The sequence below is a fragment of the Hylobates moloch genome, unplaced genomic scaffold (assembly GCF_009828535.3).
Source record: "Hylobates moloch isolate HMO894 unplaced genomic scaffold, HMol_V3 SCAFFOLD_9, whole genome shotgun sequence".
Taxonomy (NCBI): domain Eukaryota; kingdom Metazoa; phylum Chordata; class Mammalia; order Primates; family Hylobatidae; genus Hylobates; species Hylobates moloch.
The window spans coordinates 33,950,082-34,071,977 of record NW_026652284.1 but is presented as its reverse complement, the minus strand read 5'-3'; the positions used below and the strand labels follow the sequence as shown (position 1 = coordinate 34,071,977).

The following is a 121,896-nucleotide window of genomic DNA, read 5'->3' as shown; positions in this document are numbered from 1 at the left end:
TCTTCCTTCTTTCCCTTTGTCTCAGAGCTATGCTTAGGAGACAGGCCAGTGACTTGATAACTAACAACACCAGATGGTATGTATTATTGTGTTGCCCCTCCCGATAACATGCTTGCATTTGCAGGTGATCTCTGGTGCCTAAATTTAAAGGCTTGGCAGATGGAGGAATGTGTGGGCCCTATGTGACATAGGCCTCTTAGAAGTCCTACGGTTAATTGCCCTGCTGTAGAAATATGCAACATTTTCCTTTAGGCACCTATATGTTTCTCAGTATTATATTTTGGTATTATTTTAGTTTTATAGTCAAGTCTTATCGGTCATAGTATGATCCACTTTCTCAAAAATATACTGTTCAGTAAAATAAACTCAGAGTAATGATAGAAATCACCCCCTAACTCCAAAGAAATATATATACAAAGTTTCCTTGATATGTAGACTTCTATTTTTAATTCATGTTGTTTTTAATATTCAAAAGAGACAGAAAGGAAATACTTTTAAAGGCTCAAAGTCATACTTAAGAAAACACATGAAATAAAAAGGTAGCAAAATAAGTATGAAGGAAAGAGCAACTTACATATAAATCATCTAGAAGCAATTTTTATATTAAACTCATATTTTAAATGAGAAAAAAACTACAATGCTTTAAATAAACACATAGGCTTTCTCCTTTCAGAAGGTAAAATATATAAACTTAGCCTAAATTTCTTGAATGGATATGCAATAAACTATTTATAACATCTTCCCTGTCCTACTTAACTTATGACTAATCCTAAACAATTGGAGAGTCAGATGGCTGAGTATTTAAAGAAGCAAACATCTCAAATAAACAAAGGGTCATTTCTACCTGAAATCCAGAGCCCCACATCCCATATAGCTATGGGTCCACTTAGCAATAGCTACAAATGGAAGCTGCAGAAGTAATTCTGCAGAATCCTGCAGCCTAGAAGTTAGGAAGGATGAGGGTCCCTTAAGATCTGGATAGTGCAGTCAGCCTGTGGGGGCAAGGAGGACTCCCCAGGTACCTGTAATAGCTTCAAAAGCAATTTTCAGATTTCTGTAAATTTCATGAAATTCTTCCCATGTGGACCCTCCTCTGGAAAATTGGAAAACAAAAACTTACACCCACTCACCGCTGATTCTTTATGACGCTCACATCACTAAAATCTCTCAATCCCCCCAAGATAAAGCTTTTTCTAAAGCGAGGCTGGGTCTGCCCCCAAAGCCTATCATTTCACTAACATTTAAAAATATTTTCTCAACATTCTCAGGCAGTGTTCAAAATCGGCCTGATATATATAGAGCCTCCTTTGTGGAATAACAAGATTATTTTTATCATTTTCTGATTCTCAAAAATCTGACCTGTCACCAAAGAACTTCTAAAAATATCAGGATGATAATGATATCCTTCGTCATATCCTCCTGGCTTACGGCTGCATTTGTAGAGCTGAGTTTTTATTTATTTTCTGAGGGTCCTCTCTGATCACAGCACTTATCATTTTATTGCTTCAAGAAGATGTGAGACAGAACAGCTATCTTGGGAAGGTGGTGGATTTTGTTTCCACCTTTAAAGACAAGGAGTTTTTGTGCAATATTCAGTTCAATTCACTCTCTGCCTATCTTTTAAATCTCATATTTTTGTTGGACATATATTGGAATAGATCCTAGAAAACAAATGCTGACTGAGGAGAAGCATTTTGTTTTTTTCCCACAGCCAATTCAATTCAGCAGCAGCATTACTGAGTGCCTACCATGTGCCAGGAATATAAAGATGAATAGAATATTCTTTGCCCTCAAATAGCTCATAGCCTACAGGATAGACAGTCCCATTAAGAAATAACAAAGTATCCTGTGAGAAGAACTATAGTCTTATTGCTGTTTATATAAACTTACAAGAATGGGAACACCAAAAAGGGAACTACAAATACTGTCTAGAGAAATCAGAAATGTAATGGGAAACCAAAGGTGTTTTCAAGATAGCTGCCAACAATTTCTTCCTCAGAGATTGTGTCCCATTCTTGATATATCTGGGATTAAAAAAAAAAAGACCTTGTTTTAGAGAATTGTGAGCAGCATCTGCTCCCTGGGTAGAATTTAGAATGTATCCTTGGGGATATATTGGTTTTGGTAAGTCTTTTTCAGTCATGTGTAGATAGAAGTACCTACTCACCGGCCTTGCAGGAGCCCTGGACAGAAGGAAGCTTCCAACGGCAGATGGTTCACCTGGAGAAGGTTCACTACTCTAGCCGTGACAAATTGTCTCTTCACATTGGGCACGCTGTATCAATTATCTTGTCAACTGTTATATTGTCTATCATGTCATCAATGGGTGTTTCCTTCTTTTGGCTGTAGATTTGTGGGGGATAAGATGAAGACTTCCATGCATTAAGAACCCCGGACCCTTGCTCCAGTGGCAGCAGGCTGGGGCCACAGGAGAGACGGAACCCATAGAGCACTGCCTTTTAAGGGACATGATGACAGAATTCAGGAATAGTGATACATGATATCTTGTTTTAGGTTATCCTTTCCTCCGTAGCAAAATTTGTTAAATAGTATTACCTCTTCTTGTTGCATTGGTAAGCGTTGGAGAGTAAGGGGCAAGTGCTGTATTCTTGCTTTGGAGTAAAAAGGACAAAAAAAGGCCAGCAAATGATCACAAGTGATTATGAAGAAGCTGGGAGCAGCAGACTAGAGCAGGAAGGCACACAGGATAACCAGAATGGACTTAGGGAACATGTGGGCCCTCTCTAAGCATTCTCAGGGATATTTAGGGCAGGAGGCAGGATGACCCATTGGCCTCAATCAATTGGATGTTAAAAGAAAGAGGTGCTGTTCCCCAACTCCTCCCAACCCTGACACATGCCTTCACATTGCAAAGGCTAAAAGAACTTTGGAATAATCTCCATTTTTCAAGAAACGACAACAGTTCTGGGTTTTGAAGAATGAGTAGATGTTCACTGGGCGGAAGAGAGAAAACAAATGAGTAAAGACTTTTAGGGAAAAACAAGCATACGCTGGAATGGCTAAAGCAGAAATCTCAACCACAGTGTCATGACTCATGGATCTGTTTCCTATTCTAAGCCTGTCCGAGGTTCCACATCCAAATTGCCTTGCTTTTCTCTCTTGGCAGCATGTGCCTTATGCAGACATGCAGCTTTCTACTGTCCCTAATTGGCTAACCAGCCTTCCATTTTTTTTCCAACTTTCAAAATTTTGGTTTCTCTTTCATCATATCTCCCCTCTCTTGTTCTTATAGGTTCATGTATTTTAAATTATTTTACTGTGAGGTTTTGGACAAGAGTGGAGATAAATGCATGTGTTCAATCTGTGGTCTCCTTTCCCAGTTATATTTTATTTATCTATTCATTGTTGTTCCACCTAATGGAGAATAACATGACACCAGGATCTTGCTTGGAAGTAGCACTCAAACCCTAAAAGGGCTTATAAAATCACAGACCCTCACTCAGGGTTAGAATGAGCTGTGAAAGTCAACCTGTCTAAGCTCCCATCAGATGCTTAGTTCTGGAAACTCCTTTGCTTGCCTATTATAAATTTAACTTATTGAGTGAAAATGTTGAAAAGCTGTGCTATTATTTTGCTTATGATCATTCATCATATTTAGTAATTATCAAAATAGCTGCCACTTATGATGCACATTCCATACACACCACCCTGTGCTGAGGGTCATTTATGCCTCCCAACAATTCTATGAGGGAGGTGTTATTCCATTCTCCCCACTCCCTGTTTTGCAGAGAAGGAAACTGGGATTTAGCTCAGGTTTAACTCACTTCCCAGTCTCTTGTAGTTTGTCCATGGCAGGCAGAGCCTAGTTTTAGACCACTGTCGGGTTCCAAAGCTTATCCTCTCAGCTGTGATGGTTTCCAGATTTAGGACTATGTGACTCTGATAGAACTGTATTGTTCTGCAGGGTGGCTGGCGTGTGCTTTCTTCTTTTCTCCACTGACAGCTTTAGTCGCTGATGTTGTTGCCATTGCCTACATTTGAATCCTCAGGGTTATGACCCACTGTAGTCCCAGGCTGACTTCTGTCTGCTACCCAGATGACTGTTTTTTTTCAACTGATATAAATTTAGGAAACAAAAAATAATTTTAAAATTCATTTTGCCCAAACAATGAAGGTAAATATGTTGTCAAATTGATGTGCAATGTACTTTTAGGTAGTCTATAAATGGCACTGCATTGATGGTCAATTACATCCATCATATCAAATCACCATTGTTAATACATTGAGTACAGTTGAATTAAAATGTTGACCAAACCAAAAATTTCAGGTTCGGTGGGTTTGGTTTTTTGTTTGTTTGTTTGGTAAAATAACCACATACTTTTTCCTGTCAATTTCAGTGGTTGAGGGTCTACTGTTAAAATAGGCAGATAAAGATAAACTACCCATAATCCCAAAGCAGATAAGACAGGACCAAGTCACAGCTCTGTGCTTGCTGTGTCTTTTGAGTAATTCACCTAACTTCTCCAAGCCACTATTTCAAAATCTGTAAGAAAGAACCCTAACACGCAATAGTATTTTGAGTGCAACTGAGACAATTTATGCATAAGTGGTCAGCACAGAGTTGGAGCTTAATAAAAGCACGTTTACCAGCTTTATCCAAGAGTCTCCAGCAAGTGTTGAAGAAATGCTTTTGGAATAGATTCGATAATGGGAGATAGACATTGAGAATACATGTAAGCAAATAGAAGAGCTTGAATGCCTGAAATCTCATATATTCATAAAGCATCTCCGAGATTCCCAGGGTTGGCCCCTCTAGTTCTGACAGCTAGTCTAGTTCTGACTGGTCATGGGACTGGACTCGGAAACTCAGAATTGCCAGCCCGTTTAACTGTGTCTTTATCCACAATGTTGTGTGTGGCACGCAGTGTTGCCTATGACCTATACCTCCATCGCTGCTAGATGCAAACCCTGCTCAGCAAAACTATGAGCATGCACAGTTCAGAAGATACGAGAATTGTCTCCTGGAGTCACTATGGGGGTCTTCTGAGTATAACAAACACCATGGGAAAGGCAACTTATTAAGATAAATATTACAGTCTCCTAATGTCTAAAGTCAGCTAGACATACATTTAAATCCCAGCAGAAATTCTCTGAAAGATTTGCCTCCACCCTAGATCTTCCAACATTAGAAGAACTTCAGAGAGGAATTAGGACATTTTGCCTCTCTTGGGTATTTGGGAATCAACGTGCAGACTTGGGGTAGCATTGGGGGTCCCATGAAGAATTGAATACCTAGGCTTATATCAGAGCAGCCCCTATTATGCATGCTCCCCAGTGCCCCCTATGGCCCAATATTCCAAGAATGGCTCGGGGCATGGCCAGCTCCCCCACAGTCATTTCAGATTGGAGCAGGCTCCTTAGAAGTCCTTGGTGTCCGAGTCTTAGTCCCACAGTGGATGCTGGATATGGTTCAACATCCTGGATTCATGGAGAGAGGAGGGCATGTGGCAAAATATATTTAACTTATATTATTTCTTTCGTCATTCTCCCCTCAATTGTCCTTATCCTAGAGACATGTACCTCTCAGTCAGGAAGTCATTCCGACTCTCAAAGACTCCTACAGGAAGTGGGTTGCTAGTATGGCACCATGAACAGGGTTCTTAGTGGGCTGAGAGCTGAGATGGAGCTCCAGTCCCAGGTCTGTCACTGATGGAATACATCAGTCAAATTACTTCCTCTCTCTGGGCCTCAATTTGTTTGCTTGTTGTTTAATTTTTTTTTAAGACTTCTTCAGTGAGAGCAGGGGTCTTGATTTTCTCTATATGGGATTGGATCGTCTCTCTTGGCCCTTCTAATTCCAATTATCTCTAATGTTTCTATAAATCTAACAGGAATGAGCTGAGCTAATAGAATCATATGGCTAATAGGGGACATTTCATAGTTAATACTACAATCAAATACTTCTGTTTTCTCTGCTGAGTATTTGATGGAATCATGAGTTATAGGCTGGGATTTCTGGATCCTGTCTGTGTCATACATGCAGAAAAAATGTTGAGCGCTGTGGCCTTTAAGCTGTTGTGAAGACATATTTCTCATAATCTAGGTAGCTTTGACACTACGCACCACAGCCTGACAATTAAATTTCTCTTTCTCTCTCTCGCTAATTTCAACCGGTTGATATGCCACATTGAAAGTTAAACTGTTCTGATGCGAAGACATCTCTTTTCTTTAATCAGAACCCAAAAAGCTGTCAGTGCCAGTTTCCTCATTCCTCTGCTTGCCCAGACTGTGACTCACAGTTTGTATCCAGTGAAAATGCTGCTCCCTGAGAACAGAGGAACAAACACAGCTGAGGAATGGAGTAGAGGTTTGCAGACGGCCCCAGGAGCTGAAATTAAATGTGCTGCTCACCTCATCAAGACAGGGGAAGTGAGTGCTGTTGAAGCTTAAGAGAAGTGCTACTGATCAGTGATATGTGCATAGTGCCTAAAGAACATTATCCATGGCTGATTCAAGGAATCACTCAGCTCAACTCTTGGCTTATGACTGCTTTTTCCCTGCATTAGGTGCTCTTTTGAATCAGTACAAGCAATGCAGTCTTCTCCAAGGTAGCTGCTTCCACCTTAAAGTAACTAATGAACCCCATTCCTTTTCTGGCATTATGTGGGAAACACATAGTATACACTGGGCATCTTAATCTTCCACTTTAGCTTACTGCAGGGCACAAGAGGCTGTCTAGAAACTTACTCTGTACTACTCCAAAAAGCTTTAAGGTCCTTGAGCAAATGGACCTCAAGGAAATCTGCTGAGGGTGGTTTGTCACAAAAGACAAAGGACCCCCAAGTCAGATGGCAGTTAGTCCCAATAGAGGAAGTAAAACAAAGAGGGAACCAAAAGAAAAAAAAAATGGTTTGCACAGAATTCCATGTGAATATCTTAGTAACGGTAATAGAAGTGAGCAATGGAAGGTGGAACAAAAATTCTGGAATTCTGGAAGGTCCTACCAGAGAGAGCTCTGGATCTGAAGGGAAGGGAGGTGACTGGAGATCCTGCAGAGCCCACTGCTTTGCAGGCATCATAATGTTCTTTTCATCCCCCTCTGCCCCAGCTGATGTAGCCGTGGTTCTTCTGCTCTGCAGTCTGAGGTCCCTTCAAAGAGATGAGTGAGCAATATTCTGCCTTCAAAGGCTCCTTTATTCCTTTTTTTCTCTCTTTAAACAGGGATCAGAGTTGAATGACCTTTCTGGAGATTTAGATGATACTACCCCACTATACTGTAAAAGAAAAAAAAGAAAGCAAGAAAATAATTTGTTGCATTAAAACATATAACCATGAAGGCCAAGAGAGTGGGTCATTTGAGGGTATGAGCGCTGTAAGTCTCAACAAGAAGAATGCTTACTGCGTGTCCTCTGAATACCTGAATACTGTCTTCTGTCACAGCCTGGTGGTTATTTTAATGCAAATACTTTATTTTTAATTTTTTACTGAAGAAGATATGCATAGGGAAAAGTGTGCATATAAGTGCATAGCCTCACATAATGAGCACACTCAGGCAACTGGCACCCAGAAACAGAAAGACACGGGAAGCCCCTTCCCCTAACCTCCTCCAGGCACTCTGCCCCTGAAGAATAACTGTTATCTGGCCTTAAAATAGCATAGATTAATTTTGCCGTGTTTGTACCTGATATAGCTGAAATGATGAGTGTGATCTCTTGTGTCTGTATTATTTCCCTCATCATTGTTTGTGGGATTCATCCATATTGTTGTGTGTAGCTTATATCAGTCCCCTCACCACATGTACCACAGTGAATATGCCACAGTGTATCCATTCTGCAGCTGAAAGGCATCTCCTTAGCTTCCAGCTGTGGGCTATTTCAAATAATGCTGCTACCAATGTCCTGATACATGTTTTTGGTACACATAAGTAGAAAGTCATAATTTTTAGTAACACTTGGTGTATTAGTTCATGCTCATGCTGTTAATAAAGATATACCTGAGACTGGGTAATTTATAAAGGAAAGAGGTTTAATTGACTCATAGTTGAGCATGGCTTGGGAGGCCTCAGGAAACTTAATCATGGCAGAAGGGTAAGCAAACACGTCCTTCTTCACATAGTGGCAGCAAGGAGAGGTGCTGAGCAAAAGGGGGACAAGCCCCTTATAAAACCATCAGATCTTGTGAGAACTCACTCACTATCACAAGAACAGCATGAGAGTAACCACCCCCGTGATTAAATTACCTCCCACCTGCTCCCTCCCACAACACATGGGGATTATGGGAACTATAATTCAAGATGAGATTTGGGTGGGGACACAGCCAAACCATATCACCTGGCCTGAAAGAGGATGCTTACATATTTTTCTGTTTTCCAAGTCCCATTTTAGAAATCTCAGTAGGAAAGTGTGTGTTGAATGTATTTCAGAATCTATTAGAAAAAAATAGGAAAATAAGATGATTTGATACTCACATCATCTCTCCACAATATTTTGGCAGTTTGTTCTCCAAAATCAAGCAGCAACGACTAAGATTACATGGCAGCTTTGATTTTCATAGCTGTGGGACCGCCGCATTCTCACCTGACAGCCTCTTTCAGCCTCCCAGCAACAACTTGTAATCACTTCAGTCATGTTGTCTATTTTTAGCTCATATAAAATTCGTTCTCTTTTTTTCAAAAATACTTTTTCCAAGTCTAATTTTGTCCTCCTAAAAATTCTCTGGTGATTTGAAAATTAAAATATAAAGATACATTAGTTCAGGCTAGTATCCTGTTTTCAAAATGACACTGAAAAATGTTTTATGGGAATGAGGAAGAGAATAACCTTTCTATTTCCTCAGAAGAGATCCTGTATTCTGTATTTTAATATGGAAATCAAAATGAGCTATTTGAAAAACAAAAAAAGAAAAAGCTGTTCCCAGGCTGTGTGAGGGAAAGAGCTGGAGGTGAGGAGTGGGGTAAAACATGGCCCCCAAATTCTTTACCGCTCCTTCCACCAAGAGGTGGAATCTGGGTGGTGCGTGACAGCTTGACCAATTGAGAAGCAAAGACAAGGCACTGTGTGGCTGCAAGCCTGGGTCTGAGAGGGCCATGCAGCTCCCTCTCGGAATCCAGTCACCATGCTGTGACATGCCCGAGTCACGTGGAGAGGCTGCATGGAGAGGCTAGGTGTAGGCTTTCGTCAATAGTCCCAGCTGAGACTGGCCTTTGAGTCATCCCAGCTATTATGGGTTGAATTGTGTCCCCAAAGCTGATATGGTGAAATCTAACCTCCAGTCCCTACCAAATTAGTTATTTGGACATAAAGTCATTGCAGATATAATTACTTAAGATGAGGTCACATTGCAATAGGGTGGGCCCTTAATGTGTCCTTACATAAGAGACACATTAAGTGTAAGACACAGACACATGGAGAAGACAGCCTTGTGAAAATGGAGGCAGAGACTCAATGATGCTGCCTCAAGCCAAGGGACACCCGTGGTTACCAGAAGCTGGAAGAGGCAAGGAAGGATCCTCCCACAGAGGCTTTGGTGGGGCATGGAACTGCTGATGTGTTGATTTTGAGCTGTGAGAGAACACATTTCTGTTGATCCAAGCCATTCAGTTTATCGCATGTTGTATAGCAGCCTTGGGAAACAAATACCCCAGTCCAGATGCCAAATGTGAGAGTAATGCCAGCCCCAGCTGACCGAGTCTTCCCAGATGAGGACCCAGCACTGGCGAACACACAAGCCATCCTCACTTGGTCCGGTCTCAATTACTGCCCCACAGAATGAGTGAGCATGATACAGTGGCGGTTATTTTATGCTTCTAAGTTTAAGGTGGTTTGACGTGCCCTGATAGTAAGTGGAGAAGAAGCCATCACAGTTTCAGACCCAGGTGCCTCGGTCTACACTACACAAGGGGCAGACTGGTCATCTCTGCTCTGAAAGTGTGCTGAGCCCCAGTGTCCTTTGACAAAGAAGAATAGCTCAGTTGATCATCCCGCAAGAAGCATGAGCATTGAACCAGGAATAAGACGCAATGTGTACTGAGGATTTACTAAAAGCCATGTAATCCTCTAAGGCAAGCTTGTCCAAACCACAGCCCATGGGCTGCATGTGGCCCAGGACAGCTTTGAATGTGGTGCAACACAAATTCATAAACTTTCCTAAAACATTATGAGATTGTGGTTTTTTTTAGCTCATCAGCTATCGTTAGTGTTTGTGTATTTTATGTGTGGCTCAAGACAATTCTTTTACCTCCAACGTGGCCCAGGGAAGCCAAAAGATTGGACACCCCTGCTGTAAGGATTTCACATGGATTATCTCATTTTGTCTTCCCAACAGCCCAACAAAGTAAGTCCTATTATGAAGGTCATTCTTATAAGTGAGGACACTGAGGCGCTAAGAGGTTTAAAAAACCTGCCCAGAGTCACAGAGTTAGTACATGGTAACATATAGGCCTCACACACAGGGAGATGGCACCAAGAATCGAGAAGCTTACCACAGTCATTGGAAAGAACGGATGTGATGGGGCTAGTTTCCAGAGGAGGACAGTGGCCTGAGTGTTTACCCATTTAATGGACATTTCTTGAGCTCTGCTGTGTCACTGAACCATGCTCTTATGGAAGGCACAATCTAATGGGGGATTCAGACATGTATGTAAACTCACAGGTATCTTTTCTTTTTAGTTCAGGCCAAGGCTAAATTATTTCAAAAGAAACTGTTGTAATTAGGAAAATGAGAGAAAATAATGCAAACAAGAAAAAGGGAGCAGTGGGGTTCCCTTGCTGATAGAAGCAAAGAGAAAGTTGAGATCAAAGACAGTTATAGTTCTTAACTACAAACAGAAAGTTTGGGACAAGTCAAGCAGTGGAATAAGAAATTCAGCAGCGGCCCGGTTCTGTGAATCTCAGCAGTGCACTATAGACTCTCAGGGCCCAAGGTGTCCGATTAGATCGGACCCAGCCCAGCTGGGACAAAAACACAACCACATCTAGATGAGCTCACTTTTCGACTGCATTTTTCCCTCAATCAAAATACATCTTTTGGGGTCTCAAAGGAAAGGAAAAGGAGGAAACAGCAAAGATAATACCTCCAGTAGGAAAGGGCATTCTCTGGCTCTCCCAGTGCTCAGGACAGCCTGAGCTGTCTTCCCCAGAATGGTTACCGGCACTGATGGGAAAACACTTTCCAGGCTTAGGGCATGCCTGTCATGGTGGCCCTGGCTGTCATCCAGCCACTCTAAGGAGTTGCCCTCTTTTGCAAAATTGGCAGATATAGGTCAATGAAGCCCCTGACCTCAGCTCACTCCCCTGGACTTTTGTCCCGCCAGCCCATCACGACTGCGTTCACCATTTCTTCAAGTGGAATGTCCCTTCAACAACTTAAAATAGTTTCAAAAACTGTTTCACAGAAAAGAGAAAAGGTCAAGGTTACAGGGATCTGGCTCACCTTTTTTTTTTTCTTTTTGACCACTGTCAGAAAATGATTTTGTGAGCTAAGATAAGGACTTTGATTTTTATTTCTGAAATATTTTATTACTGTTTTAAAAAGAGACCGTGAAAAGCACTTCAGGATGTTCAGTTAGGGAAGAAGTGACCTGGCCCCAGTCCATGGTTTCCTCACACCCTCCATCACCTCCAGTGCCTGCTACTCATCTGTAGGAACTGAGGAGACTGGAACCCCTAAAAGCCAAACAGCTTTCTGGCTTCTGTTCACAGGGCAGCAATCCATTACCTACTGATTTCAGAATAAGGGAAACATATTTCCAGTAAAACATACAGTATCTTCCTTTGAGGATCTTTTTTTAACCCCCATTATCTTTATTGCAGCCAATGGACATAGAGATAGGGAGACAACCACAGCACAGGTGGAAAGAGTTCCAAATTCTCCTAGTTCCCACTGTGATGTGTTCTAAAGCTCTTAATGACGTTTGCCCTTTCAGCACAAAAGTCAATCATGTGAAATGAAAGGATGGAAAGTCAATAGATGGTCCACTGGCAGGAAGACTGGCTTTGCTCTCATGTCACATGCAGACGAGGGACATTTCCCTCATCTAGTCACCTTTGATGCCCGAAGCAGTGTACTTCGTGATTGGGGCAAACTCTGGGCCAGATCTTGTTTGAAATTCAGGCTCTGCAGTTTACTAACTGTGTGATTTTGAGTGACTGCTTAATCTCTCTGGGCCCCTTTTCTTCATCTGTAAAGTGGGAGTAATAATGGCATCCACTTCTTAGGGTAGTTGTAACCAATAAATGAGTTAATACAGGAAAGGCCCTTTAATAACTATGCCTTAATGTTTTTGCTATTATTTTTATTCCTGTAAGAAAAGGAGCCGGAGTGGAGTAAGATGAGTTTATATTGAGATCCTAAAAGACAGAAAACTAGTCCCTGTTTCTCAATCCTCCGTCTAAAGTCACTTTAACCATCAGCTCCCATCTGTGCAGACAGCAAACTCAGCAACAAGAAAGAGCCCTTAATACTTCATCTCAAGTCACCAGAAACTCATAGGAAGGCACAGAAGACCAAGTTACAAACTACTCCTTTCATTCCTGCATAATTCTCCATAACTGTTGACAAGCTGCCCTGTGATGTATCATCTGTAGGGCCAATTAATCAAGGATTATTTGAAAAACATTTTGGAAGAAAAAAAATCAAGCAATGGATAAGGTTGAGCGGATTTGCCTAGCTGTCAAATTGCATAATGCCAAAAAGTAGAGTGAGAGGAAAGTGGGTAAGAAGAGCTAAACCATAAGGGTTCCCTTCTTTCCACTTTTGTACCAGGCCTGCCCTTATTTCATAATCAGTTTTCTTGCTGGCATGGTGGTTCACACCTGTAATCCCAGCACTTTTGGAGGCTGAGGCATGACGATTGTTTGAGCCCAGGAGTTTGAGACCAGCCTGGGCAACATAGTGTGACCCCATCTTTACAAAACAATTTAAAATTAACTGGGCATGGTGGCGTGGGCCTATAGTCCCAGCTACTCAGAAGGCTGAGGTGGGAGGATCACCTGAGCCCAGCAGGTCAAGGCTGCAGTCAGCGGTGATCACGCCACTGCACACCAGCCTGGGTGACAGAGCAGGGCCCTGAAATTTCTTTCTGGTGATGTGTCTAGACCCTCATTAGTGTCTGTATTCCTAAGTCTCCTCCTTTCTAGCCAGTGTCATACACATACTTTTAGTAGAGATGGGGTTTCACCATGTTAGCCAGGATGATCTCGATCTCCTGACCTCATGATCCGCCCGCCTCAGCCTCCCTAAGTACTGGGATTACAGGCTTGAGCCACCGAGCCCGGCCATATCTCTCTTATTTTTCCAAAAAAGAATGACTGGATGGATGGATAGATGAAAGAAACATATATACATGTGTGACAGGTAGATATACAGATGATTGAGAGAGAGAAAGAGAGATGTGCATTTCTTCCTATACTTAATCCATTTGAAAGATAAGTATCCAGTTTTTCACAAATATTCACAATCTCCGTTATGGAAATCTCTGGGTTTCACCCAAATCAGTTTTCTGTGCAGGCATAGGCTTCTTGTGTATTTCATTATAACACAAATTTTCTTTTCAATTTCCACTAAAATTTTATCTCTCATTTGATGAGCAATTTTCATACTAGCTGAGACACCAGCTGAAACTGTTTTACAAAGTGTTTTTTCTGTATTTCTTTCTTTGGAGAGTATATGGCGAATTGTTCATATTCACAGAACCGGGTCACTGCTGAATTTTACATTCTATTGTTTCATTTACCCTAGACTTCGGTTTTCTAGTTAAGAACTAGAACTGTCTTTGATCTCAACTTTCTGTTTACTTCTGTCAACAATACTTGGTCACCTTTCCTTTCAAATCTTTTTTTTTTTTAACCGCAGAAAAATCAGTTTTCTTTTACTTCATGAATACCACCATGAGATGTGGAGGCCTGGGCAGTCAGCTAGATGAACTCACTAAGCATCTTGACCTCAGACCAGTCTGGAAATATGACACATCATGGCACTTGGTCCCTACTTGAGCCCCCATGACATAATGTTTCAATTTGCAAGTCACCTTCATACATATTTGTATTACTTGTCTCAGCATAAATGAAATGCTTCAGTAACAACCAAATCTCTTATGTATAACCATCTAAAGAGAGGCATCAATATTTCAAAACGTTTTCTATAAAGTAAGATAGTGAGCAGATTTGGGGGTTTTGTTCTCCAACATTTTTTTTCCAGTGTCTATTGGAGATAACACCATTCACTTTAAGCTTTAGAGATGAAGGAATATTTTTAATAAGGAGGGATGTCAAATAGTGTATGCTATAAAGTAGTATGTGTAACCCAAATACAGTATCCTTGCTTTTCAGTTTCTATTCAAGAGTTCAAAAACAAGCCTGTTGGATTTCTGAACTTGATTTTGAGGCTTGAGCATATAGAGTACTACTTGCTTTTCTGGAATTACTTGGCTTGAGTTACACCCTGTGAAATATTCCAGAGATTGCTGTCTATTCATTTTGAATCTATCTAAGTCTAAGATAAATCAGATAACACTAAAGATACTTCCTTTATTGCCCAGAAATAGATTGAGCTTAAATTTCAAGCCTGTTATTAAAACCACAAATGCTTCCCCTAGGAAATCTCCTTCAAGATTTTCCTTGAAGAATGGAAGCTGCTCCTGGGCTGAGTATTCTTTTTTCTTCCTCGTTGGTCCTTGATCTTTCTGCTTTCATCTGGATCTCAGCCCAGCTTTTGCCTCATTAAAACCACCTCACTGTGGACTGATGAATGAAAAGAAAATCCATGCCATGTAAAAGAAACCCCTTCCTGACAACCCAGCACCATAAAAGACAAAATCTCTTCATTGATAACAGTGCTAAAGTTGGGGCAACACTTGAGTGGATTTTCAAAGCCCTCGGTTCCATGGGCATTCTCTCCTTAGAGCTCTGAGGTTGGCAATTCTTACTGTGAAGTGATGGTAATTATCCGTCCAGACTTCTTGACTGTTGTGAGACAATCCTGGGACCTCCATTCAGGGCATTAGATGTAACTAAGCTTCTAAGTATCACCTTATGCAGCTTTGAAATAAATTGAAATCTGAGATTTCATTCAATTAAGAAAAGGCGCCCGGAGTCCACTTAGCGATGCAGTGCCGACTAGAGCTGCTCATGGCTCAGACCCAGCTGTACCTAAATGGCGATGTGGCTTCTCCACCATGCTCACACTTTACGGTGATTGCTTTGCCCAAATCAATTGGGCAGCAGTGTGTCCATTATTAAGAGACCTGTATAAGTCCATTCTTTTCACAAAACAGACACTCTCACATAATCATTGAGGGGTGTAAGCATCATTTGAATTTACTTTACAGCAGTTTTCCCAATGTCAGATGTCAGAATGCCCTAAGGTGCATATTAAAATATCCTACTCCAGACCCACCAAAGCAAATTTTCCGGGAGATTCTTATGCTCAGGAATGTATGGGAAACACCAGTTTCATAGCAATCTTTATCTTTAAAATGTGTGCAAAAACACAATTCACTTTTATCCCAAACATTTATGAAGCAAATAATGTGTCCTTCCTGCAATATTCTCTCATAGATACAAAGAGAAATTAAATAATAAATTAATAACAAAATATGTCTGTCTTATGTACCAGGTGCTTTGTGTAGTCATCTCTAGATTTTCACAACAAATATATGAGGTAAATTATAGTTTCCCATCTTATGGATAAGAAACTGAGGCTAAGAAAGAATAAGTCACTTGCTTAGTTGCATAGCTAGTTAATGGTGGAATCCCATTCATTCCAGCTCCTCATCCCATGTGCCAATCATTACTTTCCCTGGCTTCCCTTTCTCCTCAAGCAAGATAAGATGTGTTCTTGGAGCACAACACAAGACAAAACGTGTGTGGGCCCCGTGAGGCTGGAAAAGCCGAGTTCTAACAGCGCTAAGCGAAGAACTATTGATGTAGTCTCCATCGAGTCAGAAAGACTTCAAGGAGGAAGCAAGTAAGATGAGGTACGTGGGAAGAAGGGAGTGTTATAGGGAGGAGGAAGGGCAATAGGGAAAAGAGGATATTGTTTTTTAAAAACAATGACAATAAGCATTTATTATGCACTGAAATGCCAGGCAGTTTCTCTGTGCTTTAAATGTGTTCTCACGTTTAGTTTAATGCTCACATCAGCCCAGTGAGAGCAGAGACTCAAAGCCCCCTTTCGGCTTTTTTAAGTCCCTTGTCACAGAGAACAACTAAAGTTCTGTCCACTTTTTTCCTTCCCTCCCCTTGTCCCTTGTGAGGAAATTCACACTCCAGCAAGGAAATTCACACAGAGTGAACCTTCTGCAGACGGGCCAGCTGGTGCTGGGAGAGGGCCCAGTCCAAACGTTGGGAACCCCGGAGAAAGCTTTATTTCATGTTGCTAAGCAAATGCTGAAGTATGTGCAGCTTATGTAAACCACTTGAAGTGGACTAAATTGTTCATCATAATTAAATGTTCCGGGCTCTTCAGAAAGTTCCATGGCCATTAGTCATGTTCTTTGGTCCATTAACTTGCTCTCCTCAGAATGTGAATCAGAGGTGAGGCCCCTTTGTGTGTGACACTGAAGGGCCCTGAGACAGGGGTGGGTGCAGGTGACGGGGGTGGTGGGTTAAGCATGGCCAGCATTGCTCAGAGAGACAGGACCATTTCTCAGCTTTGTAACTGTCTTTAATGTTCTTTTTAAAAACTTTAAGAATTGCGCAGAACTGGGGACCGGACTTAAAATGATTGAATTTGGTCTCCCTCCAGTGCCCTATCCTTCCCTTCCCTGGCACCCAGCATCTTTATGCCCCGGGCACCAAAGCTGTCAGGGGAACCTGACCCAGGAGGCAGACTTGCCATGTGCCGCAGCTGGTATTCTTCCTCTCTCACTTCCTTACAATCTCTTATCAAAACTCAGCAGCATAGAGTCCCATTCCATCACTGCTAAAGGATAATGACGAGAAAGGAACAAACTATCCCTGTTCTAGGAGGCACATCACAGGTGCTCTTCCAAAATTACCTCTTCCAATATTCACCATAACTTTAGGAGTAAGAAATGTTTTAATTGATGAGGAAAATAAGAAGGGGTTGAGTGATGGAAGTTTATGTTGTTAGTAAGCGGCAGAGACAAGATATGAATCCAGGACCAAGTCAAAAGTCAATCATTTTCTACTGTATGTGAGTTAGTTTGGGTCCTTGGAGAAGCAGATGCAGAGTCAGGATTAAACATGTAAACGATTTACTGGGGAGCCCATGTTAAGGAAAGGGGAGGGAGCAGGAGCAGGCAAAGAGATCCTGCAGGTGGAAATGCGGGTCTGGCCCCTGTGAAGGAGAGGGAGAAGGGCAGGGTTGGGCTGAGAGAGCCTTAGCCACAGCACAGTTCCTAGAAAGGTTAGGCCAGCTGATGGGGAGCCCTGAGCCAAAGTGGCCTGTTGGAAGAGTCCTACATCTCTAGGGAGATCTAGAGGTCTTTAAGAGCATTAGGACCGTGCCATGCTCAGCCCTGGTCTGGGAGCAGCCTGGGGGACGTTGGCCTCACTGTGAACAGGTGGTAGATCCAGACAGGAGCTGCTGGGCTGTCAATCAGTGTTCTCTGCAGCAGGAGATCCGAGGTCCGAGTTGTGCCTCTTCATGGCCAGCGCAGTCGCAGTCACCCTATTACATGGCAAGATCTACTTTACACAGATTAGGGAAACAGCTCCTCCATGGATCCCATAGGTCACTCTTCCTGCGGAGAGATTTGGATGAGAGAGGTTAGGAATAGGAACTACAGTGCTCCTTGTTAGTCCTGGGACCACATCCATCTGGTTCTCATCCTCTGCCTCCTCCGCTGTCCGTTCAAAGGCCCTCATCCTCAGCTATCATCTAGGCAGGGCTCAGAGGATGGGGCTGTGGCATGTGTCCATTCACAGTCGAAATGGGGCACAGGAGTGTTAGTAGGTATCCAAGTGGATGCCCTGGGTTCTAGGTTATGCAAATTCTTCCCTGTCCCCATTGTATAGAAGCACCCTATCTCCTCCTGCTGACAGGGGCAGTGACACCCCCCCAGATGGTGAACCCTCTTCCCACCAGCTGGTCCTTGGACACAAGGAGTCCAAAGTGTCTTTGTGGCAATCTTAGCTTATATTGCAATGGGACCCTTGTTGTGCCCTCTTGCAAGAGTACACCCCCCACTGGGATCTCCCAATTGTGAGAAAAGGAATCACAAAATCCCTGTGTACCATTAGGAGTGATAAGCAGAGCCACTCCTGCTTTCACCTCTTGGTTCCAGACCCATGCATTCTTCCATAAGGAACACAGTGGCATATATAAGCCTCTGATTTAACGTATGCGTGGCTACAGCCTGGAGGGTGTCGCCCACTCTCTGAATGCTGCCTCCAAGCTGGCTTTTGAGCTATGCCTTTAGGAGGCCATTCCAGTCCTCCACAAGGCTGGCTGCTTCTGGATTTGATGTGTGATACATGGTCATGGGACCACTCCTGTGCCCACAGCTAGTTCCCTGGTCAGGTGTTATATCGTCTGCAAGCCCATCCCTGTGACTAGGATATTCTGTAAGTCCAGTGATGGTGCTGGCTGAGGGGCTGACATGGAAAGGCAAACCATGTCCAGAACAGGTGTCTATTCCTGTGAAAATAAGTTGCCAACCCTTCAGGAAAGAAGGGGCTCAATGTAGTTGGCTTGCCACAAGAGGCTATCTGTCCCCTCAAGGAATATTGCCATAACAGGGGCTCAGTGTATTGTCTGTGGCTGACAGGCTGCACACTCAGGCAGCAGTAACTCCCATGCTAATTGGGGCTCCCTGCTTCTGGGCCCAAACTCAACTTCAATCTCCTTCCCTCCGTGCATTTGCCGTTTCTGCCAGTTATGGTGGCTGACGGCAAAGGCTGCTAACCGCATCTGGCTGAGCCACTTTGTCTACTTGATTATTCAAGTAACCAAGTAACCAGGTGAATGCTTTCTGGTGCATGCTAATATGTGACACAAATGTGTTCCCACATCAGTACATCCATTCCCGTGCCTGTAGCCCAGACCTCCTTGTCTCCAGTCTCCCAGTTCTCCCCTTACCAGATGTCCAGGCCATTGGCCACTGCCCAAAAATCTACTTCTGTGATTTATATTGTCATCCCCGACCTCAGAAGAGCACCATCAACAAGCCCTGTAGACTCAGATTTCCCAACAGCCATGGTGACCGCCATGTCATCTGGGCCCTCCCCAGGAACATAATCCTCTGATTGGTCTCCTGGTCTTGCATAATACACCCACTCTAGCAAGCCTACTTGCCTGCACTTTTTTATGCCTTCCTCTACTGTCTGCCAAGGAAACTCTTGCATTTTCTCTTTTCTCAGCAAGGGCCATCACTCTTTCCAGGTTTCTATGAGCCAGTCTAACAATGAATTTGCCTCATCCCCCAGGGTCGTCACTAGTGTTCAATCCCGTGTCTCAACAAAGGGTGCCCAAGAAAATGAGTTTTGTTAATCTAATCATAGACTCCAGCCCCTTTGATCCAGCACCCTCAAAATCTATTTCCAGGAGTACTCCTCTGATAGCAGCTACATTCTAGCAAGTCCTGAAGCCTCTTCAGTGTATAATCGCTTTCCTCCTTCTCAAGCCCAGCAAGTCCTCAGCCAGATAATGCTGGGATTTAACCTGATGTTCACCTGGCAGCCAGGTGAGGACATGGGAGCAGCTCCTGTGGACCCGTGGAGGAGAGGTCTCTGCAGCCTCTCCCACAGAGGGGAAGCACTAGCTTGTTCTAAGAAAGGGTGGGTTGCCTTGGCAAACTCAGAGGATTTGGGGCAGTCTTCAGAGACCTCCACTTAGATGTCTCCCTTCCATGTTCCAGGGCCCCAGGTTTTCTCATCCAGGGCCGTGACCTTAGCATAACGGACCTGCTCTGCAATTCTAAGTAACTGTCTAACTGATAGACACTGCTCAGCTGTGTCCAGTGTCAACTGCAAGAGATGGGGGTCTCTTCGTTCACTGCCAAAGAGAACCTCTGGCTCTCACATTTAGCCTTTAACTGCTTGTCAAGGCCTCAGCTTCTCACTAGAAAGGCTCCCATCTCATCCTCTGCAGGGCATCAGTGCAAATGAGTAGTAACCAGCCAACCCCACTGTCCTTGCAGACATCTCCCCCTGCCCCTACAATTTTCAAACTCCTGACTCATTACTCCTGCAAGGTGGCTCCCATCACTGGGGAGTTTTCCAGGTTACCATGGGTAAAAAGTTTAGTATTTGGGCCTTCACTCTGTGCCAGAGATCACTCATTTTCTATCTATCACTCAGGATGGTGCCCTCTTTGCCTTCCAGGCTGTGAGTAAGCCCATCTCACAACCTCATTTTACCACCTGTCTTTTCACCCAACTCCTGACATCACTTGTGTTAGTTTGAGTCCTCCGGGGGTTAAGTATGCAAGAGGCTTGTTGGAGGAAATGCCTGTGAAGGATAAAGGGGAGGGAGCAGGAAGAGGCAGGCAGAGCCTTCAGGCCACAGTGCAGGTTGAACGCCTGCGAAGGAGACCGGGAGGGAGGGGACTGGATAGGAAGAGTCTGGGACTGCAGCACAGTTCCTAGAAAAGTTCAGCCAGCTGATGGGGAGCCCTTGAATCAGAGTCGTGTGTCGGAGGAGTCTCGCATCTCTCAGGAATGGACCTGTAGTAGTACCACCACCATGGTCAGTCACTAGCTGGGAGCAGTCCACAGGAAATGTGGCATAGGGTCAAACACAGTGGACGATCCAGAGTGTTAACTGCTGGGGGCATCAGCCAATGATGCTCCCTACAGCAGAACTCGGCAGCACATTTTCATGAGCACCTCAATAACACACTAATGCCCAGACTAAGTCTGGCCATGATGTTAAAGATAGATAATGGCTTGAGATGTTAGTCACCCTAGATAGCATTCACATTTTGATAGCTATATATAAAAAAATTACAACAATAGAGAATAGAGGGATTTTAAGATGTATAGCAGGACCAATGGGAAAAAAATAATTTGGTGCAATTCAATCTCCCTTTGCCCTCCTCAAATCAGATCACATAGGAAGCTACTCTGTATGGTGCCATTTTTGAAGAAATACATGCCCTTGATAACCTTATAAAATGGAAATGATACCATTTTAGAATTCAAAGGAAGATGGTTCAATTAGGGAGTTGGGAATGAAATGCTCAAAATAAAGTCATTTCTGCCTTCCTATCTTGGGCAGAGAGGTGAATAGCGTTACAGTTGAATGAAGCAATTTTTCCACCTGCATTTTTAATAGCCAGGGAAAGAGAATGGTGATGCCAGTCTGCAGAGACTCTTAAAATTGGAAGGGACCCAATAAATCATGTTCATTGTACATTAACCTCCTATTTAGCAGTAAAACCTGTGCAAGATTCTCACCCTCAATTCCTAAGAGGTTAATTGTCCTAGACTTGCATGCCTCCAGTGACAGGGACCTCACTGCTTCCTGAGATAGCCAATTTTGTGGTTAGACTGCTCTAGTTTTATAATGCTGTTTTCAAAAGTAATTGAATCAGCGCTCGTTGCCACACTTGGCCATGTATTATCAAATATTATCTCACTGACTCCCTAAAATTATCAGGGAGGGAAAATTTTTCTTTCTGTTTCATAAAAGGGGAGCCTGAGATTCAGAGTGACTAAGTGGTTTGCTCAATGTCACACAACTGGAATTCAATTCCAAGCCCAATTCTCTTCCTTCATCTCCCCGCAAACACCTTAGAGTGTGCTTGAATCTGTCGCTAATTTTCACTTCTACTGATTCTAGTTCACACTCAGAAATCTCACAGTACAAGCCTACTCTTATCATACACATGATGTTCCTTCCAGTGTCTGGGCCGGTCCTTGCATTATACTGTATGTCATTTTAGTTTCCAGGTTAAATGCCCAATTTCAACTGTTTCTCAAATGTATCATTCCCAGATATCCTCAGACAGTCTCACCCAGATGCATTTCAGTTTTCTTATATCCCTTTCAATGTGACACATCTTGAACTGAGCACATCCTCCAGGCATGTTATGACTTGTGCGACGTAGAAACAAGCTATCACCTCTCTTTCCCCACACACTGTACTTCTGTTGATGCAATGACATTGTGCTACTGACTCAAAAAACATATAAGCAATTAATGCCACTAAATCCTTTTTCACACAGGCAGCTATTAAATTGTATCTTCCTCATTCTGTACAGGTACAATGAGTTTTTTGAATCATATTCATTCTGCTTAACTTAAAAATGTTCCAAAAATATTGTTCCAGATTGTTAAAATTGATAGTCTTGTTTTTTATTTGTTTGTTGTTGTTGTTGTTGTTTTTGAGACAGAGTTTTGCTGTTGCTGCCCAGGCTGGAGTGCAATGGCGCAATCTCGGCTCACTGCAACCTCCGCCTCCTGGGTTCAAGTGATTCTCGTACCTCAGCCTCCCGGGTAGCTGGGGTTACAGGCATGTGCCACAATGCCCGGCAAATTTTGTATTTTTGGTAGAGATGGGGTTTCTCCATGTTGGTCAGGCTGGTCTCGAACTCTCGACCTCAGGTGATCCACCTGCCTCGGCCTCCCAAACTGCTGGGATTACAAGTGTGAGCCACTGCGCCTGACCAAAATTGTTAGTCCTGTTAACATGATTTCAATGCCATTTTCAATTTCAATTGAAGATGACCTGATTTCAGATGCTACCAAATCATGTCACCTTCAATAAATTAGTATTTTTTGAGAGAGCCTGTCCCACTACCACATATTACAGGGCCTATTAAAATGTGATATTTTTTAGGCCAGATGCAATGACTCATGCGTGTAATCACAGCACTTTGGGAGGCTGAGGCAGGTGGATCCCTTGAGATCAGGAGTTCAAGACCAGCCTGGCCAACATAGCGAAACCCCATCTCTACTAAAAATACAAAAATTAGCTGGGCGTGGTGGCATGTGCCAGTAATCCCAGCTACTTGGGAGGCTGAGGCATGGGAATCACTTGAGCCTGGGAGGCGGAGGTTACAGTGAGCCAAGATCACGCACTGCACTTAAGCCTGGACGACGCAGTGAAACTCCATCTCAAACGAAATGTAGTATCTTAGTCTATTTTATGCTATTATATTAGAATAACACAGACTAGGTAATTTATAATGAACAGAAATTTATTTGGCTTCAGTTCTGGAGGCTAGGAAGTCCAAGATCAAGGCATGACATCTGGTAAGGGCCTTCTCGTCATGTCGTAACATGGCAAAAGGCATCAAATGGCAAGAGAGCACAAAAGAGGGCCAACCTTAATTTTATAACAAACCTACTCCCACAACATCAATCTATTCGTGAAGACAGAGCCCTCATGACCTAGTCACCCCTTAAAGGTCCTACCTCTTAATACTATCACAATTAGCCATTAACTTTCAACACCTAAATTATGGAGGAGACACATTCAAACCACAGCATTCTATCACCTCCCCCTTATGTGCTTCTCACATGCAAAATATACTCATTCCATCTTCATGACCCCAAAATCTTAACTTTTTCCAACATCAAAAGTCCAAAGTCCAGTGTCTCATCTGAATCAGATATGGATGAGACTCAAGGCATGATTAATTCCAAGGCAAATTTCTCTTTAGCTGTCAGTCTGTGAAATTAACAAGTTACACGCTTCCAAAATATAATAGTGGGACAGGCCTAGACACATGCACACGTATATTTATTGTGGTACTATCCACAATAGCAAAAACTTGGAACCAACCCAAATGTCCATCAATGATAGACCAGATAAAGCAAATGTGGCAAATACACACAATGGAATACTATGCAGCCATAAAAAAGGATGAGTTCATGTCCTTTGCAGGGGCATGGATGAAGCTGGAAACCATCATTCTCAGCAAACTATTACAAGAACAGAAAACCAAACACCACATGTTCTCACTCATAAGTTGCAGCTGAATAATGATAACATATGGACACAGGGAGGGGAACATCACACACTGAGGCCTGTTGGGAGGTGGGGGGCTAGGAGAGGGATAGCATTAGGAGAAATACCTAATGTAGGTGATGGGTTGATGGGTGCAGCAAACCACCATGGCACATGTATACCTATGTAACAAAACTGCACATGTACCCCAGAACTTAAAGTATAATAATAATAGTAATAATTTCTCTCTTCTCTCTTTTCACTGTAAGCAGCCAAAAGAAGGCTTGCAGTGCCTTGAACACTTTGCTGCTTAGATATTTCTTCTGCCAGATATAATAGCTCAACACTCTTAAATTCTGTCTTCCATAAAACTCTAGGGCATTGACACAATTGCACCAATTCTTTGCAACTGTATAGCAAAAATGGCCTTTAATCCAGTTGGTTTTTTTGTTTTGTTTTGAGACAGTCTTGCTCTGTCACCCAAGCTGGAGTGAAGTGGCACAATCTCAGCTTACTGTAGCCTCTGCTCCCAGATTCAAGTGATTCTTGTGCCTCAACATCTTGAGCAACTAAGACTACAGGTGTGGGCCACCATACCCAGCTAATTTTTTTGTATTTTTAGTAGAGACAGGGTTTCACCATGTTGCCCAGGCTGGTCTTGAACTTCTGAGCTCAGGCAATGTGCCCACCCTGGCCTTGCAAATTGCTATCATTATAGGATCCTTTGGGGGTGGTTTTTCTGGTGAGAAATCCCTGTGGCCAGTGGTGCCTTTGCCTAAGTTTTGCTTGGGCCCACTGGGCTCATTCTGCCCACCTGACCTGGCAGGCTGAGCTTGGCTCATGCTACCAGTCTGGATCCCATGCCTGTCAAACTCAAGCCAGGTGCGGAGCAGCAAGGGGTGTGTGAGCAAGCGAGTGTGGGGTCTGGCCACTGTGCACAGTCAGGTATGCTGGCTGCTGCAGTGAGGCAGGCAGCACCAGGTGCTGGCACAGGCACTGGCTCTCTGTGAGGCTATGGCCAGACCAGGCATGCTACAAGCAGCTTCCATGGCTGTCACCAGGGAACACAGTGGCACCCAGAAGCTTGGAGACTCCAGGAACCACAGGGCCCCAAAGACTGAGTCACAGCCCTGGCTCAAGGAGCTCCCAGGTCTGGGCTCCCTAAAAGGCTACAGTTCATCTCTCCTTCTCTTCAGCTGCAACATGGTGAGCAAGGGGCATGTTTCAGCCCTGTTTCTGTTATAGCTCTTTCAGCCCTACCACTTGGCAGGTCCCAAGTTTGTGTCCTGTGTCCAGGAAGAATGAAGTACAAAGACAAGTAGAGAATGAGCAAAGTCAAGAGGGGCTTTATTGAGTGACAGAATAGCTCCAAGGAGGCACTGGGGTGGATAGCTCCTCTCCTCAGGTAGATCATCCTGTCATCTCTACAGCTCTCAGCAGAGAGGAGGCCCTGGAGTGGGTAGCTCCTTTCTGCAGCTGGTCATCCTGAGGTCTGCAGTGGGTAGCTCCTCTCTGCAGCCAGTCTTCCCAATGTCTGCAGCTCTCAGCAGAGACAAGACCCTAGAGTGGGTAGCTCCCCTCTGCAACTGGTCATCTGGACATCTGCTCAGCTCTGGCTGAGCCCGGGGCAATTATGGGCCTCAGAGGGTAGGAAGTGCATGCTGGTTGGTCCATGAGCAAGCCCAGAAAAGGCACCACAAGTTCTCATTCCAGTCAGTAGCGGGACTGGCAGCCTGGCCCTCAGCCTTCAGGCCCTCCCTGGGCTGAAGTGCCAAGCTGCCTTCAGCACCCCCATTGGCTTCCCTCCTATGCTTGTCAGTGCCCAAAGTACAGAGGGGGTCAAGATGGCAGGGGCTTGGTGCATCAGCACTGCCACAAGTGTGTGCACACCTAGCCAGGCTGTGACAGCATCTGGGTCTGGCCCTGACTTTGCTCTAAGATCAGAATGGGGGCCAACATCAGGGAGAAGCCATGCAGCAGGAGCAGGCACTTCCAAGCCTGCAAGGGCAGGAAGTGCCTTCCTGGACCCCCAAGAGTGCAGGGATGCCTGGGTCCACAGCCACAGTTTGGGCAACTGCACCCAGGGATTGGGGCTCTTACCTGCTCCATGCAGCGGGAGCCCAGGTCCATGGTGACAACTTGGGCAGCTGTGGCTGAACCCAGGGAGCTCCTGTCCCACCAACTTGAAAGGGATGGGGATCCCACTTGTCCCTGGCTTCTGCCAGCTCTGTGGAATGTGCAGCCCTGGCCATGCCTCTCCACTGCAGCTGGCAAAATGGCAGCAGCTGCTCCAGACTAGCTGCCATTGCCATCACTAGGATTACAGGTGTGAGCCAGTATGCCCAGCCTTTACTCCAATTTTTAATATCTTGTTCCTCATTTCCACCTAAGACCTCATCAGAATGGCCTTTACATCCCATATTTCTACCAATCTTGTGATTATAACCACTTAAGAAATTTCAAAGAAGTTTCAAACGTTTCCTGTAGCTCTTCTCTTCTAAACCTTCACTAGAATCACCCTTAGTGCTTTGTTTACAGCAATACAGCCTTTTTCTATTATTGCTTGATCCTCCTAATTCTTCTAGCCTCTACCCATTCCCCAGTTCCAAAGCCACTTCTATATTTTCAGGTATTTGTTACAGCAACAGCCCCACTTCACACTACCAATTTTCTGTCTTAGTCCTTTTTATGCTGCTATAACATAATACCACAGACTGAGTAATTTGTAATAAATAGAAATTTATTTGGCTCATGGTTCTGAAGGCTGGGAAGTCCAAGATCGAGGGACTGCATCTGCTGAGGGCCTTCTTGCTGCCTCATAAAATGGTAGAAGGCATCAGATGGTGAGAGAGTGAAAAGGAGGGCCAAACTCACTTTCATAACAAGCCCATTGTCATGATAATGGCTTTAATCCATTCATGAGAGCAGAGCCTTTGTGCCCTCATCACCTTTTAAAGGTCCCACCTCTCAACAGTGTTGCATTGAGGATTAAGTTTCCAACACATGAACTTGGGGGATACATTCAAACCATAGCACCTTGTTCCATCCCTCCCCTTCTACTATCCTACCTGTCATAATGCTTCACTCTCTCTCCCCACTCTGTGCAGCCACTGGACCAACAGCAGTTGGAGAGCTTCATAGAAATGCAGATTTCTGGGCCCCCTCTCAGTCCTATATAATCAGAATCTGCACTTGAACAAAATTAAATTGATTTTATTTGCTCATTAAATTTTAGATGCTCCAGTCTAACATACTTTCAGCAGGTGATATAATTCCCTGCCTCCAGTTTCTTCATCAGTCAAGTGAAGGAGAAGGAGAAGAAGCTCTCTAAGAGTCCTACAGTTCATAAGTTCTCTAATGCTCTGCCTTCTCTCCTTCATAGTTGCCTTGGATTTTCCCCAGAGTTCTCCTGTAGTTCTATCATGAAGGCAGGGGAAAATTGATGGCAGATATAAAGATACATTTTGTCCCTTTCAATATTAATAACCATAAATGAGACTTTTTAACTCAGGAGAGGCAAGGCACTGGTTTTGCAGCCGAGTCATTTGATCTCTGTCCTAATTGAGCACCTGACTTTTAGTTGAGTTCCAGAAATATGACACTTGCACTGAGATCTGTGCCACAAAAAGGCTCAGAGATGTGTTTTGTCTTGTCTACCTGGGGTGAAAAAATGAAAAAGACACCTCCCCATGGGAGAAAAAAGCACAGACTTCTTTGGAATCAATTGATCTAAGTTCAAGTTCTAGCCCAGCCCTTTATTTTATGCATTTTTCAGTATGCTTATTTTAAACTGGGAGTAATAAAAGGCCCTGTGCCATGGGTTGCTGTGAGGCTTACATGAGATAATCTCTGATATGGTTTGAATGTTTCTGTTTCTGTCCCCTTAGAATTAATGAGTTGGAAGCTTAATCTCCAGCGCAACAGTATTGGGCAGTGGAGCTTAATGGGAGATGTTTAGGTCATGAGGGCCCCATCCTTATGCATGGGTGAATGCCATTATAGAAAGGGCTGTGGGAATGGGTTCACTCTCTCCTGCCCTTCTGCCTTGAAAAGACACAACGTGCCTCCACTCCTGAGGAAACAGTGCTCAAGGTGCCATCTTGAAAGCAAAGAGACCAAGCCTTAACTTTCAGTGCCTTCATCTTGGATTTCCCAGCCTCCAGACTGTGAAAAAATAAATTTCTATTCTGTATGAGTTACCTAATCTGTGGTATCCTGTTAAAGCAGCACAAAACAGACTATGACAAACTTTGTGATATGCTTAGCCCAGAATGAGCTCAATAAATTATCTGTGTTTTTGTTATTGTTACTCTTTCATTTCTAAAACAGGGAAGCATTTAATTATCCCAAAGGGTTGGTGTAAGTATTAAATAATATATACAGATACATTTTATAAATAGTTACAAATTACCCAATATTTCCTTTTTTTTTTTTTTTTACTTTTATTGATCATCCATAAGGGCAAATAGTGAGCAAAGGTCTTAAGTGTCCACCCCCTAAAAACTTGAAGATAAAAATGAAGGTAAAAAGAAGATAAGCCAAAAGAAGGCATGGCTCCATCCAAACTTGATGACCCTACATAAATTTGAAGGGTCACCACCAATCAATATTTAGCTTTACCAATAATGTTTATTAATATTTATCAATCTCATTAATCAAAGTTCTCCAGAGAAACAGAACCAATAGGATGGGGGAGCTCAGTGAGAGAGAGAGGGAAGTATTTATTTTAAGAACTTGGCACATGCATATGGGGGGGCAAGTTCCAAATCTGCAGGCAAGGCCAGCAGGCTGCAGACTCAGGGAGCTCAGGGAATAGTTGATGTTGCAGCTCGAATACAAAGGCAAAATCCCCTCTTCTTTGGGGAGGTCTTCAACTAATTGAATGAGGCCCATCCACATTATGGAGAGTGATATGGTTTGGATCTGTGCCCCCGCAAGTCTCATGTCGAATTGCAATTCCCCAGTGTGGGAGGTGTGGCCTGGTGGCAGGTGATTGGATCATGGGGGCAGAGTTATAATACCCCCTTAGTGCCACATGAGTAAGTTCTCATGAGAGCTGGTTGTTAAAAGTGTGCAGCACCTCTCCCTCTCGTGCTTGTGGTCCTGTTCATAGCATGTAAGACACCTGTTCCCACTTTGCCTTCCACCACGAGTAAAAGCTCCGAGTCCTCCCCAGAAGCAAATGCGGCCATGCTTCTTGTAAAGCCTGTGGAACCACAGCCAATTAAATCTTTTTTCTTTATAAATTACCAGTCTCAGGTATTTCTTTATAGCAGTGTGAGAATAGACTAATGCAGAGGGTAATCGGCTTTACTCAAAATTCCACTGATTTAATGTTAATCTCTTCCAAAAAGTATATTCACGGTAATATCCAGACTGGTGTTTAACCAAGTATCTGGATGCTGTGGCGTAGCCAAGCTGATACATAAAACTAACCCTCACACTATGCTATATATAAATAGGTGCGCCATACAATTTTTATTATATTATTGTCTTCTCAGCTCCATAGGCCTCTTATTCTTTCAGATAAACCAGTGGATTGCTTGGTTCTGTTTGTTCATGCAACTACAATAAGGCACTGATAGGTCCCTTTTATTTATTTATTTATTTTTAATTTAATTTAAATTTTTTTTTTGAGATGGAGTTTTGCTCTTGTCACCCAGGCTGGAGTGCAATGGTGCAATCTCAGCTCACTCCCACTTCGCCTCCTGCCTCAGCCTCCCAAAGTAGCAGGGATTACAGGCACCCACCACCACGCCCAGCTAATTTTTTTGTATTTTTAGTAGAGACGGGGTTTCTCCATGTTGGCCAGGCTGGTCTTGAACTCCTGACCTCAGGTGATCCACCTGCCTCGGCCTCCCAAAGTGCTGGGATTACAGCTGTGAGCCACCACACCCAGCCTTATTTATTTTTTAACAAGGAAGAAGCCCTCTAAGTTATGAATAATAACATAACTAACATTGTTACATGAGTACAATATACCAGATAACATACTAGGCTCTTTGCACACATTTTCCATGCTAACAGCAACAACCCCGCAAGCTTGCAATTATCCCCACTTCACTGATAAGAAAACTAAGACTTCTAACAGTTGCAGTGCCTCACCCAATATCATACAGCGAGTTGCAGCAGAACCAGGATTTGAATTGAGTTTTTTCTCCAGTCTTTGCTCATTCCACTATGCTATATTGCTGATAGCAATGACATCTTAGGGTGATAATTTTCTTTTTTTCTTTTTTCTTTTTTTTTGAGAGGGAGTCTTGCATTGTCGCCCAGGCTGGAGTGCAATGGTGCTATCTTTGCTCACTGCAACCTCCGCCTCCCAGGTTCAAGAGATTCTCCTGCCTCAGCCTCCCTAGTAGCTGGGATTACAGGCACCCACCACCATGCCTGGCTAATTTTTTGCATTTTTAGTAGAGACTGGGTTTCACTATGTTGGCTAGTCTGGTCTCAAACACTTGACCTTGTTATCCACCCACGTCGGCCTCCCAAAGTGCTGGGATTACAGGCGTGAGCCACCACGCCTGGCCAATAATTTTCTTTACGATAGAAAAATTTTAAAAGTTGGAACAAATGGCTCTGACAGCTTTTCTATTTTTTCTCCCCTGTCGCTCCTTATTCTGTTAGTATTTAATATCATTTTAGGTAACCGAGAGAACAGATAACTACCATTCCCTGTAGGTGATGATTTATTCTAACAATATATTTTCCTAATTTCAAACTAATTTTCCTTCTCCCATTAGCTATGGTAGATCTGTCAAGAGACTGTTATTGCATTAAATGATAGATGTGCCATGGCCAGTTGCAAAGGCACCTTCTCATGCTCAGGGGTCATTTAATGGAATCCATCTTCAAGAGGTCAGCTCAGCCCCTCAGTGCTCTGCTGTACCCAAAGACAGTCAATCTAAAACAAAGGGGGTTAGTTGTCCTATGAAGACTTCATTAGGCACTTTAAAGTCTAGACAGAAAAATGAGTTGTCAAGGAAACTGGTTAAACTCATAAAAAAAAGATGATCCAAGTATAGTGGACTGACAAGAAAAAGGGGAATTTTTTTTTTTAAAGATGCTTGCTTTTAGTTACATAATGATCTTACAACCCTTACTACTGCTCCCCAGTAATGTTTGCTGTGTAAATGCTGTTAACGCAGATGTCCCTGCAGCATGGAACCACAGACTACATGTGCTGTCCCTTTAGGAGAGATTCTCATAAACCTTTAAGTGACAAAATTCTTCTCTTACAATATTAAGGGGATTAAATAACACATACAAAGTGGCTTGAAACCATAAACAACTAAAATAAAAAGTTTATTTAATTTTTTAAAAAACTGGCTTGGAAGCCCTTGGGAATCCAATCTTACCTGATGCAGATAAATAACCAAGCATAAAGAACATCTAGTAACTGTCTGTGCTGGATTCAGACAACGTCCTCTGATGCTCATACCCACACCTTGAAAGGCTCCCCCATCTCATGCATAGCTCACTTCCTTGAACCAATCAAAGAAATCCTTGGGTTTACAGTGCAGGGCACAAAGCTGTACCACAAAGAAAAAGCACATCTGTTATAGCTTCTAGAGAGATGATTTGGCAATAATGAATTATGAAGCTGAAAGAAACTTTTCTAAACCATCAGTAATAACAATAATACATTATGATCAACCATGAGAAAAAAAAACTAAATTGTCTTTCTATTCTTGCTATAGAAAATATTACAAAATTGTCATAGGAAGAGATAGTAAAGAATTTACAGCCAAAAATGTGAGGGAAAATACTATAGCAAGCGTCAGGTATTTAATTTTGTGATGTTTATTGCTTCTACCAGCTTTTTAAAACCTGTATTTTGCTGCGATTTGTTGGTACTTACAATTCTGTATCTTGTTTTGTATCTTTCACTTTATATTCTTTGTCTTTAATAAATATCAAAATTTTACCAGCTTTTGCCCTTTCAAAATTGAGTTCTGGCTAGGTGAGTGGCTCACACCTGTAATCCCAGCACTTTGGGAGGCCAAGGCAGGCGGATAACTTGAGGTCAGGAGTTCGAGACCAGCCTGGCCAACATGGCGAAACCACATCTCTACAGAAATACAAAAATTAGCCAGGCGTGGTGGCGGGTGCCCGTAATCCCAGCTACTCGGGAGGCTGAGGCAGGAGAATTGCTTGAACCCAAGAGGCAGAGGTTGCAGTGAGCAGTGATAGTATCACTGTACTCCAGCCTGGGTGACGGAGTGAGATTCTGTCTCAAAAAAAAAAAAAACTTGAGTTCTACACTGATTGTAGATTCTCCCATAGGAGATAATGTGATGAAAGTGGTGATATTGGGAGGCAAACAGGAGATTCAGGTTTAAATCTTATCCAAGTTTCTATCTCATAGTGATTATTCCTTTTATTCCCACAAGAATATAAATTTATCTTAGTTTGAGAAATACATAATAATCTTTATACAAGAAATGTCACAAAACAGGAGTGTCTGTCACACAGTAATTTCAATATAATAGTTACTAAATGTTAATTAGGAAAATGCTTATAATACATGCTGTGGCAGATTCTATTTCCTCCTTTTCTATAAATAATAATGAGAGCATATACTTTATTTGAGCTAATGTGACTGCATCATGAATTCTTAAGTGGAAGGCAATACAATATAAATATTAGCAAAATGAAAACTGAAAATATAGCACCCAAGTAATGATAATTAACAAGATGTGTTCACCTAAATAAACCTCTCATGCTATTAATTAAGCCCTCATAATTAAAAAAAGAAAGGAAAAGAAAGGAAGGGAGGGAAAAGAAAAGTACCTTTCATCAGCTCATTAGAGACTGGTTTTACGAGAGAGTAAAGAGAAAAATAAAGAGGCAATTTTTTAAGCATAATGCTTTGCGTCTTTAAACCAGAAAATTTTTTAACAAATTAAAAATTTGGTTCCTTGAAGATGATGCAATCTAGGTGGAGATGAAAAACAAAAAACACACATTATCATATTCACAAGGTGAAATGCCAAACTATAGGTAGCATTATTAATATGACACTATTGTGATTTATTAAATCTAAAGATTGTCATGATTTTATAAAATCATTTCTAGATAAAATAGCAATGTTTGTGGATTTATTAAGAAATACCTCACCAATAGAGTTTTAATAGCATCTGGCTAATAGATTCTATCACAACTTTTGCCAACTTTTCACTAAAATGTCTACATAAATACTTGGAAAACAAAAAATGCATAGCAAAATTACAATAATTGTCTTAGTCTGTTTTGTGCTGTTATAACAGAACACCTAAGACTGGATAATTTATAATAAACAGAAATTTATTTGACTCTTGGTTCTGGAGGCTGGGAAATCCAAGATCAAGGGCCACATCTAGCAAGAGCCTTCTTGCTGCATCATCCCATGGTGGAAGGGCAAGAAAGCACATGTAAGAGCGCAAGAGATTGCTCAACTTCACTAATCATTAGGGAAATGAAAATTAAAACCACAATGCAATACTATCTCACACCTGTCAGAATGGCTATGATTAAAAAGTCAAAATAACAGACACTGGTGAAGTTGTGGAGAAAAGGGAACATTTGTACACTGCTGGTGGGAATGTAAATTAGTTCAGCCACTGTGGAAAGTAGTCTGGAGATTTCTAAAAGAACTTAAAGTAGAACTACCATTTGACTCAGCAACCTCATTACTGGGTAAAAACCCAAAGGAATAGAAATCATTCCACTATAAAGATACGTGCATGCATATGTTCATTACAGCACTATTCACAATAGCAACAACATGGAATCAACCTTGATGTCCATCAACAGTGGACTGGATAAGGAAAATGTGGTACATATACACCAGGGAATACTACACAGCCATAAAAAAGAACAAGATCCTGTCATTTGCAGCAACATGGATGGAGCTGTAGGCCAATATCTTTAGTGAATTAACACAGGAACAGAAGACCAAATACTGCATGTTCTCACTTATAAGTGGCAGTTAAACATTGAGTACACATGGACACAAGAAGGAAAGAACAGACCCTGGGGCCTACTTGAGGGAGAATGATGAGGATCAAAATACTACCTATCAGGTAGTATGCTGATTACGTGGGTAACAAAATTACCTGTAAACCAAACCCCTGAGACACACAATTTACCCATGTAACAAACCTACACACATACCCTTTGAACCTAAAACAAAAGGAAGAAAAAAAAGAGATGGAACTCACACAGCCCCAAGTGCTTTTAGAATCAGCATTAATCTATTCATAATGATGGAGCCCTCATGACCTAAACACCTCCTCTTAGGTCCCACCTCCCACACTGTTGCACTGGGGCCTAAGTTCCAACAAATGCTTTTTGGGGAACACATTCAAATTATAGCAATACTAGTTGGAGAACAAAATCTATCTCTCTCAGAGGTTGGCAAACCATGCAGACTGAACAACATTTGAAAAACACAATTCACAGATTTATATATGAGATAAAAAGTCACTGTGTGCACCACAAAAAAGAATGCATATTTTTCTGAACTCTTATGTATTATAAAATAAATCAACTAAGCATGAAATTAATGAGCCAGAAAGAGAACAACAAAATAAATATCAACAGAAGGAGAATGAAGGAAAAAAGAAGCATAATGTAGGAAAAAATTAATGGAATAGAACATACAGAAGAGTAGACAAGATCAAGAAAATCAAAAGCTAGTTCTTTCAGAAAACAAATGAAACAGATAAACCTTTGGCAGTTGCAATGACAAAAAAGAGAAAAGACATAAATTAAAATATAAAAATAAAAAACAGAATGTAATAGCAAATAGAGATACACAAGAAGATGTTAGAATTATAAGAAAATGCTATGTAAATTTTATAGAAATAAATTTGAAAATTTAAATGAAATGAATAATTTTTAAGGAAAAGATAATTATTAAAATAAACTCAAGAAGGTCTTAGTCTGTTGTCTGCTATTATAACAGAAAATTGCATAGATAAGTAACTGTGGCAAAAAATGAAAAAGCAGCCACAGATCTAATCCTAATATGAAGGCATTTAGGCTACTAAGTTTGGAGTGAGTTTTATAAATTGTTTGAGAAACAGATCGAATGTATGATATTCACATCCTTTCAGAGTATAAATAGGAAACTTCTCAACTTATTCTGCTAATCTATCTGTGTAGATAAAATTGATTTCATCTTGGATACGAATCTGCTAGGTTGACTTCTGATTAGCCCCAGTTGTTGTGGGAAGTCAGGGACCCCGAACGGAGGGACCAGCTGGAGCTGCAGCAAAGGAACATAAATTGTGAAGATTTCATTTTAATATGGACATTTATCAGTTCCCAAATAATACTTTTATAATTTCTTAAGCCTGTCTTAATCTCTCAATCCTGTTATCTTCGTAAGCTGAGGATGTATGTCACCTCAGGACCACTGTGATAATTGTGTTAACTGTACAAATTGATTGTGAAACATGTGTATTTGAACAATATGAAATCAGTGCACCTTGAAAAAGAACAGATAAGGACTGAGATACGCCCTGGTCTCCTGCAGTACCCTCAGGCTTACTAGGGTGGGGAAAAACCTAGCCCTGGTAAATTTGTGGTCAGACTGGTTCTCTGCTCCCGAACCCTGTTTTCTGTTGTTGAAGATGTTTATCAAGACAATACGTGCACTGCTGAACATAGACCCTTATCAGTAGTTCTCCTTTTTGCCCTTTGAAGCATCTGATCTACTCCCTGTTCTTGCACCCCCTCCCCTTTTGAAACGCTTAATAAAAAACTTGCTGGTTTGAGGCTCAGGTGGGCATAATGGTCCTACCAATAGGTGATGTCACCCCCGGCAGCCCAGCTGTGAAATTCCTCTCTTTGTACTCATTCTCTTTATTTCTCAGCTGGCCGACGCTTATGGAAAATAGAAAGAATCTACATTGAAATATAGGGGGCAGTTTCCCCCGATATTTTTGAAGCCTCTCAAGCTCATTTATCCATTGTGCCTGGAGCTGAGGCGTTAGATCAGGTGGCAGAAAGTCTTTCTGGACTAAACCCCACGACTTGGATTAAGTCTGTTGGGTGCTCCACTGTAGTACATTTTGGAATCATGTTTCTCTGTTTAATCGGCTTGTTTTTAGTGTTCCGGACCAGCCAAAGAATCCTGCGTCAAAACCGAGAGAATGAACGAGCCTTCATCGCCATGGCACATTTACACAAAAAGAAAGGGAGAGATGTTGCGGGAAGTCAGAGACACCGAATCGAGGGACCGGCTGGAGCCGCGGCAGAGGAATATAAATTGTGAAGATTTCATTTTAATATGGACATTTAACAGTTCCTAAATAATACTTTTATAATTTCTTAAGCCTGTCTTACTTTAATCTCTTAATCTTGTTATCTTCGTAAGCTGAGGATGTACGTCACCTCAGGACCACTGTGATAATTGTGTTAACTGTACAAATTGATTGTGAAACATGTGTTTGAACAATTTGAAATCAGTGCACCTTGAAAAACAACAGATAAGGACTGAGATACATCCTGGTCTCCTGCAGTACCCTCAGGCTTACTAGGGTGGGGAAAAACCCAGCCCTGGTAAGTTTGTGGTCAGGCAGGTTCTGTGCTCTCGAACCCTGTTTTCTGTTGTTGAAGATGTTTATCAAGACAATACGTGCACTGCTGAACATAGACCCTTATCCGTAGTTCTCCTTTTTGCCCTTTGAAGCATCTGATCTACTCCCTGTTCTTACACTCCCTCCCCTTTTGAATCCCTTAATAAAAAAACTTGCTAGTTTGAGGCTCAGGTGGGCATCACAGTCCTACCGATATGTGATGCCACCCCCGGCAGCCCAGCTGTGAAATTCCTCTCTTTTTACTCTTTCTCTTTATTTCTCAGCTGGCCGACACTCATGGAAAATAGAAAGAACCTACGTTGAAATATTGCGGGCGGGTTCCCCAGATACCCATTCTCATGAATGCCTCCTGATTTCTTCTTTATTGTCCTTAGTATAAGAACATGTCGACCTCAATGTTATCACACAAGTTACAGGCTATGATGCATACAGAATTCATGCCTGTTCTGGACGGTCACCTTAAATAGTGTGGCTGGAGCATGTATGCCATTTCCCTATGGCATATAAATCCTGGGTCTTGGGGGAACAGTGTGGAGATCTACCTGTCTTATGGCTGCCCAAGACCATGCTTCTGTTTGTAAGTTCCCTCAATAAAGCACCCTTTACCAATAAACTGGATTTGTTTGCCCCCTTCAGTTTCTTGGTTCCTTTGGCATCTGGGTGTTGCTTTGCAAATACGGCCCTTTCATAGAATCCTATCCTAACTCTAACACCATATTTGGGTAAAAATAGCAGAGACACACACACACACACACAAAAAAAAAAACTATAGGTCATTCTCATTAATGAGAATAACTATAAACATTTCTATGTGAAATATTAGAAAACGGAGTCAGCACTATAGTTATTAAATATGCATTATGAAAAAACAGGCTTTATTTCAGAATTGTGAGGATTATTAGAATCTCAGTAGCTGTAATTCACAAGATTAACAGATTATGTGCAAAAAATTGTGATCTTCTCCAATTACTCTAAAAAAATTTGATGAAATTTTAAACCTCTCTGAATAAAATAAAACACATTATGAACAGGAATAAAACTTTCTTAAGGTAAAATATATCTACCAGAAACATAGAACAAATATATGTAAAGTTTTTGTTAAAATAACTCTTATTAAATTCAGAAAACAAGGGTGCAGGTAGCTAAGGAGTATTTACTGACATTCTCATTGAATGCATTAAGATGACAAAAAGAAGTATGAGAGCAAATTGTCTTTATTTGTACAAAATAATATTGTATAATCCAACAGAATCAACTGAAAACCATTAGAATTAATAAAAGAGAAGTAAATTTGCAGAATATAAAAAAATCAAAAATATCCTTCTAAAATTGATTATTGCTTATATATAAATACATATAATATAAATATGAATATATAAATATATAAGCAATATATATAAGCAATAATGTATTTATATATTAGCAATAATCAATTTTATATATTAATATTTTATATATTGTATTATACATAATAAATATATAAACAATAATCAATTTTAAAGGGATATTTATATATATTAGCAATAATCTATTTTAAAAGGTCATAAAAAAGATACTATTCAAACTAATAACCAACAAATGAACAGAAAACCTGGTAAAATATCTACCAAGAAATTCTTCAGACCTATAAAAATTGATGGAGCAACATAATAGAAGATTGGAAAAAATAAGAAAGAAAGCCATTTTTTAAAGTTGTCCATTATCCCCCAAATCATCTATAAATTTAATTAATCTCAACACAAATTCCAATAGAATGTATATACTATACATGTATATATAGAGAGACAGAGAGACAATAGGTTTTTGAAACAAAAGAACAAAAACTTTCCCTATAAGATTTTAAAATATACTGTAAGGCTATTAGTATTAAAGTAATATAGTAAAATATAATGAAAGGAAATAATAACCCCCATGGGTTTATAGTGGGAAAGAACTTCTGTAACAAAAGACAGATTCACAAGAGAAAAACAAGCAAAGGTTTATTAACATGTATATTTCATATATACATGAGAGACACACAGGGAATGAGTAGTTCTCAAAAAGGTGGCTTCAAGTTTCAGCTGTAAACCAGACAGTATCTGAGACAGTTCTCAATCAGTTTAGAAGTTTATTTTGCCACGGTTAAGAATCATGACCCATGACAGCCTCAGGAGGTCCTGAGAACATATGCCCAAGGCAGTTGGGTTACAGCTTGGTTTTATGTTTTAGGGAGGCATAGGACATCAATCAATATATGTGATGTATACATTGGTTTCATCTGGAAAGGTGGGACAACTCAAAGTGGGGTGGTGGGGCTTATGGGCCATAGGTGAATTTAAAGATTTTCTGATTGGCAGTTGGTTGAAAGAGTTAAGCTCTGCCTAAAGAGTTGAAATCAGCTTAAGCTAAGGTAAGGGGTTGGGGGTTGTAGGAGGCAGGGCTTTTGTCATGTATATGAAACCTCCAGGTAGCCTGTAGCCCACTTCAAAGAGAATAGATGTGACTGTCTCTTATCAAAGGTACCAGACTCTCTGGTGAGACCTAATAAAGGAAACAGATTCTCTACAAAATGTAAAATTACCCCAGCAAGAGATAGCTTTGCAGGGCCATTTAAAACATATATATTTCTTTCAGGCCACTGCTATCTGTCATGTGATGCTATACTGGAGCCAGGTTGGAATTTGGTATCTTATGGCTACAAAGAGTCTGTTCTGTCAGTCTTAGGATCTCTATTTTAATGTTAATGCTGATCAGCTGTGTGCCTGGACACCAAAGGGAGGAAAGGATCACTAGGCATGTCCAAAGCCCCTTCCTGTCACGATCTGACCTAGATTTTCAGGGGTCATTGGGTCCTCTTGGCCCAGAGGAAGGTCCACTCTGTCAGTTTTGAGGGGATTATAATTTTATTTTGGGTTTACATAGCTTATATAGCATCTTCGACAAAAACGAGTGAATTTCAAGAGAAGCAATATGAAAAAGAAGAAGAACTTTGAATCTCTAAGAGCAGCAACTTGTGGAAATGCAAATAAATGGCAGATAAAGGCTAGTTGGTAAAGCTCTGGTACAAGCTCTAGGTCAATAAGAATTCAAAGTTGTTTTTTGTGGATGACTTTTGCTCTCCCTGGTAGAAAGGTGGGCAGGATAGCTTCTGTCTTTGTAAATCTATATCCTGGACCTATGGGAGGCAAATAGGAGGCTGGCAGGGAGCTTTCTTGCATTTGCTTCTTCTGAATTGCCTTCAGCTCAACACTCCTTCATATTGTGAGGGGCTTATTCTACTCTCCATCAATAGTTTCATAAATAGACAAATTAAACAATAGAAAATAATTAAAAATCCAGAAATAGTACTGTGTGTCTCTTTCTGTCTCTCTGTGTTCCTCTCCTATCCCCTCCACCACACCCACAAATACATGTGTGTAAGCACATACCCTGGAATTCAGTTTATATTAGATGTGACATTTTATATCAGAGGCAGGGAAACACAATGGAATATTCAAAAACAGTTTGAGAATTATTCAGGATTCATTTGAGCAAAAACATCACATTTTTATTCCTACCTTACACCACAGAAAACTAAATTCTGGAGTAAGAGCTAATATTTAAAGCAAAACATTTTTTTAACAAGTTTGAAGAAAACACGGAATAAACTTTTACACTCTTGTAATGGGGCAGTGTCTAAACAGGGTACAAAACCAAAATAGCATCAAGGAAAAGATCAATTAATATAATGAAAAAAAAACCCTGAGTTTAATGATGTATGACAAAAGACTTTGAAATAAGTTAAAAATAAGAGTTTGGGAGAAAAAAACCGGCAACCTACATAACAAACAAAGGATTAATACCCAAAATATGCAAAGAGCTTCTACTGCAATCTGCTGTTGCAAAATTATAACTGAGAAAATTATTACAGTGAGAGATATCTGACCTAACAAACTCTATCTTGCTTCTAACCTCCAAGCTGTCCTTGGTCATTCCTGGCATAGGCCAAACTAACTTTGGGAGGAACTTAGTTTATAGTTTAACTTTGAAACAAAGACTGTAACAGCCCTTTCCCAAAACAAACCACCTTCCTGTCTGGGGACAAGACTGCCTTTGTAGGATGAACAAATTAGCCACAAGATTAGAAATTATAGATTAGGAATCATGCAGCTAGAGGCTGCAAGATTCTGACCCTACCCAGATTGCTCCTAGATATAACATCACTATTGTAAAGCCTAAGATCAGTGCTTGAGATATTTTGCAGACCCTGCAGTTAATGGATCAGTTGGCACCACCCAATCAATAAACTGGCTCATCTTACGGTCTTGTGGATTTGAGGTCGTGTAGCCCCTACCCAGGAACTGACTCAAATTATCCTCAAAAAACCTGAGCCTCAAGTTTTCAGGGAGACTGATTTGAATAATAATAAAAGTCCGGTCTCCTGTACAGCCAACTTTGCATGAATTAAACTCTTTCTCTATTGCAATTCCTCTGTCTTGATTAATTGGCTTAGTCTAAGCAGCAGGCAAGGAAAACCTGTTGGGTGGTTACAGTATAATTAACAAGAAAAAATAGCCCATAAAAATAAGAATAAGGGATATGAACCAGTATTTAAAGATAAAATACAGTGTCCAATAACTGTATGAAAGATGCTCAACTTCACTAATAGTTATGGAGATGCAAATTAAGTAAGCTTTTTTTCACCATAAAATTGACCCCAAAGTTTTAAATAATCACAATATTTTATACATTTTTGTGGGGGTGTAGTGGGGATGTAAATATAGGAGACCAGAATATGCCACCTCAAAATATGCCTATAGGAGACCAGAATATGCCATTCCAAAATATGCCTTGTTGGCATAAGGATTATTTTGAGAAATTGCAGACACAGAAGAAGCTCTGAAAATAAGAGTAGAAGTTATGCTTTTGTATGGAAAATTTACATCTCTGAAGGAAATCTCCATTTGCAAGGGTGTCTCCCTCTCTGTACCAGGAAGAGAAGTATTATTCTAAATCAATAGAGACTCTTATCGATGGAGAAGGCACCTACTTAAATCTGCATAACAAGCCTTACTCTTGTCTATTGTCTTGCTTTTCCTGGTCATCTACCTATAACTGGCCTTCCCTAAACCCTCCTTTCTTTGTTTCAGCAGACATGGTATTTAAATATGAATTCAAAGCCAACTCTTTGAGATTTAAAAGAATCCTTTCTCTGGGTATCTCCTATGTATACATGAGGTATACAGGTTAATATACTTCTGTTTGTTTCTCTCTTTTTAATCTGTCTTTGGCTACATGGGTCCATCCTAAGAACTATAAGAGTAGAGGAAAACATTTATTCCTCCCTACAGAAATATGGTACATTTGACCATACTAAATCTGGCTTTCCTAAGGTCATTCTCTCAGCTCTAGCCTTTAAATCTGAGAAAAGAAAATGGCATAATGTGAAATTTCCATTACTAAAGACCAGGTCCTTCTCCAGAGGAAGAAAAAATAATGTTTAAGATAGGAAATAATTTCATTTGAAATCTTTAAGAGAACATGTTCTCAGTTCTTTAATACATAAAGACAAAAGTAAAAAGAATGTTATTTGAGATGAACAGATATTTTCATGCAAAGTTGCCTGAACAATTCATCCCGAACCCTAGATCATTACTACTTCGGCAGTGAATACTAGATGAAGGACAGAATATGTATAGAGAGTTCTTCTTTCACAAGCTATCCAGTCACTTAGAATCCAAATACAAATTTATATCCTAATTCTGGAGGCTGTTCTTCAGTGCATTTTATTTTAAAATAAACTTATGAATCACATAACATCCCATAACAGTGGGAAAATGAAGCAGTCTTGGATAAATACCACCTCTATTATTTCAAGTAGACAGCATATTTGGGCCCTTTACCTTATCACCATCTATAAGAAATCTACACTATACAAAACTCTTTCTTCCATATCAACTCAGTGACTTGCAACATAGGCACCGATGTAAATGTAAGAGGAAAAGATACGAAAGGAAATACTCCCCAGGGACACACACACACACACACACACACACACACACACACACACGCAGGTGTCATCAGAAAGGGAAGGAACACATTTCCAATGTGAACAGAAAAGTAAAAATAAGTCCGTCTATTAAATGGTGCCTTCCATTTCTTCATATATTCATTCAATGGGCATTTGGGGGAAGGGCGCTAAGCACAGTTCTGAGAATACAAAGATGAGTAAGGCACAGCCCTTCAAATACATGGTCTAGTGGGAGAGGCAGACAAATAATTACAAGGCAGTATTTTCACTTGTAAGCAGGGATATGTGAAGAAGTATGAGGGGGCATAGATACAGGAAACTGTAACTACATTTGAGAAATCAGAAAATAATACACAAACATTTGAGCTCAGTTTTAAAATTCCACATTATGTGATAGCATTAGTTAAAGCTCCAGAATTATGCAGTAGAATTTCTATTATGTCTGACATAGGAATATTAGTCATCAAAAGCAATAGCTGAAAGCACCAACCTAAAGATATGAATAGAAAGTAAGAAAGGTCTTGTAAGGTACACACATTTGAGGAAATGAGAAGAGCTAACAAGCTCAGAACAAAGCAAGAATATCCACTCTTGCCAATTCTGTTCAACATTACAATAGGAACAATGAAATAAAAAGGCAAAAATTGGAAAGGAAGAAATAAAACTATCTTTGTTCACAGATGACATAATTGTGTAAGTAGAAAATCTTAAGGAAACTACCAAAAATACTAGATGCCAGGCACAGCGGCTCATGCCTGTAATCCCAACACTTTGGGAGGCTGAGGTGGGAGGATTGCTTGAACTTAGAGGTCTAAGACCAACCTAGACAACATAGCAGGACCCTGACCCTACAAAAAAATTTAAAAATTAGCCCAGTGTGGTGGTGTGTGCCTGCAGTCCCAGCTATCGGGAGGCAGAGGTGGGAGGATTGCACAAGTGCAGGAACTCTAAGTTGCAGTGGCCATGAGCACGCCACTGCACTCCAGCCTGGGCAACAGAGTGAAATGCTGTCTCAAAAATATACATATACATATATACTAGAGTAGGTGAATTTAGGTCAATGTACATAAATTAACTGTACTTTTATATAGCTACAACAAACAATTGAAAAATTAAGCAAAAAAATTTACAATAGCATCAAAAATTTAAAATAATTATGAATAAATTTGACAAAGGTTGTCTAAGACTTCATGTTGAAACTACAAAATATTGCTGAGAGATATTAAAGACTTCCCAAATCAATGAAAACATATACCATGTTCATGGATCAGAAGATTTGACATTGTTAAGATGTCAGTTCTCCCCGAATTGATCTATAGATTTATGGCAATCCCAATTAAAATCCAAAAATGCTTTTTTTGTAGAAATCAACAATTTGATTCTATGAGAATATGAATGACAGAAAATACTCAATACAACACTGAAAAGGAAGAATGATGTTGGAGGATTTGCACTAGTTGGTTTTAAGATTTCCTACAAAGCTACAATAATCAAAACACTGTGGTATTTATGTGGTATTGATTGCCTCTGGATTGACTGGAAAGACACTTAAGGGAAATTTCTGGGACAAAGTAAATGTTCTATATCTTAATCGATGTGGTGACTTCACAGGTGTATAGTTTGTCAGTATAAACATTTGAATACCCATAATGTACCAGTTTGTCTTAACCACTTGAGATGCATCAGTGAAAAACAACAAAAAAGGAAAAGACACAGATGCTGTCATGGAACATACATCTTAGCAGGAGTTAGGGAAGAAAGAGAGATATATAATAAAGAAAACATATCAATATAGAAATTATATGGTTTTTTAGAGGGTAACAGTACTGTGGAAAAAGAAAAAGTCCAGTAGGTTAAAGGGCTGGGAGAATGCAATTTTATACTATGTTGTCAGAAAAGGCCTCACTGGGAAGGTAACAGTAAAGCCAAGACTTGACAGAGTAGAATGAGTTAGACATGCTCTTACTCATTAGGGGAAGGAGTGTTCCTAGGAACTGCAAAGAGGCCAGTGTACCTGCAGAAGAGCTTTCTTAGTGTGGCACCACTCAAACAGAACTGTTCTCTAAAGGTATGGCAAGCAGCTCCCTGAGTGGCTCCACTTGAGCTTATCACAGTGAGATTTACACTCATCAAATCTCATTCCATGTGCTTTTGACTTACTATTTTGATGTTGCATGCATGAAGCAGGAGGTAAATTCCCTCACTGTTGAGGTCTGGTCAGCAACCTAGGATGGAAGGACATTGGTACATCCTCAATATGTCTGATTTTGTTTCTGAAAGGTAAAAGCCAAAACCAAAACAAAACAAAAAACAAACAGTGCTCATTTCCCAGTGGCTCTTGGGTCCTGCATTGGAGGCAGAGAGAGAGCAATTGGGGATAAATAAGAATGCTCTAAATTCTTGAGAGCTCTCCAGGGAGAAGTAGGCTGCTTCTGAAAGAAAAGAGTAGGACAGGACCATAGCCGGGATCTATACAATTTTGAAAAGAGCTGACACTTACTGAGGTCCCAGAATATTAGTGCTTTGTGGTCATGCGAAGTGGGAATTTATTTTGTTGTTCTTCAGGGTATTCTGGAAGACAGTCTATTTATGTTGTTTTGTCCAAAAGGGGCAGCAGTGTTATGACTACACATATCATTTGTCTACCCAGTTTGAACAGCTTCCCTTAGGACATAATTCAGATGGCAGAGTGGGTGATACTAGCCTTTATCCCCCGACACAAGACAAAATATGTAGATAGCTATCCACAACCAGAAGAGACCTGAAAGAGCTCAAAGGCCCATTAAAGATCTTTTATGTGTGAATATTCTTTTTGTTTTGTTTCACTGTGTTCCATCTACAGGAAGACAGACGAGCAAAAACAAAAAGAATATTCACACAGAAAAGATCCCTGCTGAAACTGACATACCTGAGAATTCAGGAGACTGCTAGGAACAAAGAAGAAAGGCTGAGGCTATCAGCCACATGGGGGAGAATTACTGTGGTCCCCAGTGACCTGCTCTACAGAGGACACTAGCATCATTTGCCACTGAGGTAACCAACAGCCATTTCCTCCAGGGAACCCCAGAGAGAAAGACACAGCTGCATACCCCTCCTGCCCTAAGAAGCAGCCACTGTTGAGCTGCTTTAGGAAAGTAGCTAAGGGAGGAGACCACCCCTCATATTGTCTTATGCCCAATTTCTGCCTCCAAAGAAAGAAAAAGTAAAAACTAAAAGGCAGAAATGAAATCCACAAGCAGACAGCCCAGCACCACACCCTGGGCCTGGTAGTTAAAGATCAACCCCTGACCTAATTGGTTATGTTATCTATAGATTACAGACATTGTATAGAAAAGCACTGTGAAAATCCCTATCCTGTTTTGTTCCGATCTAATTACTGGTGCATGCAGCCCCCAGTCACGTACCCCCTGCTTGCTCAATCGATCACGACCCTCTCACTTGCACCCCCTTAGAGCTGTGAGCCCTTAAAAGGGACAGGAACTGCTCACTCGGGGAGTTCGGCTCTTGAGACAGGAGTCTCACTGATGCCCCCGGCCAAATAAACCCCTTCCTTCTTTAACTCCGTGTCTGAGGAGTTTTCTCTGTGGCTCGTCCTGCTACAGAGCCACCATCTCTCCCAACCCCGCACTTGTCCTGGCCCCCAAGCTGGGACTGACCTGCATGTGCCCACACTGCAGACTTGGTCTCTGTGGCGGCACTCCTCTCACCCACATCTCAGACACCACAGCCATCACCATGGTGAGCTAGTTCACACTCTGGACCCTGGAGCCAAGCTCTTACTGCATACACTCAAACTCTGGACTTCAGGCTCAGCCACCACAGAAAGGTACACTCCATGCTAACCTTGGAGCCACTGTAACTCTGTCTCAGCCTGTGCTCCTATTCTGGTTCCCTGGCTACTTCACAAGCATCCACACCTTACATGTTGTTGGCAATGTGGCAGCAGGAGTGCTTGAACTCTAAGGACAGTGCCATAGCTGCCCCACATCCCAGAGCTATAGTCTCTTCACACATACCCATGCTTCAGGCCTCAGCCCTGTAACTACTCCATAGGCAACACACTTAAGACACTGGTGCCACTGCCACTTCAGGTGGGCCTGCAAACCAGACCCAGTGCCAACAGGAATCCCTTTAGCCAAAACTTCCACAATGGAAAAAAAAAATAGATCAGGAGAACCTTAGTAATCATCATGATGATAGACCCCAACAATCTTCACCACCACCACAGACATCCACAACATTGAGTGTTGAGGATCTCTGCAATCATTGTCAACACTAACCTTAGCTGACAGAGCTGCACAATGACTACACAACTGCATCCTCACTGGTACCAGAACCACTGCACCCCACTCAGCAAGCACCCTCACACCCTTCCCCCAGAAGAAAGTATTTTCATAGCAAAATTCGCCTTTAAAGTCTGCAGTAGGTTACTGCTCCACCAAACAGGCAGACACCAACATAAGGCAAGAAGAAACATGACAAGTCAAAAAGACATAACACAACCAAAAGAACACAATAATTTCCCAGTAGCAAGCCTCAGATAAATGAAGATATACAAACTGCATGACAAAGAATTAAAAAAAAATTGTTTTAAGGAAGCTCAGTGAACTTCAAGAAAATACAGAGTAATAATTCAGTGAAAGCAGGAAAACAATAAATGACCAAAAATAGAAATTTGGCAAAAAGATTAACATTATTTTTAAAATTAAATAGAAATTCTGGAGCTGAAAAAATACAATGAATAACATAAAAAAAGAATGTGATAGTGTCAACAGCAGAATTGATCAAGCAGAAGAAACAATCTGTGAACTCAAAAATAAGTTATTTGAAAATATACAGTCAGAGCCAGGAAAAGAAAAAAATGAAAAGGAATGAAGAAAGCATACAGGATTTAGGAGACAGCATCAAAGAGCGAATATTCAAGTTACAGGTGTTAAAAGAAGGAGAAGAGAGGAAAAATGTAGAAAGTATACTTAAAGAAATAATAGCAAAAAACTTTCCAAATCTGGGGGGAGATAGAAATAGCCAGGGATAAGGAGGTCAAAGGTCTCCAATCAGATTCAATAAGACTACACCAAGACATATTATAACCAAACTGTAAAAATCAAAGACAAAGGGGGAACTCTGAAAGCAGCAAAAGAAAAGAAGCAAATCACATATAAGGGAGTCCAAATAAGGCTAGCAGCAGAATTCTCAGCAGAAATGTTACAAGCCAGGAGAGAGTGGGATGATATATTCAAAGTGCTGAAGAAAAAAAAATTAAGAATAAGTAAACCAAGAATACTTGATCCACCAAATCTGTCTTTCAGAAATGAAGGAAAGGTAAAGATTGTCCCAGACAAGCAAAAGCTGAGGGAGTTCATTACCACCAAAACTATCTACAGGGAATTATTCAAAATAAAAAAAGATGCTAATTAGTAACATAAAAACATAGAAAAGTATGAAACTCACTTGTAAAAATATGTACACACTCAAATTCAGAATATGCTAATACTGTAATGATGGTGTGTAAATCACTTATATCCTTAGTATGACAGGTTAAAAGACAAAACTGTTAAAAGTAGTAATGGCTACAATAATTTTGTTAAGGAATATACAACATAAAAAGATGTACATTGTGACAACAAAAACATAAAGTGTGGGTGACAAGAGTAAAAGTGTAGAGTTATTTTATGCAATCAAAGTTAAGTGTCATCAGCTTAAAATAGCTTGTTATAACTACAAGATGTTTTATGTTAGCCTTATAAGGCTAACCACAAAATAAAAACCTATAGTAAGTGCATAAAATGTAAAAAGTAAGGAATCAAACACACTAGTAGAGAAAAATCCTCTAATAACAGAGGAGGAAGACAGGAAGAAAGAAACAAGAGAGGAAAAAAAGAAACAAATGATCTACCAAACAACCAGAAAACAATGAACAAAATGGCAGCAGTGAGTCCTTACCTATGAATAATTATCTTGACTGTAAATGGATTAAATTCCCCAATTAAAGACAAGGATTAGATGAATGGATAAAGAAAAAAAAAGACAACTATTTGTTACCTGCAAGAGAACCATATCACCTTTAAAGACACATATAGTTTGATAGTGAAAGGATGGGAAAAGATATTCTACGGGAACACAAAACAAAAAGAGCAGGGGTACCTATGCTTGTATCAAATCAAATAGATGTAAGCCAGAATATGTAAAACAAGACAAAGAAGGTCGTTATATAATGACAAAGGGATCGATTTATCAAGAGGATATAACAGTTATAAATATATATGCATCCAACATCAGAGCACCTAAACACATAAAACATTATTAATAGATCTGAAGAGAGAGATACTGCAATACAATAATAGTAGGGGAATTCAATACCCCACTTTCAGCAATGGACAGATAATCCAGATAGGAAATCAATGAGGAAACATTGGACTTAAACTACATATTAGACTAAATGTACCTAATAGACATGTATAGAACATTCTGTCCAACAGAAGCAGAATACACATTCTTCTCAAGCACATCCAAGATAGTCTCCAGGATAGATCATATGTTAGACAGAGATCAGTCTTAATACATTTGAGAAGACTGAAATCACATCAAGCATCTCTACCAATCACAATGGCATAAAACTAGAAACCAATAATAGGAGAGATTTCAGAAAATTTACAAATATGTCAACATTATAACAACATTATCCTAAGTAACATGATCCTTAGTAATATAAAAACATAGAAAAGTATGAAACTCACTTGTAAAAGTATGTACACACTCAAATTCAGAATGTGCTAATACTGTAATGATGATGTGTAAATCACTTACATCTTTAGTATGATGATTAAAAGACAAAACTGTTAAAAATAGTAAAAGCTACAATAGATGAAAGAGGAAATTCAAGGGAAATGTTAAAATATCTTGAGACAAATTGAAATGGAAACACAAAGAGCCAGGCACAGTGGCTCAGGCCTGTACTTCTGGCACTTTGGGAGTCTGAGGTGGGCTGATCACCTGAGGTCAGGAGTTCAAGATCAGCCTGACCAACATGGTAAATCCCCATCTCTACTAAAAACACAAAATTAGCTGGGCCTTGTGGCGCATGCCTGTTATCCCAGCTACTTAGGAGGCTGAGGCAGAAGAATCCCTTGAACCTGGGAAGCAGGAGTTGCAGTGAGCTGAGATCACGCCATTGCACTCCAGCCTAGGCAACAACAGTGAAACTCCATCTCAAAAAAATAAATAAATAAAATAAAATGGAAATACAAAGGAATGCAGCAAGAGCAGTTCTAAGAGGAAAGTTTGTATTAATAAAATGCCTACATCAAAAAGAAAGACCCAAAATAACCAACTAATGTTACACCTCAAAGAACTAGAAAGAGAAAAACAGACTAAGCCCAATGTTAGTAAAAGGAAGGACATAATAAAGATTAGAGCAGGCCAGCGTAGGGCTCACGCCTATAATCCCAACACTTTGGGATGCTGAGGCAGGATTGCTTGAGCCCAGAAGTATGAGACCAGCCTGGGCAGCATAAGGACACCCTGTCTCTGCAAAATAAAAATAAATCAGCCAGGCTTGGTAGCATGCACTTATGGTCCCACTACTAGGGAGGCTGAAGTTGAAGGATCAGTTGAGCCCAGGAGTTCGAGGCTGCAGTGAGCCATGATCATACCACTGCACTCCAGTCTGGGTGACAGAGTGAGACCCTAGCTCAAAAAAAAAAAAAAAAAAAAAGATCAGAACAGAAATAAATGAAATAGAGAGTAGAAAAGCAATAGAAAAATAGAAAATATAAACATAATTAAGAGTTGGTTTTTTGAAATAATAAAATAGTAAATTCAGATAGATTAAGAAAAAGAGAGGAGACAAATAAAATCAGAAATGAAATAAGAGATATAATTGATGCCACAGAAATACAAAGGATCATAAGAAACTACTAAGAAAAATTATACACCAACAAATTGGAAAACCTAGAGAAATGAATAAATTCCTAGAAATAGAAAATCTGAACAGACCAATAACAAGTAAGGAAATTGAATCAATAATTTAAAATCTCCCATTGAAGAAAAGCCCAGGACCATCAGCCTTTGCTGTTGAATTCTACCAAACATTTACAGAACTAATGCTAATTCTTCTCAAATTCTTCCAAAAAATTGAGGAGGAGGGACTACTTCCAAACTCATTTTTTGAGGCCGATATTACCCTGATAACACCCAGACAAAGACTGTACAAGAAAATAAAATTACAGGCCAACATCCTACATGAACATAGATGCAAAAATCCTCAACAAAATACTAAAAACCCAAATTCAACATTGCATTAAAGAATCATTCACCATGCAAGCTTGTCCAACTCACCTTATTTTGTTGTTGTACTTCTGTTTTGTTTCATGTTAGGTTTTTAGCAGCCTGAAGCCATGGTTTTCATTTTCTGTCTCTAGTGATAAGCAAAAAAGAGAAATGAGAAAGGGGCTTTACTAGCCCTGCCAGAAGCGGAAGCTAAGAACCCATGACAGGGACACCTTTGGACATCCCTGTAAGGGATTTAATCCTGGGGTACAAGGATACTTCAATGGATGAAAATCAATAAAATGTAACACATCACATTAAAAAAAGAAGGACAAAAACCATGTGATCATTTCAATACATGTAGAAAAGGCATTCAAAAAATTCAACATTTTTCATGATAAAAACTCTCAAGAAATTATGTATAGAAAAAAATGTACCTCAATCCAATAAAAGCCATATAAGACAAACTCATAGCTAACATTATACTCAATGGTGAAAGATTGAAAGCTTTTCCTCTAAGATTAAGACAAGGGAGCTGGGCATGGTGGCATGTGCCAGTAATCCCAGCTACTCAGGATGCTGAAGCAGGAGGATTGCTTAAGCCCAGGAGTACAAGACCAGCCTGGGAAACATAGTGACATCCTGACTCTGAAAAAAAAAAAAAGAGCAAAACAAGGATGCCCATTCTCAACACTTCTATTCACATAGTACTGGAAGTTCCTAACCAGAGCAATTAGGCAGGAGAAAGAAATAAATGTCATCCAGATCAAAAAGGAAGAAGTTAAATTGTCTCTTTGCAGATAACATGATCTTATATACAGAAAAACCCTAAAAATCTCACAAAAATTTGTTAAGACTAATAAATGAATTGAGTAAAGTTGAAGGATATAAAATCCACATTAAAAAATCAGTAGCACTTCTATACATCAATAATGAGCTAGCTGAAAAGGAAATCAAAACAATCGCATTTATGATAACTACCAAAAAAAAATACTTCAGAATAAGTTTAACCAAGGAAGTAAAAAACCTGTACACTGAAAACTATAAAACATTGATGAAAGAAATTGAAGACACAAATTAATGAAAATATTGTTTTGTTCATCCATCAGAAGAATCAATATTGTTATAATGTCCATATTCCCCAAAACTACAGATTCAATGCAATCTCTATCAAAATTCCAATGATATTTTTCACAGAAATAGAAAAGACAGTCCTTAAATTCATATGGAACTACAAATGACCTAAATAACCAAAGCAATCTTGAGCAAAAAGAACAAAGCTGAGGGCATTATACTATCTGATTTCAAAATATACTATAAAGCTATAGTAATCAATACAGTATGGTACTGGCATAAAAACAGACACATAGACCAATGGAATAGAATAAAGAGCCCAAAAATAAATCCATGCATTTATCATCAGCTGACTTTTGACCAACATGCCAAGAATATACAATGAGTAAAGAACAGTCTTTTCAATAAATGGTGCTATGAAAACTGGATATCCACATGCAGAACAATGAAATTGGACCCATATCTCACCTCATACAAAAAGTAACTCAAAATAGATTACAGACAGAAACACAAGACCTGAAACTATAAAACTACTAGAAGAAAATGTGGGAAAAAGTTTCTCGACATTGTATGGGCAAAGATTTTTTGGCTATGACTCCAAAAGCACAGGCAACAAAAGCAAAAATTGACAAATAGATTTCACCAAACTAAAAAGCTTCTAAACAGCAAAGGAAAACAATCAACAGAGTGAAGAGGCAACCAAGGAATGGGAAAATAAATTTGCAAACCATACAACTATATGAGCTAGCTGAAATATGAGCTAACTGAAAAAGAAATTAAGTAAGGGGTTAATATCCAAAATGTATAAAGAATTCATATACTCAATAGCAAAAAACAATCTGATTAAAAAATGGGCAAAAGATCTGAAGAGACTTTTCTCAAAAGAAGACATACAGATGGCAAACAGGTATATGAAAAAAATGCTCAACATCATCTTCAGGGAAATGCAAATTAAAACCACAAGGTATCACCTTACCCCTACTAGAAAAGGTATTATCAAAAAGATGTAAGGTGTAAGTGTTAGCAAGGATGTGGAGAAAAGGAAATCCTTGTACACTGTTGGTGGGAATGTAAATTAGTACAACCATTATGAAAAACTGTATGGAGTTTCCTCAAAATATTAAAAATGGAACTACCATATGATCCAGCAATATCACTACTGGGTATAGATCCCATGGATATGAAGTTGGTATGTTGAAGAGATATCCACACACTTATGTTCATTACAGCATTATTCACAATAGCTAAGATATGGAATCAACCCATGTGTCCAACAATAGATGAATGGATAGAGAAAATGTGGTATATATACACAATAGAATATTATTCAGCCTTAAAAAAGAAGGAAATCCTGTCATTTGAGACAACATGGTTAACCTATAAGACATTATGTTAAATGGAATAAGCCAGGCACAGAAAGACAAATACCACATGAGGTCGCTTATATGTGGAATCTAAGAAAGTTAAATTCATAGAAGCAGAGTAAAATAGTGGTTACTCTAGGCTGGGGCCGGGAGGAGGGAGATAGGGAGATGTCGGCCAAAGGATACAAAATTTCAGCTGGATGGAAGGAATAAGCTCAAGAGAGCTATTGTACATTATAGTGACTACAGTTAGTAACAATACACTGTATACTTGAAAACTGCTCAGAGCAGATTTTTAAATGTCCTCACCACACACACCAAAATGATACGTGAGGTAATGCATAAGTTAAATAGCTTGATTCAGCCATTCTAAAATGTATACATACATCAGAACATCACACTATACACCATAAATATACACAATGTTTACTTGACAATTAAAAAAAATTTTTTTAACAGTTTCCCTAAACAATGCCTTTCCTTTTTTTTTTTTTAAGCTTGGGCCTTCTTAAAGGCAGCCAAAGAGTAGTTGGAAAAAACTGAACTGACACTATGAAGTATCCCACAGATCCCTAAATAGTTCAACATCAATGCCAAAAGCAAAAAAAAAAGTACAAATATTAGACACCAACTCCTATTCTCAGAGGCACAGCCCTGCCTAAGAGAGACATGTCCAGAAATCACAGCAGTAGTGGAGCCTGTGTGTGGAGGTAGGAAGTGAGAAGAAGGAAATTTGGCTACTATTTTATAGTTCAGCCCTGTTATTCATAACACGCTTGAGTCTAGTTTTAGCCAATTCCTGTCAAACTCACCTGGCCTGTCATTGCAAATTTAGTATCAAGTTACTGATGGAGTTTAATGACTTGGTAAGAAATACAGATCCATCTATTTCATGGCAGCTGAGCTGCAGTTCTATTGCTTTAAGGAAACATTTGGTATTGACTTAACATGATACTTATTAAACCTAAAGCAAATGTGAATTAATCAACTTGAAAGTATTGTCTAATTTTCTTATTGGTATTAATGCTGATATCCCATAACCAATGCTTTGGAGTGAAAACACTTGACCTACATATATCACCCCAAGTTTCCTGTATTCAGTTTTGATTTAACTGTATTCAGTTTTAATTTGTGTGGCAAGTTTCACCTCACAAGGTGCTTCCTCCTGTTTAACTATTTCTAAGTGCACATAGAGGTCTACTTATGTATTAATTTCTGCTAGAATTACAGACATATCCATCTTCATTTCTCCTCCCCAAAGGACCGAAAAGGCCTCTTGAGTGGCTATAAATGTCTCATTATAAACACTTAATTTAAAACTGCGTTACAGTTAGAGTCAATCTGGCCTGCACTCTCAAGCCAAAAAGCAAAACCTTTCAAGCTATGCATTTTTACTATTAACTTTCCACTGTGACTTTAGAATCTCAATCAATTCTTTAAGAAATGCAAATGCTTTTTTTTCTTTGGCTTAGCAGTAGCCACTGGGAAATACATTTCTATAATTCCTTCCTGGCCATGCATGGGCTGTAACAATAATCAAAGCTACCAGGCCAGAGAAGATATTCCAGAACATACTCAACTTTTCCCAACTTACTGTCAGAGGCCATTGAACTTTCAGCCTTCTACTTGGCCCAGCCAGGAAGATAGTGAAAATGCCTGTAACCAAATCCAAATGCAGGCTGTCTACAGGATTTATATATATATATATATATATATATATATTTTTTTTTTTTTTGAGATGGAGTTTCACACTTTTTGCCCAGGCTGGAGTGCAATGACATAATCTCGGCTCATTGCAACCTCCACCTCCCTTGATTCTCCTGCCCCAGCCTCCCAGGTAGCTGGGATTACAGGCATGCACCACCATGCCCGACTAATTTTGTATTTTCAGTAGAGATGGGGTTTCACCATGTTGGCAAGCTAGTCTCAAACTCCTGACTTCAGGTGATCTGCCCACCTTGGCCTCCCAAAGTGCTGGGATTACAGGCGTGAGCCACCGCACCTGGCCCAGGGTTAATCTTAATCTGTTTTTCCAATTATATTTCCACCAATGCTACTGAACCCTTGCCCTCCAATCCACCCTCCGCTCTCTTGCTAGGGTGCTTTAGAGCCCTTCATGCGCTGACCCAGACAGCCCCTCCAGGCTCCCCATCTTCACTCCCCCCACATACCTATGCTCATAACCCCAGTAACACACCTGTGCTCTACTCATGGTATCACAAGCAGTTCCCAAACTCACCATGGTGTTGTTGCCTCCCCACCTTTTACACATGTTCCTTCTGCCAGCAATGTCCTTGTGCCCCTGGCCATCTCCCACCCAGCCTTCCAAACTCACTTCAAAAACCCTCCCCTCTGTGAATTCTTCACTGATCACACTCTCCAGCCCTACCAAAGTCGAGCATTTTCTCCTCTGGTTCCTGTAGCACTGTGGGACCTTCTCTATCTCACATGTATCATATCATATTTGATTATGTATTTACATGGCTGTCTCCCACAAGGCTGTGAGCCCATTAAAAGTGGGATTGGCTTTTATCCTTGTATCCCCAGCTGCTTGTACCATGCCTGGCATCTGGCAAATAATCAAGAAATCTTTATGGAATAAACAGAAGAAGGTGATATAAATGTAAAAGGAACAAATTTCTCAGCACTCGCGTGCATGTAGAGGAGGCAGGTGAATTCCGCATTTATGGCAATGGATGACCTGTGCTTAGAGTGGCCCTAAATCCCTGACCAAGAAAAGAAGTTTGGAAATGACACCATTATTTGCAGAGCCCCTCTCACCTCCTGGGATGTGGGCAAGGATCATGGAAGAATTTACATATATATATATATATATATGTAAATTAGCTGTGTAGTTTCCTGGTGGCTGGATCTCAGGATAAGGGGATAGAAAACTAAAAACACTAAAACAAATATGGAAAATAACAGAACCAAAAAAATGACTGAATGGGAAAAAAATGCCCTCGACCTTACCACAGTTCCTGATTCTCTGTGGTTATTGGATTGGCAGAGCTTAGATAAACTAAATCAGTGGAAAATCCCCATATCTTATTTCCATTTCCAGCCTCCTACCAAAAAGGCTTTTTCCTAGCTAATAGCACTGACCTTCCCTGTCAACCTTCATGTAAAGATGCTAACGAGCAATAATAATGTGAAAGAGGATGCAACAAAAGGGAGTAAGAGAATCAAAAGAAACAGAGCTTTCCATAGCTGGGCCATTTCCTCCCGTGAAAATGCCTCAGTGTCTGATTTCTGCTCCTAAGCCACAGGGACCATGATGCTGGTCCAGACCAGTCGTTTCAAAGTGGGTTTTCTCAAGTCTGTGAGGTGATTCCCAGTAGCACTGGGGGTGACAAAGGCTCTCCACCCCTCACCTTCAACCAGAAAGTGCCAGCTTTTTTTTCCGTTTCAAAGTTGGGCTTATATGGAAGTTTCTGTGTGAAGGCAGAGTTCTATAGCTAAAACAAACAAAAACAAAAACACCAGTCCAGAAAATGAGGCCGTTTGCTCTGATAAGATTCCATCTGGGTTTTATATAGTTAAAAGGGCCTCAGACTGCAGTCCAGCAGGCTGGGAGGTAACCTGTAGCTCCCCCTCTGCATAGTATAAGAGAAGGAACCCCAAAACTAGACAAGAGACCAGGACCTGAACCCTAGGTGTGATTCACTCACTAGATGTGAACATTTCCCCTGCAAGAGTTCCAGGCTCCATGAGAGCAAGAAGCCTGTTTTGGACCTCATGGGACCCTCAGGGCCTAGCGCAGTACGTGGGAGATGTTACCTACTCGATAGCTAGTTTTGAGCTATTGAGAACTAGCTCAAATTCCTATGCTTGTTTCTGAAATTCTAGATTCTCAACTTACTATAGTAACCTTTCTAAGCTTTAGTGTCTTCACTGAGAAAACAGCCACAATAATAATACTTATGCCAGAGAGTTGTTTTAAGGATTAAGATAATTCATGTAAAATGTATAAGCCCAATGCCTAACATAAAATTGTTTATTATTGTTGACAAAAAGAATAAAACTCTGTAAAAGATTTATTCTGAGCCAAATATGAATGACCAATGTCCCATGACGTAACCCTAAGGAGATCCTCAGAACATGTGGCCAGGGCAGTCGGCATACAGCTTAGTTTTATACATTTTAGGGAGACATGAGACATCAATCAAATACATGTAAAAGGTACATTTGTTTGGTCTGGAAAGGCAGGACAATGCAAGCTTCCAGGTCATAGGTAGATTCAAAGATTTTCTGTTATGTTGAGTTACGTTATTGTCTAAACACTTAGGAATGACTGGGTTAAGATAAGGGGTTGTGGAGACCAAGGTTTTATCATGCAGGTGAAGCCTCCAGGTAGCAGGCTTTGGAGAGAATAGATTGTAAATCTTTCTTATGAGACTCTTAAATAGTCTGTTCTATCAGTGATTCTAAAAGGGAAGAGGGTATAATGAGACATATCTGATCCCCCTTCCCATCATGGCCTGAATTAGTTTTTCAGGTTAGCTTTGAAATGCCCTTGTCAAGAAGAGGTGTCCATTCAGATAATCTAGGGACTTAGAATTTTATTTTTGGTTTACATTCTTTTTACAATGAATATTACTATTAGTACCCCCTAAGCAGGATTGAAGTTCCTCCTTAAAGCACTTTCTTTTTAACCTCTTAAAAGCGAGGCAGATGGAGGCTGGGAATCCTAAGCAAATACCTTAACTTCTCTGAACCTATAGTTCCTTACCTTAAACAGCATGGTACTGGCACAAAAACAGAAACTTAGACCAATGGAACAAAATAGAGAGCCCAAGAACAAATACACACACCTACAACCATCTGATCTTCAACAAAGCTGACAAAAACAAGCAATGAGAAAAGGAGTCCCTATTCAATAAATGATGCTGGGATAACTGGATAGCCATATGCAGAAGACTGAAACTGGATGCCTTCCTTACACTGTATACAAAAATAAACTCAAGATAGATTAAAGACTTAAATGAAAACCCAAAACTATAAAAACCCTGGAAGACAACCAAGACAATACCATCCTAGATGTAGGAATGGGCAAAGATTTCTTTTTTTTTTTGAGACAGAGTCTGGCTCTGTCTCCCAGGCTGGAGTGCAGTGGCACGATCTCGGCTCACTGCAAGCTCTGCCTCCTGGGTTCACGCCATTCTCCTGCCTCAGCCTCTCAAGTAGCTGGAACTACAGGAGCCCGCCACCATGCCCGGCTAATTTTTTGTATTTTTAGTAGAGACGGGGTTTCACTGTGTTAGCCAGGATGGTCTCGATCTCCTGACCTCATGATCCACCTGCCTCCACCTCCCAAAGTGCTGGGATTACAGGCATGAGCCACCATGCCCAGCCAGGAATGGGCAAAGATTTCCTGACAATGACAGAAAAGCAACCGCAACAAAAGCAAAAATTGACAAATCGGATCTAATTAAACTTAAGAGCTTCTTCACAACAAAATAAACTATTAACAGAGTAAACAGACAAACTACAGAATGGGAGAAAATTTTTGCAAACTATGCATCTGACAAAGGTTTAATATCCAGCATCTATAACGAACTTAAACAAATGTACAGGAAAAAAACAAACAACCCCATTAAAAAGTGGACAAAGAACATGAACAGACACTTTTCAAATGAAGATATACACGCAGCCAACAAGCATATGATTAAAAGCTGAACATCACTGATCATTAGAGAAATGCACATCAAAACCACAATGGGATGCCATCTCACACCAGTCAGAATGCCTATTATTAAAAAGTCAAAAAATAACAGATGCTGGTGAGGTTGTGGAGAAAAGGGAACACTTATACATTGTTGGTGGGTATATAAATTAGTTCAGCCATTGTGGAAAGCAGTGTGGCAATTCCTCAAAGAGCTAAAGACAGAACTACAACTCAATCCAACAGTCCCATTACTGGGTATATATCCAAAGGAACATAAATCATTCTGCCACGAAGATACATGCACACAAATGTTCACTGCAGCACTAGTCACAAAAGCAAAGACATGGAATCAACCTAAATGCCCATCAATGATAGACTGGATAAAGAGAATGTGGTACATATACACACATTTTATGGAATATTGTGCAGCCATAAAAAACAGCAAGATCATGTCTTTTGTGGGAACACGAAGGGAGCCAGAGGCTATGATCCTTAGCAAATTAATGGAGGAACAGAAAACCAAATACCACATGTTCTCACTTTTAAGGAGCTAAATGATGAGAACCCATGAACACATAGAAGGGAATAACAGATGCTAAGGCCTACTTGAGGCTGAAGGCTGGGAGAAGGGAGAGGAACAGGAAAAGTAACATTGGGTACTAGGCTTAGTGCCTGGGTGATGAAATAATCTGTAAAACAAACCACTGCGATGTGAGTTTACCTACATAACGAACCTGCACGTGTATCCCCCAAACCTAAAATAAAAGTTAAAAACAAACAAGCAAAAAGGGTAATAATGCCTTCCTTTCAAGGTTGTTGTAGGAATAAACAAGTTAGCGTGGTGCAATGGTTAATTTTATGTGTCAACCTGACTGGGGTAGGGGACACCAAGATAGTTGGGGAAACTATTTCTTGGTGTGTCTATGAGGTGTTTCAAAAGAGATTAGCATTTGAATCAGTAGACTCAGTAAAGACGATCCCTCACCACAGTGGGTGGGCATCATCCAAACACCACGGTGGGTGGGCATCATCCAAACTGTTGAAGGCCTGAATAGAACAAAAAGGCAGAGGAAGGACACATCCTTTCTCTGCTTGAGCTGGGACATCCATCTTCTTCTGCCCTTAAGAAGCTCCTGCTTCTTAAGCCTTCAGACTCCAGGACTATACCAGCACCCTATCCTTACCCTCACCCCTCATTCTTAGGCCTTCAGACTCAAACCCAATTATACCACTGGCTTTCCTGGTTCTTCAACTTGCAGACAACATATGGTGGGAATTCTCAGCTTCTATAATCACATGAGTCAATTCCCATAATAGATCCCCTCATCTATATCTAGATCTGTATCCATATTCATATCTTTATCTATATCTATATATCTATGTATATCCTATTGGTTCTGTTTCTCTGGGGAACTCTGAAAAATACACAGATATTCATATAGTTGGCTTTCAAGAACGATTAGCCAATTGTCAATCAATAAACTTATCTCAATGGTGACAATGCTGAAAGCTGCACTCTTGAAGTCTAGTCTGAGTCAACATAGATCATTCCATTCTCACCAGCTAAGCATGATTGGCCTCATTTTATGATGAAGAAGCTAAGGCTCAGAAAGGTTAAGAACCTTTCTTGACATCAGCAGCTACTAAGCAGAGTGGTGGGATAACACTGAACTGTGCCTCACCCCAGGCACACACAACCTCTTCCCTACTTCAGTCTTAGCACTCCTGGAAGCCCGGACCCAACCAACACCTGCCCAGTCCCATCTGTACTGTCCCCAGGAGGGATGTGTGTGTGAACAAGAACCTTGCCCAGCACCCTGAGGTTGGGACCCAGAGCACCTGTGCCCTTCATGAATCCCTCAGTGGTGAAGACTGACACTGACACGAATGCCACAGCAGGCAGGGGGAGGAACGCCCCTTAGGTTGCCTGTGAGAGAGGCGTATGTGTCATCCACCCATAAGCAAGCATGAAGATCATACCATCTGCATTTTAAATTGGCCTCATTTCTACACTCTTTTGTTTCCACTTTTACTTTTCCTCTTTCTCAACTTTTTCCAATCCATATTTTATGCATGTTTGTTAGATACTTTAAATCATATTAGGAATAAGTTAGGAGTGACATAAACAAGCTGGCAAACAAGCTCTGCAGAAGGTCCACTTGAATGCCCCAGGAAAACCAAAACAGACCAGGGTAGAAGCTGCCCTCCCTTCAGACAGATCCCAGTGCAGCCCTGCTAGTGCCGGGTGAGTCACCCAGGAGAGCCCCACATCCCACCTGCCTCACAGAGCCTGGAGAAACTGAACGAGCTGCCAGCTGTCCTGGATGTGGGGCCTCCAGGCAAACAGAAGACAAGGGAACCGAGGCTTGGCCACCTAACCATGTAAAACAGAACAATTCAAGTAGAAGACGGAATCCAGGAGGCAGGGCTGGGAGGAGCTGGGAAGAAGGTCCTGGGGGCTTGTCCACAAAGCTCTCCCCTGCCTGACAGCCACCGGCACCCTCCAGATGGCAGAGGGGTGGGAACACAGGAGGCTTGTACCTAGTGCCCTGTCCCAGGGAACAGGACTTAGGCATTGTTTTCAGAATAGGCAGAGGAAGCGTCTACCTCAAATCTTGCTAACTGTTCAAGGGCCAGTGTCATCAGTGCATGGCCAAATTTGAAATTTTGTCTGAAACCAACCTAAGCTTCAGGTTTGGGTGGGTGCTGGTGATATTTTAATTGCACAAGGTGGGAGGGGGTGTATTTTAACACGTAAATTAAATAATATATCTCCCTTGCCTAAAAGTCTCCAACAGCTTGCTATGCCACTTAAAACAAAACCCCAAGACCCACAGCTTGGTCTTGCCATGCCTGCCTCTGGGAGCCATGCTATCAGCCTCACCCCTTTCTCACTGCACTCAAGTGAGCGCCCTGCTTGTCTCTCATCCTGGGACATCCCCCACCATCCTGATCTTTTCCAGGATGGCTGCCAGGACTCAGCTGACCCAGAACCTCCTCCATGGGGTCACCCTGAAGGAGTTCAGGACACATCACTCCAAAATATGCTGCTTTAGTATATTGGTTACTTTAAGCTGAAGACATTTGAAAACCAGCAAATGCTGGGAGAGGCTTTCTCTGAACTCCTCTATCTGCCTAAAGACATATCCTCCTAAAGGAATTCCATTGTCTTCAATCCCCTCCCCAGGAGTTTTCATCAACCAGAGAAACTGGAGTCTTACCACCGGACAGGATGCTAGAAGTCCACACCACGCCCATACAAAACTGGCCCAAGCTGTCATTTCTCCCACCTACTCTTCCAAGGTCTCATCTGTCTTTCTTAAAAACTGTTTAATCTGCCCTAAGTGGCCTACCTCCCCTTCCCCTTCCCCTTCCCCTAGGGAAACAAGCTCTCACATTTTGCTGCTTTTTGGGATATTCAGTTTTTATCCTGGGATGCTCTTGTGCACGTAATATTTAAAATTAATAAATTTGTTGATTTTTTCTCCTGTTAATCTGCCTGTTGTTTGTTTATTTCATAGGCCCAGCTACAGAACCCAGGAGAGGAGAGGGGAAGTCTTTGCTTCCCCTAACACCCTCCCCTAGCCCCCGGAGTCACTGTCCTGTCATCTCCCGGGTTATTTTTTCATGGCAGTGTCAGCATCTGAACTTACTCTGTCTTCACTGGGCTCTTCCCTCCAGAATATGAGCTCTGTGAGAGCGGGGCCTTGCCCCTACACCTCTTCAAGCTGTCACAGTGTCCAGCCCAGAGTCCACTCGCACTTCGTAGGTCCTGCTCATGCCACCCTCTCCCCTTGGGGAAGCCTCATCCAGCAGAGGAACTCACCCAGCACCACACTGCCCACAGGGGGCGCTTGACCTGAGCAACCCGGCCCCATAGCAGGCACTTGGTCTCCATAAAGTGCTGCCTCCGCAAATATTTGTCTCAGAAAGGCAAAAAAAGCAAGAAATCCAGAAGTGTCAGGGGTTTTTTGTTGTTGTTGTTGTTGTTTTTTGTTTGTTTGTTTTTTGTTTTTGTTTTTGAGACAGGGTCTCACTCTCACTCAGGCTGGAGTGCAGTGGTGCGATCTCCGCTAACTGCAACCTCCACCTCCAAGGGTCAAGCAATTCTCCTGCCTCAACCTCCCGAGTAGCTGGCACCCACCACCACGCCTAGCTAATTTTTGTATTTTCAGTAGAGACAGGGTTTTGCCATGTCAGCCAGGCTGGTCTCGAACTCCTGACCGCAGGTGATCTGGACGCCTCGGCCTCCCAAAGTGCTGGAATTACAGGCGTGAGCTATTACACCCGGCCTGTCTCCTCCTATTTCTACAGCTGTCCACACTTCTGGCCACACAGACTCTATCCCCCACCTGCAGGGCTCCCAGCCTTCCCTGATTCAGCTGAGGAACCTTGGCAAAGTGCCCACGGAGGATGCTGGGTCTCTGGGAGCTTGGACCATGTTCTTCCTGCTCATCTGCACGTCGACCAGCGTGCATCAAGCACATGGCACAGCATCTCGCCTGCAGCCAGCCCTCAGTAAAATTCTTGTTGAATGAATGAATAAGAGTGAGCCTGGAGGAAGATGGGTAAGCATGATCGAATGCCTCTGATCCCTGATAGGACAGTACATCATGGCACCACTCAGGACCACTTCAGCAGTCCCCAAACTTAAACATGCTCCCAAGTCTCCCCAGGGAGCTTCTTAAAAATGCAGATTCCTGGACCTCACCCTCCAGACTGTGGAGCTGAGACACAGCCAGGTTTGGGAATCATGGCATCCAATACTAGGAGCTGATAGATGATTGGACACTATATGCTTGGCCCAGTGCAGGCAGGAGGATCACTTGTGTCCAGGAGTTTGAGACCAGCCTGGGCAATATAGTGAGACCTCATAAGAGGAAGGAGAGAAAGAAAAGAAAGAAAGAAAGAGAGAAAAGAAGGAGGAGGAGGAGGAGAAAGAGAGAGAGAGAGAGGGGGAGAAAGAGAGAGAGAGAAAAAAAATTATACACTTATTCTCCCCCTTAGTTGGTCAGTGGCTCTGAATTTCTGGATCATGATGAGGCTGTGCCACTTTCTGTGCTGTACAGAGCCACTGCCCTCTTGGGCACTTGGTGAATTGTGAATGTATATTAATAGTCATAAACCTTTTCCCTTTATCCTTCAAGCTTCTTCTAAGGGAGAATCCAGTTCTTCCCTCTCACTGTGAATGGTGGGCTTACAGGTCTTGAAAAGAGCATAAAGGAATTAACCTGGTGATGACAGGAAAGTGAGTGCATCCTTCCTGAATGCAGCCAGCTGCTGGGAGAGACTCCAGGAGACCAGCTCAGGCTCAGAGGAAAGTGAGTGTGTTCTTCAATCAAACCATATTAAGTGCTACAAGAGTCACTTTAAAAGGAGGTGACAGAAAAACACCAACGGAAAACTGGTCCTAAGGTAATGTGGGCCTGAAATCGAGTCTTAAAAAAGAGCCAGTTTGGGAAAAGGTGAGGTATGAATGGAGAGAAATCAAATACTGAGCATGACCTCCCAGCAGAGAGTTGAAAACAATGCAGCAGGCTTTCCAGCAGGGAAGAGTTTATTAATAACACTAATAATATAATGAAATGCACAGTTGTGAAGCGCTTCTCCTTCAGAGAGGTCAAAGCATTTTCCTGTGTGGCCAAATCCCTCTGCAATCTGATTCAGTGGTTTCTGTGGCTGGGACGGGAGGGAGGAAACTGAGGCATGGGGAGACAGGGTGAAATTAAGCCACCTGCACCATTCACAGCAGATCAGACCCATGTGAGATCAGACATCCTTGAGCCCAGGCTGGGTCACGTGGTAGCCTGTGCAGAGCATCGGTGCCTCCCTCCCTGAGCTCCTCCCCTTGCAGCAGTCTCTGCTAGGCTGCCAAGGGGGCAAGTGGGCTGTGTTGATGTTCCTTTGCACTTGCATTGCTCTTAGGATAAAACCCACACTCCTTAGTATGGCATCGGCCGAGATCTTCATGATTAAGCAACACCCTCCTCTCCAGCCTTTGTTACAGCAGCAACTAGGAAACTAATACCTGACTCAGGGGTCATCCAGGGGTAAAGAAAGAGTGTCCTAGTCATTTCCTGCAGCAATAACAAAATACCTGAGATTGGGTAACTTATAAAGAACACAAAGTTTTTATTTCTCACATTTCTGGAGGCTGGAAAGCCCAGAACCTGGGCACTAGCAGATTCCATGTGTGTCTGGGGAGGGCTGCTCTCTGCTTCCAAGTTGGTGTCTTTTTGCTGCAGCCTCCAGAGGGGAGGAGCACTGTGTCCTCACATAGCAGACGGGACAGGAGGGATGAAGTTGCCCCTTCAAGCCCTTTTATAAGGCACTAATCCATTCATAAGGGCCAAGCCCCCATGGCCTACTCACCTCCTAAAGGCCTCATCTTGCAACACTATTGCATTGGGAATTAAATTTCAACAGGAATTTTGGAGAAGACACAAACATTTAAACCATAGCAGAAGGAAAGGGGCCCCCTCCCCCTCCAGCCCTTTCAGCCTCAGCTACTACGGTGGCCCCACCTGCCTGTTCCTGTTTCTCAGTTATGCCAACAAGTGCGCCAGGGTCCCCATCTCCACACCGGGGCTGGGAGTGTCCAGCCCTCTTCCTCTAACTGGATAGTCCCTGAGTCCTTGTATTCGTTTCCTAGTTCCTTCCTAACAACATACCTCAAATTGGGTGTATTAAGGCAACAGAAATGTATGGTCTCAGTTCTGGAGACCAGAAGTCTGAAATCAAGATGCTCACCAGGGCTATGCTCCCTTCGAAGGTGTGAGGGCATCTCTCCTAGACTCTGGTGGGTCCCTGGCTTGTGGCAGCATAACTCCAATCATCACCTGGCACTCCCCCTGTGTATGCGGCTGTTCCTGTGCCCAAACCTTCCCTTTTTTTTTTTTTTTTTTTGTGAGACAGAGTCTCGCCCTGTCTCCCAGGCTGGAGTGCAGTGGCGCGATCTCGGCTCACTGCAAGCTCCGCCTCCCGGGTTCCCGCCATTCTCCTGCCTCAACCTCCCAAGTTGCTGGGACTACAGGCGCCTGCCACCGCGCCCGGCTAATGTTTTCGTATTTTTTTAGTAAAGACGGGGTTTCACCGTGTTAGCCAGGATGGTCTCAATCTCCTGACCTCGTGATCCGGCCGCCTTGGCCTCCCAAAGTGCTGGAATTACAGGCGTGACCCACCGCGCCCGGCCCAAACTTTCCCTTTTTTATAAGGACCCCAGTCATATTGGGTTGGAGCCCATTCTAATGACCTCATTTTTACTTGATTACCCCTGTAAAGGACCTAATTCCAAATAATGCCACATTCTGAGGTACTGGGGCTCAGGATTCCCACATATCTTTCTTGCAGGGAACACTGTTCCACTCATAATGGTCCTAAAAGCCGTAATTTGAGCATATCCCTAGGCCGGGCTGGGCTGAGTGCACCTTTCTGGTGTCCTGCCTGGTCCTCATCACACCACACTATGAAGCCCACTTGTCTGTGCTCCGCACTTGCCTGTGACTCTGAGAGAAGAAATGGAGGCTTCTCTCAGATCCTACTCAGCTGGGTACATTGTGGGCATCAAACATGTTCCAATGAATGAATGCAGATGGTGATGGATCTTGCCAACGGTGGTGCTGGCTCCATTACCCACCATCACCACAGGAGTACAGGTGAACACATGGTCAGCAGGCTTGAGTGACCTCTGTCCGGACTCCGGCCCCAAGGACAACTAGGTGAGCTGGCAAATTTAGTCCATTTGTCCCATGCCAGCCTGGTCCCGACAGCTGGAAACTTCAGCAAAGATGGGGGCCCACAGGATGGCATTTCGGAGCTCCAAACCATTGTCCTGAATGTCATCTTTCAAGCTGTGGTCAGGAATGGCTGCCAAGATGAAGAGAATTATTTTTTTCTAGTTGTTTTTCTCCCGGATCTTTCTCAGCACCCCGCGGACCCATTCTTCTAGATGAGAGCCCTTGAAGGGGAACAATAGCAGAAACTCAAAGCTGTTGCTAAAATGTGCAGCTTGCTTCTGTTCCAACATCCAGAGCAGTTGCAGGGCCACCACTCACCCATTACTTTCTCATATTCACTCTGCTGCAAGTCAAAGGCCCACTTGGGGCTGGCTCACGTCCCTGTTGTGGCTGGAGCAGTCAGGACATTGCTCAGTGCTGGGTTTCCGACTGTAGCATCTGGCCTGTTCAAAGCAAGTTTTGAAATTAAAACCACTATCTTTCTACCCAGCTGTGGTAAAAATGCTGAAGATTAATTTGGAAGTGTAGGTCACAGCTGTTCTTCAACAACTGGCACATCTGTGTGGATGCTCTTATTTCTGTCTTAGTTCTTTCCTGCTGCTCTAACAACATATCTTAGACTGAGTAATGTATAAATCATAGAAATTTATTGTTCACAGATCTAGGCATTTGGCAGTTCAAGATCAAGGAGCTGGAAGGTTTGGTGTCTGGTGATGGCCCATTTCTAATGATAGTGCCTTCTAGCTGTGTCTTCTCATGGTGGAAGGAGCATGCAAGCTTTCTCAAGAGTCTCTTATACGGACTCTAATGCCATCTACTGGGGCTTTACCCTCATGACTTAATCACGTCCTAAAGGCCCTGGCTCTTAACACTATTACATTGGAGATTAGGCTTCAACATATGAATTTAGGGAGGACACAAACATTCAAACCATAGTAAACTCCAATTTAATGAGCTATAAGATAAAGCTGTTTTCTCCAAGCTGGGTTGCTCACTCAGCGGTAGAACATCAATGAGCGTTGTATTTGCATTTACCCTTTTGTTCCCAACAGTGCTCTGGTGGGTTTGCGCGGCATAACTCCAAGTTGTCTTATCTATGTCTTTTTGATGTGCTAAGATCCTTCCCAGGGAATGCAAAACGTGAGCAGGGTGTGGCTGGAAGTGCCAACACAGGTGGGAAGGATCCAGCCGCTTCCCTTCTCCAGGGGTTCCTTCGTGTTCTCAGGGATGTGAGTTCCCCATCCTTAGAGTACAGCCTTTGCTTTCCATCACTGGTTGTTACACTAATAATTAACAATAATAGCAATCATTTACTGAGCAACTTCACAGCACCCTCCAAACTAGGCCCCCTTGTCCACACTCTATTAGAGAAAAAGCCAAGGGGTTATTTGCCAAACACTGACATGGTCAGTAAGTGGTAGATTTAGGAGTCTGGCCCCGGGTGGTCCAATTCCAGGGCCTATTTTGTTGGCTGAGTCACCATCAACTCCTATGGGTCTTGAGAAATCAGAGTCAAAAAACAAACTTTGAATTGAATGAGATGTAACCCTGTCCTCTGCACATCCAGCACAACGCACATGAGCTGATCTTACCGACATAACTGGACTGAATCGTCCTCAATTGTTTTCCCCATTCCTGTCCTCCAATCATTGACGCAGATGGTGGGATGAGGCAAGAAAGCCAACTGAGTGGAAGCACAGACTGAAGCAGCACCAAAGAGAAGAAAATAACCTCCTTGTACCCAAGTAAGCCTCCAGCAGATTGGGCCCTGTGGGGATCCTTGCACAGCCTCATTGTAACAGCTGTGCCCTGGGTTCTTGTCTCTGCACTATCTATAGACTGTGCACAAATGACACTGGTTCCTGCACGCCTCACAGGAAAAGTAACTCAGCTCCTACCAGGCGAGCAGAGACGAAAATATGTCATAGGCTTCTACAGAAGTCATTCCTGTGCCAAGGCCAAAGGACAGGCTGGATAGGAGACCAGACTTTGTAGGGACTCTATATATGGAGAGAGGAAGTGAGAAATGGCCTCAACTGACTCCAGAGACCAAACATGTGAATGTTCTTCATTTTAATTGACTTCTAATTCACACACATGGACCCAGGAATGTTTATAAAACCCCACTTCTGACGTGGACTTAAAGCCTCAGTGACCCTGCAGGAGGAGCTGGAGGTGCTAAGGGAGGGTGAACCCCCTCCACTGCCTAAAGCCTTCCAGTGGCTCCCATTGCCTTTGGGAGGAAGTCCAAGCTCTTTGACCAGTCATGAGGTCTGCACAGTGTGGCTTCTACACCAGCCCAGGTCACTGCCACACCTGTGCTCCTGGGCTTCTGTAGAGTCTCTAACACGTCTTTCTCCGCTCTCCAAAGTAGCCATTCCCTATACCAAGCACACTCCTTGCCTGCTGACACCTGCTTATCCTTTGCATTTCTCCTGCTGAGGTTGTCTGAGCTCCCCAGAAACCCAGGTCAGTACATTTCCTAGGTTCTCTCCTAGCCCCTCTGCTCCCCTATTGAAGCACTCATCAGGATGGTGGAAACTGCTTGTTATTCAACAGAAAGCTCCCTGGAGGCAGGGTCCAGATCACTGTACCGTTACCGTCCACAGAGTGGACAATAGCATGGAGAAAACATTAACTGAAAAATAGATGGAGTAAATGAGCACAGGGGTAAAGCTTGATTTTTTCCTTCTGCCCCTGAGAGGCCTCTTCCACTCACTGTTTTCATGTTCACAGGGTCCATCCAAGAAGGGAATGCCAAGGATCCACCCAGGTTCTCTGGGTTTTGACTGTATCACATCGAAAAATATAATCTGGCCACTATAAAAAAGACAAAAGATAACAATTGTTAGTGAGGGTGTGGAGAAAAGGGTACACTGTTGGTGGGAATGCAGATTGGTAGAGCAATTATGGAAAACAGCATGGAGGTTTCTAAAGAAATTAAAAATAGAACTACCATATGGCCTAGCAATTCCTCTTCTGAGTATATACCCAATGGAGATGAAATACCTTGTAAAGATATCTGCACTACCGTGCTCATTTTAACATTATTTTTAGTAGCCAAGACATGGAGTCAACCTAAATGTCTGTCGATGGATGAATGGATAAAGAAAATGTGGGGCTGGGGCCAGTGGCTCATGCCTGTAATTCCAGCACTTTGGAAGGCCAAGGCAGGAGGACTGCTTGAGCCCAGGAATTCAAGACCAGCCTGGGCAACATAGTGAGACCTCATCTCTACTAAAAATACCAAAAAATCGGCTGAATGTGATGGTGCATGCCAGTAATCCCAGCAACTCAGGAGAGGCTGCAGTGATTGCACCACTGCACTCCAGCTGGACAACAGAGCAAGACCATGTCTCAAAAAAGAAAAGAAAAAAAGTGACATATATATACATATATGTGTGTATATATATATGTGTGTGTATATACATATACACATACGTGTGTGTATATACATATACACATATGTGTGTGTATATATATGTGTGTGTATATACATATACACATATGTGTGTGTATATACATATACACATATGTGTGTGTGTATATACATATACACATATGTGTGTGTGTGTATATATGTGTGTATATATATATATATATATGTATATGATGGAATATCATTCAGCCTTAAAACAAAAAGAGATCTTGTCATTTGCCACAACATAGATGGACCTGGAGGACATTATCCTAAGTAAAATAAGCCAAACACAGAAAGAAAAATATGATCTCACTTGAAAGAGCTCAAAAACACTGAGATAGAGAATTCAACAGTGGTTACCACAGTTGGTGGAGAAGAAATGGTGGAGATATAGGTCAAAGGATACAAAATAGCAGATGTGTAGGATGAACAAGTCTAGAGATCTAATGTACAACATCCTCATGTTAATAAAATTGTAGTGCATTAGGGACGTTTGTTAAGTAAATAGATCTAAGCTACTCTTGTCACAAAAGAGTAACTATGTGGGATGACAGATCCCTTCCTTTGCTTCACTATAGAAACCCATATGTCTATATGTATCCCACAACATCAAGTTGTAAACCTCAAATATACACAATAATGTTTACTTTCAAAACAAAACATTGTTAGCAAATTAAAAAAAAAAAGAAAGAAAAGAAAATCCATAAATCTGGGCCCAGGCTCCATCCATCAGACACAAAAGGCCACACCTGCCATCATCCATCATGGGGCTAATCCTGCTGTCAGCACCAGGAAGTGAGGACAGGGATGCAGGCCCAGCAACTCAGGGACACAAGATTTGGCAGCTTGCCTTTGGATACTCGAATAGAGTGTCTAAGAAACAAAGAGGGCTGGGCGTGGTGGCTCACACCTGTAATCACAGCACTTTAGGAGTCCGAGGCTGGAGGATGAGTTGAGCCCGGGAGTTTGAGACCAGCCTGTGCAACATAGGGAGACCTCATCTTTACGAAAATAAAAATAAAATAGCTGGAGGTGGCGGTGTGCACCTGTAGTCCCAGCTACTCAGAGGCTAAGGGGAGAGGATCATTTGAGCCTGGGAGGTCGAAGCTGCAGTGAGCTATGATTGTGCCACTGCACTCCAGACTGGGCAACAGAGCAAGACCTTCTCTCAAGAAAAAAAGAAAAGAAAAGAAACAAAGCAGACTTCTGTATATAGTGGGTGGAGAGATCATAATAAAATGTTACTTTGTCATTTAGACATATATGAATTTTTCACCTGGATTAAAGATATACTAAATTTTCTTTATGAATAAAAACATGCTGCCAATTAACATTGACCTGCTGAAAAGAAGGAAAGCCAACTCTGATTCTTTTTAATGTCTGAGTAAGGTGGCAAATAGGTCTCTTTATTAGTATAGTTAACGTGATTAGGCCAGAGGCTATTTCAGCATTTTCCTGCCTTTGGAATTGTCTGATTAGGACTTTAGGGGAATAGCAGCAACGTGCCTGTGAGTCCTAACTGCAGCGTCTGCCCTCATAATAACTACATGGGAGGACTCACACCCTCAACATCCTCCAGAAGACAGCCCAGGGAACACACGTTTTAGGCTGTCCACCCATTTCTCAACAATCTCTCTTCTCTGGAAAGCTAAGTGCCCCAGACATGTTCGCACTCTGTGACCACCTCTCCTGGTACTGGGCAACCAGATTGGGCTAGAGCTGGAAATTTGGAATCAGGTCTATGAGCATCCAGTCAGAATCTGGGCTGGTCCTGTGAACACAGAAGATTAAACACATACACACACACACACACACACACACACACACACACACGAAGAAGAACAGGGGCTCTGAGGACAGCCAGCTTCTGCTGAGTGGACCGAGCAGCAGAGAAAGTCCATGTGGAGAAATGGAACAGGAGGCAGCTGTGAAGTAAGCAATCCGGAAAGAGAGAGAGGAGGACTTCCTGGTTTCCCTTACTGCTCCCTCCCTGCCAACGCTTTCCCCTCTTATCCCTGGGGCCCTGTCCATGGCAAACCAATCACTCCACACCCTCAAACTCCATTGAGTTCTGCCTCCCCATGACTGACATATCTTGAGGTGATTGACAGCGGCTCACAAAGCCACTGACCTTGGTACTGCACCATGTTTATCTCCCAGATCATAACTGCACGGAAACATTGCTTTCCCAGCACCCAGCCCAGGATTTAGTGCAGCAGATGTGCTCAATAAATATTTATTGAGTGAGTATCAAAATAACTTTCCTTGAAGGCTTCTCGAGTGGAGGTTGTTCATTCACTCCCCTCCCACACACCATGAAGACAGATGGACATTCTTCCTGCTTCTAGACATCACTCCTCCTCTTTTATTAAAAAAAAAAAAAAAGTATCAACAAAAAACCAACAACTACTCCTCTCTGAAGTTTCTGACATCACGGTCATCCACCCATCTCAACTTTATTCCACAAATCAAGTTCTCTCCATCCTGCCAGGCACCTCACAGCCTGTGGTTTGATTCCATCCCCAACAATTCCTCCTCAAGGTTTCACAGAACCCATTTCAGGAAAACACTTGGGAATGGCCTGGTGAGAAACTATGTGCCGAGTCTCAGGGTTACTCCGCGACTGGGACTAAGTATGCCAAAGAGGAGAGGTGAGTCCATTGTGTGAGTGTAGCTCATGCAAGCAGCTATAGTGGAAAATCAGCTTTTAAAAAGGCTCTTTCTTTTAATAATAAGTAGAGTTCTTAGTTCTCTATTAAAATGGAACTGGGTAAACATTACAGCTGTTAGCACTTCTCTATAACAAGTACTCATTTAGCACTGTGGATAATAACCCGGATTTTTTTTTTTTTGACAGAGTCTTGCTCTGTTGCCAGGTTGGAGTGTAGTGGCATGATCTTGGCTCACTGCAACCTCCCCCTCCTAGGTTCAAGAGATTCTCGTGCCTCAGCCACTGGAGTAGCTAAATACCCTGAATTTTTATATTCCATCAAGCACTGAGACAGAACAACAACAACTATTTATCTCCCTTTTCACACTGTACAAAACGAAGATAAGGAAGATGCCTCTGGAATGATAGGTGTGTTGATACATTGATCTAGTCTCCTTTTATAAGGCTCTGATTAGTTCTGTGTGGCTCAATTAGCGCAATTACATCCAAGGGGAGAAGTCCTACACAGAAAACTAAAATTAAACACAGTACACCTACCTTTGCCTCTCTTTGAACCCCTTGCGTTTTTTGGTTTCTGCATAACTGAGAGCTGTGCATATGGAGAACTTAGCACAGAGAGCAATGTTGGCAATTGCTAACTAACATTGCTAAGGAGGACTTAGCAGTGTAAGTGCCAGAGAGCTTCTTCTTGTAGAATCAGAGAGCAGGTCAGCTGTGTGATCCCCTGCCTGCAGCAGAGGCTGTGAAGGAAGAAGCCTCACAAGCCCAGCCTGGCAAGCAGGGTGCAACTGCCCCCTCTCCCAACAAGAGATACCTGGCTATCACCAAATCGCAACATCCCTGATGCCAACCAACTAGATAATTCAGACCTAGGTTATTTCTAGGAAGCTTGAGGTAAATTTATCAGACTATTGCCAAAGTCTATGCTTTACTTATAGACAGGAACATATGGGCTGATTGAACCATTCCAGAAAGACAGTCTGGTCATTGGGAAATCTGACTGATGAGGGCTGGGAGGGAGAAGTGACATCGCTGACAGGAAAAAGGAGAAACAAAGGAGCAGCAAGACTCTCCTTCTCATAGAGAAGAGCAATGGACCAGACAGAGGCATCCCAAGAGTGACTGGAAAGTTTCAGGAATGTCAGTGCCTTTAGAGTCATGGGTTTGTTTTTTTAATTTTTAATTGCAAATTATAATTGCAATATATTTATGGGGTACAAGGTGATGTTTTGATATATGTATACAATGTGGAATGACTAAATCAAGCTAATTAGTATCTGCATCACATCACATCCTTTTTTTAATGGTGAGAACATTTGAAATTTAGTGTCTTAGCAATTTTGAAATATGTAATACATTATTATTAACTAAAGCACCATGCTGTGCAATAGATCTCAAAAACTTATTCCTCCTGTCTACCTAAAACTTTGTACTCTTTGACCATCTCCCCATGGATATAGATGCAAAAATCCTCAACAAAATACTAGCAAACCAAATTCAACAGCCATTAAAAGAATCATCTACCATGATCAAGTGGAATTTATTCTTAGGATGCAAGGATGGTGTTTTAAAGCCCTAGGCTTTGTTGAAGAGTACTTGAATTTGTTTTGATAGAAATCGTATCTTGTTAGTTTTAGATTAAAATAATCCGCACAGTGATATTCATCTTATCCTGTTTATAACAGTGAAAAGCTGGCATTCTATGTATGAGAGAACATAATTAAATAAAATGAGGTAACTCCACTCAATAGAATATTATGATGTAATCAAGCCAAGGATTCGAAAAAGAACATTATACAGTGGAAAATGCTTCAGATGCAATGCTAAGTCAAAATGTGAAGGGAATCAAAGTGTGCATAATGTTTATTATGATTTCACATTTTTTAAATAAAATTTACGCCAAAAAATACATGGCCTGGCACAGTTCACCAAAGTACAAATGGTAGATACATTTAGGTGGTAGGATTATAGACTTTTTTCTTCCTCCTGCATACCAGTATGTTTCAAATTTAATGAGCATGCACAGTTTTTAATGGATATATTTTATAAAAAATAATTACTTGAAAATATAAGTAAACTATCTCAATGGTCACACTATAAAAATCACAGGGAATCAAAATATGAAGGTAAGGAAACCACTCTATGAAACTAAACTATTCACCTGTTGGAAGGTGAAGGAAAGCTGAAAAGACTTAAAAGTTAGCAGGGCAATTGCTCTCTGGAAGAAAAGAAAAACATGAGACTGATGCTTCAGACAGTACCCCTCTTATGCTTTACCACAAGGAAAAGAAGGAGCAAACAATGCTTTTCTTCTGAGAACTAGAATCAGGTGAGAAGGCTGTCCTTCACCTGGTGCATTTTTTATTTTGATTCCCCTGGACTTACTAGGGTTTTCATACCCTTCCTGTTCTCAAACTCCCAAGAACTAGAGTCGGAACCCAGGTACCACATATATCATGAAACAACTGCAATTTTAAAAGAGGTTTGCAGTCCATTGGGAGAGTGTGTTCCTGCAGATGTGAGCTCTCTGTGAGCAAGTTATCCAAACCGATCACACGGTCTTGATTCAAAGGATGTCTCAAAGCACGTTTGTTGAATGAATGTTTTTTCAATATTTTCTCAGAACAGTTTGAGAAGGAGTCTCGCTCTTTCGCCTAGGCCGGAGTGCAGTGGCGCTACCTCGGCTCACTACAAGCTCCGCCTCCCGGGTTCACGCCATTCTCCTGCCTCAGCCTCCTAAGTAGCTGGGATTATAGGCGCCCGCCACCGTGCCCGGCTAATTTTTTTTGTATTTTTAGTAGAGACGGGGTCTCACCGTGTTAGCCAAGATGGTCTCGATCTCCTGACCTCGTGATCCGCCCGCCTCGGCCTCCCAAAGTGCTGGGATTACAGGCGTGAGCCACAGCGCCCGGCCGGTTTTTTTTTAATATGCTATGGCAACACGTTATTTAGACAAATAATTTTACTATTTTAATTAGTTTAAAAATTGCTCCAATTAACGTGTGGTATTACCTTTAACATAGTTATTCACCCGTAGGAGAAAGAAGTTGAAGCCAGTCAGCACTATCCACCTAGTGCAATTTATCTGGATTATAGACAGGCTGCAAAGAAGGACATCAACAGCCTCTGGGAGACCACACTTGTAAACCCCAGCCTACCTCGTGATAACAATCGTTCCATTAACCCTAACCATTTCTGGGAAGGATGCCTGTGGGACTGCCGTTTGGCACCAGAGCTGGGAGGAAAACAGGAGCCGCCATGTTTAAACCTCAGAGCCGATAGGTGGACCAGGAGAACTGGTGCCAGACAGCGTCTCCCATGATGCCCTGCTCTGAGACTCTTCCCACAGGCACCACTGGAAGCCCAATTCAGTCAAAATTGCTTTTGTGCTGAATTGCTTTTCCTGTCACCAGTTTACAACATGTCACTGGTTCTTGTGGTACACAGACAAATTCAAAGATTTCACTGGCTTTTTCCTGTCCTGTCAGCTATCCAGCTGTCTGCCATCTCCACAGTGAAGGGCTCTGCAGCTCCTCCAAATGAATATAATAGTAAAAATGCTTTAAGTAAGTGAGGTCCTGGCAGGGTTCAAAGGCTTCCTCATTCAGTATCAGACCTTCACGTTAACCTTCACAGGGTCAGAATTGAGAAATGAAATTAGAAAAACCTTTAAGGAAATGGATTGTTGAGTTTAGCAAGAGCCACGTTAACAAAGTCTTTCAAGTGTGGGAATGGCTTCTACGCTGTGAAGAGCTAATTCTCGTCTCCTCTAAACCAAGAACAAGAAAAGCCTCGTTCAAGAGCAGGGCATCATGGGAGACACTGGCTGTCACCAGTTCTCCTGGTCCAGCCACTAGCCCTGACTGAAACAAGAAGAGTTTCAGTTGAAACTTGAGGGATTTCATGGAGGTTTCACTTACCTTTGGTTCTGTGACATTCTTCCCTAGGATTCTCATCTTTCTGAGAAGTTTTTAAACAATTCAGTCTGAATGCAGAAGACGGAGCAGATGGCCTTTAAGGACCTTCATCTTTAAGATGATGGACAATTTAAGAGCTTCAAGAGGAAACTGTACCTTGTCCTTTGACAGTCATTTCAATTCTAACAAACATTTTTAAAACACCAGGCACATATTCTCATACAGATGATGGCCTGGCAGCATTCTCATCCATTTCAACCTACTGATTGATTTCTTCTCTTCCTTGTTGAGTACTGTCCACTTCTCCTCCAACTGGGGCTCTGGCGCTTTCATCCTCTTCAGGTCCCTGCGCACTCACACTATTTCCTCTGCAGTAAAGGAAGGTCTATTCCCCTTAAATTATACAGTCCCCTTAAAAAGGGAGATTATTAACCACTATGTCTTGATCAACTTCCAACATGGGAAATTATTTTGCCTCCCTACAATTTCCCCTGTCATTCTAATTAGAAATTCTATTTAATATCCCACTCAAAATAAAACCTGTTGCAGAGGGGGCTGCCTCAGAGGGACCTGCCTTTTCCAGCACAGGGGAGGCAACATTTCCGAGATGCATGACTAATACTCCTCGAGCAGAGGCTGAGTACATTGGGTTCCTTTGGGAGCAAAGGTACCTCCAAAAGATCAAATTAGTTTTCATTTTATGCCTGAGGGAGGCAATCCCACAAGACAGATTTTTTTTCCCTCCAGCATTTTGCAGCATATTCTCAGATTAAGAATCAAGACAAGAACTGCTTGGTAATATTGTGTGGATGACGCATTACATGGGGCTGATTCTGTGAGATCATGTCATCCTGTTCTGTTAGAGCAACTCGATGTGCCTTCCCTGTGCACCCCAGCTCTGTGAGTCACCGCGTGATATATGTCCAGGAAATGCAAAACGGTGCTGAAGACTAAAACAGTGCTAAAAACTCAGGATTAAAAAATTGAGGCTTCCGGCCTGGGAATGGAGAGTGAAAAAAGTAAACTCTGAGGTGGGGAGCAGGTCTTCATTTCTGTTTTTCTTTTCATTTGCCTCTATCCTTATTTTTGGTGTTATTTAAGTATAGGATCCTCAAGGGATCATAGTTTATAAGTAAGCACTGTAGACAGTAACTGTTTTTGAAGTTTTATTTGCCTCAAAAATGAAGTTTATTTTCACCCCACATCCTAAGAAGATTTTGTTATCAAAAAATGACTAAATATCTATGTGTAGAATATACAGGAATGAATGCTAAATACCATTGGCTAAATAAGCTCCACTCATGCCTGGAGAGTCCTGTAATACAAAACAGTCTCCATATATACAAATTTACAGCATATTCGAATGATGATAGAATGAACAAACTATCAAAAATAATCTAACAAAGACCAAATATAAATTTAGTCTTATGCAAATACTTTCAATAGAAAAAAAATTATGTGCTGGACCACAGACAGTGAGAATCCAAAGTTTAAAATCTTAGGCCGAGCCAGGAGGATCACTTGAGCTCAGGAGTTTGAGACCAGCCTAGGCGACATCATGAGACCTTATCTCTATTAAAAAAAAAAAAAAAAAAAGAGTTTAAAATCTTTTCTTCTTCTGCCTCTATCTTCTAAATTTCAGTAAATAAAAGAATTGGTGAACCTAAGTTCGGTGAGCCAAACTTGCAGAAAAAGATAGAAACAGCAGAGATTAATCAAGCCAAGATGTTAACAAAGATAGAATCTCTTTCTGTCACAGTTGACCTTTCCAACCTAGTGCATAATACTTCTCACTCCAGGATCTTAAGGCACTAGGACAGCCACACAAATTAACAGGAGTCCAGACTCCCAGGGTTGAAAAGCAATCAGACAGAGTACATGATAAATACCACCCATTCCTCAAAACCACCATCCTTCTCCTGTTCGAAATATACTTTCATGAGCAGGGCAGCATCTTTCTGGGCTTTGAGTGCTACAGGCCTGATTTCGACCAAAGTCTGGTTAAATCCAAAGAGGTTTGCCCCATTAAGCTGCCACTGTGTTCCATATAGGGTGAATCACTCAGGGTAGTCACTTCAACAGGCAAAATACACTGGAACCATTATTGGGTTTGGAAGTCAGCAGACCAGGCAGAACCTGAAGGATCCTCTGTACCCAAACACTCACACCCCAGAGGAACTTCCATTCTCTCTGCCCCACACTCCATTTGTCTGACAACATGGAGCAATGAGGGTCACTCAGGTACCCTGTACTAGGCTGGGGCTGAGGACCCAGTGGGGCTGCCAAAGAAACGTCATATTATGGATGCACATGTGCCTTTACAACGAATTTTCTTTGGCCTGGCAGCTGAAGCATGGTATGCACAGGTGGCAGATGGTGGGTGGTAGTTGGGAAACTAAGAACCAACTTTGATTTTTCCCAATTTTCAGCGCCAGCCATGGGAAACATCACTAGTGGTTCCAAATGAGTTCAAAGTGGGTGCCCTGGAGGAGATAGTAACTATTACAACTATAAAATATGCTCTCAACATTTGGGAGTTATAATGATGTTCATCCAAGAGCTTAGACATCTTGGCAATGGCATGGCCTAAAATCAACGTACAAGACTAAATGATATGTGAACAAGTATGAGACAAGATGACTCCCAGGCCTGCAGGTTTAATTATAGTTTGATTGAAAGTAATTATTGTCTTAAAAAGCCATGTCGATCACAAAGATTGGTCAGTCATGGAAGGTATTGATATTTATAAAAGATAATTTAATCATTGCATAGATAGACATCACAGATACCTGGAAATGGAACACCGTAAACCCATGTTTTCTAAATTACCCTTGGCTAGAAAAGGCAACTGAAACCAGAGGCAACGATTCTTTCTTAGCTAATTTTTTCTTAATTTTGAGATAACTATAGATTCACATGAAGCAATAAGAAACAATAGAGAATAATCCCATGTACCCTCTACCCAGTGTCCCCCAAATAGTAACATCATGCAAAACCATGGTGCAATATCATAACCAGAATATTGACACTGACAGAGTCAAGATAACATCTTCACTACAAGGATCTCTGATGTTGCCCTCTTACAATCACATCCACTTCCTTCTCCCTTGACCTCTCCCTTAGCCTCTCCCACCTCTGCCTCATTTACTCCTGACAACCACCAATCAGTTCTCCAGTTCTATAATTCTGTCATTTCAAAAATGTTATATAAATAGAATCACACAGTATGTAATCCTTTGGATTTTTTTTTCACTCACAATAATTCACTGGACATTTATCCAAGTTGCTGCCTATACCAATAATTTGTTCCTTTTTACTGTGTAATAGTATGGATATACCACAGTTTGTTTAACTGCTCACCCAATTGAAAGACATTTTTTATTATTTCCAATTTGGGGATATTATGAGTAAAGCTGCTATGCACAACATTAAGAAGTTTTCATTTCTCTGGGGTAAATGCCCAAGTGTACAATTGCTGGACCATAAGGTAATTGCATGTTTAAGAAACTGCCAAACTTTTCCATAGGTTCTGTACCAGCTTATATTTTCACCAGCAATATAATCCAGTTCTTTTCATCTTCTCCAGCATCTGATACTGTCACTGTTTTTTATTTTAGCCATTGTGATAGGTGTGTAGCAATATCTCATTATGGCTTTAATTTGCATTTCCCTAATTCCTAATGATGTTGAACACATTTTTCATGTGTTTGTTTTCCATCTATATATCACTTCCAGGGAAATGTCTTTTTGTGTCTTTTGACCACTTTCTAGTAAGATTATTTGTTCCTTTATTATGCTATTGAGTTTTGACAGTTGTTTATTTATTCTAATACTAGTGTTTTGTTGGATATATGGCTTGCAAATATATTCTCTCAGTCTGTTGCTTTTCTGTTATTGGCTTAACAGGGTCTTTCACAGAGCAAAAGTTTTACATTTTAATCAAGTCCAGTATATCAGTTTTCATTTTATGAACCATGTTTTGGTGTCCAGCCTAAGAACACTTTGCCTACCCCTAGATCCTGAAAATCTTATCCTATGTTTTTTCTGTAAGTTTTATAGTTTTGCATTTTACATTTATGTTCACAATCCATTTTGAGTTAAATTTTGTGTAAGCTATGAGGTTTAGATGGGGTTAATTTTACTGCATCTGGATGTCAAACTGTTCCAGGACCTTTTGTCATAAAGTTTATTCTCCCTGCATTGAATTGCTGTGGTACCTTGGTCAAAATCCGTTGGGCATATTTGAATGGGTCCTTTTCTGGGTCTTCTATTCTGTTCCATTGACCTATGGGTCTACTCCTCCCCTTCTGTTCCTCCATGAATACCAAGCAGTCTTGATTACTGTTGTTACATAATTAGTCTTGAAATTGGATAGCGATTTCTTTCACCTTATTCTTCTTTTTCAAAATTGTTTCAGCTATTCTAGTTCCTTTGCCAGAATAATCTTGTCTATATATTTTATAAAAAATCTTGTAAGGATTTTGATAGGAACTGCATTAAACATGCACAGCAAATTGGAGAGGATTGACATACTTTCCATCCTGAATTTTCTAATTCTTGAACATGATATGTCCATTTATTTTGAGCTTTGATTTTTTTATCAGTATTTTGTTTGTAGTTTTTGGAATAAAGTCCTGTTTGTATTTTCTTATATTTATGCTATTTTTTATTTGAGCAGTTGTAAATGTCATTTTTCTTTTAATTTCAGCACACGTTTAGTGTTCATTACTAATACATAGAAACATAATTAACTTTTCTATGTTGATCTTGTATCCTGTGACCTTGCTGAATTCAATTAATAGTTCTGTTTTATGAGTTGAGGTCTTCTTCTCCTTCTCTTTCTCCTTCTCCTTCTTCTCCTTCTCCTTTTTCTTCTTCTTCTCCTCCTCCTCCTCCTCCTCCTGCTGCTGCTTCTTATGTAGGTTCATTGGGATTTTCTACATAAACATTCATGTCATCTGCAAATAGGGACAGACATATTTCCTCATTTCCAATATGTGTGTCTATTATTTCATTTCGTGCTTTGTTGCACCAGCTAGAACTTCCAACACTATGCTAAATAAGTGGTAAGAGCAAACATCTTTGCCTTGTTCCCATTTTTAAAGAGAGGCATGTAGTCTTTCACCATTAAGCATGATAGGATTTTGGTCAATTCACTTTATCAAGTTGAAGTTCTTTATTCTTATTTTTCTGAGAGATTTTTTGAACAAAAACTGGGTGCTGAACTTTTTGGAAAAAACTTTTTGCATTGATTGATATGATTATGTAATTTTTCTTCTTTAGCCTGATACTATGGTGGATTACATTGCTTGACTTTCAAATGGCATGCATTCCTGAAATAGACCTTATTTGGTCATAGAGTATGTTAATTCTTTTTATAGAATTCCAAATTCTGTTTGCCAATACTTTGTTAAGATTTTTGTGTCTATATTCACAAGGGATGTTGTATTCATCTGCAGTTTTCTTTTTCTTTTTTGTACTGTCTTTGTCTGGTTTTGGTATCAAAGCAATATTGGTTTTTCATAAAATGTTAGAAGTGTTCCCTTCTCTTCTATTTTCTGGAAAAGATGTGTAGAATGGTGTTAGTTCTTCTTTAAACACTTGTTAATAGTCTCTGATGAAAATTTCTAAGTCTGGAGGTTTACTTAGGACTTTTTTAATGAATTTGAATTCCTGGATAATTACAGGGATGCTCAAATTGTCTATTTAATTTGGGTGAGTTATGGTAGTTTATGTTTTTAAAGGAATCGATCCATTTAATCTAAATTGTCAAATCATGCAGAGTTGCTCACAATAGTCCCTTATTATCTATTTGATACCTGCAGGGTCTTTAGTGATATCCCATTTCATTCCTTATGTTGGTAATTTGCATATTATCTGTTTTCTTCTTCATCACACTTGCTAGAAATTTGTCAATTTTGTTGATCTTTTCAAAGAGCTTTCTTTTTGTTCCATTGGTTTTCTCTGTTTTTATTTTTAATTTCATTGATTTTTGCTCTTTCTTATTTATTCTATTTGTTTTGGATTTATTTTGCTCTTCATTTTCTAGATCCTTGAGGTGATAGCTTAGATTATTGATTTCAGACTTTTTCTCTTTTCTAATGAAAGCATTTAGTGCTATAAATTTCAATCTCGACACTAATTTAGCTGTGTCCCACAAATTTTGATATATTATACATTAATTTTCATGCAGTTCAATTTTTTTACTTCAATATAATATTTGACCCATGAATTATTTAGAGGTGTGTTATTTAGTTTCCAAGTGTTTAGAGATTTTGCTGTTGTCTTTCTTTTGGTGATTTCTGGTTTAATTTTATTGTGGTCAGAGAACACATACTATAGGAGTTCTATTCTTTTAAATTTGTAAGTTTGTTTTACAACCTAGCATATGGTCTGTCTTGGTATATGTTTCAGATGCATTTTAAAAAAATGTGTGTACTCCTGTTGTTAGGTGGAGCTTTCTATAAATATAAATTAGATTCTGTTGGCCAATGATACTGTTGAGTTCTTCTGTGTCCTTGCTAATTTTCTGTCTAGTTGTTCTATCAATGTTAAGAGAGAAATATTGAAATCTTCAACTATACCTATGAATTTGTCTGTTTCTCTTTTCAGTTCTATCAGTTTTCATTTCACATATTTTGCAGTTCTGTTGCTTGGTGTGTACACCTTCAGGATTACTATCTTTTCTTGGTAGATTGACCTTTTGTTATTACATAATTTCCTTCTCTGTAATTTTCTTTGCTCTGAAATCTACTTTATATGCTTTAGTATAGCCACTCCTGACTTATTTTAGTTAATATTTGCATGATATATCTTTTTCCATCTTTTCACTTTCAACCTTTCTATATTATATCTGAGGTGTATTTCTTATAGACAGCATAGAGTTGTGTTGTTTCTTAATATACTCTGCCAATCTCTGTCTTTTAGTTGGTATATTTAAATGATTTACATTTAATGCAATTATTGATACATTATGGTTTAAGTACTTTTATTTTTTGTGCTCTGTTTGTTCTCTCAGTTTTTCATTTCTCTTTCTTTTTCCTATTTTCCCGTGGGTTACTTGAACATTTTTTAGAATTCCATTTAGATTTATCTATATATATTATCTATAAATATATATTTAAGTGTATCTTTTTGTATAGTTTTTTAATGGTTGATTAGGTTTTACATTATATATTCATAATATATACCTCTACTGACACCATGGGGTTCAGAGATGTGGTCTCATTACCACTGAGTGGTGATGAAAGTCCTGACTCTCTTCTAGGTTTCTTCTGACACCTGCCCAGGTGAGGTTCTCCTTGCTCCTTGTTACAATCTGTGAGGATGAGAGTCTGTCATAGATTTTCTGTGGTGTTTAACTGGAATAGAGTAGTTTCCTAAAAGTTTTTTGTCTTGCTAAGCTGCCCTGTACCTGGTCCTTTGGCTAAAGAAAGCAGTTTTGTGTGTTAGGTCATGTGTGTGTGTGTGTGTGCGCGCGTGCACGCACGCGCACGTGGTGTTTCCAGATTGCCAGCTTATTACACTTTAAGTCTGAGACTTAGACCAAAAAAAAATCCAAAGAACCTTCCACTATGTTGTTCCTTGGGTTCTGAGGTCTCTAGCTGCTCTGCCTTCTTCCACCTTTCAGAATCTTCTTACGTTAATTTTATAAACATTGTCCAGGGTTTTTTAGTTGTACTCAGCAGAAAGAATAGGGAAAAGTATGTCTACTCCATCTTCCCAGAAGAAGAAATGCTTCCTCTTTAGCTACTTCATGAAGAATATTTAAAGAAATAGAAAGACAATTGGCACAGGTGTTTTAAAAAGACAAAGCACCACCTAGTCATTACATTGTCAAGTAAATAGTATACTAATTATCATAAAATTCAAGTTTAATCTGTATTTATTCTGATACGTAGCATCAGAAAATTGGGTTTCTTTTTAAGGCAAAGACGAGCTTTCTTGTTGAATAGTTTGTTTTAATATTTTAAAACTTGTTGAATTCTAATCTTGACATCATAAATATTGTTATATGAAAGTATATTTGTACCAACTTGCTAGTAAATGCTTATATTTGTGGCAAGTTACAGATAAAACAAGTCTCTGATTAAATTTTGCCACAAATATAAGCATTTATTAGCAGCTAGCACAAAGCAATTGTTTTTTAGCTGGAAGAAGTCCTAGGCTCTGTCTTCTTAAGTGTTCCGACTATACCTTGCATTTTTTAAAATATCAAGAAAAACATTAATTCCAGAAGCAAAATTCGGTTAACCTCTCAGTCAGTATCAAGTGACCAGAATCTTCTAAATTGTGGGAATTTAAGAGCATATCATATTCAAATCTCAAGCACCAACCCCATATGTAAAGGGAGATGGGCTTCCTAGCTTCTTACGCTCTTGTGTGCAGAGTGGGAAAGCAACTTTAAAATATTTTGGTCAGTCCCTATATCTTACACACCAATAATTTTAAGGAAAAATAAACAATTTCTAAAAGCCATTGTACAAAATAGCAAACCACTAATTATTACCCCATTTCCAATGTTAACAAAATGTCTGGTCCCAGAAGTCAGTTCAAGAGATCTGTTGTACACGATGATGACTATAGTTAACAACATGAATATTGTTTACATGGCAATTTCTAAAAGTAGATTTCAAGTGTTCTGACTACATAAAGTGTTATGTAAGGTAATGTATATGTTAATTAGCATAGTTTAGCCATTCTACAATATCTACATATATCAAAATATCATGTTATACATCGTAAACATACACAATTTTTCTTTTCAATAAAAAAATTAAAAATAATAATAAACTAAAATAAAAATGTCTGTAGAGTATGTTGTCTGGTTAAATATAAACTAACCATCCCTGGAAACATACATTTTACTTGTGGCAAATGACTGCCCAAATTTAAGTGGAGTCCAGACAATTCGAATGCATGTACATATATCACATGTGTATGTCGAAGTATTTAAAATATAATTATCGACCCCCTAGTTCAACATTGTTTTAAATAACTTATTATTCTTGTTTTCAACAACCCACTTGGAAGAAGCAACACATTCACATGAGGAATGACCCATATGACTCCTCCACACCAAAAATTGTGAAGCACATTACTATCATATTTGTATGCTATTGAAAATCTTTCTGCCCTTTCTCTCTCTCTCTCTCTCTCTCCCCCCCACCCCATGATTTTGTTTTGTTTTGAGACACAGTCTCGCTCTGTTGCCCAGGTGGCACAATCATAGCTTAAGGTAATTTCAAATTCCTGGGCTCAAGTGATGAGCCTGCCTCAGTAGCTGGGACTACAAGTAGCTAGGACTACAGGTGCATGCCACCACACATGGCTAATTTTTGTATATTTTGTAGTGAGGGGGTTTCACCATGTTGCCCAGGCTGGTCTCAAACTCCTGGCCTCCAGCAATCCTCCTGTCTCAGTCTCCCAAAGCACTGGGATTACAGGCGTGAGCCACTGCACCCTGCACCCAGCCCCTTTTCTCATTTTTTCATGAAAACATCCACTAATGTCACTCTAAGCATCATAGACTGCAGAGTCAATCTCAGAGGTGGGAAAGGACAGGAGGAAGGTAGTAGTGGACAAAGCATTTTACCTTTTCCAGCAACGCAGTAGCTGGTGGCCACCTTGTGTTATAGAGTCACCTCTTATAAGCCCATGGTTCTCTGTAAGCTTCTGAAAGTCAGTGCTTTTCTGAAGCTTATATTAGGGTGGAATACATACAGCATTCTTTAGAACACATTCAGACTTAAAAAAATTATATTCTAGTAGAATAGGGAAAGGGGTTGTTAAAGCCCACCCATAAGCCTACCACTACCCAGGGCCCTCCCATGTGCTATAGGCTAAACAGTTGTATTTCCCCCAAATTCATAAGTTGAAACCTAATCACACAATGTGACGTTATTTGGAGGTGGGGCTTTCAGGGGGTGAGTAGGCCGTGAGGGTAGAACCCTCATCAATGGGATTAGTGCCCTTTTGATAAAGAGACCCCAGAGAGCTCTCTCACCTCTTCCACCACGTGAAGTTAAAGCGAGATGACAGCCATCTATGAACCAGAGCAGGCCCTCGCCAGACACTGAAAATGCACCTTGATCATGGATGTCCCAGCTTCCAGAACTGTGAAAAATAAACTTCTGCTATTTATAAGCCACTCAGTTTATGGTATTCTGTTATAGGAGCCCAAATGCACTAAGACACCAGGAAAGTGGTCCTCAAAATGTGGGTGCTGTCGCACATTTACCAAGTCAAAATCTCTAGATTTAAGTTCTACAGCCAGCATATTTGTCAACCTTCCAGGTCACTTGAGAGACCTCCACCTTCAGGTCTGTGGATCATGGTTTGAAAATCACTGTTGCAGAGTTAAATAATTAATACAACACAGAGAAAAAAAATCAGATATTTATGGGAAATATTAAATAGAAGCAGAACAACCAAAAGCTCCAGTCACAGTGAACGATTAAAGGGCAGCCACCACAGACAGCATCCTCGGAGCCCAGAGCAGCCCCAAGCCCAGCCCCGGGTACCTTCCTGTCACTTCTGCTTCACTGAGTTAAGAAGTGAATGGTAATACAGGAAATGGTAGGAGTATCCTTTCAAAATCCTTTCTTTATGAAATAACCTTTTTTAAAAAATAGTAACTAACAAAGTCTTATTGAAACATTTTATTATGGATACTTGGCATTTAAAGGGAAATCTATTAGTCAAGCAATGGCATTAATAAAAGGCATTTCTTCTGAAGTTGACAACAATTATTCAATTGATCAGCACCATCAGCTACATCGATCACTGCTGAGACATGGGTAGCATTCCAATTGGAGCACAGAAAGGAGGGTGTTTGGAGGAGTGTACTGTGTAAACCAAATACAAGTAAACAATTACCTATGTTCTCACACCTGTAATCCCAGCACTTTGGGAGGCCGAGGTGGGCAGATCATGAGGTCAGGAGATCGAGACCATCCTGGCCAAGAGGCTGAAACCCTGTCTCTACTAAAAATACAAAAATTAGCTGGGTGTGGTGGTGCACACCTGTAATCTCAGCTACTCGGGAGGCTGAGGCAGGAGAATCGCTTGAACTCAGGAGGCGGAGGTTGCAGTGAGCCAAGATGGCGCCACTGCACTCCAGCCTGGCGACAGAGTGAGACTCCATCTAAAAAAAACCAAAAAAGCAAAAAAAAACCAGTGTGTCACCTCTGTCTTACAGATGAGTAAAGCACCGTACAAGGAGGTTAATGCTAAAGCATTGTCAACAGGTAATGTTAATGTTAAGTCAGTTTTACATAAACTAGCTATGTCTTCAATAAGTTTTCCTCCTTTTTGCATCACTTTGCTTGTATGCAGGGATTTCACAATTTGGCATATAAAAACATGGGAATATTTAATCATACTCTTAATTCTAAAAACAAACCAGAATGTCCCAAGAAAGGAATACATTTAAAAATATACATTTTCAAAGAATATTTAGTGGAATGAGGAAATTTCTTGATACAATCATAAGTAACAAAAAAGCAAAGAATATAAAACTATATTTTCAATTTCGGCATAATTCATTTGATCCCAATTTTGTAAACATGAGCACATGTTTATGTAGCAACATGTTGAAAAAAGACTGGAAGGAAATATACCAAAAATGTTAACAGTACTTGATTTGGGGTATTAAGAGTAGGATTTTTTTCTTTACACATTTTTTGTTTCAAAATTATCTGTAATAAATGAATATTGATTGTATAATTAGAAAAAATGTAATGTGTTTTAAATGACCAAGCTTCTATTCTTTGAAATAATTCTAGTATCCTTTCCACTTATTTATGCATGATTCATGTCCTGTGCAGTAATAAAACTACCCCCAACCCATTTCAAAATTTACTCCAAGCACAAGGACATTAACCCCAAAATTAAACAAATTGAAGCTTTAAAATTCTATAGTCCTAGGTCCCTATATGTATTGCCACATTTACTTCATACATAGTGAAGATACAGAAAAATAAGGAGTTTTACCACGGACTGGTGTGTCTGCAATTTTGCCATTCACATTCTGTTGTATTAACTTTGGGCTTTATAAAGGAATATTTCAAATATTGACTATTGAGACTTCACTTGCTAGAGAGGCATTGCTTGGGGATATAAATCATACATACATCCTGTTCCTAATTAAGGAGGAAGACTGTCCCATGTCATTGGAGACAACAGAACGAACAGCTGCTTCTGCAATGTCACCTCTTGCATCAGTCAAAATGTTGCTTAGAAACGCTTGTGAGGATTAAGATGAAGTTATATATACTGTTATATATACTTCAGTCCCTGGGGCTGAGGACAACCACCAGACATACCTGTACAGGACAAGGAAGTTTGCGACATTAAATCTTTATTTCAATGGCACACTGTCCATGGAGGACAGACATATGCAAACCTATGCCCAAAGTCCAAGGAAGCTGAGGGCTGAAGAAAGAAACTGACAAGTCCAGTTTCTCCAAAAGAAACTTTTAATAAGGACTTACAAACAGAAGCCTTGTCTGTGTCTTCAGCAGCCGCAAGACAAGAGGGTGGGTTTTTTTTTGTTTTTTTTTTTTTTTTTGAGACTGAGTTTCGCTCTTGTTGCCCAGGCTGGAGTGCAATGTCATGATATTAGCTCACTGCAACCTCCTTCTCCTGGGTTCAAGCGATTCTCCTGCCTCAGTCTCCCAAGTAGCTGGGATTACAGGCATGTGCCACTACGCCCAGCTAATTTTGTATTTTTAGCAGAGACGGGGTTTCACCATATTGATCAGGCTGATCTGGAACTCCTGACCTCAGGTGATCCCCCTGCCTCAGCCTCCCAAAGTGTTAAGATTACAGTCATGAGCCACTGCGCCTGGCAAGAGGATGGATTCCAGTGCCATTATACCTCCCAGACACAGAGCTTATATACCACAGGGAAAGGGTGTACATGATTCAGAAGGGATGTGTCAGACAACTGAAGTATGATAATCTCAAGGTTGTTTAGACTTAAGGACAGGATTCGTGGCAAGTGCATGCTCTTACACAAGGGACAATAGATAAACTGGAAATCTTAGAGGGCTTCCCAGAACAGGGTCAATCAGGAGTCAACATGGTGGGTTAACATCCAAGATGGAATTGTTTTAGCATCCACACATATATAGCAAAGAGAGGGCTTGGACTTCACGAAGGGAAATGAAAAAGGAATTCAGGTTCCAGAATTGCTGTATAGGAGAGGTTTATGGGTGGGAATCTCATCAGGACCAAAAGCACCTTGTCCTGAAGCTACAGTCAAACAGTTCTGGTTCAAGTCCCAATTATCCCACTAGTTACCTTTTTAACTATTGATGAACCATGCAACTTCTTTGATCCTTATTTTCTTCATTTGTGGAAGGAGAATCAAAATATCCAAATAAATAGGATGATTACGGATTAATGTCATTATTGCAGGAGTGGGTTTGTTTAAAAAGTGAGTTTGGCCCCCTTTTGTCCGCTCACACACTGTCTCACCACGTGATGTCTTCTGCCATGTTACGACACAGTATAAAGGCCCTCGCCAGATGTAGCCCCTCGATCTTGGCCTTCCCAGCCTCCAGAAACATAAGCCATGTATTTTTTTTTTCCTGTGGAATACCGCAGCATACCAGTCAGTGATACTCCGTTACAGCAGCATAAAATGGATCAAGACAAATGATTAGTGGGATACATATCAATTTAGTGTGTTGTGATTAGCATTTTTAAAGTGAAATGTAATGGACTAATTCGAGTTCATCAAATGCAGTAAAGGTAAATTTCATGAAATTCTTGTTTCAATTTTATACATAGGCATACATTGGTATATGTATACTGGATTATGATGTAAAATGTGTTTCTTCCTGAGTCAAGGTCAAAAAACTATGAAAACTACTTCTTTAGATAAAACTAGATTTCAAAGTCCCCATCCAAAGGCTCACATCACAATGATTCAGAGTTTGAAGGGAATAGAATAAGAACTCATTAGAAATAGTAAGGACAGGATCCCAAGTGATTGCAGGGCCAGCCTTGAGTGTGTCCACACTCCACTGGACCTGTTGATAACGTGTAGTGAGCCAGGTTGGCTTATCACCGGCAAAACAAACCCTCAAATTGAATTTGGCTCCCAGGAAGCTGGGTGATAGCAGCTTCCTTCATATTTTCCAGGAAAACCACTAGCCCCCTCAACTGGGGTGCCCCATATTTTGTTCACCTCTTGCTCTGTTGGCACTCTTCACCTGGGACCTGCTTTCTTACCTCCTTCCCTCCTGCCATAACATACCTGGTGCTGGGCCTTGTTCTCACTCTTCCCTGCCTGAGGTCACTCAGTTCTGTGGACTTGGCTGCTCTGCCTCCAGCTTCCCCATTGTTTCTACTCTGTGCCTCCAAGTCCCCAACTCCATTACATTCTCTGGCCCAGGCCCAGGCCCAACACTTCACCACCCCCTCACATCCCATAATCTGCCCCAAAATGAAATTGATTTCCCCAGCTCAAGTCATGGAATGAGAACAGATGAAACTCCTCTCCAACATGGAAACCTTTCAATAGTTTCCTTGTCTTTACATTTAACTTAACTTGTGTGTCTTCATCTATCACCAGAACAGACCAGCAAGATGGAGCATTACCAGAAACCCCCTTCTCGTGGCACTGGCCTCCTAATATTGCCACCAGCTGCAGGCCAGGAGTTCCACTCTTTGTGGTACCTCCCAGCTTATATGTGCCCACCAGGATCTCAGGCATGATTGGGCAGGGCCTTGCTTAGGTCACAGCAGCCTATGTCTACCACTGTCACGTGAGAAATTATCTGGATGTCACTATAGGCTCTAAATATACTACCACGATATCATGGGATTGTTTATGAAAATTAATTTATAACACACAGTAAGAAAGAAGGGGAAAGAGACCACAATAAGTTAACACACTCAGGGATGGGTATTAGAGAGGATAGGATGGCCTTACTGCTTGAATCCTGGAGGTTAGCAATGTTCATTTGTCTTCTCTGTCTCTCTCTCTCTCTCTCTCTCACACACACACACACACACACACCACATATACATCATTAGCCTTTCCTACTGATGGCATGGTTACAAGGACTAGAATGAAGATTTGAGCAGGAGGACTCATGGATGGAAGATTCCCTGGGCCAATGACACACAATTGGCTGCATTAAAGAGAGATTCAGCTGCTGCTCACCATTTAGCTGATGAACCAACCTAGGTTTATTTGTGTTTCTTGGGCAAATGGCACATGGGCAGAATGGGTGCTAAGAATTAGGACCTCATGAGTATTATGTGTTCATCAAATGTAACCTGAATACGTGCCTTTTCTATATTTAGAATCTCATACGTCACACATATGTAGTGTGTAATGAATATTTAGAGTCTGTAGCCTCATGAATATCAGGGATCTTTTGGTCTTTTTAGCACTTCTTATCTCTGTTTAGCCCACACATGCTCTACTGACTGACTGCTAAGCTATATCTAACATACCCTCAAATGTGTCACCTATGGTTTATAAACATATTCATCTTTTACAATAGAATTGAATATTCTCAAAAGCAAATACACATTACAACCACATTGTCCCTATTTGCCACCTAGTAATTCTAATCAAAGAAGGAAATGAGTTTAAGCCAACAGAATTTATCTGCATAGACACAGCGAATTGGCCTGGCATCCAGAGCAAGCCAGCTGGGTTTAAACCTCTATGAGCTGTGTGACATAAGTCAAGTCACTTAACTTCTCTATGTTTCAGTTTCCTCAGTCATAAAATGAAGATGATAATGCTATCTACCACCTAGGGCTGTTGTGAAAATCAAATGAAATAATCTCAGTGAAGTACTTAAAATAGTGCCCATAACATAGTAAATGTCATTTAAAGGATACTATTATTGTTTTCCATAGATCCCTCACATAGTCACCTGAGAATATCTATTCACCTAAGCCATCATCTCGACTTGATGTCATCTCTAGGTCTGGAATCTACTTCCATCCCCTTTAAGAAGTTAGGATGGTGATTGTCTTCTCTCAGGTTGTGTTTATAAGTCAAGATAAATGTAAATATGACACAATTGTAGTACAATGAGGTCAGCCAATGAAAGGACAATGCATAGAGTGTTATAATTTCCAGATTCCTCCCCTATTGTTTCTCCTGTGACACACTACAAAGTTCCACAACTTTACCCTTCTCTATAGAACTCGCAATTTCCATTTTCTATAGAACTGATTTCACTGATTTCTCTGATTGTAGTTTTCTGTTCTTTTCCTTTCCCTATTCGGTTTAAAGCTGTTAACTAGCTTCTGAGCAAATGAATTTCACCCCTCCATCCACTCTCTACTCTCAGCCAAAAATGTATCATCCTGGTGTCTTAAACTAGGGTTCACACATCCAAACCCCACTTGTCAACCCTACCTGCATAGCCATTCACTTCCCTATGAGATCTTCCTCTATCATCCAAGTCCCATCCAAAGGTAAAAAGGATGACTAATTATAATAGTCACTATCTTAGTCCATTTTGTGCTGCTATAACAGAATACCATAGACTGGGTAATTTACAAGCAATAGAAATGTATTTCTTATTATTCTAGAGGCTGGGAAGTCCAATAACATGGTGCTGACATCTGGCAAGGGTCTTCTTGCTGCATCATAACATGGCAGGAGGCATCACACAGTGGAAGGGCAAAGAGAGCAAGAGAGAGCAAGAGATAGAACTTACAGCCTCATGCCCCTTTATAATTGCTATTAATCCACTAATGAGGATGGAGCCATCATGACCTAATTGCCTCTTAATGGTCTCACATCTTAATACTGTTACTATGACAATTAAATTTCAACATGAGTTTTGGAGGGGATATTTAAACCATAGCAGTAACTATTTGCTGAATGCTTGCTATGTAACACGGAATATGCTGAGGGCTTTCCAATCTTGATCTCTGATCCTGGCACCACAGGCATTATTGTTATCCCCTATGGGCTTTCTGAATAAGTGTCCCTCATAAACTCAGAGATAGGAAAAATTAAAATGTATTCAGAGTTAAACTGTAAAATCAATACATAATAAATCAGAGATATGCTGTCACCTTCAAAACCCAGAAAGTGAGGAGTCTTGCATTAATTGACTAAAATCAGATAGAATGTGCAAAGTTATCTAATGAAAGAATGTGGCACAAAGTTGTAGTAAAAAGAAGTCAGCCTCTGTTGGTTTTCTCAACTCCCTACTCCCTTGTCACTTTCCACTATATGGGATAGAAACACCAAACACTTGCCTTCCCAGCCTTCCTTGCAGCTGGTGGAGGGGATATAAGGAGCCATGTAAGAGGGTCACCTAAGGGGTCCTTGTAACACAATTCTGGTTGGTGGGAAACAAGTGGAAGTCTGCTGGGGTTGTCCAAGGTCATTTTTTGTTTTCTCATAAAAGGGACAGATAAGTATGGTGCTACTCCCATCTTTTACTGCCTTGAATGAAGGATGTAAAGGCTGCAGCCAAAAGAATATGACATTCAGATTCAAACTAATCTGAGTTCAAATCTCAGTTCCCCCAGTTACTGGATATATGATATTGGGCAAATTCCTTAACATGCTTCATCTGTCAAATGGGTTTAAAAATGCCTATAGGTGTTCCAGTGAGTAGGGAATGGTGCATCACATGTTCATGTGCTTGAGTCTTCAGCTGACACAATAACTTCGGGTGGCACTTCTTTTCCCTTTGTGTCTGCTGTTGACCTATAATTTACCAAGAAAGTGCCCTAGTCTCCCTCTGGAACATCATCTGCCTGCCTCAGGGACAGGCAATCCCACCTGTACCACCCCCATCCATCCCAACCTAAAAAAGAAAAGGAAGGAGCATCCAGGCAGGGTTGATAGCTGCATTAAACTGTCAAAGGAGTAAGGAAAAAGCAGAAAAAGCCTGAAACAAGTTAAATTCCATCTAGTGTCAAGTTATATGCCTAAAGCCTAGGACAATGCAGTCACTGGGCTCAATAAACATTTGTTCAATAAATCAATCAATCATACATAGAAAGGACTTCTTCTGTCCACATTTTCATACCAGCCCAGGAGAAGAGGAAAATCAGAAGTGAAGAAGAAAGTTATCCCTTAAAAGTGTGCTGGAGAGAAGGATTGGCCAACAATTATTACGTAATCCTAATATTCTGGAATAATCTTCTGTTACACGTCAGCATGCATGCCCTTCACTAATTTTTATCAGCTTGCCAAAATCTTGAATTTCCATTTGGTATTACTCCCCTTATTTCATCTTGTATTTCTTCAGAATTCTGACACACTGAGGTACTGAGAAGCAACTTTCCTCAAGCTTGGAGGCATCCGTTCCTCTTTTAGCAAGAAGATTAATGCAGAAGAATCCCAGTTTCTGTTGGAATCACGCTGTCTGTTTCCATATCTCTTAGTGGCCTTAGGTTTCCAAGTGAGCTTTTCCTTCTGGGCTCCCCTTGCTAAGTGGCTTATTAGGCTGCCTTGGCAATCTGGGATTCTCATCCAGGCATTCCAGCACCACTTAAGCTTTCTATCCCTGCTTCTGCTATCTTGGGATATGCCATTGCTGCTGCCAGGACAGCCAGTTGCTATTGCCAGCAATTTACCAGCAATCAGCAGCAATTAGCAGCAGCCTAAGTTAGCACTTACATTACAAACCACTCCACAAACTCAGAGAGAATTCTGAGATTTAGAGAATGGCTTACCTCTTCCCATCCTCCAGTAGCAGAGAAAAAACCTCACACCTACCTCCCCAGAATAAAGAGGCTGCCTGTGTATGCTAGATCTTGCAAACTCACAAGGAGTCATGCCTTCTTGGGGGCTTGCAATATATCTTTCTGGAGCTCCTTTCTTTAAACGTGGTTTAGCATATTCAGATATAACCGGATGGCAAGTGGCTAGCTTCATGCTGTCCTCAGTGGTGAAGGCTCAGAAGCCATTCCCTTTGAGCTCTTTCCATTAGGAAAGTAGCACTGAGGGGCTTCCCAGGGGCTGTGAAAGAAAAGACAGTGTCATCTCTTGGAAATACTCAATCAGCAATCTATCTACATATCATTAAACAAACATCTATTGAGCCTCTTCTATGTTTCAGGCACAGTGCAAGCACTGATATTCAGAGTTGAGGAGCTCACAGCCTGGAGAAAGAGAGCTCTAAGTAGACAGTTACCATACAGTGCAATATACGCTGTGATAGCAGGAGGCGTTGAGTGCTGGGGAAGCTTATAAGATGTTATCCAAGAAAATCTTCAGGAGTTAATGCTCAAATTGAGCCTTAAAAATAATAGGAGTTATCAGGATAAAGACAGCAGACAGCACATCATGTGCAGATGATCTGAGACAAAAAAAAGAACCTGGGGTATTTGGGGAATTGTGCTTTCAGTTCAGCCAGTAGGTCAGGAAATAGAATGGGCAGAAAGTGGCAAGAGGTGAGACAAAAGGAGAGTCAATGAAGGCAAAGGACAAGAGGCTTTTGGTGAATTCCAAGGTTCTTTCAACCACTATCTCTCTTATCTTGAAAATGAGCTATGGAAGAGTAAATAAGCTAAGGCCCAGGGAGATCAAATGTCATACTAATAGTAAGTTAGGATAAGAGACAGCACAATAAGATGATGGGATAATAGTAGTTCACATATGTGTAATATTTTACAGTCACCAAGCTCCTTCACTTATCATATTTCAACAACATAGAGGAATGTAAAAAAATCAAAAGACCTAGGTTGTAAACATGTCTGAACCACTGCCTGACTGTGTAAGTCCTTCACGGCTCTGGCTCTCACTTCGATCAGTATGTGATGAAGATACTGGCTCACTAATTCTCCTTCTAGCGCTAACACTCCATATTTCTAGAATCTGATACTAAAAAGCTTTTCCTGCCATGTTCCTGCCACCTATCAAAAGGTGACTTCTCCTACAAGGGCCTAAAATTATGATTTTCTGAAGGTTTTCAGGACAAAGCTAACTCACATTTCTAATCATAATCCATTTCCCACTTAAACCCACCGGTCACAATCTAACACCATTGTGATGACTAATTTTAATGTGTTGACTTCACTAAGCCAGGGGATGTCCAGATATTTGGTTTGGCATCATTCTGGATGTGTCTGTGAGGGTGTTTCTGGATGAGATTGACATTTAAACTGGTAGACTGAGTAAAGTAGATTGCCCTCCCCAGTGTGGATGGGCCTTACCCAGTTTGTTGGAGGCCTGAATGGAACAAAGTTGAAGGAAGAAAGAATTTTCTGTCTATTCCTGTCTCCCAGAAGGGATATTTGTCTTCTCCTGACTTCAGACTCAAACTCATACTAGAACTTACACCATTGACTCTACTGGTTCTCAGGCCTTCAGACTCGAACTGGAACCCAAGTCTCCTGGGTTTCCAGCTTGCAAGCTGTAGCTCTTTGAACTTCTCCACCTCCATAACCACATAAGCCAATTCCTTATAATAGAGGGACAGATCAGGAGATGGAGATGAAGATAATAGAGATTAGAGCTAGAGACAGAGTTATATTGCCTATTATTTCTATTTCTCTGGAAAGCTCTTGCTAATACAGTCACCCTTATCAAAACTTTCTGCAATTAAGCCAAAACACAACACGTATTCATAATTTCCAGAAAGCTCTCTGATCCCAAAGGAAGCATTATCTCACTCCAAATTGTTTCATGATATGAAACCAAAGGCCCAAAATGATGCTTTTTTTCTTTTTTAGTTTAAATTTGGGCACTGAACATCTACAAGGACTTTCCATAATAAAGAAATAAATACATTGTGCTTTTGCTTTATCATTTATTATTAAAAACATTTAAAAGAGAGCAGGCTCACATTCCTTAGGAATCCATCCAGTCCTGCTGGTAATTCTCATTATGAGGTCAGGAGAACAATACTAGAGGCCCTTCATCTTACCCTGAATGGAAGAAAGGCTGTCACCTCCACAGGATTAAAGATGCGGGCAGGAACTACTCAGCAGGAGAAAAAGGACTCCTCAGCAAAAGAGACTATGTTTCATGCAAATGTCTTGAGACACAAGGGAAAAGAAAAACAGAAAATGTAACTGGCTAAGTTTTCAACAATGGTATTCATTTTAAAAATGAGGGTTATGGGCCGGGCGCGGTGGCTCACGCTTGTAATCCCAGCACTTTGGGAGGCCGAGGCGGGCGGATCGCAAGGTCAGAAGATGGAGACCACGGTGAAACCCTGTCTCTACTAAAAATACAAAAAATTAGCCGGGCGTGGTGGCGGGCGCCTGTAGTCCCAGCTACTCGGAGAGGCTGAGGCAGGAGAATGGCGTGAACCCGGGAGGCAGAGCTTGCAGTGAGCCGAGATCGCGCCACTGCACTCCAGCCTGGGTGAAAGAGCGAGACTCCGTCTCAAAAAAAAATAAAATAAAATAAGGGTTATGTGCTTCAAGGGACTGTGCTCCAGGGTGGGATCTAAACATGAAAAAACTCAGCCCTTGTCCTCAAGGAGGGTATTAGTCCATTTTCACAGTGCTATAAAGAACTGCCGAAGACTGGGTAATATATAAAGGACAGAGGTTTCATTGACCCACAGTTCAGCATGGCTGGGGAGGCCTTAGAAAGCTTACAATCATGGTGGAAGGCAAAAGGGAAGCAAGGCACCTTCTTCACAAGGCAGCAGGAAGGAGAATTAATGCAAGAGGAACTATCAAACACTTATTAAACCATCGGATCTCGTGAGATCTCACTCACTATCATGAGAACAGCATGGGGGAAACTGCCCCCTTGATCCAATTACCTCCACCTGGTCTCTCCCTTGACACATGGGGATTATGGGGATTATAAATCAAGATGAGATTTGGGTGGGGACACAAAGCCTAACCATATCGAGGAACTTGCAGTTGAACAGGGAAGATAAAAAATGAAAATAGAATCCAGAAGGAGAGAGGTGCCACAAAATCAGAGTGAGCTGAGTTCAGAGAGGAGAGAAATCCCATCACCCTGTGTGATCAGTGACAGCTGCTGCAAATGGGGCAGGGCAGGACTTCAGCAGAAGGTGAGGGTACAGCATCTGCTCTCCAGGTTGACTGCTCCCTCCACCACAGCCATCAATTATATAACTCTCACACCAAACTCTCCATGACTTAGTTATTTCTATCATAGCACTTACAGGCACACCTCGTTTTATTGTGCTTTGCTTTCATGCATTTTGCAGTTAACTGTGTTTTTTGCAAATTGAAGCTTTGTGCCAACCTTGTATTGAGCAAGTCTACAGGCACAATTTCTCCAACAAAATGTGCTCATCTGTTAGTATTTTTTAGCAAGAATATATTTTTTAAATTAAGGATGTATTTTTTAGTCATAATGCTATTGCACACTTAATAGACTATAATACAGTATAGTGTAAACATAACTTTTATATGCACTGGCAAACCAAAAAATTCATGTCACTCACTTTATTGTGATATTCATTTTTTTGTGGTGATCTGGAACAGAACACATCATCTCTTCAAGGTATGCCTGTATTACCCTCTAGACTTTCTTTTTCCCTTCTTCCCTCCTTCATTCCTCTCCAACTTTCTTTGTTTATTGTATGTCACCCCTACTAGAATGCAAGCTCTATGAGAGCAGGACTTTGCCTTGTTCTCCTCAGCACCTAGAACAGTGTCTGGCACAGAATAGGTGCTCAATAAATGTGGAAAGGCAGGAAGACAAGTTAGACACACAGGAAGTAAGAGGGGTAGGGAGGAGATAATCCACAGAAATTAATTCATGTCCCTACTCATCTTTACCTTAGATAACTCTTGCCATTCCAAAGTTTGATGTGTATTACTTCCACTGAGAGATCTGCCCTGTCTTCAGCTCACCTAATTCTGGACCTGGACCTAAATTCCTTTACCTCTTTATTTCTGGCTATTCCCCACCAAAAACATAATTGCTTGCATATGCCATTCCAGCTCTCCATGCCTGTGCTCCTGGTGCTCCTGTGCCTGGAATATCATCCCTCTTCACACCTCTCCCTGCCAAACAAACTCCAGCTCATTCTTCAAATTCTAGAATGGTGTCTGGTACAGAATAGGTGTTCAATAAATGTGGAAAGGCAAGAAGACAAGTTAGACATTGCTCTACAATATAGCAATTTGAAAGTATCTAACAATATGTGAAACACGCATTCCCTTAGACCCAGCAGCAGCTCCACTTCTATAAATGTATTCTTTGCATTTTCTCCTGGCACAGAGCAAATGTTACTGCCCCAGGAAAGTCCTCTCTGCTCTCTGAAGCACACAGAGCATTGCTTTTTGTGTCATTTATCTCACAGTGTGGAAGTAAGTATTTCATTTGTTTAGAAGGTCCACTTCTCATATTTGAACCTGAAACCTCATGGAACTTACATTCTTGTGAGGAGACAGACAAGAATGTAAGTAAGTAAGAGCAAATAAATATTTAAATGCACACTTAGAGCTATGAGGAAAATAAAATAGGGTAATGCCATCTCTAAGGAAGGAATAAGAATCTCCCTTTCCTAACTTATTGTGTGTTTACTGTGGGTATATCATGGTTGCTGTCTTTTAAAACATGAACTCTCCTGTAAGTGTCTGCACAATGCACTTTGATATTCTGTAGTATCTTACAAGAACCTGTCTGCCCAAGTACACGGTGAGATTTCAGAGGGCAGAATCCATATCCTCCACATCTTTTATCTGCTCCCATGTCACCCAGAACAGGCCACACGGCAGGATTTCAATTACTATCTGGTTGAAGGGTCATAAAAATAACTTGGAGCACAAGCGCTACTGACAACCAGTCAGAAGCATCGTCTGTGAATAAAAAGATCACACATAGAGAGCGATGAATCCAAAAATGAAAATGCTGACTATCAAATTTAACAGAGATCTGTGCCTGGCCCTTGAGTGGTTCAAATAAAAACCTATGAGGCTATAGGGCAATATCACTCTTATATGTAATTTGAATGTATTGTCTTTAAAGTACACATGTGACTTAGTAAGAATCTTAATTTTCAAAGACTATGGAAACCTACAGAAAGTGAATTATGTACAACCTCTGGTTCTATAACTTCCATTTTCTGTTTTATGATGGCCTTACAGGAGATAATAATTGCTATCATTAGAAAAAGTACATTTTTAAAAATAAAATGTTAATAAATTCCCTTAGAATACTAGAAACCATATTTTTAAAATATTTATTTTGGTCATCTTTGATTTTTCTTTGTTCATCAGCATTTTATAATTTTCAGTATACAGATGTGGCCATGTTTTGTTAGATTTATACGTAACTATTTCATTTTCTCTGGAATAATTATAAATGGTATTTTATAAGAACTTTCAGTTTTACATAGTCATATGGTATATAGAAATACAAGTTATTAAAATAACAATAGCCAGATTATGTTGCTCATGTTTTGTATTAATATTACAGGTTAAGATTAGGTCAATAATCTTTCTTTTATAAGAGACTTTGTTAGCCATGCATGGTGGCTCAAGCATGTAATCCCAACACTTGGGGAGGCCAAAGGTGAGAGGATTGCTTGAGGCCAGGAGTTTGAGACCAGCCAGGGCAACATAGTGAGACTCTGTCCCTACACAAGGTAAAATAAAATAAAATAATAATTTTAAAAAGAGATTCGTTAGTGTACAAGATGGCCCAAATCTTACTCATTTAGTAATGCCAATTTCCTGCATTATTCACAACTAGCATTCTGGAAGAAGCCAGTCACAAAAGCCTACACATACAGAGGGAATAGCTAAGGGTACAAAGTTTTTCTGTGTTGATGAAAATGTTCTACAGTTGACTGTGGCGACGGTTGCATACATGTGTGGATGTACAAAAAACCATTGTACACTTTAAATAAGTGAACCATGTGGTATGTGAATTGTATCTTAATAAACTATTTTTTTTAAGTTTGCTCTGTAAAAGACCCTGTAAAGAGGATTGAAAATGCACAGACTAGGAGAAAATATTTGCAAACCACGTAACCAACAAAGGACTTGTACCTAGAGTACGTAAGAGCTCTCAAAAGTCAACAGCTTTTTTAAAAGCCAATTTGAAAAGACATTAAGAGACATAATTCACCAAAGAGAATATTCAGATGGCAAATAATCACAGAAAAAATGTTCAACATCATTAAGCCCTAGGCAAATACAAGTTAAAACTACAATGAGGTGTCACTACACATCTACCAGAATTCATTTTTAACAGTGATAATCCTAAGTGATAGCAAGAATGCAGAGAAGCAGGATTACTGATACATTGCTGATAGGAAGGTAAAATGGTACAGCTGCTCTGAAAAACAGTTTGGTAGCTGCTTACATAACCAAACAAGTGCCTACCATATGACTCAGCAGTTTCACTCTTGGACATTTATTCCAGAGAGATGAAAGCTAATATTCACATAAAAATCTGTACACATGTTCAAAAAGCTAAATATGGAATCACCATATGACCTAGAAATTCCACTTTGAGGTATATACCCAAAAGAATTGAAAACAGGAATTCAAACAGATACTTGTACAACAATGTTCATTGGAACATTATTCATAAGAGCCAAAAGGTGAAAACCTACATTTCCATCAACAGATGAATGGCTAAACAAAATGTGGAATGTACATAATGGAATTTTAGTCATAAAAAGGAATAAAGTTCTGATAAATGCTACAACATGGGTGAATCTTGAAAATATGCTAAGTGAAATAAGCTAGACACAAAAGAACAAATACTGTATGATTTCACTTATGAGAAATATCTAGAATAGGCAAATTCAAAAAGACAGCAAGATTAGAAGTTACCAGGTACAGTGGGGAGGGAAAAGTAGAGAGTTATTGCTTAATAATTACAGAGTTTGTATTGGGGTGATGAAAAAGTTTGGAAATAGATAGTGGTGATGGTTGCACAGATCGTAAATATAATCAGTGCCATTAAATTGTACCCTTAAAAATGGTTTAAATGGGCTGGGTACGGTGGCTCATGCCTGTAATCCTAGCACTTTGGGAGGCTGAGGCAGGCAGATCACAAAGTCAGGAGTTTGAGACCAGCCTGGCCAACATGGTGAAACCCCTGTCTCTACTAAAAATACAAAAAAGTTTAGCTGGGCATGGTAATGGGTGACTGTAATCCCAGCTACTTGGGAGGCTGATACAAGGAGAATTGCTTGAACCTGGGAGACGGAGGTTGCAGTGAGCCGAGATAGCGCCACTGCACTCCAGCCTGGGAGACAGTGCGAGACTCCATCTTGGAAAACAAAAAAAAAAGGTTTAAATGGCAAATGTAATATTTTATCGTAATACAAAAATGTAAAAACAAACAAACAAAACTAAATATCTCCCTACCATATGAACTATCAATTTAACACTTGGGTATTTATCCCAGAGAAATGAAAACTTACATTCACACAAAAACGTGTATATGACTATTCATGGCAGCTATACTCATGATAGCCCCAAACTAGAAACAACTGAAATATCTTTCAAAGGGTGAGCTGTTTAAACAAAGTAGTACAAACACACCATGGAATACTACTCAGCAATAAAGAACTACTAATACACACAACGTCCTGGAACAACCTCTAGAGAATTATGCTGAGTGAGAAAAGCCAGTCCCAGAAGGTTAAATTCTGTAAGATCTCATTTACATAATATTCTCAAACAGCAAAATTATAGAGATGGAGAAAAGATTCATGGTTGCCAAGGGTTGTGGGGGAAGGAGGGAAGTGGCTGTGTCTATAAAAGAGTAATACAGGCTGGGTGCGTTGGCTCAGACCTGCAATCCCAGCACTTTGGGAGGCTGAGGCAGGTGGATCACCTGAGGTCAGGAGTTCATAACCAGCCTGGCCAACATGGTGAAACCCCGTCTCTACTAAAAATTCAAAAGTTAGCCAGGCATGGTGGTGGCAGGCACCTGTAATTCCAGCTATTTGGGAGGCTGAGGCAGGAGAATCACTTGAACCTAGGAGGCGGAGGTTGCAGTGAGCTGAGATTATGCCATTGCACTCCAGCCTGGGCATCAAGAGCAAAACTTTGTCATAAAAAAATAATTATTATTTTTTTTTAAAAAAAGGTGGAGGAGGAGCCAAGATGGCTGAATAGGAACAGCTCCAGTCTACAGCTCCCAGTGTGAGCGGCGCAGAAGACGGGTGATTTCTGCATTTCCAACTGAGGTATCAGGTTCATCTCACTGGGGAGTGTCAGACAGTGAGTGCAGGACAGTGGGTGCAGTGCACCAAGTGTGAGCCAGAGCAGGGCAAGGCATCACCTCAAGCAGGAAGTGCAAGGGGTCAGGGAATTCCCTTTCCTAGTCAAAGAAAGGAGTGACAGACGGCACCTGGAAAATCAGGTCACTCCCATCCTAATACTGCGCTTTTCCAATGGTCTTAGCAAACGGCACACCAGGAGATTATATCCCATGCCTGGCTCAGAGGGTCCTACGTCCACAGAGCCTCGCACAGCAGTCTGAGATCAAACTGCAAGGCGGCAGCGAGGCTGGGGGAGGGGTGCCCGCTATTGCCGAGTTTTGAGTAGGTAAACAAAGCGGCCAGGAAGTTCAAACTGGGTGGAGCCCACCACAGCTCAAGAAGGCCTGACTGTCTCCATAGACTCCACCTCTGGGAGCAGGGAATAGCCAAACAAAAGGCAGCAGAAACCTCTGCAGACTTAAATGTCCCTGTCTGACAGCTTTGAAGAGAGTAGTGGTTCTCCCAGCACACAGCTGGAGACCTGAGAATGGACAGAATGCCTCCTCAAGTGGGTCCCTCACCCCCAAGTAGCCTAACTGGGAGGCACCCCCTGGTAGGGGCAGACTGACACCTCACACGGCCGGGTACTCCTCTTGAGACAAAACTTCCAGAGGAACGATCAGGCAGCAACATTTGCTGTTCACCAATATCTGCTGTTCTGCAGCCTCTGCTGCTGATACCCAGGCAAACAGGGTCTGGAGTGGATCTCCAGCAAACTCCAACAGACCTGCAGCTGAGGTTCCTGACTGTTAGAAGGAAAACTAACAAACAGAAAGGACATCCGCACCAAAACCCTATCTGTATGTCACCATCATCAAAGACCAAAGGTAGATAAAACCACAAAGATGGGGAAAGAACAGAGCAGAAAAACTGGAAACTCTAAAAATCAAAGCACCTCTCCTCCAAAGGAATGCACTCCTCACCAGCAATGGAAGAAAGCTGGACAGGGAATGACTTTGACAAGTTGAGAAAAGAAGGCTTCAGATGATCAAACTACTCCGAGCTACAGGAAGAAGTTCGAACCCATGGCAAAGAAGTTAAAAACCTTGAAAAAAAAATTAGATGAATGGCTAACTAGAATAATCAATGCGGAGAAGTCCTTAAAGGACCTGATGGAGCTGAAAACCACGGCATGAGAACTACGTGACGAATGCACAAGCCTCAGTAGCTGATTCGATCAACTGGAAGAAAGGGTATCAGTGATGGAAGATGAAATGAATGAAATGAAGCAGGAAGAGAAGTTTAGAGAAAAAAGAATAAAAAGAAATGAACAAAGCCTCCAAGAAATATGGGACTATGTGAAAAGACTAAATCTACAACTGATTGGTGTACCTGAGAGTGACGGCAAGAATGGAACCAAGTTGGAAAACACTCTGCAGGATATTATACAGGAGAACTTCCCCAATCTAGCAAGGCAGGCCAACACTCAAATTCAGGAAATACAGAAAACGCCACAAAGATACTCCTCGAGAAGAGCAACTCCAAGACACATAATTGTCAGATTCACCAAAGTTGAAATGAAGGAAAAAATGTTAAGGGCAGCCAGAGAGAAAGGTCAGGTTACCCACAAAGGGAAGCTCATCAGACTAACAGCTGATCTCTCGGCAGAAACTCTACAAGCCAGAAGAGAGTGGGGGCTGATATTCAACATTCTTAAAGAAAAGAATTTTCAAACCAGAATTTCATATCCAGCCAAATTAAGCTTCATAAGTGAAGGAGAAATAAAATACTTTACAGACAAGCAAATGCTGAGTGATTTTGTCACCACCAGGCCTGCCCTAAAAGAGCTCCTGAAGGAAGCACTAAACATGGAAAGGAACAACTGGTACCAGCCACTACAAAAACATGCCAAATTGTAAAGACCATCAAGGCTAGGAAGAAACTGCATCAACTAACGAGGAAAATAACCAGCTAACATCATAATGACAGGATCAAATCCACACATAACAATATTAACCTTAAATGTAAATGGGCTAAATGCTCCAATTAAAAGACACAGACTGGCAAATTGGATAAAAAGTCAAGACCCATCAGTGTGCTGTATTCAGGAAACCCATCTCATGTGCACAGACACACATAGGCTCAAAATAAAGGGATGCAGGAAGATCTACCAAACAAATGGAAAACAAAAAAAGGCATAGGTTGCAATCCTAGTCTCTGATAAAATAGACTTTAAACCAACAAAGATCAAAAGAGACAAAGAAGGCCATTACATAATGGTAAAGGGATCAATTCAACAAGAAGAGCTAACTATCCTAAATGTATATGCATCCAATACAGGAGCACCCAGATTCATAAAGCAAGTCCTTAGAGACCTAAAAAGAGACTTAGACTCCCACACAATAATAATGGGAGACTTTAACACCCCACTGTCAACATTAGACAGATTAATGAGAGAGAAAGTTAACAAGGATACCCAGGAATTGAACTCAGCTCTGCACCAAGAGGACCTAATAGACATCTACAGAACTCTCCACCCCAAATCAACAGAATATACATTCTTTTCAGCACCACACCACACCTATTCCAAAATTGACCACATAGTTGGAAGTAAAGCACTCCTCAGCAAATGTAAAAGAACAGAAATTATAACAAACTGTCTCTCAGACCACAGTGCAATCAAACTAGAATTCAGGATAAACAAACTGACTCAAAACCGCTCAACTACATGGAAACTGAACAACCTGCTGCTGAATGACTACTGGGTACATAACGAAATGAAGGCAGAAATAAAGATGTTCTTTGAAACCAACAAGAACAAAGACACAATATACCAGAATCTCTGGGACACATTCAAAGCAGTGTGTAGAGGGAAATTTATAGCACTAAATGCCCACAAGAGAAAGCAGGAAAGATCTAAAATTGACACCCTAACATCACAATTAAAAGAACTAGAGAAGCAAGAGCAAACACATTCAAAAGCTAGCAGAAGACAAGAAATAACTAAGATCAGAGCAGAGCTGAAGGAAATAGAGACACAAAAAACCCTTCAAAAAATTAATGAATCCAGGAGCTGGTTTTTTGAAAATATCAACAAAATTGATAGACCACTAGCAAGACTAATAAAGAAGAAAAGAGAGAAGATCAAATAGATGCAATAAAAAATGATAAAGGGTATATCACCACCGATCCCACAGAAATACAAACTACCATCAGAGAATACTATAAACACCTCTACGCAAATAAACTGGAAAATCTAGAAGAAATGGATAAATTCCTCAACACATGCACCTTCCCAAGACTAAACCAGGAAGAAGTTGAATCTCTGAATAGACCAATAACAAGCTCTGAAATTGAGGCAATAATTAACAGCTTACCAACCAAAAAAAGTCCAGGACCAGATGGATTCACAGCCGAATTCTACCAGAGGTACAAGGAGGAGCTGGTACCATTCCTTCTGAAACTATTTCAATCAATAGAAAAAGAGGGAATCCTCCCTAACTCATTTTATGAGGCCAGCATCATCCTGATACCAAAGCCTGGCAGAGACAAAACAAAAAAAGAGAATTTTAGACCAATATCCCCAATGAACATCAATGCAAAAATCCTCAATAAAATACTGGCAAACCGAATCCAGCAGCACATCACAAAGCTTATCCACCATGATCAAGTGGGCTTCATCCCTGGGATGCAAGGCTGGTTCAACATAAGCAAATCAATAAATGTAATCCAGCATATAAACAGAAGCAACGACAAAAACGACATGATTATCTCAACAGATGCAGAAAAGGCCTTTGACAAAATTCAACAGCCCTTCATGCTAAAAACTCTCAATAAATTAGGTATTGATGGGACGTATCTCAAAATAATAAGAGCTATCTATGACAAACACACAGCCAATATCATACTGAATGGACAAAAACTGGAAGCATTCCCTTTGAAAACTGGCATAAGACAGAGATGCCCTCTCTCACCACTCCTATTCAACATAGTGTTGGAAGTTCTGGCCAGGGCAATTAGGCAGGAGAAGGAAATAAAGGGTATTCAATTAGGAAAAGAGGAAGTCAAATTATCCCTGTTTGCAGATGACATGATTGTATATCTAGAAAACCCCATCATCTCAGCCCAAAATCTCCTTAAGCTGATAGGCAACTTCAGCAAAGTCTCAGGATACAAAATCAATGTGCAAAAATCACAAGCATTCTTATACACCAATAACAGACAGAGAGCCAAATCATGAGTGAACTCCCATTCACAATTGCTTCAAAGAGAATAAAATACCTAGGAATCCAACTTACAAGGGATGTGAAGGACCTCTTCAAGGAGAACTATAAACCACTGCTCAATGAAATAAAAGAGGATACAAACAAATGGAAGAACATTCCATGCTCATGGGTTGGAAGAATCAATATCGTGAAAATGGCCATACTGCCCAAGGTAATTTACAGATTCAATGCCATCCCCATCAAGCTACCAATGACTTTCTTCACAGATTTGGAAAAAACTACTTTAACGTTCATATGGAACCAAAAAAGAGCCCACATCGCCAAGTCAATCCTAAGCCAAAAGAACAAAGCTGGAGGCATCACGCCACCTGACTTCAAACTATCCTACAAGGCTACAGTAACCAAAACAGCATGGTACTGGTACCAAAACAGAGATATAGACCAATGGAACATAACAGAGCCCTCAGAAATAATGCCCCATATCTACAATTATCTGATCTTTGACAAACCTGACAAAAACAAGAAATGGGGACAGGATTCCCTATTTAATAAATGGTGCTGGGAAAATTGGCTAGCCATATGTAGAAAGCTGAAACTGGATCCCTTCCTTACACCTTATACAAAAATTAATTCAAGATGGACTAAAGACTTAAATGTTAGACCTAAAACCATAAAAACCCTAGAAGAAAACCTAGGCAATACCATTCAGGATATAGGCATGGGCAAGGACTTCATGTCTAAAACACCAAAAGCAATGGCAACAAAAGCCAAAATAGACAAATTGGATCTAATTAAACTAAAGAGCTTCTGCACAGCAAAAGAAACTACCATCAGAGTGAACAGGCAACCTACAGAATGGGAGAAAATTTTTGCAATCTGCTTATCTGACAAAGGGCTAATATCCAGAATCTACAATGAACTCAAACAAATTTACAAGAAAAAAACCAAAAAAGCCCATCAAAAAGTGGGCGAAGGATATGAACAGACACTTCTCAAAAGAAGACATTTATGCAGCCAAAAGACACATGAAAAAATGCTCATCATCACTGGCCATCAGAGAAATGCAAATCAAAACCACAATGAGATACCATCTCACAACAGTTAGAATGGTGATCATTAAAAAATCAGGAAACAACAGGTGCTGGAGAGGATGTGGAGAAATAGGAACACTTTTACACTGTTGGTGGGACTGTAAACTAGTTCAACCATTGTGGAAGTCAGTGTGGCGATTCCTCAGGGATCTAGAACTAGAAATACCATTTGACCCAGCCATCCCATTACTGGGTATATACCCAAAGGATTATAAAACATGCTGCTATAAAGACACATGCACACGTATGTTTATTGCGGCACTATTCACAACAGCAAAGACTTGGACACAAACCAAATGTCCAACAATGATAGACTGGATTAAGAAAATGTGGCACATATACACCGTGGAATACTATGCAGCCATAAAAAATGATGAGTTCGTGTCCTTTGTAGGGATATGGATGAAGCTGGAAATCATCATTCTCAGTAAACTATCGCGAGGACAAAAAACCAAACACCGCATGTTCTCACTCATAGGTGGGAATTGAACAATGAGAACACATGGACACAGGAGGGGGAACATCACACACTGGGGCCTGTTGTGGAGTGGGGGGATGGGGGAGGGACAGCATTAGGAGATATACCTAATGTTAAATAACGAGTTAATGGGTGCAGCACACCAACATGGCACATGTATACATATGTAACAAACCTGCACGTTGTGCGCATGTACCCTGAAACTTAAAGTATAATTAAAAAAAAAGGGGGTAGTACCAAAGGTCCTTGTGGTGGAAGTGTGCTGTATCTTGACTATGGTGCTGATCACATGAATCTACGTATGTGATTAAATTGCCTAGAACTAAACACAGAGACACACACAAACACATGCAAATTAGTGCATGTAAAACTCGTGCAATCTGAATAAAGTGGGTGGATTCTATCAGTGTCAATTTCCTGGTTGTGATAGTGTACAATAGTTATGTGGGATGATAACACTGGGGAAAACTGGCTGAAAGGTATACTGAATCTCTCTGTATTATTTCTTACAACTATGAATCTACAATTATTCTAAAATAAAAAGTGTCTTCCAAAAGCATACATACAGTATGAGTTCACTTGTATAAGATTCTTGAAAGCACAAAACTAATCTATGGGAAAAACACAGAATAGTGGCTGTCTCTGAGGGGGTCACAGGAAATGGCTGAGAAGGAGCCTGAGGGAAATTTCTAAGGTGATGGTTAATGCTCTTCTGTTGATACAGATGGGGTGTATGCGTTAATCAAAAGTCATTGCATGTTACACTGAAATTTTGTGAATGTAACAGAATATAAAGTTTGCCTCAAGAACGACTAAGAGATATGGAATCTACAGTGAGAATTAACTGAATAAATATTGAGCTCTAATGATAGGCATACCGAATGAAGTATTTAGGGGAGAAGTGCACTACTGTCTGCAATTTACTCTGAAATGCATAAAAAATTACAATGAATATACAGACAGGTAAATGGTTAGGTGGTAAAACAAATTTTAAAATATTAAATATGGAATCTAGGTAGTGGGTGTATTAGTATTTGCTATAAAATTCCTTCTGTCTTTATGCATCTTTATGCAATTTTGTATGATACAGTGATGGGGGAGGTTAGCTGATACTCAATAAACATTAGTTAAATTGGATAATAAAAATGGCATGGTATCATAGACATCTAGTGGTAATTAATTAATTTTTTCCAGCTCCCCACCAAAAAAGTTATTTTCATCTATTGGAAACTTTTCTGACACTGACAAGCACCTTAAAACAATGACTTGTCTATATTGCTTTTATTTATAATAGAATGCTTCAGGAATGTTCAGGCAATAGCCAGAAGACAGTGAGGCAGTGATTATTCTTAATTCCACCAGGATATAATGATTTTTGACTGAAATTTTTCCAAAAATGAGACATAGCAATAATTGTTGGACAAGGCCCAGGATAAAAATGAATTCTCATACTGAGTCAAACATTTTAGCCAGATAATTGACACTTAGGCCTAGAAATAATTTATCAACCTTTTTGAAAGTACAGAACCTTATTCTCTCAAATTACAGAATAGTATACTTAATAAGCACTCAGCTCAAACATAAAACAGTTCCTTGATTTAAATAAGGCCAATTTTATTTTTTCTTTAGGAGCAGGTGGACTTTGACTATTTTACCTCATTTGGTAACTGTACTTAACATTCTACAAGTCAGGAAATTTTATTCTCTATTAGACTGATGAATCAGGCACCTAGCAAAAGCAAAAATAAATCTTCTCTAGAGAAATATAACTTTATCTTAGACCTCAAAGAATTATTTTTAAAAATAAATATATTCATACTTATCTACATAAATACATATACAGATTACAATTGAAAAACACAAAGCACAGAGGGAAAAAAATAATCGAAATTCAGCAGAAAATGTAGACATTAAAAAACAGATCTACAAACACTTCAGATAAAGGAATTATCTGAAGAATTAAAAAAAAACTGCTTGTTTTGTTTAAAGAAATGGAAGTCAAACTTGAAAATATTTGCAAGAAATAGGAAAATATATTAAAAGGTACCAAGCAAATGTGAAAAAGAACAGAATGAAACTTCTAGAAAATTGTAGAAAATGAACTTCAAAACAAAAGGGATGGGTTTAAAATTAGAGTACATAGAGCTGAAGAATAATTAGTAAACTGGAAGATAGAGCAGAAGAAATTACCCAGAATGAGGAGAAAGACAAGGAAAATAAGAAAGACTAAAAGACATAGAAGCTATAGTGGGAAAGTCTAGCAAATATTTAATCAGAGTCCCAGAAGAACAAAACTGTCATTACTGGATGATATAACTGGTTTTGTGGAAAATCCATAATAACCTAAATTAGATTTATAATAATCAGAGAATTAATAGCAGGGTTGCTGGATATAAAATAAATAAGCAATTGCATTTCTACATTCCAACCAAAAAAATTACAAAATGTAAGCATAAAAACATCATGTACAATAGCATCAAATGTATGAGGTCATTAAGTCTGTCCTAAGTTATGCAAGACCTTTACAAAGGAAATTACAAATTTTATTGAAGAACACTAAATAAAACCCATATAAATGAAGGCATATACCATGGATTTGAAAACTAAATAAAGACTTCAACTACCCTCGGTTTTAATCTGAAATCCACAAGTGAAATCACAATCACAATCCCAAGAAGTTATTTTTGCAAAAATCTATAAAGAGATCTAAAATTTTTATAGAAATTCAAAGGTGCAAAGGACCCAAAATAGCCAAAATAATTTTTCAGAAAAAGAACAAAGTTGGAAATTTTATATACAATATTTATTACAAAGCTACAGTAATTAAGACCACGGGGTATCAGGGCAAGGATAGACAAATAGACCAATGGGATATAATAGAGTCCCAAAACAAACCAAGACACATATGGACATTTGATTTATGACAAAGGTAACACTGTACAACAGTAAGGGAAACAGTCTTTTCAATAAATGGTGCTGTGTCAACTGATTACTCATATAGGGGCAAGGGGAGGGGAGAATCTTGACCTTAAACAAAAATCAATTCCTGATGAATTGTTGATCTAAATAGGAAAGGTAAGGTGTAGAAAAATATCTTCATAGTATTTTGATAGGAAAGAATTTCTTAAACAAGACACAGTAAGCATGAACATAAAGAGAATGATGAATAAATTATATTACATTAAATGACAAGTTGAAAGTCCATACTTATCAAAAGCCACCGTAAAGAAAGTGAAAAAAAAATCACAAAGAGAAGGTATCTAGAACACATATAATTGACAAAGGACTACTATCTAAATTGCAATTTTTTTAACTTCTGAAAATCACTTAAAAAGGCAATCTGTTGAAAATGTCCCAAAGACTTTGAGTGGGCAATTCAAAAGAATTTTCAAATAGCCAATAAACCTATGAAAATATTCAATTTTCTTGTTACTCAATTTCATTAGTAATAAGAAAATGCAAATTAAAGCAATTATGGAATATTACTGCATATCCACCATCAAAATCTGACATTATATGGGTTTTTCAGGAATATGGTTCATTAGGAAATTTCCTACATTGTTCTTAGGCATATAAATCTCTAACTACAGTTCATTCTTTTTATTTACAATTGTTATATTCTATGAAGTTGCCACAAACACTGAATTAATCAATATTAAACCGTCGCTCTTAGGGGAAACACAGGGTTAGATTTCTCAGAGGCTCTAATCACATTTTCATCAGTCAATCAACTTATACCCTTGTTTTATGTGATTTTCTGTTTAAAGACACCTTATTTAATATATATTGTTGATTTCTAAACCTCCCAAGTAGCTGGGATTACAGGCACCCGCTACCACGCCCAGCTAATCTTTTTTGTATTTTTAGTGGAGACGGGGTTTCACCATGTAGCTTTCAATCCAATCAAGTTGACACTCAGTATTAACTATCACAGCACACAATTCCCTCAACTGCAACCTTTATCCCTTTGCCCTTCAGGACTGCAATGGCGATTAGTTAACAAAAACCCATTTTCCTCTCTCTCCAAAACCAAACACCTTTGCCTCCTCCCTCACCAGCATTCCCTATCAGGCCCTCCCAGGGGCTACCCTTGCTAGCAGCTATTCAATTTGGAAAAACAAAAAGTTGGAACAAAAAGTTTGTCCAGGATTCAACCCCCATCTTCGCAAGGCTTGCTACCTTCAGTGTCAAATTTTGCCTATCAAACCCCGGTCTTTTCTGTGTGAAACAAACGCTTTTATCTTTGCCTGTCAGCAGGTGGGTCAAAAACATGCACCCTGGTGTTTCAATTTGTAAACATTAGACCATTCAGCCTCCTTCAGTAATCCCTATTTCCTCCTTCTCCACACACACAAAGCAAACTATACACTTCGTTCCCCTGTTGGCAGGACTAAACATCTCTGCTGCACTCAGCATTGGGACAGCAGGTTGCCCCTTTCTTAGAGCCCCTAATCTTCCTCCTCCTAATACTAATAATTAGCCAATGTATACTTACCTTCATATCCTGCTTTATCTCCCAAAAGCTGAACTCCCTTGTCCAGACAGCCACCCAGAAACACAGTGATACCATCCTTCTCTTCCACCAACTCCAGTATCAGCGCCTCCAGGAAAAGAACTCTGAAGTAGGACACCCACTGCTTCAAAACCCAAACCTTGGTTACAGAGCCCATATTCAGCAGGAAGCAGCCAGATAATCAACAATTCCCCTCTTCCCTTTATACTAAAGTAGAAGGCTAGAATGTTAGTCCAAACTGTACCATTTTGTAAGCCCCTTGCCATTCCTCGGACCTTGGTCAAAGTGAAACATCCCACAGGGGTTCGGGCCGTGAGAAACACCCTGCCAAACCACCTGACCACAAGCCGGACAAAGCCCCAACTGAAGAAACATGCTTATCATACCCCTACCTGGCAAAGGTCCGAGGAACATCCTATCACATCCCACCTGAAAAGGGGCCAAACTTAGAAAGCCTTTCCTAATGTTTAAAAGATTACCACCTAAGATCATACATCAATTCACTAGACTTTTCCTAATATTATACTTGGATTAGGAGGGCTTTATCACATTGCTAGAAGAAAAGAATTGATGAATAGAGCATATCTACACCCATCCATGAAAATGGAAGTTACCAAATGAGGTTATATTGGTCAGTCTAAGAGCCTTTTGGCTTAAGCTCACACATGGGAATCACAGCAGTCATTAAACTAGCCAAAACCATAATCTCAGCTCCAAAAGTTAATGCATGAAATTGCATCTGACAGAATTATCTAGAACCTTTTATCTTGAAGCATACTACTGAGAGCTCTAAGCACCCTAGATAACAAACATCAAAAGTAGAGCTGTCTGAACAATGTCAAAGCCGCAAAGGGTAAAACAACATAATCCTCACAGTAACCAACTTGTCTTTAGGGTAAGTGACAGGAGTCTGACTTGGTGTTTGCTCATCATATTCAGTAGAGAGGACTTTCATCTATTCATCCAGAAGTTCACCTCTGCCGCTCCAGAGATGAGTGTCCTTGAACTAAACATGTAACTTCCCTTGTCTCTAGTTTTCTCATATATGATACTGAGAAACAATAAAATCCTAAATCCCCAGCCCTCTTGAATGAATGAATGAATCCTCCAACCCTCTTGGCCAAGGAGACCCCAGAGGATCTTAAAACTGAGTTCCCAGCTGTGAGAAAATGAGAGATTGAACACACCTCTTACATACCCCTTTCGCTAATGGCCCTTAGGCTTTCTTCCCTAAAAGTTAAGTAGACACCAGCCCTTTTGAAAGACTCTCTCCACTGCCTATATCAACCAACTGCCTGATGCTGCCCCATCCTCTTGTATTCTCCACACCACAATCCACCAGCATTCCTTCCTGATGAGAGACCACCAACCACAGTTTCTGGGCAGTTTACAGAGGACGCGCAATGAGGGTTTTTGTGTCCTCTGCTTCACCCTTTGATGTCAGAGCACCAAAAACTCCATCTCTGGATCATACTAAGGCCGCAATTTTTTTAACCTAGAACCCACGGAAAGGCATGAAGTTCCATTGCGCATGTGCATGTTTCCCCCTTCATAAATATTCCTGACTCCTTGGCTCATGCCTGTAATCCCAACAGTTTCAGAGGCCGAAGAGGGCAGATCACCTGAGGTCAGGAGCTCGAGGACAGCCTGGCCGACATGGTGAAGCCCCGTCTCTACTAAAAATACAAAAATTAGCTGGGCATAGAGGCACATGCCTGTAATCCCAGCTACTTGGGTGGCTGAGGCAGGAGAATCTCTGCAACTCAGGAGGCGGAGGTTGTGGTGAGCCAAGATGGCACCACTGCGCTCCAGTCTGGGCAACACAGCAATACTCTGTCTCAAAAATAAATATAAATAAATAAAATATTCATGACTCCTCCTACAGCTTATTGAATATGTATATTTGGCCACCCTGTCCTGCATAAATCCCTATCTTACTCTTCCAACCCTCAAAGTGTCTGTTTCCTGCTGGAGACTGGAGGTTAAGCTTCCTAGCCTGTCAGAATGGCTGCCCTGCGGGCTGCAACCCTTTATAAGAAATAAAGCTTTCCTTTCTAAATTTGAATTTCATCTTTCTTCAGTTGACATAATATAGGGTTCAGGCCAGCAGATCTCTACATTCCTTTCCAGTGCTGAGATTCTCTGAAACCTAGACCCATGTGTTTTTAACAAAGGAGACCCCTTCTCCTTGACTCTCCACCTGCAGATGCGTCTGCATTTAAGTGATACATGACCTGACAACCAAAGGAAATTTTAGGATCAAAAAGCAATCAGAATCTCAAAGAAATTATTCTAATTATATATAATATCACCTTATGTAAACTGACTTTAAATGGAGGTTGTTATCCATATATCCCTCGGCATGGAAAGCAGAAACCCAGACCTCAGGGGACCAAAAGGGAGATATGATTAAGTTGAAAGAAAACCTCACATTTGATGTATAATCACTTTTCACAAAGTTTCTGAAGGGTCTTTTTTCCAACTTGCTTCTTGATGTCCCTTCTGACACTTGGCAGAGGAACTCATTTGGCTTCCAGAAGTATAGGTTGACATTTGTAATCTGTGTTTCTGATTATAATGCTAAATGTGAAGAAATAAAATCAATGACCTTTGATTTAAGTAGATCCATAAGCATATCCAGTTGCGTGGTCTGCCTACTGCAACAGCTACAGATTACAAGTTTCACCTTACCCCTTCAAAAACATTAGTAGAGTGATTAGGTCAGAAGCCTCAACAGCTAATGGCTTACTGCATCACTTTTCTGTTAGCACTGGCCTGTGGATTCTGTGCCACAACATTGGGTCTAGGTGAAGAGAAACTGACCCTGAAATGGAATCTCCAACCTTCACAGCCTTGTAGAACTAGCAAGTACAGAAAAAGTGATTTTTTAAAGGCCTATGTGGAGATTGATGTTAAATCTACTTTGCTGTTTTAATAAACTGTTAGAATTGAGGATCAAATGATTTCATGAATGCTTTGCACTTGTTGAGATCATATCTCCTCAAATTTGAAATTCTTCATCACACTAAGCCCTACTCTCTTCCAGAAGTTATCTATCCTAAGAAAGCCCTGATGGGATTCTTTATTTTACTAAAGAGAAAAGATATTCTGGATGGAAATTCCTTAGCTTCGATTGCAAGAATGATGCTAGCTAACAACCACTGAGTGCTTACAATGCCAGGCACATAGTGTTTTACATGCATTCTCTCATGTAAAACTTGTAACAAGTCCAAGTGGTTGATACTATTGTGAATCCTCACTTTGCAGATGAGGACACTGAAGCACAAAGAGATTAAGTTATCTGCCCAGGATCACATAGGAAGGAAGTATTGAGTCTGGGACTGGAGCCCTGGCATCCAGACACAATGTCACGGTGCACATCTTTTCAAAATATCTCTACACTTAGTGTAACATTCTTGCTTCCAGTCCTGTATTAGAGCAAACATGATTTGGGTTACCTTCTCAACCTTTAGAAATTCCCTTTCTCCAAGAACTGCCTCCTTACCACCCACAACGGGGGTATTCCTGTGTACCTCCCATTGACTCTACCCTTCTGCTTATAGCTGAGTGGGCCATGAGTGGACACCCAAACAAGCTGTGCCAATCAGAATCTCTTTCAACAATTTAAACAGAGAGCCATAGCTCCAGAGCATTGAGAATTGATTCACATTAAAGGCCAAGTTCTGGAGTGAGGATAGAGTTGCTGAGGTTCCCAGAGCTGCCTTGCTTAGCCCCTTCCTGCATTCTGGTTATTCGGGTTTTCTACAATTCCATGAGTTTTCTTCTCATTAATCTAAGTTCAAGAATCCTAACTAAAACATAGTCATTTATTCATTGAACAAACATTTTGAGCATCTATTATGTGCCAGGCACATATTTGAAAATATAGTGAGTAGAGGCAAACATTAAAACAAGTAACCACATAAATGGATATGTAGTTACCAGTTGTGAAAAGTGCTATAGCAGACAAGTATGGCTGCTATAAAAGGCTCCTGGAAGAGGAATTACTTTTGTCATAAATGAGATCCTGAATGTAAAGTACTTAGCCCAGGGCTTGGCTCCTGATAGGCTTTCAGTGTACATTCTTTGTCCAAATTATTTCTAAATAATAGTTCTGGCACAGTGCCTTCCTGGTTGAGGCCAATATCATACCAAGCTACTCTAATTGGCTGCTAATTTACTCCCTGCCTTTAGTTTCTACTGCTATATTATTATTCCCAAAATATCTCTTTCATTATGCTGCCTATTTGTTTCCCATGCCAAAGAATTTGGACTATTTTCTGTAAGCCAGCCTCAGGTCTCAGTTGGAAGAAGTTTACATAGGCAAGACTGGTGTTCACCTGTACCCCCACTCCAGAGGGAAATAAAGGTGCTTGTATTACCAGGGGAAGGGGGAACAGAGGCCAGGCAGGTCACTACAGCACTCATTACTTCCACTGAGTTGATTAAGGAATTCCATAGTCCAAGCTGCCCAGATAGGTAGGGGAGGTTAGGAGGGAAGGGAACAGGACAGCTAAGTCCATTCATCTTAGCACTGGAAAGACAGCTTTGATTACTCAAGCAAATTTCTACAGAGATGGTCAGTTCAATGAAAATGTTCTGCCATATCCTCCATCTTCCTCCCCAGAGCTCCAATAGGTATGTGTTGTGTTGAGACATTCTCTGTTGGGGGGTCCACCAGGTGTCACTCTGCCATTTTTCTCTCCTCTTGCTTTCTTTCTTGTCTTTCATCTCTCACTCTAAAGTATTTTGTGACATTTAATGTGGCTAAACAAGACAACAATCAATTATACAAGGACCTAGCTGGTTTACAATAGGAATGATTGCTACAGGAAATAGATTTTATTCCTGGAAAGGATAATTAAGGCATAATAGCTTTATTTTATGAATCATACCATCCTGCGTGAAAGTAAAGCACACTTATTAAAAAATCATTACTGTTCATAAAACCAAATCCAAGTCTGCCCCTGAAGAAGTAGTGAGTTTGGTGGAAAAACACTCCTCTCTCCAGAGAAATACTATGAAATGATCCAGGATCTAGAAAATGTGCTTATAAGCTACCACTTAGGTGTCAACTTCCCTGATGATCAGCTTTTCTTTTCCCTCCAGTTTTTAAATATAAGTTAAAAGCAATCCTTTGAGAAAGTTCACCAGATATGGTAGAATTACAGCAACATTCCCCGCCTCCAAAGTGGCCTGTCCACCCAGCTCATTCACTTTGTGTTGGGCACCTCTCACCCTAAGTCCAAAAACCTCTCCTGTCTTCCTTATCACCAATCAGAATTCTGGCAGGCAGAGAAGATGTTTGTCCATGGGTTCATGGCATTTGTATTCCAGCTGCATGCTCCACCATCCTCCCATCACTGACCCTTACATTCTGGCATCCCTTCTTCAGGATGCCAAGTGAAAAGGGGCTGATTTAGAGATTCTCAAAGACTTCCTCTGGTGAATGACAATTTCAAAAGCTATCATGCATTTTTTTTTCATCCTTGAAGCCCTGGGGAGCCTGACAGAATAAAGTGCAGACACTTTAGAAAGGATAAATGCCACTCAAGATAGACCTCAAAATAAACCCATAGCTTTAAGACTAAGGGCAGGAATGCCTCACTTCACATTTATTGAGCCAAGTGCTTGCCTCAGACCTAAGGATTCAAAGATTAATACCACACAATATTTGCTCTTAAGGAACTCACAGTCTAGTAGAAAGACAAGCACCTTAAATATCTTTAGGAAAAATATGGCTCTATAAAACTTTGAAAAGTATACTTGCTGTTTTGATGCCCAGTGTTCATTTCAAATTTTGACTTCCCCAATGAATTCAGTCTGGGTAGAATGAGTAACTCATGGTATTCTGCCCAAGACCCAAACTCAGTCAACTAGATACCAGCCACGGAGAATCACGTATAAGGTTCTACATGCGGGGGAGGGATTCATAACTGCCAGGAAATGCCAGGCATGGCCTCGTAGAAGAAGCAATGCTAGAAGTGAGTCATGATAGCCAATTAAGAGTTAGAGAAACAGGGTCAAACATAAGGACATTCTATGAAAAGCATGCACAAAAGACAAGACAGGAAACTTTTAAAACAGCACATTTGGAGACTAGCCAGTAGCAGGAGTGAAGGGAGTAGAAGTTGAACATGAATGTATATTATATCTCAATAAAAAGTTTAAAAACAATTCTAGTGCTCAGGCCTAACCCCACACCTATTGAATCAGAAGTTCCCCCAGGTAATTCTTTTTTTTTTTTTTTTTTGAGACAGGGTCTTTCTCTGTTGCCCAGACTAGAGTGCAATGGCCTGATCTCGGCTCACTGCAAACTCTGCCTCCCAGGCTCAGGTGATCCTCCCACCTCAGCCTCCCGAGTAGCTGGGACTACAGTTGGGTGCCACCACACCCAGCTAATTCTTGTATTTTTAGTAGAGACGGGGTTTCACTATGTTGCCCAGGCTGGTCTTGAACTCCTGGACTTCAGTGATTTGCCCACCTCAGCCTCCCAAAGTGCTGGGATTACAGGCATGAGCAACTGCACCTGGCCTTCCCCAGGTAATTCTAATTGCAGTCTAAAAATCCCAGCACCCCAGGCAATAAAAGGCAAACACCTTTGCTTGCATAGCAGATCCTTCAGTCTGGTACTTGACTTTACTTTCCACTTCCTTTATCATCTCTTGATTCTTTAGCTTTTTCGTGCCAACAATACTAAAATTCTTATAGATCCACAAACTTACCATGTGAACTTGCCGATTTACAGCAGCTCATCCTTCCAGGAGGGCTGGCCTCCTCCTGTTTGGCCATCAGGAAAGTTGTCATTCTTTAGGGCCCAACCAGAAGCCCAGCTTCTCTGGAAAGCCTTCCCTGACTCCACTGCACGTGAAGGAGTTTCTTCTTCCCATTCCCCCAGCACCTTCTCCCTCTCTCCATTGGAGTGACTGTCTTACTCTTTTGTAACAATTTCATAAGTCCCTCCACAATAGACTCTGAGCAAGGACCTTGTCTTCTCTTATTTTGTATCTCTAGCCTAGTGCACATGATCAATACTCAGCAAGTATTTGTGAAAATATGGCAAAGGGGAAGAAATCCACCCACCCCTTGTCCTGAAAACACCGGATGTACTGGTCATCATTTCTTTCACTCAAGTAAAAAACCTTAAGGTCATTAGAACTTCTTTTGGGAATAGTCAGGGAAAAGGAATCCTTACTTAAATTTGATTAAGAACTATCTAATTAATCCAAAGCTAAAGAGGTGGGGCAGACTGCCCCGAATCAGGTCTTTTCGATGTTTCATATAACAATCCCCTGGCCTTTGTCAGTGTTGGAGAATACACAGTTCAATAGTTCTTTCTTCTCAACTAGACCACAGGCCCCTGGCGCCAAAACTGCATCCTGCTCACTTCGAATTCATACGTGACACACAATGTCTGGCTCAGAAGAGGAACTCACTAAGTGTTTAGGAAGCAAAATAGTTAATGAATTTTAGTCCTATTGCCCAGATAGGCAACATATCTCAAGAATTCAATCTGCTCTCATGTCCTCCTTAACAGCTGTCACCATCTTTTCTAACTCTTGGAATTTCTTCTTTCCTTCAACAAATTTGTACTAAGAACCTACTTTGTCTAAGTGCTGAGATGCAGCAGTAATTTTTTTTAAATAATAATAATAATCTCTGCCCTCAAAGAGCTATATTCTAATGTGGGAAACAGACAGTAAAAAATAAAATCAATACCTAAATATTACTTCAAATAACAAGTACAATGAAAGAAATAATGAAGATGTTGGGATATAACATTTCTGGGTTGAGCAAGCCCAGTAGAACCAGCAAGAAGAATCTATCTGTGCTACGCTAACAATAAGTGGCCAAGAAAAGGCTTTCCTAAAAAGGCCTAAGAACACTCTCTGAAACACAACTGGCACAGGAGACATGGCCCTAGAGGTGTCCTTTGTCCCTACCAGGCCTGAGACCTCTCC

At 40.7% G+C, this 121,896-nt stretch overlaps 2 long non-coding RNA genes across 2 annotated transcripts; one reads left to right on the top strand and one right to left on the bottom strand.

Annotated features, from left to right (window-relative positions):
* The first annotated feature begins 6,986 nt into the window (after window positions 1-6,986).
* Window positions 6,987-8,636, top strand: LOC131384270 (uncharacterized). The gene is made up of 2 exons (XR_009214946.1): window positions 6,987-7,124; window positions 8,455-8,636. It is a non-coding gene; the product is annotated as an uncharacterized LOC131384270 (long non-coding RNA).
* A 7,965-nt stretch (window positions 8,637-16,601) lies between these two features.
* Window positions 16,602-75,890, bottom strand: LOC131384269 (uncharacterized). Its single transcript, XR_009214945.1, has 5 exons — window positions 75,753-75,890; window positions 69,222-69,322; window positions 50,730-50,808; window positions 44,553-44,617; window positions 16,602-17,665 (listed from the first exon to the last, which is right to left on the bottom strand). It is a non-coding gene; the product is annotated as an uncharacterized LOC131384269 (long non-coding RNA).
* Window positions 75,891-121,896: the final 46,006 nt, after the last annotated feature.